Below are 144,179 nucleotides of genomic sequence, written 5' to 3'. Positions count from 1 at the left end.
GGCCACGAAATTCCCCTCTCTTCCTCCATATATACAGCCCTTAGGGCGTCGTTTAGACTTTGGGTTTTGTTTAGATTAAAAGTTCGCCATAGCTGCAACTTCTCGTACTTCGTTTGTGTCCAACGACCAGACCAAGACGTCACAGAACCCCACCTTGATCAATAAAGCTTTCATCTTATATTCGCAATATTCCGATTGCAATCTCAGTTTCTTGCTTGTTCTTCGTTTGCTCGCAGGAAACAGGCCCTCGTGGTCAGGTTGATCGTGCTCCGGCGTGGTCAATAACCCCTCGGAAGTTGGTTTAGCGATTGCTAAGGCGCGACGTCTCGCACGTTCGTAGTCGGATCGTCAAGGTCGACTCCCACAGAAAACGATAGCCACCATCTCATCGAAACATCGGGACACCTTTGCCCCTATCAAGTGGTATCAGATTTCCAGGTTGCTTGGTGAGATTTTTACAGTTTTTCGTAGATTAGATCGAGTTTGTTCTTCATACCTACAGTCCACGAAAAAGCCACAAAAAAAATTAGGGTTAGTTCATCATATCCGAACCAATCTGAGCCTTTGCATAATCTTTTTAGGGTTTTTGCTTTGTTGAATTTGCGGTTGCATCGTCGTGTCAAGTTGCTGGTCTTAGAGTCTAGTCCTTTAGAGTTTCGAGTTCTGGTCATAAGTTGTCACGCCGCCGCCGCACCATCATCATCGCCCATCTACCACCATTGCTTATCCGCCACCGTTCTGAATCCGTATCCATATACCACCACCAATCCGTATCCATATACCACCACCGATCTGTATCCATATACCACCACCAATCTGTAACCATATATCCACCACCAATCCGAGTTCTTCTCATATTAGGTTTGTTCTTGAGATCAATCTCAATTCCGATTCGTGTTTCCTTGCCTGCGTAGGTCTCGGAAAAAAAAAGAGTCTGGAGACCCCCGGGCAGTTTTTAGGCCAAAATTTTCACGGGCAAAAATATTTTTTCCCTATCCTATTTTTAGGTTTTTCTGAGTCTTTTGAGCCACGTGCCATCATAGTGATTTTTTGTCGCACTTTTTCGTCGTCGCTGCCCTGATTTCCGAAAAAAAAAGTGAAATTTTTTTTTTCATGCCCATCCTATTAGTTTGACGAGGGAAGAGTTTTGAGACACTCGCCATTATAGTAATTTTTCGCAAAATAAAAAAAAAGAGGAGCGCAAAAAAAAAAGCGAAAAAAAAAGTTCCAGAGTGTGCTTTTCCCTTATTTACGTGCAGCGCCGTGATTTTGTTAGTGTTCTAGGCTCGCGTCTCTAGCACGGTCTTGCCTAGGACCAGCACAGTACCGTCGTTGAGCGTTTCTTCAACTTTGCATCTCTGAATTGATTATTGCTGACCCTTTTTGCTACCATACTATAAGCCTTCCCAGCTCCACATACCTCTACGTCGTGCGTTTGACTCTTCCTGGCAATCGCTCTATCCAAGCTTTTGAGAGTTTTGACTACAACGGTTGCCGATCACCGCCTGCTGCTGGGTAAGAACTGGTAAGAATTTGAGATTTGCTTGACGGATTTGTGACACCCGCCACCACCACCTCTTGTTAGTATTCTGTAGGATCATATTCTTGTGTGTTTTCTATTGTTGCTAACCATGGCAGGATCACAAGCCGACGAGACTGACTGGGAGAACTTGACGAATCAGGAGTTGCATGATAAATTTCAACAAATGATGAATGGACAGGTGCAGGATGTGCTAAAAAGATTTGAAGAGGCCATGGAGAAGATAGATGACATGGAGAAGACATTCGAAACAAAGCTCGATAACAGGTTTAATGAATTGCTCGCGCGTCTTCCACCACCACCACCGGCTGCACCTAACGCACCTCTACAACAACAACAACGACGACTACCTACACATCGTGAAACAGCCCTCCGCCGAGCGAGCCGTCTCCCTCTTGCACCTGGCCAAACTGTTGGTGCTGCTGTTGCTACTTCTGTGGCTCCTGCTGCTGATGCGGAGGAGGATGATTTTGCTGGCGATTACGAGGATGAGGTTGATCAAAATCAGAACTACGTGCCACCACCAGCACAGCAACCATCAGGTCGTCCACATGCAAATAATGGCAATGGTAGGGCTCACCCTCAGGTACGAGATCATGACCATCTCCCTAAACTAAAATTGAATATTCCACCATTTGAGGGTAGATATGTTCCTGATATATATCTTACTTGGGAGTTACAAACTGAACAACCATTTACATGTTTACAATATCCCGAGGAGAGACGTGTTCCTGCTGATGTTTGTGCATTCACTAGTTTTGCATGTGTTTGGTGGTCTGAGCATTGTAGATTATATCCCATTCCTGCTACTTGGGCTGCTTTGAAAACTGCTATGCGTACTCGTTGGGTTCCACCATATTATCAACGTGAATTACTTCAAAAATTGCAGCGCTTAAGACAGGGAAAAAATTCTGTAGAAGAATATTATCAGGAATTACAAACTGGCATGATTAGATGTGGTATTGTTGAGGAGAATGAAGCTATGCTTGCACGTTTTATGGGTGGATTAAATAGAGAGATTCAGACGATTCTAGAGTATAAGGAGTATACTAATATCACTCGTTTATTCCATCTTGCTTGTAAAGCTGAACGTGAAGTGCAGGATCGACAGGCATTGGCGCGGACTAACTTTTCTGCAGGTCGACCTTCTTCATGGACACCACGTGGATCATCTACTTCCACACGTTCTGCTACACTGGCGCCTCCGTCGGCTGCCACCTCCAACCGTGATACAATAAAGCAGGCACAATCACCACTATCTGCCAAGAGCACACCTTCTGGGCCTGCAAAGAGCTCTGCTTCATCCATGGCATCAACAGGGCAAACACATGATATTATTTGTCGACGTTGCAAGGGTGGAGGTCATTATGCGCGAGAATGCCCATCTAAGCGTGTGATGATTGTTACTGAGGATGGTGGGTATGAGTCCGCTAGTGACTATGATGAGGAGACTTTGGCTCTTATTACACGTGACGAACACGGTGGAGACGATTCTGATCATGAGACGCAATACATGGCTCCTGAAGATGCTGACAGGTATGACTGTTTAGTTGCTCAACGTGTTTTGAGTGTGCAGGTTACACAAGCTGAGCAAAATCAGAGGCATAATTTGTTCCATACAAAGGGAGTTGTGAAGGAACGTTCTGTTCGCGTGATCATAGATGGAGGGAGTTGCAACAACTTGGCTAGCATCGAGATGGTGGAGAAGCTATCTCTCACCACAAGACCACATCCACATCCTTACTACATCCAATGGTTCAACAACAGCGGCAAGGTTAAGGTAACACGTACTGTTTGTGTGCATTTTAGTATCTCTACATATGCTGATTATGTTGATTGTGATGTCGTACCTATGCAAGCATGTTCCTTATTACTTGGTAGACCATGGAAATTTGATAAAAATTCTATTCACCATGGTAGAAACAATCAGTATACTCTTGTTCATAAGGATAAAAATATTACTTTGCTTCCTATGACTCCTGATTCCATTTTGAAAGATGATATTAATAGAGCTAATAAAGCAAAACAGGAGAAAACTAAGAGTGAAAATCAGATTGTGGCAAAAGAATTTGAGCAACAAATGCAGCCTAATAATAATAAATAATCCAGTGTTGCTTCTGAAATTAAATTGAAAAGTGCATGTTTACTTGCCACCAAATCTGATATTGATGATCTAGATTTTAGCAAATCTGTTTGCTATGCTTTTGTGTGCAAAGAGGCATTATTTTCATTCGAGGACGTGCCTTCCTCTTTGCCTCCTGCTGTCACTGACATTTTGCAGGAGTTCGCCGACGTCTTTCCACAAGACGTGCCACCGGGATTACCACCTATTCGCGGGATTGAGCATCAAATTGACTTAATTCCCGGTGCATCATTACCCAACCGTGCACCATACCGTACCAATCCAGAGGAGACGAAGGAGATTATGCGTCAAGTACAAGAACTGCTCGACAAAGGTTATATACGCGAATCCCTTAGTCCTTGTGCTGTTCCTATCATTTTAGTGCCGAAAAAGGATGGTACGTCATGTATGTGCGTTGATTGTAGAGGCATTAATAATATTACTATTCGTTATCGTCATCCTATTCCTAGGCTAGATGATATGCTTGATGAATTGAGTGGCTCTACAATATTCTCCAAAGTTGATTTGCGTAGTGGATACCATCAAATTCGTATGAAATTGGGTGATGAATGGAAAACAGCATTTAAAACTAAGTTTGGATTATATGAGTGGTTAGTCATGCCTTTTGGGTTAACTAATGCACCAAGTACTTTCATGAGGTTAATGAACGAAGTTTTACGTGCTTTCATTGGACGATTTGTGGTAGTTAACTTTGATGACATATTGATTTATAGCAAATCTTTGGAGGAACATTTGGAACATTTACGTGCTGTTTTTTTTGCTCTACGTGATGCACGTTGGTTTGGAAACCTTGGAAAGTGCACCTTTTGCACCGACCGAGTATCTTTTCTTGGCTATGTTGTTACTCCACAGGGAATTGAAGTTGATAAAGCGAAGACTGGAGCTATTGAGAGTTGGCCGCAGCCCAAAACGGTCACACAAGTGAGGAGTTTCCTTGGCCTCGCTGGTTTCTATAGGCGTTTTGTGAGAGATTTCAGCACCATTGCTGCACCTCTCAACGAGCTTACAAAGAAGGATGTGCCTTTTGTTTGGGGTACCGCACAGGAAGAAGCCTTCATGGTATTGAAAGATAAGTTGACACATGCTCCTTTACTCCAACTTCCTAATTTCAATAAGACTTTTGAGCTTGAATGTGATGCTAGTGGAATTGGATTAGGAGGTGTGTTATTACAAGATGGAAAACCTGTTGCATACTTTTCTGAAAAATTGAGTGGGCCTAGTCTGAACTATTCTACTTATGATAAAGAATTATATGCTCTTGTTCGGACCTTAGAAACATGGCAACATTATTTATGGCCCAAGGAATTTGTTATACATTCTGATCATGAATCTTTGAAACACATTAAAAGTCAAGCAAAACTGAACCGTAGACATGCTAAATGGGTTGAATTCATTGAGACTTTCCCTTATGTGATTAAACACAAGAAGGGTAAAGAAAATGTTATTGCTGATGCCTTGTCTCGTCGTTATACTATGCTTTCACAACTTGACTTTAAAATATTTGGTTTGGAGACCATCAAAGATTAATATGTTCATGATGCTGAATTTAAAGATGTATTGCAGAATTGTAAGGAAGGGAGAACTTGGAACAAGTTCGTTCTTAACGATGGATTTGTGTTTCGTGCTAACAAGCTATGCATTCCAGGTAGCTCCGTTCGTCTTTTGTTGTTGCAGGAGGATTAATGGGACACTTTGGCGTCAAGAAGATGGAGGATATACTTGCTACACATTTCTTTTGGCCAAAGATGAGACGGGATGTTGAGCGTTTTGTTGCTCGCTGCACTACATGTCAAAGAGCTAAGTCACGACTCAATCCTCATGGTTTATATATGCCTTTGCCTGTACCTAGTGTTCCTTGGGAGGATATATCTATGGACTTTGTTTTAGGTTTACCTCGAACAAAGAAGGGGAGGGATAGCATATTTGTTGTCGTGGATAGGTTCTCGAAAATGGCACACTTTATACCATGTCATAAAAGCGATGATGCTGTTAATGTTGCTGATTTGTTCTTTCGTGAAATTATTCGCTTACATGGTGTGCCAAATACTATTGTTTCAGATCATGATACTAAATTTCTTAGCCACTTTTGGAGATGTTTATGGGCTAAGTTGGGGACTAAGCTGCTTTTTAGTACTACTTGTCACCCCCAAACTGATGGACAAACTGAAGTAGTCAATAGAACATTGTCTACTATGCTTAGGGCTGTTTCGAAGAATAACAAGAAAATGTGGGAAGAATGCTTGCCTCATATTGAATTTGCTTATAATCGTTCATTGCATTCTACTACTAAGATGTGCCCTTTTGAAATTGTGTATGGTTTCCTACCTCGTGCACCTATTGATTTGTTGCCTCTTCCATCTTCAGAGAAGGTTAATTTTGATGCTAAAGAACGTTCTGAATTGATTTTAAAAATGCATGAGTTAACTAAGGAAAACATTGAGCGTATGAATGCTAAATATAAACTTGCTGGAGATAAGGGTAGAAAACATGTTGTGTTTGCGCCTGGAGATCTTGTTTGGTTTCATTTGCGTAAAGATAGATTTCCTAATCTGCGCAAATCAAAGCTAATGCCACGTGCTGATGGTCCTTTTAAGGTGTTAGAGAAAATAAATGATAATGCATATAAACTTGAGCTACCTGTAGATTTTGGGGTTAGTCCCACTTCTAACATTGCAGATTTGAAGCCTTATTTGGGTGAGGAAGATGCGCTTCCGTCGAGGATGACTTCATTTCAAGAAGGGGAGGATGATGAGGACATCAATACCATTGTTACACCCACAGCCCCTACTATTACATATACTGGACCAATTACTAGAGCTCGCGCACGCCAATTAAATTACCAGGTACTTTCGTTTCTTGGTAATGATTCTAATGTTCATGAGATTATGATGCTGCCTAAATTGGATACATTTGTTTTGCTTACAAATGAAGGGCCTAGCTTGGAGAAGGATGAACATTGGAGCAAGAACATGCATGGAGTTGATGGCATGCGCAAGGGGATCAAGAACGGAGTTACAAGTGATGATTTCAGGACTTTGAAGCCGCCATAAGGAGTGCATGAAGCCATGGACGAAATATACAAGATGCCACTTCATAATATTCGTCCATAGGCTATTCTAGGTGCTGCGTCACCTTATTAATGGGCCAGGCCCATGTAATTTCGAAATACTTAAGTATAGGCTATTTTTAGAGTCCGTATGTGTGGGGAAACAAGAGTTAGGGTTGGTTTCGGACCCCTCCCTCAAGGGCCACGAAATTCCCCCCTCTTCCTCCATATATACAGCCCTTAGGGCGTCGTTTAGACTTTGGGTTTTGTTTAGATTAAAAGTTCGCCATAGCTGCAACTTCGCGTACTTCGTTTGTGTCCAACGACCAGACCAAGACGTCACAGAACCCCACCTTGATCAATAGAGCTTTCATTTTATATTCGCAATATCCCGATTGCAATCTCAGTTTCTTGCTTGTTCTTCGTTTGCTCGCAGGAAACAGACCCTCGTGGTCAGGTTGATCGTGCTCCGGCGTGGTCAATAACCCTCGGAAGTTGGTTTAGCGATTGCTAAGGCGCGACGTCTCGCACGTTCGTAGTCGGATCGTCAAGGTCGACTCCCACAGAAAACGATAGCCACCATCTCATCGAAACATCGGGACACCTTAGCCTCTATCACATTGTCTTTCATGTTCCTACTATTTGCCTTTTAGTTTTGACTTGTGATCCCGACGCACGTTTTCTTTCTACAACTGTGATATTTCCCTCTTTCATTGATGAATGCAACTGCATGAATGGGACAGCGAAGCCGTTGTCATGAAAATTGCAGAATGATGACAGAGATACCAAGGCATGAAATAAAAGGCAAATGTGAAGCTTTTGCATCAATCCTCAGACTGATTCCTGCAAATTTTCCCACAGAACTACAACATGGTAGTCTTGAAGTAAATACTATTTTTGTTATTTTCTATGTTTTTAGCACAGTACATAGTTAATATTGTTTTTTGTCTCAAGTTCAAGATGAGGGTGACCAATTAAGAAAATAGTTTGGTGAGATAGAGTGGCAGGTTTGCTAGAATCACTGTAGCTTTTTCTGGGATTTTTTTAGGAAACTATTTTGTTTACACCATCCTATTGACATGTCTATGGCAGCAGTGAAACTTAAACGAACACTTCTAGGCTAGATATTATTAAGGTGTACACACATTGATCCTTTGCATGGATCTTGCCATCTTTATTTGCCAGTCATTTGAACTATTTGAGAAACTTGAAGGCAAGCTCAAGGAAATACATCATTACCTTTTAGTTTTATTCTTGAGTTGTTGGAATCAATATGGAAAACATCTTCCTATTGTACACACAATATTTACTGGTTTGTAGTCTTATACTCTGTTTGACATTACACATTACGGAAATACTGAGATTATGCTTATACCACTGTGCTGATAGAGATTGGCTACTTAATAGTATGGAGAGGACAAGATCGAAAAGGACGGTGATATAAGGAAAGCGGGGAGTGGAAGAGGAAGAAAGTTGGGATGACAATTATAAATAGGTTAGTACTTTGCATCTTTATGCACTGAGGTATTCTTTGTGGTAGAAATAAGTGTTTTAAAAGGCTCATGATTTTGGCGAAACTGTATGACGTATGTGTGTTCCTTCACATGGACAAGTATGAAAGGGTACCCATTATGAAATCATAGACCAGTGATGTATCATTTCTTTGTCTTTCATATTGCATATATGGCTCACATGGCCGCACTCTGCAGAATATCGAGTTTGATGACGATGATGATGATGATGATGATGATGATTGGAACCAAGAGGAGGAACCAAGTAAGTTTCATTTGATTTTCTATTCATATGGCGGCTACTGTGACTAGATATGTAAAGTCTGGATTGGTTTACTTACTTTCTTGTATGTTCTATACTTACAGTTTTTTCAGTACTTGCTTCTTGTTGCCTCTCAGTGTATCATTAAATAATCAGTTGTGTTGACAATGGTGCATCGATCCTATTTAGTTCTGGTTTTGTATGCCTCCCCAGCTACATCTTATACCCAAAAAAATATTAGCATACAAATTGATATCAGTTGTGGGAGACTCGGCTACGCCGATAATGCCTCCAATGTGGTGGCTGTCATGGTGGACGCCAGCATGTGAGCTTCAGCTCATCCGGGTGTAGCCGGAGCGATTTCCTTCGCAGTTCAAGTCCGGGCAGTTTTTTATGTGCATACATGTAATCCCGTTTTGCTCGGTCCCTAGCATTATTAATTTTATTGTTCTGCCAATAACAACCATGTAATGTGTGCATGTCCACGTCTTGGTGTAATTCTCGGTTAGTTAGATCTGACCAATGCATGTGCTTCATCGGATGCCACGAATCCAGTGCAAGCAGCGTCGCTGTGGCTGGGTTCAGGTGGACATGTGATGGTTCATCCGATATACCTACTCACTAGCTACTTTCTCGCTTTTTCAGTAGTATTTTAAATGACAATACTTGACCATATAAATAAGAGAAAAAACCAGAAAAGGCTGCAAGATTTTTATGCAATGCAAATCACTTGTTCTTTCGTGTCCAAATACTTGTGTAGGCGCGCTTGTTCTTTCGTGTCCAAATACTTGTGTAGTGTTGTGAGAGAGATCCTGGAACTTCAGCTTTTGTCATGCAGTTTCTTGAGTCGTATACATCTCGTGTCCTTTAGATACATCATGTGTACAGGGAGCAAGTGCCACATTGCTACATTTAATGCTTTGGTGTGCTCTCACGCTCCAAGCCATTGTCCCACGCTCCAAACTGCATATATTGACTATGATATGAAATTTTAATTGCTCGTAATTTAAATTTTTGACACAAGGCAGGAGCCAAGAATATGTAAGACACACTTGAGAAGATACGTAAGAGAGTATATTAATTTACCTTTGGAGGGAAGAGTATATAATTTAAGACTAAGGCACATATGTGTGACATGGAAGCTCTTAACAATGGTTAGCATATGGTTGCCAAGTTGATAGAGGCTAAGGTGTCCCGATGTTTCGATGAGATGGTGGCTATCGTTTTCTGTGGGAGTCGACCTTGACGATCCGACTACGAACGTGCGAGACGTCGCGCCTTAGCAATCGCTAAACCAACTTCCGAGGGTTATTGACCACGCCGGAGCACGATCAACCTGACCACGAGGGTCTGTTTCCTGCGAGCAAACGAAGAACAAGCAAGAAACTGAGATTGCAATCAGGATATTGCGAATATAAGATGAAAGCTTTATTGATCAAGGTGGGGTTCTGTGACGTCTTGGTCTGGTCGTTGGACACAAACGAAGTACGCGAAGTTGCAGCTATGGCGAACTTTTAATCTAAACAAAACCCAGAGTCTAAACGACGCCCTAAGGGCTGTATATATGGAGGAAGAGGGGGGAATTTCGTGTCCCTTGAGGGTGGGGTCCGAAACCAACCCTAACTCTTGTTTCCCCACACATACGGACTCTAAAAATAGCCTATACTTAAGTATTTCGAAATTACATGGGCCTGGCCCATTAATAAGGTGACGCAGCACCTAGAATAGCCTATGGACGAATATTATGAAGTGGCATCTTGTATATTTCGTCCAAGGCTTCATGCACTCCTTATGGCGGCTTCAAAGTCCTGAAATCATCACTTGTAACTCCGTTCTTGATCCCCTTGCGCATGCCATCAACTCCATGCGTGTTCTTGCTCCAATGTTCATCGTTCTCCAAGCTAGGCCCTTCATTTGTATGCAAAACAAATGTATCCAATTTAGGCAGCATCATAATCTCATGAACATTAGAATCATTACCAAGAAACGAAAGTACCTGGTAATTTAATTGGCGTGCGCGAGCTCTAGTAATTGGTCCAGTATATGTAACAGTAGGGGCTGTGGGTGTAACAATGGTATTGATGTCCTCATCATCCTCCCCTTCTTGAAATGAAGTCGTCCTCGACGGAAGCGCATCTTCCTCACCCAAATAAGGCTTCAAATCTGCAATGTTAAAAGTGGGACTAACCCCAAAATCTACAGGTAGCTCAAGTTTATATGCATTATCGTTTATTTTCTCTAACACCTTAAAAGGACCATCAGCACGTGGCATTAGCTTTGATTTGTGCAGATTAGGAAATCTATCTTTACGCAAATGTAACCAAACAAGATCTCCAGGAGCAAACACAACATGTTTTCTACCCTTATCTCTAGCAAGTTTATATTTAGCATTCATACGCTCAATGTTTTCCTTAGTTAACTCATGCATTTTTAAAATCAATTCAGAATGTTTTTTAGCATCAAAATTAACCTTCTCTGAAGATGGAAGAGGCAACAAATCAATAGGTGCACGAGGTAGGAAACCATACACAATTTCAAAAGGGCACATCTTAGTAGTAGAATGCAATGAGCGATTATAAGCAAATTCAATATGAGGCAAGCATTCTTCCCACATTTTCTTGTTATTCTTCAAAACAGCCCTAAGCATAGTAGACAATGTTCTATTGACTACTTCAGTTTGTCCATCAGTTTGGGGGTGACAAGTAGTACTAAAAAGCAGCTTAGTCCCCAACTTAGCCCATAAACATCTCCAAAAGTGGCTAAGAAATTTAGTATCACGATCTGAAACAATAGTATTTGGCACACCATGTAAGCGAATAATTTCACGAAAGAACAAATCAGCAACATTAACAGCATCATCGCTTTTATGACATGGTATAAAGTGTGCCATTTTTGAGAACCTATCCACGACAACAAATATGCTATCCCTCCCCTTCTTTGTTCGAGGTAAACCTAAAACAAAGTCCATAGATATATCCTCCCAAAGAACACTAGGTACTGGCAAAGGCATATATAAACCATGAGGATTGAGTCGTGACTTAGCTCTTTGACATGTAGTGCAGCGAGCAACAAAACGCTCAACATCCCGTCTCATCTTTGGCCAAAAGAAATGCGTAGCAAGTATATCCTCCGTCTTCTTGACGCCAAAGTGTCCCATTAATCCTCCTCCATGCGCCTCCTGCAACAACAAAAGACGAACGGAGCTAGCTGGAATGCATAGCTTGTTAGCACGAAACACAAATCCATCGTTAAGAACGAACTTGTTCCAAGTTCTCCCTTCCTTACAATTCTGCAATACATCTTTAAATTCAGCATCATTAACATATTGATCTTTGATGGTCTCCAAACCAAATATTTTAAAGTCAAGTTGTGAAAGCATAGTATAATGACGAGACAAGGCATCAGCAATAACATTTTCTTTACCCTTCTTGTGTTTAATCACATAAGGGAAAGTCTCAATGAATTCAACCCATTTAGCATGTCTACGGTTCAGTTTTGCTTGACTTTTAATGTGTTTCAAAGATTCATGATCAGAATGTATAACAAATTCCTTGGGCCATAAATAATGTTGCCATGTTTCTAAGGTCCGAACAAGAGCATATAATTCTTTATCATAAGTAGAATAGTTCAGACTAGGCCCACTCAATTTTTCAGAAAAGTATGCAACAGGTTTTCCATCTTGTAATAACACACCTCCTAATCCAATTCCACTAGCATCACATTCAAGCTCAAAAGTCTTATTGAAATTAGGAAGTTGGAGTAAAGGAGCATGTGTCAACTTACCTTTCAATACCGTGAAGGCTTCTTCCTGTGCGGTACCCCAAACAAAAGGCACATCCTTCTTTGTAAGCTCGTTGAGAGGTGCAGCAATGGTGCTGAAATCTCTCCCAGAACGCCTATAGAAACCAGCGAGGCCAAGGAAACTCCTCACTTATGTGACCGTTTTGGGCTGCGGCCAACTCTCAATAGCTTCAATCTTGGCTTTATCAACTTCAATTCCCTGTGGAGTAACAACATAGCCAAGAAAAGATACTCGGTCGGTGCAAAAGGTGCACTTTCCAAGGTTACCAAACAAACGTGCATCACGTAGAGCAATAAAAACAGCACGTAAATGTTCCAAATGTTCCTCCAAAGATTTGCTATAAATCAATATGTCATCAAAGTAAACTACCACAAATCGTCCAATGAAGGCACGTAAAACTTCGTTCATTAACCTCATGAAAGTACTAGGTGCATTAGTTAACCCAAAAGGCATGGCTAACCACTCATATAATCCAAACTTAGTTTTAAATGCTGTTTTCCATTCATCTCCCAATTTCATACGAATTTGATGGTAACCACTACGCAAATCAACTTTGGAGAATATTGTAGAGCCACTCAATTCATCAAGCATATCATCTAGCCTAGGAATAGGACGACGATAACGAATAGTAATATTATTAATGCCTCTACAATCAACGCACATACACGACGTACCATCCTTTTTCGGCACTAAAATGATAGGAACAGCACAAGGACTAAGGGATTCTCGTATATAACCTTTGTCGAGCAGTTCTTGTACTTGACGCATAATCTCCTTCGTCTCCTCTGGATTGTTACGGTATGGTGCACGGTTGGGTAGCGAAGCACCGGGAATTAAGTCAATTTGATGCTCAATCCCTCGAATAGGTGGTAATCCCGGTGGCACGTCTTGTGGAAAGACGTCAGCGAACTCCTGCAAAATGTTAGTGACAGCAGGGGGCAAAGAGGAAGGCATGTCCTCGAATGAAAATAATGCCTCTTTGCACACAAAAGCGTAGCAAACAAATTTGCTAAAATCTAGCTCATCAATATCAGATTTGGTGGCAAGTAAACATGCACTTTTCAATTTAATTTCAGAAACAACAGTAGATGGTTTATTATTAGGCTTCATTTGGTGCTCAAATTCTTTTGCCACAATCTGATTTTCACTCTTATTTGTCTCCTGTTTTGCTTTATTAGCTCTATTAATATCATCTTTCAAAATGGAATCAGGAGTCATAGGAAGCAAAGTAATATTTTTATCATTATGAACAAGAGTATACTGATTGTTTCTACCATGGTGTACAGAATTTTTATCAAATTGCCATGGTCTACCAAGTAATAAGGAACATGCTTGCATAGGTACCACATCACAATCAACATAATCAGCATATGTAGAGATACTAAAATGCACACGAACAGTACGTGTTACCTTAACCTTGCCGCTGTTGTTGAACCATTGGATGTAGTAAGGATGTGGATGTGGTCTTGTGGTGAGAGATAGCTTCTCCACTGATAGAGGCAAAGGTGTCCCGATGTTTCGATGAGATGGTGGCTATCGTTTTCTGTGGGAGTCGACCTTGACGATCCGACTACGAACGTGCGAGACGTCGCGCCTTATCAATCGCTAAACCAACTTCCGAGGGGTTATTGACCACGCCGGAGCACGATCAACCTGACCACGAGGGCCTGTTTCCTGCGAGCAAACGAAGAACAAGCAAGAAGCTGAGATTGCAATCTGGATATTGCGAATATAAGATGAAAGCTTTATTGATCAAGGTGGGGTTCTGTGACGTCTTGGTCTGGTCGTTGGACACAAACGAAGTACGCGAAGTTGCAGCTATGGCGAACTTTTAATCTAAACAAAACCCAAGTCTAAACGACGCCCTAAGGGCTGTATATATGGAGGAAGAGAGGGGAATTTCGTGGCCCTTGAGGGTGGGGTCCGAAACCAACCCTAACTCTTGTTTCCCCACACATACGGACTCTAAAAATAGCCTATACTTAAGTATTTCGAAATTACATGGGCCTGGCCCATTAATAAGGTGACGCAGCACCTAGAATAGCCTATGGACGAATATTATGAAGTGGCATCTTGTATATTTCGTCCAAGGCTTCATGCACTCCTTATGGCGGCTTCAAAGTCCTGAAATCATCACTTGTAACTCCGTTCTTGATCCCCTTGCGCATGCCATCAACTTCATTCGTGTTCTTGCTCCAATGTTCATCCTTCTCCAAGCTAGGCCCTTCATTTGTATGCAAAACAAATGTATCCAATTTAGGCAGCATCATAATCTCATGAACATTAGAATCATTACCAAGAAACGAAAGTACCTGGTAATTTAATTGGCGTGCGCGAGCTCTAGTAATTGGTCCAGTATATGTAACAGTAGGGGCTGTGGGTGTAACAATGGTATTGATGTCCTCATCATCCACCATCTCCATGCTAGCCAAGTTATTGCAGCTCCCTCCATCTATGATCACGCGAACAGAACGTTCCTTCACAACTCCCTTTGTATGGAACAAATTATGCCTCTGATTTTCCTCAGCTTGTGTAACCTGCACACTCAAAACACGTTGAGCAACTAAACATTCATACCTGTCAGCATCTTCAGGAGCCATGTATTGCGTCTCATGATCAGAATCGTCTCCACCGTGTTCGTCATGTGTAATAAGAGCCAAAGTCTCCTCATCATAATCACTAGCGGACTCATACCCACCATCCTCAGTAACAATCATCACACGCTTAGATGGGCATTCTCTCGCATAATGACCTCCACCCTTGCAACGTCGACAAATAATATCATGTGTTTGCCCTGTTGATGCCATGGATGAAGAAGAGCTCTTTGCAGGCCCAGAAGGTTAGCTCTTGGCAGATAGTGGTGATTGTGCCAGCTTTATTGTATCACGGTTGGAGGTGGCAGCCGACGGAGGCGCCGGTGTAGCAGAACATGTGGAAGTAGATGATGCACGTGGTGTCCATGATGAAGGTCGACCTGCAGAAAAGTTAGTCGGCGCCAATGCCTGTCGATCCTGCACTTCACGTTCAGCTTTACAAGCAAGATGGAATAAACGAGTGATATTAGTATACTCCTTATACTCTAGAATCGTCTGAATCTCTCTATTTAATCCACCCATAAAACGTGCAAGCATAGCTTCATTCTCCTCAACAATACCACATCTAATCATGCCAGTTTGTAATTCCTGATAATATTCTTCTACAGAATTTTTTCCCTGTCTTAAGCGCTGCAATTTTTGAAGTAATTCACGTTGATAATATGGTGGAACCCAACGAGTACGCATAGCAGTTTTCAAAGCAGCCCAAGTAGCCGGAATAGGATATAATCTACAATGCTCAAACCACCAAACACATGCAAAACTAGTGAAAGCACAAACAGCAGCAGGAACACGTCTCTCCTCGGGATGTTGTAAACATGTAAATCGTTGTTCAGTTTCTAACTCCCAAGTAAGATATATATCAGGAACATATCTACCCTCAAATGGTGGAATATTCAATTTTAATTTAGGGAGATGGTCATGATCTCGTACCTGAGGGTGAGCCCTACCATTGCCATTATTTGCATGTGGACGACCTGGTGGTTGCTGTGCTGTTGGTGGCACGTAGTTCTGATTTTGATCAACCTCATCCTCATAATCTCCCACATAAGCATCCTCCTCCACATCAGCAGTAGGAGCCACAGAAGTATCAACAGCAGCACCAGCAGTTTGGCCCGATTGAAGAGGGACACGGCTCGCTCGGCGGAGGGCTGTTTCCCGACGTGGAGGTAGTCGGTGTTGTTGCTGTTGTTGCAGAGGTGCGGCAGGAGCAGCCGGTGGTGGTGGTGGAAAACGCGAAAGCAATTCAGCAAACTTGTTATCGAGCTTTGTTTCAAACGTCTTCTCCATGCCATCTATCTTCTCCATGGCCTCTTCAAATCTGTTTATCACATCTTGCACCTGTCCATTCATCATTTGCTGAAACGTATCATGAAGCTCCTTGTTCATCAAGTTCTCCCAGTCAGTCTCGTCGGCTTGTGATCCTGGCATGGTTAGCAGCAATAGAAACACACAAGAATTTGATCCTACAGACTACTAACAAGTGGTGGTGGTGGCGGGTGTCACAAATCCGTCAAGCAAATCTCAAATTCTTACCAGTTCTTACCCAGTAGCAGGCGGTGATCGGCAACCGTTGTAGTCAAAAACTCTCAAAAGCTTGGATAGAGCGATTGCCAGGGAGAGTCAAACGCACGACGTAGATGTATGTGGAGCTGGGAAGGCTTATAGTATGGTTGCAAAAAGGGTCAGCAATAATCAATTCAGCGATGCAAAGTTGAATAAACGCTCAACGACGGTACTGTGCTGGTCCTAGGCTAGACCGTGCTAGAGACGCGAGCCTAGAACACTAACAAAATCACGGCGCTGCACGTAAATAAGGGAAAAGCACACTCTGGAACTTTTTTTTTCGCTCTTTTTTTTGTGCTCCTTTTTTTTGTGCTCTTTTTTTTGCGAAAAATCACTATAATGGCGAGTGTCTCAAAACTCTTCCCTCGTCAAACTGATAGGATGGGCACGAATTTTTTTATTCACTTTTTTTCGGAAATCAGGGCAGCGACGATGAAAAAGTGCGACAAAAAATCACTATGATGGCACGTGGCTCAAAAGACTCAGAAAAGCCTAAAAATAGGATAGGGAAAAAAAATTTGCCCGTGAAAATTTTGGCCTAAAAACTGCCCGGGGATCTCCAGACTCTTTTTTTTTCCGAGACCTACGCAGGCAAGGAAACACGAATCGGAAATTAGATTGATCTCAAGAACAAACCTAATATGAGAAGAACTCGGATTGGTGGTGGATATATGGTTGTGGTATATGGCAGCGGTGGTGGTATATGGTAAAAGTGGTAGATGGGCGATGATGGTGCGGCGGCGGCGTGACAACTTATGACCAGAACTCGAAACTCTAAAAGACTAGACTCTAAGACCAGCAACTTGACACGACGATGCAACCGCAAATTCAACAAAGCAAAAACCCTAAAAAGATTATGCAAAGGCTCAGATTGGTTCGGATATGATGAACTAACCCTAATTATTTTTGTGTGGCTTTTTTTTCGTGGACTGTAGGTATGAAGAACAGACTCGATCTAATCTACGAAAAACTATAAAAATCTCACCGAGCAACCTAGAAATCTGATACCACTTGATAGAGGCTAAGGTGTCCCGATGTTTCGATGAGATGGTGGCTATCGTTTTCTGTGGGAGTCGACCTTGACGATCCGACTACGAACGTGCGAGACGTCGCGCCTTAGCAATCGCTAAACCAACTTCCGAGGATTATTGACCACGCCGGAGCACGATCAACCTGACCACGAGGGTCTGTTTCCTGCGAGCAAACGAAGAACAAGCAAGAAACTGAGATTGCAATCAGGATATTGCGAATATAAGATGAAAGCTTTATTGATCAAGGTGGGGTTCTGTGACGTCTTGGTCTGGTCGTTGGACACAAACGAAGTACGAGAAGTTGCAGCTATGGCGAACTTTTAATCTAAACAAAACCCAAAGTCTAAACGACGCCCTAAGGGCTGTATATATGGAGGAAGAGGGGGGAATTTCGTGGCCCTTGAGGGTGGGGTCCGAAACCAACCCTAACTCTTGTTTCCCCACACATACGGACTCTAAAAATAGCCTATACTTAAGTATTTCGAAATTACATGGGCCTGGCCCATTAATAAGGTGACGCAGCACCTAGAATAGCCTATGGACGAATATTATGATGTGGCATCTTGTATATTTCGTCCAAGGCTTCATGCACTCCTTATGGCGGCTTCAAAGTCCTGAAATCATCACTTGTAACTCCGTTCTTGATCCCCTTGCGCATGCCATCAACTCCATGCGTGTTCTTGCTCCAATGTTCATCCTTCTCCAAGCTAGGCCCTTCATTTGTAAGCAAAACAAATGTATCCAATTTAGGCAGCATCATAATCTCATGAACATTAGAATCATTACCAAGAAACGAAAGTACCTGGTAATTTAATTGGCGTGCGCGAGCTCTAGTAATTGGTCCAGTATATGTAACAGTAGGGGCTGTGGGTGTAACAATGGTATTGATGTCCTCATCACAAGTTATTTCTCTGGTTCATCTCAAATTGAGCGTCTTGATACTTCATATGAAAATTTTGTTGTAAAATTTTGTTTTCCTCAAGACACTTTTTTGTATGAAAGAAATATTTATAGAATTCCTCAAAGCATTGTAGATAAGCAGGTTCATATGTCTGAGTGTCTGACATGCCTTTCTTTTTTTTAGTTTTTCCTGCCAGAAAGAAAGCAAGTGACTTATTTAATCTCAGAGATATGTCCCCGTTATCAGTTTTGAGGAGTCATTGTTCCACGCACACAAAATGTTGACAGATGTATCATTTACAATGACCATTTAATTGTAATTTCAGTGCCACGTCATAAAATTTCAACTCACCAGTTCAGCCCCTTCCATAAGGTAGTTCTCTTTCTATGACCTGAAATCACAAAATCCATTGCATGTTATTTAGTCTTCTGTACCAGCATAGCAAATTAGCAATTGTAAATGATTACCTAAGGCGGTGAAGTTATGTGTTGCTACAAAATCTTTCTTTGCCAGTCTCAACGGGGCGACAACGTCATCCAGTTTGTTCATTCATTCAATTCCTTTTGCTTTGCAGATATTGCATCAAAGGTCGGAAGTGAACTGTGCAATACATCAATCTAATATCTCTACTATTAAAGGGGGATCGAATGTCGTGATGGTTCGACCTCCCCTCATGACCAGCGCGTTCACCCCCCCCCCCCCCCCCCCCGCGCCTCGTATGACAGCCATCACGGGGTCCCTCATTCAATCTCCTCTCCCACCCCCTCATACGAGCCCACGCATGCAATGAGCCAAGGCCTATTATTTTCCCTCGTGCAACCCTCCCTCCAACCGAGCCCACCGATCCTCCAGGCCCCAACCACGTTCGGAAAGAAAGTTCCCACGACCCACGAAGTCACGAACAGCCCCCCACGCCCCATTCTCCCCCACGTTGCTCCCAATCATGTCTCTCGCTAGACCTGAGAAATTTCGCCGCCGCCGCTCTACTCCTCATTCGCCCCTCGTGGTTGTCGTGGCCGCAGTCCTGGTCGTGGGAGCACGGTAGCCGGGATGGCGTACGTGCTGGAGCTTGGCCGCGGGATGGGGTATGGGCTGGGAGCTCGTTCGCCAGGATGGGGACAGGGTGGGAGCGCGGTGCGGGATTGGTGGGAAATTCGCCACCGCCGCCGCTCCTCTGCTCATTCACCTTGTGAGTTTCCTTTTCTATTGGTTGACTTTCACGTCTCCGGTAGGGTAGCGAGGCAGTCCATCAGGGCGGCGATGGCAAGGGACGTCGGTGTGGATGTTGTGGCAGCGGCAACCTCATTGCGGGAGACACTGACATCGATCGATCCCTGGAACCCGCCTTCCTGCACTCCAACGATGCAGCACGCCCATTCCGCCTCTCCTCTATCTAAGGCTGATCTACTCAATGCGTCAAGGTATCCATCTAGGGCTTCTTTGATTCAAAGGATTCTCGAAGGAATTTTGGAGGATTCTAATCCTTAGGAATTTTTCCTATCTTGGTTGTTTGATTCGTAGGATTGTAAACCATAGGAATTTTTCCATATGATTCATTTGCACTAGATTTCATAGGAAACATCCCATCCACTCAAACCCCTTTGAAAGAATTCTGCGTTTTTTCTATGCACAATCAAACACTCGTACCATCCTGTAGGATTCAAGACGACATTCCACTCTAATCCCATGTTCTTCCTATTCCCGCGTTCTGGAAATCCTACAAATCAAAGAGGCCCCTAGACTCCCGTGCTTACTGGATTACAGTTACACTCTAGAATTCCTTTTCGTTCTCTAGCTGCTCGACCAAATGATTCAATGAGTTTGGAGTTGTAGAGGACATGGAAAGTCGCTTATTCAGAACCATGTATGATGTTCTTCAGTAATTTAACATCTTTTCTTACTCACTATATGTTCAGGTTGTGGAGCATACATTCTCGATCATATGCCCCGCGGGCATTCTGTTAACTTGCAGGATATACTGACTAACTCAGACAGGTGTAACTTGGCGACTTGCCTTATGGTAGACGACCTTTTCATTAGCTATACTCAGATCAAGTTGTACTACTGAGGTAGCAGTAATTAATGATGTTGTAGTTAGTTGTAATCAATGAGGAAAAACAGGTCTGGGTCGTATTGTGTTATACCGAAAACCATTGAAAAATACCAATTTCAGAAATAACGAGTTGCATATTAAATTGTTTAGGGTACACAAATCTATATCCAGATCAGTTGTAGCAGTTATACTTCATATCAGAAATATTGATGTTTCTAATGAAACATAAGATGATTCGTCTGGGAGACTGTAATTAAGGATGATAGTCCAGGTTTCACCTTAAGTCTGCGGCAAAGCTATTGGAGTGAATACATTTTGGTGAGCATCAAGCTTCTTATTTTCTGTATGTTCAGTATGACAATAATCAAAATGCTAATTGTTTAAGGTTCTCTTGCAGATGTAAGTGCAATAACTTCATTCCTTGACATTTCTTTTGGGAGGCAGATGGCCTTGATGCCGTAGCATGAGTTGGTGTTGGCCATATGTAGTAAGATGTATTGAGATTCAGATATTGTATGCTTCCCGATACCTCTATATATGGTCTATACATCTAGATGTATCAAATTTGCTTCTTTTTCTTAAATTTATCTCTTGACTTCTCTTCCGATGCCATTGCAATATTTCCATTTTCACTTTGCATTAGTAGAAATAAATTGTGCCTCTTAGTCATGAGATAGTATTGATCGCCATGCTCTTATGGTGATTATCTGACAAGTGTTTTATTTCAAATGTTGTGTTGTAGTTCAGATCTTGACAAGGTTGATCATATCTTGGATTTAATCTTGCTTAGATATTTGTTACAAGTAACTTATATAGTTCCATGTTCCACTTCTACTATAGTTGGCATTGGCAATGCCAACTGGTTGGTGATACTTCATGTGAGGTTGATGAGGCAGCACAAGGAGTTTGATATTCTACTGGATGCTCGACTATCGGAAAGGCAGGTTCTCTATAATTTTGGTGTATTGGAGTCCTCTTCAGTTTGTGTTCTTAGTGATGTACTTCTTTGAAGAGACTAAATATATGGGTGATTTTATTTATCGGCAGTGAGCCGTCAACGGATTTAATTTATGTTCGCTTGCTCCAATAAGGGTTCACATCGAGGTATGCTTTCTAATTCTTCCCTAAGATACTTTCTAAGTGGTACTTAATTTCTAGGTACTTCAAGGACTTTGACTTTGTTAGTTAAAATTTTCATTTTAATCCATGCGATCAATTTTTGTATGGGCAATGCAAGTTCATAAAATATTTGTTTTTCTTGGTACTTGTTAGGTTACTACATGTGAGATTAATTGAACCCCTGATTATAAGTTTTTCTGTTTGATCAGCTACTTTGCCATTATGCTTGGTTGTGGAAGTGCATGGCAATCATAGGTCACATTACGCCAATTGTGCTTGTTAGGGAATGGTTTTTCGAGACGTGCGTACTGGTTAGAGGCCACATGATTCCCATTGTGCTTGCATAATTGTACAGATTAATTTTGGGAGACCTGTGCGGGATGCTCGACTCTGGCTTGAGCCTCTGAAGATATTCCCCACAACTTGAAGATGTGAACTACGCTGCTGCTCCCGGTATGTGTGTTGCTTCTGCTGGATGATGCTCTGTTGCCGTTGTTGCCTCAGCCCTCCTAACTGTCGTCTTCTCCCCTTCTCTTGCTGATCGATGAAGTTGGTCATGCTGCTAGCTTTGCATGCTATGGAATTTCTGTCCCTACCTACAATAAATTCAGTATTGATCTACACATGTGTTTGCACAAAATTACAAGACCTGGCTGATGATATAGTTTTGACTTATAATGATCTGATTATGTATGCCTTTTCTGGAGATATAGGTATGTCAGTATGCATTATTAAGTATATACTGGGCACAGAAGGGGGGTTTATTGTACCTCAGTGTGTAACATCATCTTTTAACTGAATTTTTTATTCAATCCGAATTTAGATCTTTTATTTAGCCTGTACTAGCTTGTGATTTCCTATGCTGGAAACTGTAATTAATTTTCTATAGCTGCTGGCTATGTACTACAGTTTGCTAATGCACTTGGGATCATTTCTGGTTTGATAATAAATGAAGGTATGCCTAATTTGGATCTTAACTAGAGCACCAACGTATGCTTCTAACAACTGTGTGAGAAATTAACACAACCGAAGTATTTGACTCATCTATAGATTGACATTGTTCTAGCTTACTCCTTCAGTGCGTACACCTGATAATTGAGATTTGGACCCCCTTTTGTAATGATAACACTGTAATCAGCAATTGATTGAGGATCACTTGGCAAATAAGTGGGGATATCGTCACCCAATAAGATTGCAGTTTGTGAAGTTTAGGCTCTTTGCAACATCAGATTCTAGTAGATGTAGATATTCCATGCTTACTGTTTGACATTAATACTTTGTGTTGTGCTTCTTATCTCTAATAGTACTTTGTGTTTACTTATATAAATTAAAGGCCATAAATCGGATTAAGACCATAGACTGGAGTATCCTATGAATTTGACTCCGATGGTGGGGATCCCATTTTGGTGAAATCATGTTGCTATAACTTAAACACACCAGGAAGACAAAGGAGTAGTCGTTCCTTGGACTGGCATTTTGTTCGATGGCGGCATTGGCATGGATGATCAGTACAAGTGCTATCAGGGATTCTCTCGACCTGGCTCCTCCAGCCTCACTTTATGATGAAAGTTTCAGTCAAATGAGTTTATTATGTATTTGACATGAGATGCTCCAAAAAGATGTAGTATGATACATCTATTTCACAAAGAAAGGCGATCAAATATAATTAGCTCTCTCCTCTATTTACCCGTAAAAAATGTGTCAAAAAAAACAAAAAAGTCTAGCCTCTATTTGCCCATACTTGGCATGGAAGCGGTATGTTTTTTGTAAGATATGTGGCACTGCTCTACTCTTTGAAAAATCTTTACTACAACAAAATGTCTTTTCAAGAAGCATTTTTTTCTCCCGTTGCAACGCATGGGCTCTCTTGCTATTTATATTAAATGCCAAAGAATACAAAGAGTTCAAAGTTCGTGCTAATATCCTTTATAGCTAACGCTGAGAAAGTTTTCAGTGATGGATGTAACATGTAATGGCACGCCTTGCTAGGGACCATGCACCCTGGAATGATGGTTACTTGCATAAGATCTATATATGTCAGCATGGTTACTTGCTTATGATGGTTCCCTCAATACATTTGTGAGCTCTTGTTGATGTTAGTCAATGCACATGTCAAGAGGGTTATGACTTCTGTTGGACATGTGCTGGCATACAGGGGCAATGGACATGAAGTTCATACCCCTCACGTCGTGCGAGATTCGATCAAATGCATCGAGCTATACTTTTGTATTAAATTGATGATAAATATGTTCACCTATAATTTGATTTGAGTCACGTTGATTGTGTTAAATTGTAACAATAAGAAGATATTTATCGCAATACACTTGTAAGTCTGTGCGATTACAAGTTGTAAAGTACAATTATGTTTTTGTCTAATGTCTTTATTTCTAAAAATTTTTCCCGTGGAAAGCAATCACTGCTTAACTTTGACAATAGTGCGATCTTTAGGCAACCAGAAGAGAGGACTAGCTAGCCCACTATTTTATCCAGATTCATTGTGCTAGCTACTAACTGAAGAATTTCTGAGCTACTCCCTCCGTCCCATAATGTAAGACGCTTTTCGGCACTAATGTAGTGTCAAAAAACATCCTACATTATGGGACGGCGAGAGTATCATCTAACTTCGCTATTATAGATTTATTTTTATAGCCCATGTTTTGCTTTTTCCACATATTGAACATTTTACTGCATGTCACCTTAAGAAAATATGTGTTCTACTTTACTTGCATCTCTTTCCAAGAGGTTTAGTCTATTGCACCCTTCTTTTTGAGTAGGATGATGCAGAGGCTCATCAACAATTGAGATTTATGGAGAAGGAAAAAGTATGTGCACTATGATTATTTTATGGAATGAACGCTTTTAGCTGGAGGGGTTGTTAGGGCCATGAATGCTGGTTCAAAATTTTTTTGGGTAATGAAGGTTCTAGATCCTCAAAAGGCTGATCGCGCATTTGTGGAGAATAGTGGGACAACTAGCAAGGTTGGATCAGCGTTGGCGACCAACAACAATGGTGACAGACGTACAAATTTATTGTCCCGTGGCAACGCACGGGCACTCAACTAGTGTTGTAAAGGACAGAACACCAATATATGTATATATATATATATACATAAACACTATTATGATCATGGGATCAGAATAATATTCTGATCACAACATGAACTTCCTGAGTAACGCGCCTGACCTTCCCCGAGTACTAGGTTGAACTTCAGCTAAAAGGTGTCCAAATGGGGCTTGCGATATACCGTTGGAAAGTTATGGACACCAGTATCATGACCCAAGTTAAATTTTTGGCAAAATGTAAGCGGTTTAAGAGCAGTTTTGAAAACCGCTTTTTCTTTGTACAAAAAACGTGAATTGTATTTTCGATCGCATTTCTAAACCGTTTATCGGAATGAGATAAATAGTATGGCATTGGAAATCTGCTGCAAAACTACTCCTTCAACATGTTGAAAGTTTTCTCTAATTCCCTACGGATAAAGAGTAATTTGGAAAATCATAAAATTTCGCAAACCGAACAGCCGAGTTCGTATTTTCAATGTAATTTCTAGACGGCTAATCCAATTGAGGAAAATGATATGGCGTTGGAAAGCTTGTGAAAATGCGCTACTTTTTTATCTTGAAAGTTTTTTCTAATTTTGAACGGTTTAAAAGTAATTTAGAAAACAGTATAAGTTCCATCGAGTTTGTATTTTCAAGTTAATTTTTTAACCGTACGTGTGAATGCAACAAATGATACAGCATTGGAAAGCATGAAGAAGTGCGAAACTTTTTTGTATATATTGTTTCTCTCAATTCCATACTGTTTTATGTCAATTGTGAAAATGGCTAAAAACGTATTTTCACCGTAATTTCTACAAACTTTATCGGAATGGGGCAAATAATATACCGCTGAAAAGCTATGGAAAATGCGAAACTTTTTCATGTTGATGGTTTTCTCTGATTCGTAGCCGTTTTAAGTAATTTCAGAAACGGCAAGATCATTCGTTCTGCCTTTATCGCGAAACAGATTCCTCAAAAATGCACCGCGTGAAGAACTTGAACTTCTCGTCATGTCTACTTGAACTTCACTCTGTTTTTCACGTGCTTTTTTTGCTCGTAGATCTCCATCCACTACTCGTAGCTCTCCATCCATTCATCGAAATTGAGCAAGTGATATACCGATGGAAAGCTGCTATAAACATGCAACTTTCCTGTGTTGATCATTTTTTCATACTCGCGACGATTTTAAAAGTTTTTCATCTGAAATTCATTCAACATAGTAGTTGAACTTCCTACTGTTTTCACGATGAACTTCTGTGACGTATTTTCGTTTGTAATTTTCTCATCCATTTCGTCAGTGTTACACAAATGATATTCTTTTTGTATAAACCTCTCTAACAATATTTTTTTTAACTTTCTCCCGACCGAGGACTTGAACTTACACAAATGATATTCCCGTCGTTTTGAACTAAATTGGAGAAATGACAAGATCATGATTGACGACTTCATTGCGAATGGAAACGTAGTGCGTGAAGTAGTTGAACTTCTCGGGCATGTCTGTTTGAACGTCACTCTGTTTTTGACGTGTTGTTTTTTGCACTGCGTGAAATAGTTGAACTTCTGTGGCATGTCTGTTTGAACTTCAATCTGTTTCATTTTATTATTATTTTTCTTATATGAAATACACACCATGTAGTACGTGAACTTCTGGTTATTATCACTTTGTACTTCTCTCTGGTTTGAGAGAATTATTTTAAAACACAAAAAACAACATTTTTTTATGTATTTTGGAGATCTAAATACACGGTGAACCTCTCTCACAAGATTTTTTTGAACTTTTCCTCACCGAGCACTTGAACTTCTAGCAACCAGTTTTTTCGTTTATGAGTTGTTTTTAAAAGTGCAAAAAATGACGTTGTGTTTTTTATTTTTTTGAACAGGTAAATCCTAGGTTTTAATAAACTCTGAACTTCTCTGGTATTTCAATATGAACTTCACCTTTTTATATTTTGAGTAAAGAATTGTATTTGATTTTTATACGGAAAAAATCGAACATGGAAATACAAGGTGAATCTCTCTCTCAAGAATTTTTGAACTTCCCCGGAAAGAGCACTTGAACTTCTTTCAACAAACATTTTAAGCTTTTAATTTTCTATATTTTTATTCTCACCTGAAATGCATTCCTTGCAGTAATTGAACTTCTCATTGTTTTCATTATGAACTTCTGTCACATTTTTGTGCATACATCTAATTTTCACGCAATTGAAGGTCGGACGTCATTTTTTGCCATTTTAAAACATGTAATTGGAGGTCGGACGTTCCGCAGTATAAATTATGAACTGTGCACGGAGGTGCATGTGAACTTCTTGCAACAAATCTGAGTTTTTATGTACTTCGAACTTCTCTGTTATTTTAATTTCAACTTCTTAGTCATATTCTTAGAAAGGAAATATGTTTTTAAATAAGCATCAAACATTTTTTTGTAAATTGAACTTCATAGTATTATTTTAATTTGAACTTTGTCATTTTTATTCTTCGTGCAACCCCTGCTCCATTTTTCTTTTGCATTTTTTGGAGCATTTCTGAAACTGAAACCAACGTATCAAAACCCCGGCTTTTTTGGCCCCAGTGATATTATTGAACGTCAGAAAAATAGTACAGAACTAGAACTAGACAACATATTTTAAAACTAAATAATGGGGAGAGATAACAATGTGAATGACGTATGTGCCGAACTATTTGTTTACCTAGCTAGTCAACCTTGGTCAAAGGTAAAGTAGAATTGGCAGAATACACAAACAGACATACACACATATGTAGAGAGGAAAATTATATGTGCACACACTTAGTAATACATGAACCTTCTGAGAAGTAATACATGAACTTCTTTGTACAGACTTTTTTCTCACGTTCACATGCACATTTGTTTTTTCAAAACAAAAGCTCAGGAGAATACAATTTGGCAAAAATGGAAACATGCACACATATACAAGTGGTTGGGAAAACAATAAATTGCGTGGATATGGCCATGGAAATCCGCAACTAACCATCAAGAAGCAAAAAGGTGCTTGAGGAGGTGCACGGTGATTGGCACACGAGTCTTTTTGTGTGATCTGTTTTGTAGTTCTTGAATTGAAACCAACATATCGAAAAACACTAGTTTTGCATCCATACATATTGTTGAACTTCAGGAAATAATACAGAACAAGGAACTATACAACATGATGTTTTAGAGCAAAGTTTGTTTCTGTTAGAACATGGCATTTTCCCCCTAGGACATGTTCTACAATGTTTGAACATGACATTTTTGCTCTAAAAACATTTATTTTTAAAATTGAACTTCATTCTTTTATTTTTCTAACTTTTTTATAGACATCGAACCGCTCTAACTTTTTTATTTGAACTTTGTGTTTTTCTAGAAATGTGAAAATTGAAGTTTTTTTAGAAACATCAAACTTCTTCATTATTTCGAATAGAACTTATTAGTTTTATTCTTTAGCAACAAAACTGATAGAGGCTAAGGTGTCCCGATGTTTCGATGAGATGGTGGCTATCATTTTCTGTGGGAGTTGACCTTGATGATCTGACTACGAACGTGCGAGACGTCGCGCCTTAGCAATCGCTAAACCAACTTCCGAGGGTTATTGATCACGCCGGAGCACGATCAACCTGACCACGAGGGTCTGTTTCCTGCGAGCAAACAAAGAACAAGCAAGAAACTGAGATTGCAATCTGAATATTGCGAATATAAGATGAAAGCTTTATTGATCAAGGTGGGGTTCCGTGACGTCTTGGTCTGGTCGTTGGACACAAACGAAGTACGCGAAGTTGCAGCTATGGCGAACTTTTAATCTAAACAAAACCCAAAGTCTAAACGACGCCCTAAGGGCTGTATATATGGAGGAAGAGGGGGGAATTTCGTGGCCCTTGAGGGTGGGGTCCGAAACCAACCCTAACTCTTGTTTCCCCACACATACGAACTCTAAAAATAGCCTATACTTAAGTATTTCGAAATTACATGGGCCTGGCCCATTAATAAGGTGACGCAGCACCTAGAATAGCCTATGGACGAATATTATGAAGTGGCATCTTGTATATTTCGTCCAAGGCTTCATGCACTCCTTATGGCGGCTTCAAAGTCCTGAAATCATCACTTGTAACTCCGTTCTTGATCCCCTTGCGCATGCCATCAACTCCATGCGTGTTCTTGCTCCAATGTTCATCCTTCTCCAAGCTAGGCCCTTCATTTGTAAGCAAAACAAATGTATCCAATTTAGGCAGCATCATAATCTCATGAACATTAGAATCATTACCAAGAAACGAAAGTACCTGGTAATTTAATTGGTGTGCGCGAGCTCCAGTAATTGGTCCAGTATATGTAACAGTAGGGGCTGTGGGTGTAACAATGGTATTGATGTCCTCATCAAAAACCGAGTTTTCAAATAAATATCAAACTGCTCCACTTTGTTAAAATTGAACTTCTTGATTTTATTTTTCAGTAACAAGAAAAATTTGAGTTTTTAATATACATTTAATTACTCCATTTTCTAAATTTGAACTTCTTGGTTTTAATGTTTAGTAGCAGGGAAAACCTGAGTCTTTTATAAACATCAAAGACCTTCATTTTTTTAATTATAACTTCTCGGTGTTATTCATTAGTAACGGGGAAAATACTAGGTATGTAATAATTATTGAACTATCAATTATTTTAATTTTGAACTTCTAGGTCTTGGTTTTTTTGTTAATTCAAAACCAAGAAATTCAAATTAAACTAATAGAGTAGTTTGATCTTAATAAAAAATTTGTTTTTTTGTTTCTACAAATAAAACCAAGAAGTTCGAGAAAGGTCAAAATGTTGTCTTCGAGAAGGTCAGGTGTGTTTATAGGGAAAATGGATTTCCTCGTTTGTAAATAAAATCTAGAGGTTCAAATTTAAATAACGAAGAAGTTCAATGTTTATGACAAAATACAAAGAAGGTCAAATTAAAAAAAACGAGCAGTTCAAAAAGTTTATAAAAACGGTTTCTCCTCTATATAACAAAGACCTAGAAGTTCAAAATTAAAATAATTGATAGTTCAATAATTATTACATACCTAGTATTTTCCCCGTTACTAATGAATAACACCGAGAAGTTATAATTAAAAAAATGAAGGTCTTTGATGTTTATAAAAGACTCAGGTTTTCCCAGATACTAAACATTAAAACCAAGAAGCTCAAATTTAGAAAATGGAGTAATTAAATGTATATTAAAAACTCAAATTTTTCTTGTTACTAAAAAATAAAATCAAGAAGTTCAATTTTAACAAAGTGGAGCAGTTTGATATTTATTTGAAAACTCGGTTTTTGATGAGGACATCAATACCATTGTTACACCCACAGCCCCTACTGTTACATATACTAGACCAATTACTAGAGCTCGCGCACGCCAATTAAATTACCAGGTACTTTCGTTTCTTGGTAATGATTCTAATGTTCATGAGATTATGATGCTGCCTAAATTGGATACATTTATTTTGCTTACAAATGAAGGGCCTAGCTTGGAGAAGGATGAACATTGGAGCAAGAACACGCATGGAGTTGATGGCATGCGCAAGGGGATCAAGAACGGAGTTACAAGTGATGATTTCAGGACTTTGAAGCCGCCATAAGGAGTGCATGAAGCCTTGGACGAAATATACAAGATGCCACTTCATAATATTCGTCCATAGGCTATTCTAGGTGCTGCGTCACCTTACTAATGGGCCAGGCCCATGTAATTTCGAAATACTTAAGTATAGGCTATTTTTAGAGTACGTATGTGTGGGGAAACAAGAGTTAGGGTTGGTTTCGGACCCCACCCTCAAGGGCCACGAAATTCCCCCCTCTTCCTCCATATATACAGCCCTTAGGGCGTCGTTTAGATTTTGGGTTTTGTTTAGATTAAAAGTTCGCCATAGCTGCAACTTCGTGTACTTCGTTTGTGTCCAACGACCAGACCAAGACGTCACAAAACCCCACCTTGATCAATAAAGCTTTTCATCTTATATTCGCAATATCCAGATTGCAATCTCAGTTTCTTGCTTGTTCTTCGTTTGCTCGCAGGAAACAGACCCTCGTGGTCAGGTTGATCGTGCTCCGGCGTGGTCAATAACCCTCGGAAGTTGGTTTAGCGATTGCTAAGGCGCGACGTCTCGCACGTTCGTAGTCGGATCGTCAAGGTCAACTCCCACAGAAAACGATAGCCACCATCTCATCGAAACATCGGGACACCTTAGCCTCTATCAAGTGGTATCAGATTTCCAGGTTGCTCGGTGAGATTTTACAGTTTTTCGTAGATTAGATCGAGTCTATTCTTCATACCTACAGTCCACGAAAAAGCCACACAAAAAAAATTAGGGTTAGTTCATCATATCCGAACCAATCTGAGCCTTTGCATAATCTTTTTAGGGTTTTTGCTTTGTTGAATTTGCGGTTGCATCGTCGTGTCAAGTTGCTGGTCTTAGAGTCTAGTCTTTTAGAGTTTCGAGTTCTGGTCATAAGTTGTCACGCCGCCGCCGCACCATCATCATCGCCCATCTACCACTTTTGCTTATCCACCACCGCTCTGAATCCATATCCATATACCACTACCAATCCGTATCCATATACCACCATCAATCTCTATCCATATACCACCACCGCTACCATATACCACCACCGCTGCCATATACCAGAACCATATATCCACCACCAATCCGAGTTCTTCTCATATTAGGTTTGTTCTTGAGATCAATCTAATTTCCGATTCGTGTTTCCTTGCCTGCGTAGGTCTCGGGAAAAAAAAAGAGTCTGGAGACCCCCGGGCAGTTTTTAGGCCAAAATTTTCACGGGCAAATTTTTTTCCCTATCCTATTTTTAGACTTTTCTGAGTCTTTTGAGCCACGTGCCATCATAGTGATTTTTTGTCGCACTTTTTCGTCGTTGCTCCCCTGATTTCCGAAAAAAAAAGTGAAAAAAAAATTCCGTGCCCATCCTATCAGTTTGACGAGGGAAGAGTTTTGAGACACTCGCCATTATAGTGATTTTTTGCAAAAAAAAAGAGGAGCGCAAAAAAAAAGAGGAGTGCAAAAAAAGGAGCGAAAAAAAAAGAGAGCGAAAAAAAAGAGAGAGTTCCAGAGTGTGCTTTTCCCTTATTTACGTGCAGCGCCGTGATTTTGTTAGTGTTCTAGGCTCGCATCTCTAGCACGGTCTAGCCTAGGACCAGCACAGTACCGTCGTTGAGTGTTTATTCAACTTTGCATCTCTGAATTGATTATTGCTGACCCTTTTTGCTACCATACTATAAGCCTTCCCAGCTCCACATACATCTACGTCGTGCGTTTGACTCTCCCTGGCAATCGCTGATAGAGGCAAAGGTGTCCCGATGTTTCGATGAGATGGTGGCTATCGTTTTCTGTGGGAGTCGACCTTGACGATCCGACTACGAACGTGCGAGACATCGCGCCTTAGCAATCGCTAAACCAACTTCCGAGGGGTTATTGACCACGCCGGAGCACGATCAACCTGACCACGAGGGCCTGTTTCCTGCGAGCAAACGAAGAACAAGCAAGAAACTGAGATTGCAATCTGGATATTGCGAATATAAGATGAAAGCTTTATTGATCAAGGTGGGGTTCTGTGACGTCTTGGTCTGGTCGTTGGACACAAACGAAGTACGCGAAGTTGCAGCTATGGCGAACTTTTAATCTAAACAAAACCCAAAGTCTAAACGACGCCCTAAGGGCTGTATATATGGAGGAAGAGAGGGGAATTTCGTGGCCCTTGAAGGTGGGGTCCGAAACCAACCCTAACTCTTGTTTCCCCACACATACGGACTCTAAAAATAGCCTATACTTAAGTATTTCAAAATTACATGGGCCTGGCCCATTAATAAGGTGACGCAGCACCTAGAATAGCCTATGGACGAATATTATGAAGTGGCATCTTGTATATTTCGTCCATGGCTTCATGCACTCCTTATGGCAGCTTCAAAGTCCTGAAATCATCACTTGTAACTCCGTTCTTGATCCCCTTGCGCATGCCATCAACTTCATGCGTGTTCTTGCTCCAATGTTCATCCTTCTCCAAGCTAGGCCCTTCATTTGAAAGCAAAACAAATGTATCCAATTTAGGCAGCATCATAATCTCATGAACATTAGAATTATTACCAAGAAACGAAAGTACCTGGTAATTTAATTGGCGTGCGCGAGCTCTAGTAATTGGTCCAGTATATGTAACAGTAGGGGCTGTGGGTGTAACAATGGTATTGATGTCCTCATCAATCGCTCTATCCAAGCTTTTGAGAGTTTTGACTACAACGGTTGCCGATCACCGCCTGCTGCTGGGTAAGAACTGGTAAGAATTTGAGATTTGCTTGACGGATTTGTGACACCCGCCACCACCACCACTTGTTAGTAGTCTGTAGGATCATATTCTTGTGTGTTTCTATTGCTGCTAACCATGCCAGGATCACAAGCCGACGAGACTGACTAGGAGAACTTGACGAACAAGGAGCTTCATGATACGTTTCAGCAAATGAAGAGTGGACAGGTGCAAGATGTGATAAACACATTTGAAGAGGCCATGGAGAAGATAGATGGCATGGAGAAGACGTTTGAAACAAAGCTCGATAACAAGTTTGCTGAATTGCTGTCGCGTTTTCCACCACCACCACCGGCTGCTCCTGCCGCACCTCTGCAACAACAGCAACAACACCGACTACCTCCACGTCGGGAAACAGCCCTCCGCCGAGCGAGCCGTGTCCCTCTTCAGTCGGGCCAAACTGCTGGTGCTGCTGTTGATACTTCTGTGGCTCCTACTGCTGATGTGGAGGAGGATGCTTATGTGGGAGATTATGAGGATGAGGTTGATCAAAATCAGAACTACGTGCCACCAACAGCACAGCAACCACCAGGTCGTCCACATGCAAATAATGGCAATGGTAGGGCTCACCCTCAGGTACGAGATCATGACCATCTCCCTAAACTAAAATTGAATATTCCACCATTTGAGGGTAGATATGTTCCTGATATATATCTTACTTGGAAGTTAGAAACTGAACAACGATTTACATGTTTACAATATCCCGAGGAGCGACGTGTTCCTGCTGCTGTTTGTGCTTTCACTAGTTTTGCATGTGTTTGGTGGTCTGAGCATTGTAGATTATATCCTATTCCGGCTACTTGGGCTGCTTTGAAAACTGCTATGCGTACTTGTTGGGTTCCACCATATTATCAACGTGAATTACTTCAAAAATTGCAGCGCTTAAGACAGGGAAAAAATTCTGTAGAAGAATATTATCAGGAATTACAAACTGGCATGATTAGATGTGGTATTGTTGAGGAGAATGAAGCTATGCTTGCACGTTTTATGGGTGGATTAAATAGAGAGATTCAGACGATTCTAGAGTATAAGGAGTATACTAATATCACTCGTTTATTCCATCTTGCTTGTAAAGCTGAACGTGAAGTGCAGGATCGACAGGCATTGGCGCGGACTAACTTTTCTGCAGGTCGACCTTCATCATGGACACCACGTGCATCATCTACTTCCACACGTTCTGCTACACCGGCGCCTCCGTCGGCTGCCACCTCCAACCGTGATACAATAAAGCAGGCACAATCACCACTATCTGCCAAGAGCTCACCTTCTGGGCCTGCAAAGAGCTCTTCTTCATCCATGGCATCAACAGGGCAAACACATGATATTATTTGTCGACGTTGCAAGGGTGCAGGTCATTATGCGAGAGAATGCCCATCTAAGCGTGTGATGATTGTTACTGAGGATGGTGGGTATGAGTCCGCTAGTGACTATGATGAGGAGACTTTGGCTCTTATTACACGTGACGAACACGGTGGAGACGATTCTGATCATGAGACGCAATACATGGCTCCTGAAGATGCTGACAGGTATGAATGTTTAGTTGCTCAACGTGTTTTGAGTGTGCAGGTTACACAAGCTGAGCAAAATTAGAGGCATAATTTGTTCCATACAAAGGGAGTTGTGAAGGAACGTTCTGTTCGCGTGATCATAGATGGAGGGAGCTGCAATAACTTGGCTAGCATGGAGATGGTGGAGAAGCTATCTCTCACCACAAGACCACATCCACATCCTTACTACATCCAATGGTTCAACAACAGCGGCAAGGTTAAGGTAACACGTACTGTTCGTGTGCATTTTAGTATCTCTACATATGCTGATTATGTTGATTGTGATGTGGTACCTATGCAAGCATGTTCCTTATTACTTGGTAGACCATGGCAATTTGATAAAAATTCTGTACACCATGGTAGAAACAATCAGTATACTCTTGTTCATAACGATAAAAATATTACTTTGCTTCCTATGACTCCTGATTCCATTTTGAAAGATGATATTAATAGAGCTAATAAAGCAAAACAGGAGACAAATAAGAGTGAAAATCAGATTGTGGCAAAAGAATTTGAGCACCAAATGAAGCCTAATAATAAACCATCTACTTTTGTTTCTGAAATTAAATTGAAAAGTGCATGTTTACTTGCCACCAAATCTGATATTGATGAGCTAGATTTCAGCAAATCTGTTTGCTATGCTTTTGTTTGCAAAGAGGCATTATTTTCATTCGAGGACGTGCCTTCCTCTTTGCCCCCTGCTGTCACTAACATTTTGCAGGAGTTCGCTGACGTCTTTCCACAAGACGTGCCACCGGGATTACCACCTATTCGAGGGATTGAGCATCAAATTGACTTAATTCCCGGTGCTTCGCTACCCAACCGTGCACCATACCGTACGAATCCAGAGGAGACGAAGGAGATTATGCGTCAAGTACAAGAACTGCTCGACAAAGGTTATATACGCGAATCCCTTAGTCCTTGTGTTGTTCCTATCATTTTAGTGCCGAAAAAGGATGGTACGTCGCGTATGTGCGTTGATTGTAGAGGCATTAATAATATTACTATTCGTTATCGTCATCCTATTCCTAGGCTAGATGATATGCTTGATGAATTGAGTGGCTCTACAATATTCTCCAAAGTTGATTTGCGTAGTGGATACCATCAAATTCGTATGAAATTGGGTGATGAATGGAAAACAGCATTTAAAACTAAGTTTGGATTATATGAGTGGTTAGTCATGCCTTTTGGGTTAACTAATGCACCTAGTACTTTCATGAGGTTAATGAACGAAGTTTTACGTGCTTTCATTGGACGATTTGTGGTAGTTTACTTTGATGACATATTGATTTATAGCAAATCTTTGGAGGAACATTTGGAACATTTACGTGCTGTTTTTATTGCTCTACGTGATGCACGTTTGTTTGGAAACCTTGGAAAGTGCACCTTTTTCACCGACCGAGTATCTTTTCTTGGCTATGTTGTTACTCCACAGGGAATTGAAGTTGATAAAGCCAAGACTGAAGCTATTGAGAGTTGGCCGCAGCCCAAAACGGTCACACAAGTGAGGAGTTTCCTTGGCCTCGCTGGTTTCTATAGGCGTTTTGTGAGAGATTTCAGCACCATTGCTGCACCTCTCAACGAGCTTACAAAGAAGGATGTGCCTTTTGTTTGGGGTACCGCACAGGAAGAAGCCTTCACGGTATTGAAAGATAAGTTGACACATGCTCCTTTACTCCAACTTCCTAATTTCAATAAGACTTTTGAGCTTGAATGTGATGCTAGTGGAATTGGATTAGGAGGTGTGTTATTACAAGATGGAAAACCTGTTGCATACTTTTCTGAAAAATTGAGTGGGCCTAGTCTGAACTATTCTACTTATGATAAAGAATTATATGCTCTTGTTCGGACCTTAGAAACATGGCAACATTATTTATGGCCCAAGGAATTTGTTATACATTCTGATCATGAATCTTTGAAACACATTAAAAGTCAAGCAAAACTGAACCGTAGACATGCTAAATGGGTTGAATTCATTGAGACTTTCCCTTATGTCATTAAACACAAGAAGGGTAAAGAAAATGTTATTGCTGATGCCTTGTCTCGTCGTTATACTATGCTTTCACAGCTTGACTTTAAAATATTTGGTTTGGAGACCATCAAAGATCAATATGTTCATGATGCTGAATTTAAAGATGTATTGCAGAATTGTAAGGAAGGGAGAACTTGGAACAAGTTCGTTCTTAACGATGGATTTGTGTTTCGTGCTAACAAGCTATGCATTCCAGCTAGCTCCGTTCGTCTTTTGTTGTTGCAGGAGGCGCATGGAGGAGGATTAATGGGACACTTTGGCGTCAAGAAGACGGAGGATATACTTGCTACACATTTCTTTTGGCCAAAGATGAGACGGGATGTTGAGCGTTTTGTTGCTCGCTGCACTACATGTGAAAGAGCTAAGTCACGACTCAATCCTCATGGTTTATATATGCCTTTGCCAGTACCTAGTGTTCCTTGGGAGGATATATCTATGGACTTTGTTTTAGGTTTACCTCGAACAAAGAAGGGGAGGGATAGCATATTTGTTGTCGTGGATAGGTTCTCGAAAATGGCACACTTTATACCATGTCATAAAAGCGATGATGCTGTTAATGTTGCTGATTTGTTCTTTCGTGAAATTATTCGCTTACATGGTGTGCCAAATACTATTGTTTCAGATCGTGATACTAAATTTCTTAGCCACTTTTGGAGATGTTTATGGGCTAAGTTGGGGACTAAGCTGCTTTTTAGTACTACTTGTCACCCCCAAACTGATGGACAAACTGAAGTAGTCAATAGAACATTGTCTACTATGCATAGGGCTGTTTTGAAGAATAACAAGAAAATGTGGGAAGAATGCTTGCCTCATATTGAATTTGCTTATAATCGCTCATTGCATTCTACTACTAAGATGTGCCCTTTTGAAATTGTGTATGGTTTCCTACCTCGTGCACCTATTGATTTGTTGCCTCTTCCATCTTCAGAGAAGGTTAATTTTGATGCTAAAGAACGTTCTGAATTGATTTTAAAAATGCATGAGTTAACTAAGGAAAACATTCAGCGTATAAATGCTAAATATAAACTTGCTGGAGATAAGGGTAGAAAACATGTTGTGTTTGCGCCTGGAGATCTTGTTTGGTTACATTTGCGTAAAGATAGATTTCCTAATCTGCGCAAATCAAAGCTAATGCCACGTGCCGATGGTCCTTTTAAGGTGTTAGAGAAAATAAATGATAATGCATATAAACTTGAGCTACCTGTAGATTTTGGGGTTAGTCCCACTTTTAACATTGCAGATTTGAAGCCTTATTTGGGTGAGGAAGATGCGCTTCCGTCGAGGACGACTTCATTTCAAGAAGGGGAGGATGATGAGGACATCAATACCATTGTTACACCCACAGCCCCTACTGTTACATATACTGGACCAATTACTAGAGCTCGCGCACGCCAATTAAATTACCAGGTACTTTCGTTTCTTGGTAATGATTCTAATGTTCATGAGATTATGATGCTGCCTAAATTGGATACATTTGTTTTGCTTACAAATGAAGGGCCTAGCTTGGAGAAGGATGAACATTGGTGCAAGAACACGCATGGAGTTGATGGCATGCGCAAGGGGATCAAGAACGGAGTTACAAGTGATGATTCCAGGACTTTGAAGCCGCCATAAGGAGTGCATGAAGCCTTGGACGAAATATACAAGATGCCACTTCATAATATTCGTCCATAGGCTATTCTAGGTGCTGCGTCACCTTATTAATGGGCCAGGCCCATGCAATTTCGAAATACTTAAGTATAGGCTATTTTTAGAGTCCGTATGTGTGGGGAAACAAGAGTTAGGGTTGGTTTCGGACCCCACCCTCAAGGGCCACGAAATTCCCCCCTCTTCCTCCATATATACAGCCCTTAGGGCGTCATTTAGACTTTGGGTTTTGTTTAGATTAAAAGTTCGCCATAGCTGCAACTTCGCGTACTTCGTTTGTGTCCAACGACCAGACCAAGACGTCACAGAACCCCACCTTGATCAATAAAGCTTTCATCTTATATTCGCAATATCCCGATTGCAATCTCAGTTTCTTGCTTGTTCTTCGTTTGCTCGCAGGAAACAGACCCTCGTGGTCAGGTTGATCGTGCTCCGGCGTGGTCAATAACCCTCGGAAGTTGGTTTAGCGATTGCTAAGGCGCGACGTCTCGCACGTTCGTAGTCGGATCGTGAAGGTCGACTCCCACAGAAAACGATAGCCACCATCTCATCGAAACATCGGGACACCTTAGCCTCTATCACTTGTTATCTCCTGTTCAGCTTTGCAAGCAAGACGAAACAAACGGTCCATAGGATACCATGTTTCATGAATTAGTATCTCCTGAATGTCACGGTTTAATCCTCCCCAAAATCTATCCATAAATTCTTCTTCACTTTCTTCTAAAGAGGAATGCAACAAGGTAGTTTGTAAATCATCATAATATTTCGTTACAGTGTCACTACCTTGTTTTAAATGTTGCAACTTTTTAATCATGTCACGAGTATAATAAGCGGGGACGAATGTATGTCGCATGGCAAGTTTCAAATCATCCCAAGTAATAGGTATATAATCAGGGTGTAACCGACAATATTCACTCCACCAAACTAAAGCATAACCAGTGAAAGAACCAACCGCAACCTTAACTTTTTTACATTCATCAAAATTATGGGAAGCAAATATAATATTTATGTCGAACTCCCATTAAATATATAAAGCAGGTCTAAAACGGCCATTAAATGATGGTATAGAAACATTAACCTGATCATGTGCATTTGGATGTTTATGCACCTCTCGTGATCATTGTGGAATTTGCATAGGTGGTGGCACGTCTCCCGCGATCGACAAAGCCCATGGATTGACTCTAGATCCTGTCATGATTAGTAGAAACAAGAAACAAAATCCAACAATAATGTTCCTATAACTACTAGGATGTGGTAGTAAAACGCTCACAGTAAAGCAAATATCAATGTCTTACAATGTCTTACCATGCAGCAGGCGGTGATCGGCAACCAGCGGTGTCAAGTAACTCCAAAAGTTGGGTAAAGCGATTGCCAGGTGAACGTATGGATAGACGGTGTAGAAATATGTGGAGCTGGGTTGGCTTTATATATGTGGGGAAAAAATGCTACAACCATGATGAGGACATCAATACCATTGTTACACCCACAGCCCCTACTATTACATATACTGGACCAATTACTAGAGCTTGCGCACGCCAATTAAATTACCAGGTACTTTTGTTTCTTGGTAATGATTCTAATGTTCATGAGATTATGATGCTGCCTAGATTGGATACATTTGTTTTGCTTACAAATGAAGGGCCTAGCTTGGAGAAGGATGAACATTGGAGCAAGAACACGCATGGAGTTGATGGCATGCGCAAGGGGATCAAGAACGGAGTTACAAGTGATGATTTCAGGACTTTGAAGCCGCCATAAGGAGTGCATGAAGCCTTGGACGAAATATACAAAATGCCACTTCATAATATTCGTCCATAGGCTATTCTAGGTGCTGCGTCACCTTATTAATGTGCCAGGCCCATGTAATTTCGAAATACTTAAGTATAGGCTATTTTTAGAGTCCGTATGTGTGGGGAAACAAGAGTTAGTGTTGGTTTCGGACCCCACCCTCAAGGGCCACGAAATTCCCCCCTCTTCCTCCATATATACAGCCCTTAGGGCGTCGTTTAGACTTCGGGTTTTGTTTAGATTAAAAGTTCGCCATAGCTGCAACTTCGCGTACTTCGTTTGTGTCCAACGACCAGACCAAGATGTCACAGAACCCCACCTTTATCAATAAAGCTTTCATCTTATATTCACAATATCCCGATTGCAATCTCAGTTTCTTGCTTGTTCTTCGTTTGCTCGCAGGAAACAGACCCTCGTGGTCAGGTTGATCGTGCTCCGGCGTGGTCAATAACCCTCGGAAGTTGGTTTAGCGATTGCTAAGGCGCGACGTCTCGCACGTTCGTAGTCGGATCGTCAAGGTCGACTCCCACAGAAATTGATAGCCACCATCTCATCGAAACATCGGGACACCTTAGCCTCTATCAAGTGGTATCAGATTTCCAGGTTGCTCGGTGAGATTTTACAGTTTTTCGTAGATTAGATCGAGTCAGTTCTTCATACCTACAGTCCACGAAAAAGCCAGAAAAAAATTAGGGTTAGTTCATCATATCCGAACCAATCTGAGCCTTTGCATAATCTTTTTGGGGTTTTTGCTTTGTTGAATTTGCGCTTGCATCGTCGTGTCAAGTTGCTGGTCTTAGAGTCTAGTCTTTTAGAGTTTCGAGTTCTGGTCATAAGTTGTCACGCCGCCGCCGCACCATCATCATTGCCCATCTACGACTTTTGCTTATCCGCCACCGCTCTGAATCCATATCCATATACCACCACCAATCCGTATCCATATACCACCACCAATCCGTATCCATATACCACCACCAATCTGTATCCATATACCACCACCGCTACCATATACCACCACCGCTGCCATATACCACAACCATATATCCACCACCAATCCTAGTTCTTCTCATATTAGGTTTGTTCTTGAGATCAATCTAAATTCCGATTCGTGTTTCCTTGCCTGCGTAGGTCTCGGCAAAAAAAAGAGTCTGGAGACCCCCGGGCAGTTTTTAGGCCAAAATTTTCACGGGCAAATTTTTTTCCCTATCCTATTTTTAGGCTTTTCTGAGTCTTTTGAGCCACGTGCCATCATAGTGATTTTTTGTCGCACTTTTTCGTCGTCGCTGCCCTGATTTCTGAAAAAAAAGTGAAAAAAAAATTTCGTGCCCATCCTATCAGTTTGACGAGGGAAGAGTTTTGAGACACTCGCCACTATAGTGATTTTTCACAAAAAAAAGGAGCGCAAAAAAAGGAGCGCAAAAAAAGCGAAAAAAAAGAGTTCCAGAGTGTGCTTTTCCCTTATTTACGTGCAGCGCCGTGATTTTGTTAGTGTTCTAGGCTCGCGTCTCTAGCACGGTCTAGCCTAGGACCAGCACAGTACCGTCGTTGAGCGTTTATTCAACTTTGCATCTCTGAATTGATTATTGCTGACCCTTTTTGCTACCATACTATAAGCCTTCCCAGCTCCACATACATCTACGTCGTGCGTTTGACTCTCCCTGGCAATCGCTCTATCCAAACTTTTGAGAGTTTTGACTACAACGGTTGCCGATCACCGCCTGCTGCTGGGTAAGAACTGGTAAGAATTTGAGATTTGCTTGACGGATTTGTGACACCCGCCACCACCACCACTTGTTAGTAGTCTGTAGGATCATATTCTTGTGTGTTTCTATTGCTGCTAACCATGCCAGGATCACAAGCCGACGAGACTGACTAGGAGAACTTGACGAACAAGGAGCTTCATGATACGTTTCAGCAAATGATGAGTGGACAGGTGCAAGATGTGATAAACAGATTTGAAGAGGCCATGGAGAAGATAGATGTCATGGAGAAGACGTTTGAAACAAAGCTCGATAACAAGTTTGCTGAATTGCTTTCGCGTTTTCCACCACCACCACCGGCTGCTCCTGCCGCACCTCTGCAACAACAGCAACAACATCGACTACCTCCACGTCGGGAAACAGCCCTCCGCCGAGCGAGCCGTGTCCCTCTTCAGTCGGGCCAAACTGCTGGTGCTGCTATTGATACTTCTGTGGCTCCTACTGCTGATGTGGAGGAGGATGATTATGTGGGAGATTATGAGGATGAGGTTGATCAAAATCAGAACTACGTGCCACCACCAGCACAGCAACCACCAGGTCGTCCACATGCAAATAATGGCAATGGTAGGGCTCACCCTCAGGTACGAGATCATGACCATCTCCCTAAACTAAAATTGAATATTCCACCATTTGAGGGTAGATATGTTCCTGATATATATCTTACTTGGGAGTTAGAAACTGAACAACGATTTACATGTTTACAATATCCCGAGGAGAGACGTGTTCCTGCTGCTGTTTGTGCATTCACTAGTTTTGCATGTGTTTGGTGGTCTGAGCATTGTAGATTATATCCTATTCCGGCTACTTGGGCTGCTTTGAAAACTGCTATGCGTACTCGTTGGGTTCCACCATATTATCAACGTGAATTACTTCAAAAATTGCAGCGCTTAAGACAGGGAAAAAATTCTGTAGAAGAATATTATCAGGAATTACAAACTGGCATGATTAGATGTGGTATTGTTGAGGAGAATGAAGCTATGCTTGCACGTTTTATGGGTGGATTAAATAGAGAGATTCAGACGATTCTAGAGTATAAGGAGTATACTAATATCACTCATTTATTCCATCTTGCTTGTAAAGCTGAACGTGAAGTGCAGGATCGACAGGCATTGGCGCGGACTAACTTTTCTGCAGGTCGACCTTCATCATGGACACCACGTGCATCATCTACTTCCACACGTTCTGCTACACCGGCGCCTCCGTCGGCTGCCACCTCCAACCGTGATACAATAAAGCAGGCACAATCACCACTACCTGCCAAGAGCACACCTTCTGGGCCTGCAAAGAGCTCTTCTTCATCCATGGCATCAACAGGGAAAACACATGATATTATTTGTCGATGTTGCAAGGGTGGAGGTCATTATGCGAGAGAATGCCCATCTAAGCGTGTGATGATTGTTACTGAGGATGGTGGGTATGAGTCCGCTAGTGACTATGATGAGGAGACTTTGGCTCTTATTACACGTGAAGAACACGGTGGAGACGATTCTGATCATGAGACGCAATACATGGCTCCTGAAGATGCTGACAGGTATGAATGTTTAGTTGCTCAACGTGTTTTGAGTGTGCAGGTTACACAAGCTGAGCAAAATCAGAGGCATAATTTGTTCCATACAAAGGGAGTTGTGAAGGAACGTTCTGTTCGCGTGATCATAGATGGAGGGAGCTGCAATAACTTGGCTAGCATGGAGATGGTGGAGAAGCTATCTCTCACCACAAGACCACATCCACATCCTTACTACATCCAATGGTTCAATAACAACGGCAAGGTTAAGGTAACACGTACTGTTCGTGTGCATTTTAGTATCTCTACATATGCTGATTATGTTGATTCTGATGTGGTACCTATGCAAGCATGTTCCTTATTACTTGGTAGACCATGGCAATTTGATAAAAATTCTGTACACCATGGTAGAAACAATCAGTATACTCTTGTTCATAACGATAAAAATATTACTTTGCTTCCTATGACTCCTGATTCCATTTTGAAAGATGATATTAATAGAGCTAATAAAGCAAAACAGGAGACAAATAAGAGTGAAAATCAGATTGTGGCAAAAGAATTTGGGCACCAAATGAAGCCTAATAATAAACCATCTACTATTGTTTCTGAAATTAAATTGAAAAGTGCATGTTTACTTGCCACCAAATCTGATATTGATGAGCTAGATTTTAGCAAATCTGTTTGCTATGCTTTTGTGTGCAAAGAGGCATTATTTTCATTCGAGGACGTGCCTTCCTCTTTGCCCCCTGCTGCCACTAACATTTTGCAGGAGTTCGCTGACGTCTTTCCACAAGACGTGCCACCGGGATTACCACCTATTCGAGGGATTGAGCATCAAATTGACTTAATTCCCGGTGCTTTGCTACCCAACCGTGCGCCATACCGTACCAATCCAGAGGAGACGAAGGAGATTATGCGTCAAGTACAAGAACTGCTCGACAAAGGTTATATACGCGAATCCCTTAGTCCTTGTGTTGTTCCTATCATTTTAGTGCCGAAAAAGGATGGTACGTCGCGTATGTGCGTTGATTGTAGAGGCATTAATAATATTACTATTCGTTATCGTCATCCTATTCCTAGGCTAGATGATATGCTTGATGAATTGAGTGGCTCTACAATATTCTCCAAAGTTGATTTGCGTAGTGGATACCATCAAATTCGTATGAAATTGGGTGATGAATGGAAAACAGCATTTAAAACTAAGTTTGGATTATATGAGTGGTTAGTCATGCCTTTTGGGTTAACTAATGCACCTAGTACTTTCATGAGGTTAATGAACGAAGTTTTACGTGCTTTCATTGGACGATTTGTGGTAGTTTACTTTGATGACATATTGATTTATAGCAAATCTTTGGAGGAACATTTGGAACATTTACGTGCTGTTTTTTTTGCTCTACGTGATGCACGTTTGTTTGGAAACCTTGGAAAGTGCACCTTTTGCACCGACCGAGAAACTTTTCTTGGCTATGTTGTTACTCCACAGGGAATTGAAGTTGATAAAGCCAAGACTGAAGCTATTGAGAGTTGGCCGCAGCCCAAAACGGTCACACAAGTGAGGAGTTCCTTGGCCTCGCTGGTTTCTATAGGCGTTTTGTGAGAGATTTCAGCACCATTGCTGCACCTCTCAACGAGCTTACAAAGAAGGATGTGCCTTTTGTTTGGGGTACCGCACAGGAAGATGCCTTCATGGTATTGAAAGAAAGTTGAAACATGCTCCTTTACTCCAACTTCCTAATTTCAATAAGACTTTTGAGCTTGAATGTGATGCTAGTGGAATTGGATTAGGAGGTGTGTTATTACAAGATGGAAAACCTGTTGCATACTTTTCTGAAAAATTGAGTGGGCCTAGTCTGAACTATTCTACTTATGATAAAGAATTATATGCTCTTGTTCGGACCTTAGAAACATGGCAACATTATTTATGGCCCAAGGAATTTGTTATACATTCTGATCATGAATCTTTGAAACACATTAAAAGTCAAGCAAAACTGAACCGTAGACATGCTAAATGGGTTGAATTCATTGAGACTTTCCCTTATGTCATTAAACACAAGAAGGGTAAAGAAAATGTTATTGCTGATGCCTTGTCTCGTCGTTATACTATGCTTTCACAACTTGACTTTAAAATATTTGGTTTGGAGACCATCAAAGATCAATATGTTCATGATGCTGAATTTAAAGATGTATTGCAGAATTGTAAGGAAGGGAGAACTTGGAACAAGTTCGTTCTTAACGATGGATTTGTGTTTCGTGCTAACAAGCTATGCATTCCAGCTAGCTCCGTTCGTCTTTTGTTGTTGCAGGAGGCGCATGGAGGAGGATTAATGGGACACTTTGGCGTCAAGAAGACGGAGGATATACTTGCTACACATTTCTTTTGGCCAAAGATGAGACGGGATGTTGAGCGTTTTGTTGCTCGCTGCACTACATGTGAAAGAGCTAAGTCACGACTCAATCCTCATGGTTTATATATGCCTTTGCCTGTACCTAGTGTTCCTTGGGAGGATATATCTATGGACTTTGTTTTAGGTTTACCTCGAACAAAGAAGGGGAGGGATAGCATATTTGTTGTCGTGGATAGGTTCTCGAAAATGGCACACTTTATACCATGTCATAAAAGCGATGATGCTGTTAATGTTGCTGATTTGTTCTTTCGTGAAATTATTCGCTTACATGGTGTGCTAAATACTATTGTTTCAGATCGTGATACTAAATTTCTTAGCCACTTTTGGAGATGTTTATGGGCTAAGTTGGGGACTAAGATGCTTTTTAGTACTACTTGTCACCCCCATACTGATGGACAAACTGAAGTAGTCAATAGAACATTGTCTACTATGCTTAGGGCTGTTTTGAAGAATAACAAGAAAATGTGGGAAGAATGCTTGCCTCATATTGAATTTGCTTACAATCGTTCATTGCATTCTACTACTAAGATGTGCCCTTTTGAAATTGTGTATGGTTTCCTACCTCGTGCACCTATTGATTTGTTGCCTCTTCCATCTTCAGAGAAGGTTAATTTTGATGCTAAAGAACGTTCTGAATTGATTTTAAAAATGCATGAGTTAACTAAGGAAAACATTGAGCGTATGAATGCTAAATATAAACTTGCTGGAGATAAGGGTACAAAACATGTTGTGTTTGCGCCTGGAGATCTTGTTTGGTTACATTTGCGTAAAGATAGATTTCCTAATCTGCGCAAATCAAAGCTAATGCCACGTGCTGATGGTCCTTCCCTACTATTACATATACTGGACGAATTACTAGAGCTCGCGCACGCCAATTAAATTACCAGGTACTTTCGTTTCTTGGTAATGATTCTAATGTTCATGAGATTATGATGCTGCCTAAATTGGATACATTTGTTTTGCTTACAAATGAAGGGCCTAGCTTGGAGAAGGATGAACATTGGAGCAAGAACACGCATGGAGTTGATGGCATGCGCAAGGGGATCAAGAACGGAGTTACAAGTGATGATTTCAGGACTTTGAAGCCGCCATAAGGAGTGCATGAAGCCTTGGACGAAATATACAAGATGCCACTTCATAATATTCGTCCATAGGCTATTCTGGGTGCTGCGTCACCTTATTAATGGGCCAGGCCCATGTAATTTCGAAATACTTAAGTATAGGCTATTTTTAGAGTCCGTATGTGTGGGGAAACAAGAGTTAGGGTTGGTTTCGGACCCCACCCTCAAGGGCCACGAAATTCCCCCCTCTTCCTCCATATATACAGCCCTTAGGGCGTCGTTTAGACTTCGGGTTTTGTTTAGATTAAAAGTTCGCCATAGCTGCAACTTCGCGTACTTCGTTTGTGTCCAACGACGAGACCAAGACGTCACAGAACCCCACCTTGATCAATAAAGCTTTCATCTTATATTCGCAATATCCCGATTGCAATCTCAGTTTCTTGCTTGTTCTTCATTTGCTCGCAGGAAACAGACCCTCGTGGTCAGGTTGATCGTGCTACCGCGTGGTCAATAACCCTCGGAAGTTGGTTTAGCGATTGCTAAGGCGCGACGTCTCGCACGTTCGTAGTCGGATCGTCAAGGTCGACTCCCACAGAAAACGATAGCCACCATCTCATCGAAACATCGGGACACCTTAGCCTCTATCAAACCACGTTAATTAGTGCAAGCTGAAAATTCGTTCAAAGTGGTCGAGTGCTGATCCTAGGCTAGACCGTGCTAGAGACGCGAGCCTAAGACACAAATGAAATTCACGTGCCCTGGCAACCAAGTACTCAAGTTGCAACAAAAAAAATATGAGCAACGTAGCAACAAGCCAAACGAGCAATACTACAAGTATGTATGATATCTGCAAATATTTGGTATGTGGCTAATCTCTCTTTTCTTTTGTTTCTGCCTCAATGTCTTTCTCCCTCACGTCCAACTTCTTTTTTTTGCCCGATAAACAATTTCCAAGTACTACCGAACAAACGTGATTGCTCTTCATTTTTTTCACTATCCAGTTCCTTTTCTTTTTCTTCCTATTCTCTGATTTTCTTTTTGAATCCTTCCAAAAGATGAGCACGCATCACTTTAATGTCTCATATCCCAAAACTTCCAAAGAAAACATCCACGTTATCCCCTTCCTTTATTGGTTGATCTCTTCTCTTTATTGGCTGATCCCTTTTCTCGTTGTGTTGGTCGATCTGTTTTTTTTTACTTTCCAATTAGTAGGCACAACTCACGTTCTTCCTTCCTTCCTTCTTTCCCTTTTTTTTAAAGAAAATTGCCCCAAAAACGGCCACCAACCAAACCGATTGGCACTTGCCTTTTTGTTAATCTTTTCCTTATCTCTTTTGGCAACGTCCAAAAATAATTCCTCACAATAAATGCCGATTCCAAAACCTGCACCACCACGTTACTAACCAAAAAAAATAGCACTGGAGGCCGATCCAATCTTTAATTTCCAAATTTTGTTTTTTTTGGCCGGTCAGAATCACCTTTTTTTCAATCTCTTTGATTTCCGTCCAAACTCAAACAACTAAGGTGGGAGGATCATGTCCCAAATCCCACCAGATCTGATCTCTCTCCGTGAATTGTTTATTCTTTCCAAATAAACTACAAGTGCAAACGGAAACTATTAACTCTCCTTGATTCCTTTCCAAAGTTAAACAGCCAACGTGGATCGCTTCCTAAACTCCAACCGAATCTGTTTTTTGTTTCCTTTTTTTTCGCGGATCGCAACCTTTCCAAAGTATCAACAGATCTCTTTCCTCCTTTAATCTTTCTTGACTTATTCGGATCACCGCTAACAATTCATCGGTCAGTTTTTTTTTACTTCCAAAATCCAACGTGGCTGACTAGTACTTTCGAAATAACCCAACCAATGTGGGAGGGAATCACGTCCCAATCCCAACCGATCTGCTCCTCGTTTTTTTCCTAACTGATTCGGTCTCTTTCCTTTCCAACCGATCCGAGCTTTCTCTCGCTTCTTCCAAATTTTTTTAAAGAAACCGTGAGAGATTGCAACCAGCGATGGATGTGTGCACCTAACCTTTTTTTTGGCTTCGGTCTCTACTTGCAAAACGAATCTGCTCTCTCTTTCTTGTAGGATCTTTCCTCAACTTTTTCTCTCCACGAGACAAATGATGCTCCAAGACAGCGACGAACAATGATAATGGATGGATGGTGGTGGTGGCGGTGAACAAAATAAGTGGCAGCGGATGATGAGAAGGAACTGGATGATGGTGGTTGTGGAGACAGCGTGAACAAAACGTGACTAGAACCCGAAACTCTAAAAGTCTAGACACTAAAAACCAGCAACTCGACACACGATGCAACCAAAATTTCAACCATGCAAAAACTAAGTGATAATAGCGAAAGGCTCAGACTGTCTGGGATACGGATGAACTAATCTAACTCTCTTTTTTTGTGGCTTTTTCTTGGACTCTAGGTATGAAGAACAGATGCAACCTAACTATGAAAAACTGGAAAATCTCACTGAGCAACCTGAAAACTGATACCACTTGATAGAGGCGAGGGTCCCGATCTTTCGATGAGATGATAACTATCGATTTGGTGGAGACGACTTTGACAATCCGACTACAAACGTGCACGACGTTGCGCCTTAGCAACCGCTAAACCAATCTCCTATTTTGTTGCGCCTTAGCAATCGCTAAACCAACTCCGGGAGGTTATTGACCACGCTGGAGCATGATCAACCTGACCACGAAGGTCTATTCCTGCAAGCAATCGAAGAACAAGCAAGAATATGATTAAGCAATCTGAATATTGCGAGTATGGATGAAGTATTGATAAAAGTGGGGTTTCATAAGCGGTCTTGGTCTGGTCGTTGGACACAAACGAAGTACACGAAGTTGCAGCGATGGCTAACTTTTAACTAAATAAAACCCAAGTCTAAACGAAGCCTTAAGGGCTATATATATCGGGAAAAGAGAGGGGATTTTGTCCACCCTTGGCAAGGTGGGACTAAAACATCTCCTAAGTCGTTTCCCCTATAATATGGACTCAAAAAATAGATTACATGGGCCTAGCCCAAAATAAGGTGGCGCAACACCAATAATAAGCTATGGAGGAAATTTATGAAAGGCCATCTTGTATATTTCGTCCATCTTCTTGTATGTCATCATGGTGGCTTCAAAGTCTGGAAATGATAGAGGCCAAGGTGTCCCGATGTTTCGACGAGATGGTGGCTATCGTTTTCTGTGGGAGTTGACCTTGACGATCCGACTACGAACGTGCGAGACATCGCGCCTTAGCAATCGCTAAACCAACTTCCGAGGGTTATTGACCACGCCGGAGCACGATCAACCTGACCACGAGGGTCTGTTTCCTGCGAGCAAACGAAGAACAAGCAAGAAACTGAGATTGCAATCTGGATGTTGCGAATATAAGATGAAAGCTTTATTGATCAAGGTGGGGTTCTGTGACGTCTTGGTCTGGTCGTTGGACACAAACGAAGTACGCGAAGTTGCAGCTATGGCGAACTTTTAATCTAAACAAAACCCAAGCAAAAAGCTACTAGATGGATCTACTTATATAGGAGCAAGGGGTGGCGGCCAAGGAGGTGGGAGGACGTCCCAAGGCAGCCTAAAACTAACCCTAGGTCGTACAAGGCTCATGGGCCCAAGTGGAGGTGATGCAACACCTTTGGGCTTGTAGTTTGACTCGGATTCTGGTGCAACGTCAGATTGTTTCGTCTGTAACTCAACGCTCTGGACGAATTTGAAGGTGAATCCAATTGGGTTGGAAAGAGAACGAAATCTAGTTTCCAACAAAAAAAGAGTCACCCAATTCGGAGTCCGTATGAAAAAGTTGTTGGCGTTTTGAGTCAGGTATGTCTGTGCAGTCCGAATCTGAATCCAGAACGTGAAAGAGTTGGACTCTATCTTCTCTTGGCCCAAAAGTGACGTGAGAGGACTTTTTGAACACAACATAAACTTTTCCTTTTCCCTTGTCTTCATATGTGGATTGTACAAATGTCCCATACACCTGCAATTAGACAAAACACAAAAGTGTGTGAAGTATTTTTGTTCTGGATAACATAAATAGATTATTGAATAGTTTGCATTGGAAATCACCTGACAAATATGCATGTATGCAATATTTTTGGTCGTATCCAAGGTAGTCATGTCCTCATCATCCTCCCCTTTTTGAAAATAAAGCCGTCCTCGACATTGCTTAATCTGAAATGTGGCTAACAAAAGAGACAAGGTGTACATGTTGTATATGTATATGTCATCCATTTTAACTTCCCTTGATTTTTGCACATATGTCACATGTATACATGAGTAACTTTCATTGTTCATAAAATCTAAAGCCAAAAAATTATCACAGGAAGTAGAAGGCATGAAAATATTGGAACTCAGTTTGCACATATAAGTGAAGCTCTTATTCTCTTCAAAAGATTGGCAATGTTCATCATTAAACCATCCTAACTTCGATGAATAAACCTTACTTGCATCAAATTTACATGCTACAACATGCTTAAATAAGCAAACATGCAATAAGTCATTGGACACAGAATCATCATCAAGATTAGAGGTCATATCAAAATGATTAAACATTGGTTCTTTTGCATCAACAGTTAATTCAATGGGTGCACTCAAAATTGTTGATATTTCAGTTGTTTGATCACATGACGCATTCATGACAGTAACAAGAGTCTCTAAAATAGGTGGTGTGCTCAAATCAACAGGTAACTCAACACATGATGCATTCAAGTTAACTAGGCATGCTTCATTCTCATGTGAAGTTATATCATCAATACCTTTACTGTTACCTCGCAGAGATGTAGCTGATGTAGGTACGGACGTTGACAATGTACCATACTCTTGAGATGATATTGCGCTCACAATCCGAGGTGGGGCTGCTCTAGTAGGTGCAATAGTGGAGTAACCAACCGGCGATGGTGAGCATGAACTGGAATAGTAGTTGTTGTAGTCACCCAATGCATCCTCCTGTATCTGTCTCTCAAAGGTACAAGCACGGACATACATACCAGTAATGCAACGAGGAATATACCGAAATCTTGCCTCAATATCATGGTTCAAACCACCAAAAAATCTATTCATTGTATCATCCTCAGATTCTTCTATGTCACAATGATGCATATAAGATTTGAACTCTTGGTAGTAAGCATGAACATTGTTACTGCCTTGTTTTAATTGCCCCAATTTCCAACGCAATTCACGACGATAGTAAGGAGGAAAAAATTGTTGTCTCATTACAGCTTTCAAAACTTTCCAAGTTGTGGGTTGGTTATCAATGTTTTTCTTACAATGTACACTCCACCAAACAGAAGCAAAACCAGTAAATGCTCTAATGGTAGCTCGTACTCTCTCAAGTTCAGAAAAATCATGGTGACTAAAAACTTGTTCTACTTCAAGCTCCCAAGCTAGATAAATAGCAGGATTAAATCTACCCTCAAATGATGGTAAAGAGATAACCTGACCATATGCTTGTGTGTGTTGTCCCAACTCTCGTGATGGTGAAGATGTGTCCGTCGTCCAAGAACTTCTATCTCTGGAACCTGTCATGATTAGTAGAAACAAGAACCAAAATTCGAGAATAATGTTCCTATGAACTACTAGGATGTGGTTGTAAAGTGCTCACAGTAAAGCAAATATCAATATCTTACAAGTTCTTACCATGCAGCAGGTGGTGAGAGGCAACTAGCGGTGTCAAATAACTCCGAAGATTGTGTAAAGCGATTGCCAGGGGAACATGCGTATACACGGTGTAGAAATATGTGGAGCTGGGTTGGCTATATATGGTAGCAAAAGATTAGCAATAATCAATTCAGAGATGCAATGTTGAATAAACGCTCAACGACGGTACTATGCTGGTCCTAGGCTAGACCGAACTAGAGACGCGAGCCTAGAACACTAATGAGGTCACGTCGTAGCACAAGTAGCATCAATGAAGGATACTAAGTAGCTCTGGACAGCAAGATATAAGTGAAGATCACAACGGCAGTAAAGATAATGATGTGAAACAATAGCCAAGCAGGATATATCAACAACTTTGTCTCCAACTTTCCTCTGAAAAAGTTTGTGCCGATTTTTTTTCAAGAATGGTATTGACTCAAGCTTTCAAACACAAAAGGAATCACTCAATTCCGAGTTGATATGAGGAGTCAAAAAATTCGAAAACTGTCCTGAAAAACTGGAATAAGCTGTGTTCATGAACTTCGGAGGGCAAAAAGACCTATTTAGAAGCCGATTTTGAGGTGCCAAATACTGAACTAGCTTCTTCAACTATTTAGATGCGGCTCGTCGCTAGCTTTCGTTTGAGTACTCGCGGAGGCAAAACGGACTTCGTATGAGGAAGTTATGCCTGTTTTACTAAACAGTGCACAAAACAGATTCCAATCCGAATTCAACTACGAGATTGAGTCTAAAAAGATCCGAATTTTGTTTTTTTTCTTCTCTTTTTTTTTTCCTCACACTTTTTTTTCTTTCTCTCCTTTTTTTCTCTGACTTTTTTTTTCTCTTTTTTTTCTCTTGTTTTTTTCTCTCTTTTTTTCTCCCTCTTTCCAAAACAAACTAGATAAGATGCAGATTGGATCAAGTGAAGATGTGAACGATCTCAACTATTATTATGACAATGAATGGTGGGTAGCACGTGGTGGAAATTGATGGATGGATGGTGGACAGCGGAAGAGATAATGATGCAGTGGTGGCGTGACTAATGTGAACAGAACTCGAAACTCTAAACGAACTAGACACTAAGACCAGCAACTCGACACGACGATGCAACCGATAATTCAACTATGCAAGCAATGAAAAGAAAATTGCAAAGGCTCAGACTGGCTTGGACCAAGGATGAATAGATCTAACTCTTTTTTGTGGCTTTTTCTTGGACAATAGGTAAGAAAATAAATCTAATCTAGGAAAACTGGAAATTCTCACCGAGCAACCTGAAAACTGATACCACTTGATAGAGGCCAAGGTGTCCCGATGTTTCGATGAGATGGTGGCTATCGTTTTCTGTGGGAGTTGACCTTGACGATCCGACTACGAACGTGCGAGACGTCGCGCCTTAGCAATCGCTAAACCAACTTCCGAGGGTTATTGACCACGCCGGAGCACGATCAACCTGACCACGAGGGTCTGTTTCCTGCGAGCAAACGAAGAACAAGCAAGAAACTGAGATTGCAATCTGGATATTGCGAATATAAGATGAAAGCTTTATTGATCAAGGTGGGGTTCTGTGACGTCTTGGTCTGGTCGTTGGACACAAACGAAGTACGCGAAGTTGCAGCTATGGCGAACTTTTAATCTAAACAAAACCCAAGCAAAAAGCTACTAGATGGATCTACTTATATAGGAGCAAGGAGTGGCGGCCAAGGAGGTGGGAGGACGTGCCAAGGCAGCCTAAAACTAACCCTAGGTCGTACAAGGCTCATGGGCCCAAGTGGAGGTGATGCAACACCTTTGGGCTTGTAGTTTGACTCGGATTCTGGTGCAACGTCAGATTGTTTCGTCTGTAACTCAACGCTCCGGACGAATTTGAAGGTGAATCCAATTGGGTTGGAAAGAGAATGAAATCTAGTTTCCAACAAAAAAAGAATCACCCAATTCGGAGTCCGTATGAAAAAGTTGTTGGCGTTTTGAGTCAGGTATGTCTGTGCAGTCCGAATCTGAATCCAGAACGTGAAAGAGTTGGACTCTATCTTCTCTTGGCCCAAAAGTGACGTGAGAGGACTTTTTGAACACAACATAAACTTCTCCTTTTCCCTTGTCTTCATATGTGGATTGTACAAATGTCCCATACACCTGCAATTAGACAAAACACAAAAGTGTGTGAAGTATTTTTGTTCTAGATAACATAAATAGATTATTGAATAGTTTGCATTGGAAATCACCTGACAAATATGCATGTATGCAATATTTTTGGTCGTATCCAAGGTAGTCATGTCCTCATCAGGAAATCTCCACTTGAACCTCCGTTCTTGTTCTCTTTGCACGCACCTTCATCTCCGTGCTTGACCATGCTCCAATGTTCATCCTTCTTGTCCGTTCTAGGCCCTTAAATTGCAAGCAACACAAATGTATCTAAGTTAGGCAGCATCATATTCTCATGAACACTAGAAACATTACCAAGAAACGAAAGTACCTGATAATTTAATTGGCGTATCTGAGCTCTAGCAACTGTTCCAAGAGGTAAAACAACAGGGGATATGGGTGTAACTGTGGTAGCCATGTCCTCATCAGTCTGGGAGGGCGCGGGGCGGCGCTGGCAGCCATGGCGGTGTCGGCTGCAGGCGGAGGAATTGGGATGCGGCGGATGGTATGTCAGCGCACGGGGATCCAGGGATGCCGGCGACTGGCGGATGGCAGCGTGCGTGGGTGTGGGCAGCGGCTCCGGTGGCCGGCAACACACTTGGTTGGGGCGGCGGATCCGCTGGCCAACAGCGCTGCGGGGGAAGGTGGGGATCGGGTGGGGGATTGGACAGCGGCGGGATCTCGCGCGATGGGGTGGGGGCCCAGTGGAAACAGAGGTGGGCGACGGGGGTTTTTTTTTGTAGGCACCGGTTCGGAATTCGGGAACACCTCGTCGCTCCTTATAGGGCAGATCGTGATCCAAATAACTATTCTAATCCTGGGATTAGAATAGTTTTGTCCTATATATATATATCAGTATGAGACCAAATCAACACTGTGAAGATAAATATGACATCAAGTCAGTGTTGAAGACAAACGAAATGCTAAGAATATGCAAATTTGACGCCAATTAAAAACACTTCAAGCAAGACTTTGGTGGTGGCGTTACCCACCGTATAGGAAGTATTAGACCCATACATGGCACACAATTATCGTGGCGCTCCGAAGTCAAATTCCACGTTTATGTTTTCACACTTAGAGTGTATGTCTTGATTGAAGATATACTATAATGCATGTGTTGCACATCTAAGTCATCACATGCATAAGCGTTAGGATGTGTGTCCAATCACAGGACATCCGAGGATTCTAAGATATTTAGCTCACACCGCAACTTGCAAAACCTTTTCTCATCCAAGGGCTTTGTGAAGATATCTACCAATTGCTCTTCAGTGCTGACGTTTATGATATCAATATCTTCCTTCATGACATGATCTCTGGGAAAGTGATGATGAATTTCAATGTGCTTTGTCTTCGAGTGTTGAACTGGGTTGTTGGCGATTTTGATGGCTCTTTCATTGTCGCAGTAGAGTGGTACTTGCTTCAGATGGATGCCATAGTCCTTGAGAGTTTTCATCAGTGGAGAGAGACACACAATTCTGTTTCTTAGAAGACCAACAGACAAGAGATCGTCCAAGAAAGTGACATGTTCCTAATGTAGACTTGCGATCAACCTTGTCACCAGCATAATCTGCATCTAAGAATCCAACTAGATCAAACTCTGAGCCCTTTGGATACCATAATCCTAGTGTTGGGGTGTAAGCCAAATATCGAAGAATTCGCTTCACAGCTAAGTGATGCGACTCCTTTGGTGCCGCTTGGAATCGGGCACACATGCAAACGCTAAGCATGATATCTGGCCTAGATGCACATAAATAGAGTAAAGAACCAATCATGGAGTGGTATACCTTTTGATCGAACTCTTTACCATTGTCGTTGGGGCCAAGTTGAATTTTGGTTGGCATTGGCGTCGTGTATCCCTTGCAGTCTTGCATTCCAAACTTCTTCAGGCAATCTTTGAGGTATTTCTCTTGAGATATGAAGATGTTGTTGCTTTGCTGACGGATTTGAAGACCAAGGAAGAACTTCAGCTCACCCATCATGGACATCTGATATTGCTCTTGCATCATGTGTCCAAACTCATCACTGTATCTTTTGTCAGTGCAGCCGAAGATAATGTCGTCCACATAGATCTGGCACACAAACAGTTCACCATCGTATGTCTTCGTGAAGAGAGTGGGATCCAGGGAATCAGGTTTGAAGCCTTTGCTCTTTAGGAAGTCTTTGAGTGTGTCATACCAAGCACGAGGGGCTTGTTTGAGGCCATACAGTGCCTTGTTGAGCTTGTAAACCATATCAGGATGTTTTGGATCTTCAAAGCCAGGTGGTTGTGCAACATACACTTCTTCTTCAATCTTGCCATTGAGAAATGCACTCTTCACATCCATTTGATACAGGAGGATGTTGTGATGGTTGGCATAGGCTAGCAGAATGCGAATGGCTTCAAGCCTAGCCACCGGAGCAAATGTTTCATCGAAGTCAATCCCTTCAACTTGAGTGTATCCTCGAGCAATGAGACGAGCCTTGTTTCTGACAACTTGACCATGCTCATCTTGTTTGTTGCGATAGATCCATTTGGTGCCAATGATATTATGCTTTCGTGGGTCAGGAAGCTTTACCAATTCCCACACATTGTTCAGCTCGAACTATTGAAGCTCTTCTTGCATAGCTTGAATCCATTGAGGTTCCATGAAGGCTTCAGCAACTTTCTTGGGTTCAGATATAGAGACAAATACAAAGTGCCCACAAAAATTTGCTAGCTGAGTTGCTCTTGAATGAGTGAGTGGACCAGGTGCATTGATGCTATCAATTATCTTCTCAATTTGTACTTCATTTGCAACACGAGGATGAATTGGATGAAGATTTTTCCCTTGCTGATCATTGTCTTCATCTTCAGCATTGGTTTCAGGCTGAGCAGAGTCTTCATGTTGATTTGGTGCAGAAATGATAAGTTTCTCTTCAGCCTGTGCCTCTGAAGGTATGATTTCTCCAGTACCCATAAGCTTGATGGATTCACTTGGTGAGACTTCATCTAGCACATTTTGCAGGTGCTCTCATTGCGAGCCGTTAGTTTCATCGAACCGCACATCCATAGTTTCAACCACTTTATAGTGAAAGCGGTTGAAGACTCTGTAGGAGTGTGAATCCTTTTTGTAACCAAGCATAAAACCTTCATGTGCTTTTGGTGCAAATTTTGAAGTGTGTTGCGGATCTTTGATCCAGCACCTAGCACCAAATACTCTGAAGTAGCTTACATTTGGATTCTTACCAGTCAGTAGCTCATATGATGTCTTCTTTAGAAGCTTGTGAAGATAAACATGGTTGATGACATGGCATGTAGTATCAATAGCTTCAGGCCAGAACTTCCTTGGAGTCTTGTACTCATCAAGCATCGTCTGAGCCATCTCAGTGAGTGTCATGTTCTTGCGCTCCATGATGCCATTCTGCTGAGGTGTGTATGGAGGAGAGCACTCATGAGTGATGCCCAATGTATCAAGATAGGTGTCGAGGCCGGTGTTCTTGAACTCTGTGCCATTGTCAGTTCTGATGTGCTTGATCTTGATGCCATAGTTTGTCATGGCATGATTGGAAAATCGTCTGAAGACATCCCGCACTTTAGTCTTGTAAAGGATTATGTGCACCCAGGTATATCTAGAGTAATCATCAACAATAACGAAACCATAGAGACAAGCAATGGTAGTAAGAGTGGAGTAATTAGTAGGGCCGAATAGGTCCATGTGAAGTAGCTCGAATGGACGTGATGTCGTCATGATTGTCTTCGAGGGATGCTTGGCCCTAGTCATCATCCCAGCTTCGCAGGCACCACACAGATGATCCTTTTTGAACTTGGCGCCCTCAATGCCTATGACATGCTTCTTCTTCGCGAGAGTGTACAAGTTCCTCATGCCAGCATGCCCTAGCCTCCGATGCCAGAGCCAGCACTCTGAAGCTTTTGCTAGAAGACATACGGCCAACTGTGGTCCTGCTGAGAAATCTACCATGTACAGATCATCTTTTCTGTACCCTTCAAAGACTAGAGACTTGTCAAATTCCATTAGAACAAGGCAACGACATTTTCCAAATATCACAATCATGTTCAAGTCACAAAGCATTGAGACAGACATTAAGTTGAAACCAAGCGATTCAACAAGCATCACTTTATCCATGTGCTGATCCTTTGAGATTGCAACTCTACCTAGACCCAATACCTTGCTTTTGCCACTGTTAGCAAATGTGATGTGACTCTTGTTAGATGGACGTAAGGTTGAGTCCATGAGAAGACTTCGATCACCAGTCATGTGGTTAGTGCATCCACTGCCAATAATCCATTCTGAAGCCTTTGGTGTCATACCCTACAGTGCAGTTAGGGGGATAGGCTTCACCAAGGGTATTGTGAAGCATAAACATTTGACGAGCAAGTGGATTATGAAAGCTCAGATCCAGGTTAGGACTGATAGGATGATTGGCAAGCGATTCAGGAACATAATACATAGTAAGACCATTTGGGCATTTTGTCTTGTGCCCCACGGGACGTTTTAGGTCCCCAGCAATAACATCTGACGCCTTTGATTTCCGGCTGGATACCCTTCCCTGCAAAAGAGAGTTAAGTTTTCTTAACCACCCACATTTTCAGGGGTGGCTTTGAAGCAATGAGTCTAAGTGCAGCATGTGAGAACTTGGGCTTTGGAGCCCTAGCAAATAGTCTTGCAGGAGGTGAATAATACTCATAAGAATAGGCAGAATAGTTCTTGGTCTTATGAACATGGCGGTTTGATGAAACACGCTCATATTCATAGGCTTGAGTATAGTTTCCCTACAAAACATTAGTGTTAGGGTGACTCTGGTGAGTCCTCTGTCTGTATGAAGCCTTTGGACCATATGAAGCCTTTGGTCTGGGGTTTGTCTTCTTCCTAGGTGGTGTCATGATGACAGTTACCTGAAGATTTTCAAGACAACTCTTGGGCACCCAGATCTTCTTCAAAGGTGGTCCATTCCTGCAGTTAGTACCAATATACCTGGCAAACACTTCACCTTTCTGATTCTTAAACAGTTTATAGTTTGCATCAAAGGATTCATTAATGATAATCGGGTTAGCACAAGTGAAGCCAGATAAGGTAGATGGATCCACTGAAGGTCCCTTTGCAGGAACCCATGTGGTTTTGGGGTACTGCTTAGGCTTCTAGTAAGAACCATCAACATTCATTTTCCTCTCGAACCCAACACCCTCTTTCCTAGGGTTTCGGTTCAGAATCTGCTTCTTGAGGACATCACATAGTGTCTGACACCCTTTGAGACTTTTGTACATTCTTGTATCAAGCAATGTCTTCAACCTAGCATTCTCATCAGCAATAGTAGTGGTATCCTCAGCAAAGGGGTTAGTTACCACATCAGCAGTTGACGATATTGCAACAGTAGTAGCAGTAGAACATCCAGCAACAGAAGTAGTGTTATCATGCTCAAGGCATTTTAGACATGGTGGTTCAAATCCTTCCTGAGCGGAACTGATCTGTTGAGCGCGGAGTGACTCATTCTCTTTTTGAAGATCTTCATGACCCGCTCTCAAGTTCTCAAGTTCTTGCTTCCTTTCAAGATAATTGTAGGAAAGCTTTTCATGAGTTGTTGAGAGCGTTTCATGATGACTTTCAAGTTCCTCGTACTTCACATTAAGATTTTTAATATCTTCAATTAAGGACTGAGATCGGGTCATTTCCACATCCAGCAGGTCATTGCTTTTGTCTAGCAATTCTTGAATATGTTCTGTAGCATTCTGTTGTTGTGTTGGAATTTTAGCAAGTGTTTTGTAGCTAGGTTTAGATTCACACTCAGAGTCATCCTCACTTGATGTTTGATAGTAAGCATCACGTGAGTTTACCTTGGCACCACGGGCCATGAAGTAGTACGTGGGTGTAGAGTCATCCTCATCATTAGCATCATCGTTGGTGACGATGCCATTGTCTCCAGTGTTGAAGATGGACTTGGCGACGTATGCTGAAGCTAGAGCCAGGCTTGCCACGCCTGAATCAGATTCCTCTTAAGACTCCATCTCCACCTCCTCATATGCAGACTCCTCCTTTGAATCCATCTCCTTGCGAACAAACGCACGAGCCTTGCTGGATGAGCTCTTCTTGTGTGATGAAGACTTTGACAAAGACTTGGAAGAAGACTTTGAGGATTTGTTCTTCTTCTTGTCATCTGAATCATATTCCTTGCTCTTCTTCTTCTTGTTCTCATTGTCCCATTGAGGATATTTAGAGATGTAGTGACCAGGTTTCTTGCACTTGTGGCATGTTCTCTTCTTGTAGTTAGGGGAGGAAGCTTCATCATTTCTTGAGCTGGATATTGAAGACTGTCTGGAGCCTTTCTTCTTGGTGAACCTCTGGAACTTCTTCACTAGCATGGCAAGTTCCTTTCAAATGTCTTCAGGATCCTCAGAACTGCAGTCAGATTCTTCTTCAAATGAGGAAACAACCTTTGCCTTCAAAGCACGAGTTCGACAATAGTTGGGACCATAGATATCTCTTTTCTCAGATAACTTGAACTCATGTGTGTTGAGCCTCTCAAGTATGTAAGACGGATCGAGAGTCTTGAAGTCAGGGCATTCTTGAATCATCAGGGCTAGGGTGTCAAATGAGCTATCGAGTGATCTTAAGAGTGTCTTGACGATTTCATGCTTGGTGATCTCAGTGGCGCCGAGTGCATGAAGCTCATTTGTGATGTCAGTGAGGCGATCAAACGTCAGCCAAACATTCTCATTGTCATTTCTCTTGAAGCGGTTGAAGAGGATGCAAAGAACACTGATCCTTGAGTCTCTCTGGGTTGAGACGCCTTCGTTGACCTTGAAGAGCCAGTCCCAGACTAGCTTCGCCGTTTCCAGAGCACTCACATGACCATACTGTCCTTTGGTCAGATGACCACAGATGATGTTCTTGGCAGTAGAATCCAGTTGAATGAACTACTTGACATCAACAGGGGTGAGACCTTCACCGGCCTTGGGAACGCTGTTCTTGACGACATACCAGAGGTCGACATCAATGGCTTCAAGATGCATGCGCATCTTATTCTTCCAGTAGGGGTAATCAGTGCCATCGAAGACAGGGCACACAGCAGAGACTTTGATTATCCCTACAGTCGACATAGCTAAAACTCCAGGTGGTTAAACCAAATCACACAGAACAAGGGAGCACCTTGCTCTAATACCAATTGAAAGTGTTAGTTGTTGACTAGAGGAGGGTGAATAGGCGATTTTTATGAACGCCTTCAAAACACAGGGGCTTTGAAGACAAACAGTCGAAATGAACCTATTGATATGTAGCGGAAGGTATCCTACACTAGACAAGCCATAGTCAAGTAAGCAATGAAGTGAAAGCACGAAGACTATCAGCAGCTAGGTAGTATGGACCAGGATGGAAGATAGTATGAAGCCAAACAACAACAGTCTTTACACAATGAAGTCAATCAGATCATGCAAGCAGGAAATGACTTCACGAAGACAAACTGTAAGTAAAGAGAGGTAAGGGATAGAACCAGTTGCTTGGTGAGGACAGGGATTTGTTGGACCAGTTCCAGTTGCTATGAAAACTGTACGTCTGGTTAGGGAGGCTGAGATTCAACTCAGAAGACAACGTCTTCACCTTATTCCCCTTGAGCTAAGGACACACAGTCCTCGCCCAATCACTCTGGTAAGTCTTCAAGGTAGACTTCCAAACCTTCACAGACTTCGTTCACTGGTGATCCACAATGACTCTTGGATGCTCAGAACGTGACTCCTAACCGGCTGTAGGATTCACAGTCCTCAAGTGTAACTAGTCTTCAGATCACGCAAACAAAAAGACTTCAGTGATGCCTACCACTCTTTTGGCTCTGGGTGTTTAGGGCTTTGTCCTCGCAAGGATTTCTCTCTCAAAAGCTTCGGAGGTGGGTTGCTCTCAAACGACAAAAGCCGTGCACTAACTCTGAGCAACCACCAATTTATGGTGTAGGGGTGGGCTATTTAAAGACAGGAGGTGACCCGACCTGATTTGTCTGAAATGACCCTGGGTCACTAAGGAACCGACATGTGTCCAACGGTCAGATTTAAAACACACGCGACAGCTTGACTTGGGCTACAAGTAAAGCTAACTTATCCAGCTCTAGATAAGATTTGCTCTCATTGTCTTCGCTCGAAGACATAGGATTTGGTTGAGCATCACTCCAGTCACTCTTACTTTGTTCACTTGGACCCCACTTAACACTACGGTGGTTCCTATGACTCAACAAAGAAGAAAAGGAAACTACGAAACAACTATGTCTTCGCAATCCATAGTCTTCATGCGATGTCTTCTCATGTCATAGTCTTCAATGTGAATCTTCTTCACAGACCACCATTGTCTTCAATGTCTTCACACATTTTTAGGGGTCATCTCTGGTAGGTAAACCGAATCAATGAGGGACTACTACCTGTGTTATCCTGCAATTCTCAAAAACACATTAGTCCCTCAACCAAGTTTGTCATCAATACTCCAAAACCAACTAGGGGTGGCACTAGATGTACTTACACTTAGCAAAGATCAATATCTGAAAATCTCCTAGGCAATGGATCGACAATGATAATTGTGTCGGATGATATTCATCATGTAACAATCATAACCTAGGGTGTCACAGAACTAGCTCCAATTCATCAATATAATGTAGGCATGTATTCCGTATATAGTCATACATGCTTATGGAAAAGAACTTGCATGACATCTTTTGTCCTACACTCCCGTGGCAGCGGGGTCCTAATGCAAACTAAGGGATATTAAGGCCTCCTTTTAGAGGAGAACTAGAACAAAGCATTAACACTTAGTGAACACATGAACTCCGCAAACTACAGTTATCACCGGAAAGAATCCCAATTATTGTCACCTTGTGGTATGCGGGGCATAACTTGTAATAGGTGTCTACAACTTGCAAGATAGGATCAAGAACACAAATGTATTGATGAAAACATAGTAGGTTCAGATCTGAAATCATGGCACTCGGGCCCTAGTGATAAGCATTAAGCACATTGGTTAAACCGAATGACATGCCGGTGTACTCGTATGAACCATATCAAGTCAGGAATGTGGTTTTTGGAATATCCTCTTCATGAACACGGATCTGGTGGTAACCCAACCTCAAGTCGAGTTTAGAGAACACCGATGAACCAGCCAGTTGATCATATAGATCATTGATCCAAGGAAGTGGATATTTGTTCTGAATAGTTGGCTGGTTGATAGGACGGTAGTCTTGGAGCAATCGGTTCGTTCCATCCTTCTTCTTGACAAAGAGAGAAGGTGCTCCCCAAGATGAGGAACTAGGACGAATGAATCCACTTCGAAGAGATTTGTCGATTTCCTCCTTAAGTTCAAGGAGTTCATGAGGCGGCTTTTTGTAGGGTCGTTTGGCGATAGGAGTGGTGCCTGGTTTCATGTCAATGACGAACTCCACAACCTGAGTAGGTGAATGAAATATGACCTAGAGGCAATAATAAAGTTGTTATTTTATATTATATTTCCTTATTCATGATAAATGTTTATTATTAATGCTAGAATTGTATTGATCGGAAACTTAAATACATGTGTGAATACATAAACAAATACTGTGTCCCTAGTAAGCCTCTACTAGACTAGCTCATTGATCAAAGATGGTTAACGTTTCCTAACCATAGACAGGTGTTGTCATTTGATAATGGGATCACATCATTATGAGAATGATGTGATGGACAAGACCCATCCGTTAGCTTAGCATAACGATCATTCAGTTTATTGCTATTGCTTTCTTCATGTCAAATACTTATTCCTTCGACTATGAGATTATGCAACTCCTGGATACCGGAGGTATACCTTGTGTGCTATCAAATGTCACAATGTAACTGGGTGATCATAAAGATGCTCTACATGTATCTTCAAAGGTGTTTGTTGAGTAGGCATAGATTGAGATTACGATTTGTCACTCTGAATATTGGAGAGGTATCTTTAGGCCCTCTGGGTAATACATATCATAAGCTTGCAAGCAAATGACCAAGGAGTTAGTCATGAGGTGATGTATTACGAAACGAGTAAAGTGACTTGCTGGTAACGAGATTGAACTATGTATGAAGATACCGACGATCGAATCTTAGGCAAGTAACATACTGATGGACAAAGGGAATTACGTATGTTATCATAACGGTTCGACCGATAAAGATCTTCATAGAATATGTAGGAGCCAATATGGGCATCCAGGTTTTGCTATTGGTTATTGACCGGAGAGGTGTCTCGATCATGTTACATAGTTGTCGAACCGGTAGGGTCCGCACGCTTAACGTTCGTTGACGATATAGTATTATATGAGTTATATGTTTTGGTGACCAAATGTTGTTTGGAGTCCTGGATGAGATCATGGAGATGACGAGGAGTCTCGAAATGGCTGAAAGGTAAAGATTGATATATAGGACGATGGTATTTGGACATCGGAAGTGTTTCGGGACATTCCGGGAAGGAATCAGGTCACCGGAAGGGGTTCCGGGCACCCCCCCCCCCCTCGGTAAGATTTGGGCCTTATGGGCCAAAGGAGAGGATAGACCAGCCCACAAGGGGACTGGTGCGTCCCTCCCTTGTTTGGCCAGCCCTATGGAAGGAAAAATGGGACGGCTAGCACCTCCTGCCTTTCCCTCTCATGGAAGAAAGGAAAGGGGGGGGGCACCCTCCCCTGCCTTTCCCCGAATTCCAAATAAGGAAATAGGGCGCGGCTTGGGAGGGACCCCAAGTAGGATTCCTCCTACTTGGGTGCCTCCTTTGGCTGCTTCTCCCTCCCTCCCACCTATATATATGTGGGGAGGCGGCGCCACACAAGGACACAAGATTGTCTTAGCCGTGTGCGGCGCCCCCGTCCACCGTTTACACCCCGGTCATATTTTCGTAGTGCTTAGGCAAAGCCCTACGGAGATCGCTTCACCATCACCGTCACCATGCTGTCATGCTATTGGAACTTATCTACTACCTCGCCATCTTGCTGGATCAAGAAGGTGGAGGACGTCACCAAGCTGAACGTGTGCAGAACACTGAGGTGTCGTGCGTTCGGTACTAGATCGGTTGGAGCGTGAAGAAAGTTCAACTACATCAACCGCACTATGAAACGCTTCCGCTTACGGTCTACGAGGGTACGTAGACACACTCTCCCTCTCTCGTTTCTATGCATCTCCATGGATAGATCATTGCGTATGCGTAATTTTTTTATTTTCCATGCAACGATTCCCAACAGTAGGAGGTATCCCTGGGAGTTCTTCTAGAAAGACATCTTGGAATTCATGAACAATTGGAATGTGTTCAATTCCCTCAAGAGGTGTTGCGTTCAACGCATTCAAGGTATAAAGCCATGCTTCAGCATTTCGAACAAGACGAGCATGATAGCTTACTATCTCATTAGAAGGATGTAGGAGGTGAACGGTTTTAGTGGCACAAACCATAGAAGCAGTATGCACTTTCAACCAATCCATTCCCAGAATGAGGTCAATATTGGAAGATTTCAGGATAATGGGAGAGGCATGGAACTCTAATCCTTCAATCCCAATGACGACGTTGTGGCTAACCAGTGTGGTTCGGCAGTATCCCGCGGGGGTGTTTACCACTAATGGAATGTGCATCTCTTCGTATTTAATGCCATGCATGAATGCAAAATCTTATAATATGAAAGAATGTGATGCTCCTGTATCGAATAAAACAACAACTGATACTGGATTAACAAGAAGAGTACGCATCATAGTAGTAGGCTGGTCTTGAGCTTCATTCCGACCAATGTTGTTAGCCTGACCACGACCATAAGGCCTGACATTGTTGTTGCGGGGCTGATTGTTTCCACGGGCATTATAAGGCAGAGCCAGCTGGTTCTGATTATGAGGACAATTCCAGGAATGGTGACCTAGAAGGCCACACTTGAAGCACATACCATCATTGGAATTGGGAGCAGGAGCTTGGTGGACGAGGCAGACGAGGTGATGCATAGGAATGTCTTGGTGCAGGTGCAGTTGGACGATACATGTTGTGGGGAATCCAAAGCCGACGCTTCTGTGCTGGCGGACCCGAAGATGAGTCAGCATCATGGCTGCGCCTGACAGATCCCTGGAGTTCCTGAAGACCAGTCTCAACCTGAATGGCCTTGTTCACCAAAGTGGCAAAGTCATGCACCGGGAGCACGAGCTTGATGTCAGCTTGGAGTCCCTCATGAAACTTTTCTTGCTTACAAGCATTAGTTACAATGTCTTCTTAGCATAACAGGACAATTCAATAAACTCCCCTTGATATGCATCCACAGCCTTGTTGCCCTGGGTGAGGTTGCGGAAATCGCGCTTCTTCCTGTCCATGATTCCCTAAGGAATGAAGCGGGCACGAAAAGCAGCTTGGAAATTTGGCCAAGTGAAGGCCGTTCCAGTAGGTAGGGTACTCCTGTGGCTATCCCACCATTAAGTAGTGGGGACCCTCAGATAGTATGCCGCGAAGGTGACATAGTGATAGAGGCAAAGGTGTCCTGTCTTTCGATGAGATGGTGGCTATTATTTTAGAGGAAGTCGACTTTGACGATCCGACTACGAACGTGCGAGGACGTCGCGCCTTAGCAATCGCTAAACCAACTCCGAGGGGTTATTGACCACGCCGGACCACGATCAACCTGACCACGAGGGCCTGTTTCCTGCGAGCAAATGAAGAACAAGCAAGAAACTGAGATTGCAATCTGGATATTGTGAATATAAGATGAAAGCTTTATTGATCAAGGTGGGGTTCTGTGACGTCTCTGTCTGGTCGCTGGACACAAACGAAGTACGCGAAGTTGCAGCTATGGCGAACTTTTAATCTAAACAAAACCCAAAGTCTAAACGTCGCCCTAAGGGCTGTATATATGGAGGAAGAGGGGGGGATTTCGTGGCCCTTGGAGGAGGGGTCCGAAACCAACCCTAACTCTTGTTTCCCCACACATACGGACTCTAAAAATAGCCTATACTTAAGTATTTCGAAAATACATGGACCTGGTCCAATAATAAGGTGACGCAGCACCTAAAATAGTGATGTAGGGTAGAACCCTAATCGCCCGATCTTTCACGAAAGGAGCAGATTCCGCGAAGAACACGAGGAACACAAAGAGGGGAACGAGGGAAATCACAAGGGGAAACACAAGAGGAACACTCAAACTAACAAGAACAAGTCACACATGTGCTAGATCCTCGGATACATAGAACGATACACGGTCCACAGACAACTAGGGACCATACAAAAGGGTAACCGGTTCTTCTCCGTGAGGAGGTCTTGGTGTTCTTCCCTAAAGAGGGGTCTTGAATCCACTTGGAGGATCTTCTCCGGTGGAGGCTCGAATCTCCGAGGAGAAGATAACCAAGTGGATGAGCAAAGCTCTCACACAAAATATGAGTTAATCCTTTGCTAACCCTAGAAAGTTGTACGGGATGGAGTATATATAGTCTAGGGGGTAGAAGGGGTACACGGGCCTCGGCCCTTTACTGTGCGCAGACAGGGAGGCCGAACGTCCGGGCGTCGGGCCGGATGTCCGGGCGTTCGCGGAGGGCCGGATGTCCCGGCTGGTGAAGCTGTCCATGTTGCTCTCGGGTTCGGTGGTGTCCGGATTTCCGGGCAGGGGGGGGGGGGGCGGATGTCCGGGACCTCGGGAAGGGCCGGATGTCCGGGCTTGCGGGCCGGATGTCCGGGGCCTGTAGGCACTTGGTGGCTGAGCAGCTGTAGAGGAAGGTGCTCCAGGGGCCGGATGTCCGGGGCCTTGGCCGGATGTCCGGGGCCTGGGAGATGCTCTTGGCTCCTTCCGTTGGTTCTCCTCATCCGTGGACTTGGGGACTCGTCCGTCTTCATGCGCATCTTCGGGAGGACCCTCTTGGTACCTAATTATGCACAACATCTTGGACTTAGGTAGTAGCCATGTCTCATGCATAGAAAGTGGAAGTTCAGATAGGAGTGAGTTCACCTTATCTTCGATAGCTTTGGCTCGGGCTCGTGTCATTGGTCCAAGTGGTGCCGTTGGAGGTGTGGGTGCGTCCATGGGGATGATCTTGGGATGCTCTGCATCATCTCCCCTCCCTTGGGGAAGATCCGTCCTCGGATCGAAATCCTCATCACCATGGTAGGGTGAGAGATCTTTGATGTTGAAGATGTCGCTCACGGAGTACTTGTCACGAGGAATGTCGATCTTGTAAGCGTTGTTGTTGTAGCGTGCAAGCACCTTGAATGGTCCATCCGCGCGTGGTCGAAGTTTGGACTTGCGTTCTTGGGGAAAGTGGTCCTTGCGAAGGTGTAGCCACATGAGGTCTCCAATGTTGAATATCATAGGGTGCTTGTTGATGTTGAGCTTGGTCACAAGGCATTATACTTGGCGCTCTATGGTGTTTCTTGTATCTTCATGCACCTTCTTGATATGGGTCACTCGTGCACTTGCGTCCAAATTGATTCGCTCTTAGAGTGGTAGAGGTAGAATATCCAATGGTGACAAAGGGTTGAATCCGTAGAGGACCTCGAAAGGGGACTTGCCAGTTGTTGAGTGTCTTGCTTGGTTGTAGGAGAACTCGGCATGGGTAGACACTCCTCCCACTCCTTCATGTTCTTCTTGATGAGTACTCGAAGTAGAGCGGAGAGTGTGCGGTTTGTCACCTCCGTTTGGCCGTCGGTTTGAGGATGGTATGTCGTGGCGAAGAGTAACTTGATTCCGAGCTTGGGTCATAGGGTCTTCCAAAAGTAGCTAAGGAACTTGACGTCGCGGTCCGAGACGATGGTCTTTGGCACACCATGGAGACGCAAAATTTCCCTACAAAAGAGATTAGCAACATGTGAAGCATCGTCTCTCTTGTGGCAAGGAATAAAATGTGCCATTTTTGAGAAACGGTCCACAACGACAAATATGGAATATTTCCCATTTCGAGTTCTAGGCAAACCAAGTACAAAGTCCATGCTAATGTCTTCCCATGGTTGGTATGGGATTGGTAAAGGCATATAGAGACCATGAGATTGAGCTTTGGACTTAGCTTTGCGACATGTAGAACAGCGGTTGGTGAAACGATTGACGTCCCGAAACATCTTTGGCCAAAAGTAGCTCTTCGAGAGCGTGGCGAACGTCTTGTCGCATCCAAACTGTCCCATTAAGCCTCCTCCATGCGATTCCTGCAAAAGCAACAAACGAAGAGACGACTCGGGGATGCAAAGTTTGTTAGCTCTCATAAGATAGCCGTCTTTGATGTAATAGCGTTCCCAAGATGTATTCGACAAACACTTGGCATAAGGAGTAGCAAAAGTTGCATCATGCTCATACAAGTCTTTGATATGCTCGAAGCCAATGACATCTAACTCAAGTTGCGTGACAAGCATGCATATGCGGGAAAGAGCATCCGCTACTATGTTTTCTTTACCCTTGATGTACTTGATGACATAGGGAAAAGACTCAATAAATTCACTCCATTTAGCATGACGCTTGTTCAACTTTCTTTGTCCCTTAAGATACTTGAGAGTCTCATGACCGGTATGAATGATAAACTCATGGGGACAAAGGTAATGCTCCCATTCATGCAAAACGCGGACTAAAGCATATAGCTCTTTGTCATAGATGGGTAATTGAGTTGCGCTCCAGAAAGTTTCTCACTAAAGTAAGCTATGGGGCGCTTCTCTTGTGTTAACACACCTCCTATGCCATTACCACTAGCATCGCAATGAATTTGAAAAGCCTTGTCAAAGTTGGGTAACACAAGCACGGGAGCATGAGTAAGCAAATTATTAAGCTCATTGAATGCGGTATCTTGGGATGGTCCCCAAACAAAAGGCTCATTCTTCTTGCTCAAAGCATGCAAAGGCAAAGCAATGGTGCTAAAATCTTTCACAAAGCGACGATAGAAACCCGCAAGGCCAAGAAAGCTACGCACTTGTTGCAAGTTCGTTGGTTGTGACCAAGTCTTAATAGCATTGATCTTGGACTCATCTACGTGAACACCCTTAGAAGAAACAACAAAACCCAAGAAAACGAGCTTATCAACACCAAAAAGGCATTTCTCCATATTAGCATAGAGGCGCTCTTTTCTAAGAGTTTGCAAAACGGTGCGGACATGGGTGACATGCTCTTTGATAGATTTGCTAAACACAAGAATGTCATCAAAGTAGACCACAATAGATATACCAATGTAAGGGCGAAAGACATGATTCATGAGGCGCATAAAAGTGCCCGGTGCTTCCGAAAGACCCATAGGCATGACTAACCACTCATACAAACCAAACTTGGTTTTGAAGGCGGTTTTCCATTCATCACCCTCTTGTATGCGGATTTGATAGTAACCACTCTTAAGATCAATTTTGGAAAAAATAGTGGCACCGCTAAGCTCATCAAGCATATCATCTAGGCGTGGAATGGGATACCTATAGCGAACGGTGATAGCATTGATAGGTCTACAATCGGAGCACATGCGAAAACTACCATCACGTTTTGGCACAAGAATGACCGGAATGGCACAAGGGCTCAAACTTTCATGCACATGTCCATGGTCTATGAGATGCTTTACTTGACTTTGTATTTCTTTTGTTTCGTCGGGGTTGATACGGTATGGAGCTTTGTTCGGAAGAGGTGCTCCTGGGATGAGGTCGATTCGGTGCTCAATGCCTCGTAGAGGAGGTAGACCCGGAGGTAGCTCATCGGGAAAAACATCTTGAAATTCTTGCAAAAGAGAAGACAACACTAGAGGAAGAGTGTGAGAAGTGTTAGTTTGTGGTGCATTGTCCTTGCACACGAGGACATAGTGTAGGACACTAGATGGGTGCTCACACACTTCTCTCATCTCACGTTTGGTGGCAAATAGAACTAGATTTTTGTTTTTGCTCACCGTGGAGGCACTCAATTTTGGCTTGTGGCGCTCACCCTCTTTTTGGTGGCTCGCTCTCTCACTATGATCTCCATGATGGGTGGCTTTCTTGTCGGCGATCACTTGACTAGGCGACATTGGACGGAGGATGTACTCCTTGCCCTTCATCTTGAAGATGTAGTGGTTCGTTCGGCCGTTGTGTATGACTCCTCAATCGAATTTCCATGGCAGTCCAAGGAGAAGATGCCAAACAGTCATTGGAACGACGTCGCACTCCAAGGTGTCTTCGTAGGCGCCGATCTTGAAGGAGACTTGTACTCGGTGCTCGACTTGGATAGTGCCGGAGTCACTAAGCCATTGCACTTTGTATGGATGTGGATGCTTCGTCTTGGGCAATTGGAGTTTGGAGCAAAGTTCTTCACTTGCGAGATTATGACAACTCACTCCATCGATGATTACCTTGACGGATCGTCCATTGACGCCGGCCTTGGTGTGGAATATGTGGCATCATTGGTCTTCTTCTTGGTGATGTTGGAGAGTCAAGACTTTGGAGACAACATGATGTAGGGTAGAACCCTAGTGGCCCGATCTTTCACGAAAGGAGCGAATACCGCGATGAGCACGAAGAACACGAGGAGGGAAACGAGGGGAAAATCACGAGGGGAACACAAGAGAACACTCAAACCAACAAGAATGATCACACATGCGCTAGATCCATGAACACAATGGGAGATACAAGATCCAAAGTCAACAACGGACGATACAATAGGTAACCGGTCTTCTCCATGAGGAGGTCTTGAATCCACGGGGGGATCTTCCCTTAGAAAGGGGGCTTGAATCCAAAGGGATCTTCTCCATAGAGGCCGCGATCTCTCTCGTGGAGTAGATCCGATGTGGATGAGCGTAGCTCTATCTCTAAGTATGAGCTAAACCAATGCTAACCCTAGCTAGAAGGAATAGGGGGTCTATTTATAGTCTAAGTGCAAATGGGGGTGAAGTGAAGGGGTACATGGGCCTCGGCCCGAAACTGGACACAGCCAGGTACCGGACGTCCGCTAGGGACCAGTCGTCCGGTGTCTCATGAGCGTTCGGTCGTCCGGTCTCCTCCAGACGTCCGCTGGATCCGTTCTGTGATGGGGGTGCCAGACGTCCGGTAGCTTCAGACTTCCGCTGATGTTGGCTCGGGTGCGGTTGCGCCGGTCGTCCGGTCCTGGCCGGACGTCCTCGCCTCCTTGTTCATGGGCTTCCTCTTGGGTCCTGGTCATGCATAGCACACATGTTTGAGGTAGTAGCCATGTCTCACGTATGGAAAGTGATGGTTCGGAGAGGAGCCAGTTCACCTTGCGTCCAATGGCGAATAGTCAAGGTCTCAACTTATGTATCCTTGGGACTTGGAGGGTAGTCGGAGTGTACATGGGGATGAACGTGGGATGCTCCGCATCATCTCCCCCCCTTGGGAAAGATCCGACCTCGGATCGTGATCCTCATCACCATGGAAACGGTAGTCATGGACGGACATGTAGTTGGACGGAGTGGAAGACATTGTGCAATCCAAGTACTCCAAGGTGTCGCCGGAGTGGTATACATGCAAAAAGAGCAAACACAAACGACACTCAGAAATACAATGGTTAGAGCACACAAAGTGTCCATCATTTAAGAATGAGTCCGTGCAACAAGATTGATCATGACAAGGTGCATGAAGCTTGATGAGGACATCAATACCATTGTTACACCCACAGCCCCTACTGTTACATATACTGGACCAATTACTAGAGCTCGCGCACGCCAATTAAATTACCAGGTACTTTCGTTTCTTGGTAATGATTCTAATGTTCATGAGATTATGATGCTGCCTAAATTGGATACATTTGTTTTGCTTACAAATGAAGGTCCTAGCTTGGAGAAGGATGAACATTGGAGCAAGAACACGAATGGAGTTGATGGCATGCGCAAGGGGATCAAGAGCGGAGTTACAAGTGATGATTTCAGGACTTTGAAGCCGCCATAAGGAGTGCATGAAGCCTTGGACGAAATATACAAGATGCCACTTCATAATATTCGTCCATAGGCTATTCTAGGTGCTGCGTCACCTTATTAATGGGCCAGGCCCATGTAATTTCGAAATACTTAAGTATAGGCTATTTTTAGAGTCCGTATGTGTGGGGAAACAAGAGTTAGGGTTGGTTTCGGACCCCACCCTCAAGGGCCACGAAATTCCCCTCTCTTCCTCCATATATACAGCCCTTAGGGCGTCGTTTAGACTGGGGGTTTTGTTTAGATTAAAAGTTCGCCATAGCTGCAACTTCGCGTACTTCGTTTGTGTCCAACGACCAGACCAAGACGTCACAGAACCCCACCTTGATCAATAAAGCTTTCATCTTATATTCGCAATATCCAGATTGCAATCTCAGTTTCTTGCTTGTTCTTCGTTTGCTCGCAGGAAACAGGCCCTCGTGGTCAGGTTGATCGTGCTCCGGCGTGGTCAATAACCCCTCGGAAGTTGGTTTAGCGATTGCTAAGGCGCGACGTCTCGCACGTTCGTAGTCGGATCGTCAAGGTCGACTCCCACAGAAAACGATAGCCACCATCTCATCGAAACATCGGGACACCTTTGCCTCTATCAAGTGGTATCAGATTTCCAGGTTGCTCGGTGAGATTTTACAGTTTTTCGTAGATTAGATTGAGTCTGTTCTTCATACCTACAGTCCACGAAAAAGCCACAAAAAAAAATTAGGGTTAGTTCATCATATCCGAACCAATCTGAGCCTTTGCATAATCTTTTTAGGGTTTTTGCTTTGTTGAATTTGCGGTTGCATCGTCGTGTCAAGTTGCTGGTCTTAGAGTCTAGTCTTTTAGAGTTTCGAGTTCTGGTCATAAGTTGTCACGCCGCCATCATCATCGCCCATCTACCACTTTTGCTTATCCGCCACCGCTTTGAATCCATATCCATATACCACCACCAATCCGTATCCATATACCACCACCAATCTGTATTCATATACCACCACCGCTACCATATACCACCACCGCTGCCATATACCACAACCATATATCCACCACCAATCCGAGTTCTTCTCATATTAGGTTTGTTCTTGAGGTCAATCTCAATTCCGATTCGTGTTTCCTTGCCTGCGTAGGTCTCGAAAAAAAAAAAAAAAAAAGAGTCTGGAGACCCCCGGGCAGTTTTTAGGCCAAAATTTTCTCGGGCAAAATTTTTTTTTTCCCTATCCTATTTTTAGGCTTTTCTGAGTCTTTTGAGCCACGTGCCATCATAGTGATTTTTTGTCGCACTTTTTCGTCGTCGCTGCCCTGATTTCCGAAAAAAAAAAGTGGAAAAAAAATTTTCGTGCCCATACTATCAGTTTGACGAGGGAAGAGTTTTGAGACACTCGCCGTTATAGTAATTTTTCGCAAAAAAAAAAAAGAGGAGCGCAAAAAAAAAAAAAAGAGGAGCGCAAAAAAAAAAAAAAGAGGAGCGCAAAAAAAAAAGGAGCGCAAAAAAAAAAAAAAGCGAAAAAAAAAAGTTCCAGAGTGTGCTTTTCCCTTATTTACGTGCAGCGCCATGATTTTGTTAGTGTTCTAGGCTCGCGTCTCTAGCACGGTCTAGCCTAGGACCAGCACAGTACCGTCGTTGAGCGTTTATTCAACTTTGCATCTCTGAATTGATTATTGCTGACCCTTTTTGCTACCATACTATAAGCCTTCCCAGCTCCACATACCTCTACGTCGTGCGTTTGACTCTCCCTGGCAATCGCTCTATCCAAGCTTTTGAGAGTTTTGACTACAACGGTTGCCGATCACCGCCTGCTGCTGGGTAAGAACTGGTAAGAATTTGAGATTTGCTTGACGGATTTGTGACACCCGCCACCACCACCTCTTGTTAGTATTCTGTAGGATCATATTCTTGTGTGTTTTCTATTGTTGCTAACCATGGCAGGATCACAAGCCGACGAGACTGACTGGGAGAACATGACGAATCAGGAGTTGCATGATAAATTTCAGCAAATGATGAATGGACAGGTGCAGGATGTGCTAAACAGATTTGAAGAGGCCATGGAGAAGATAGATGACATGGAGAAGACGTTCGAAACAAAGCTCGATGACAGGTTTAATGAATTGCTCGCGCGTCTTCCACCACCACCACCGGCTGCACCTAACGCACCTCTACAACAACAACAACGACGACTACCTACACATCGTGAAACAGCCCTCCGCCGAGCGAGCCGTCTCCCTCTTGCACCTGGCCAAACTGTTGGTGCTGCTGTTGCTACTTCTGTGGCTCCTGCTGCTGATGCGGAGGAGGGTGATTTTGCTGGCGATTACGAGGATGAGGTTGATCAAAATCAGAACTACGTGCCACCACCAGCACAGCAACCATCAGGTCGTCCACATGCAAATAATGGCAATGGTAGGGCTCACCCTCAGGTACGAGATCATGACCATCTCCCTAAACTAAAATTGAATATTCCACCATTTGAGGGTAGATATGTTCCTGATATATATCTTACTTGGGAGTTAGAAACTGAACAACGATTTACATGTTTACAATATCCCGAGGAGAGACGTGTTCCTGCTGCTGTTTGTGCATTCACTAGTTTTGCATGTGTTTGGTGGTCTGAGCATTGTAGATTATATCCCATTCCTGCTACTTGGGCTGCTTTGAAAACTGCTATGCGTACTCGTTGGGTTCCACCATATTATCAACGTGAATTACTTCAAAAATTGCAGCGCTTAAGACAGGGAAAAAATTCTGTAGAAGAATATTATCAGGAATTACAAACTGGCATGATTAGATGTGGTATTGTTGAGGAGAATGAAGCTATGCTTGCACGTTTTATGGGTGGATTAAATAGAGAGATTCAGACGATTCTAGAGTATAAGGAGTATACTAATATCACTCGTTTATTCCATCTTGCTTGTAAAGCTGAACGTGAAGTGCAGGATCGACAGGCATTGGCGCGGACTAACTTTTCTGCAGGTCGACCTTCTTCATGGACACCACGTGCATCATCTACTTCCACACGTTCTGCTTCACCGGCGCCTCCGTCGGCTGCCACCTCCAACCGTGATACAATAAAGCAGGCACAATCACCACTATCTGCCAAGAGCACACCTTCTGGGCCTGCAAAGAGCTCTTCTTCATCCATGGCATCAACAGGGCAGACACATGATATTATTTGTCGACGTTGCAAGGGTGGAGGTCATTATGCGAGAGAATGCCCATCTAAGCGTGTGATGATTGTTACCGAGGATGGTGGGTATGAGTCCGCTAGTGACTATGATGAGGAGACTTTGGCTCTTATTACACGTGACGAACACGGTGGAGACGATTCTGATCATGAGACGCAATACATGGCTCCTGAAGATGCTGACAGGTATGAATGTTTAGTTGCTCAACGTGTTTTGAGTGTGCAGGTTACACAAGCTGAGCAAAATCAGAGGCATAATTTGTTCCATACAAAGGGAGTTGTGAAGGAACGTTCTGTTCGCGTGATCATAGATGGAGGGAGTTGCAACAACTTGGCTAGCATCGAGATGGTGGAGAAGCTATCTCTCACCACAAGACCACATCCACATCCTTACTACATCCAATGGTTCAACAACAGCGGCAAGGTTAAGGTAACACGTACTGTTCGTGTGCATTTTAGTATCTCTACATATGCTGATTATGTTGATTGTGATGTGGTACCTATGCAAGCATGTTCCTTATTACTTGGTAGACCATGGCAATTTGATAAAAATTCTATTCACCATGGTAGAAACAATCAGTATACTCTTGTTCATAAGGATAAAAATATTACTTTGCTTCCTATGACTCCTGATTCCATTTTGAAAGATGATATTAATAGAGCTAATAAAGCAAAACAGGAGAAAACTAAGAGTGAAAATCAGATTGTGGCAAAAGAATTTGAGCAACAAATGCAGCCTAATAATAATAAACAATCTAGTGTTGCTTCTGAAATTAAATTGAAAAGTGCATGTTTACTTGCCACCAAATCTGATATTGATGATCTAGATTTTAGCAAATCTGTTTGCTATGCTTTTGTGTGCAAAGAGGCATTATTTTCATTCGAGGACGCGCCTTCCTCTTTGCCTCCTGCTGTCACTAACATTTTGCAGGAGTTCGCCGACGTCTTTCCACAAGACGTGCCACCGGGATTACCACCTATTCGCGGGATTGAGCATCAAATTGACTTAATTCCAGGTGCATCATTACCCAACCGTGCACCATACCGTACCAATCCAGAGGAGACGAAGGAGATTATGCGTCAAGTACAAGAACTGCTCGACAAAGGTTATATACGCGAATCCCTTAGTCCTTGTGCTGTTCCTATCATTTTAGTGCCGAAAAAGGATGGTACGTCGCGTATGTGCGTTGATTGTAGAGGCATTAATAATATTACTATTCGTTATCGTCATCCTATTCCTAGGCTAGATGATATGCTTGATGAATTGAGTGGCTCTACAATATTCTCCAAAGTTGATTTGCGTAGTGGTTACCATCAAATTCGTATGAAATTGGGAGATGAATGGAAAACAGCATTTAAAACTAAGTTTGGATTATATGAGTGGTTAGTCATGCCTTTTGGGTTAACTAATGCACCTAGTACTTTCATGAGGTTAATGAACGAAGTTTTACGTGCCTTCATTGGACGTTTTGTGGTAGTTTACTTTGATGACATATTGATTTATAGCAAATCTTTGGAGGACCATTTGGAACATTTACGTGCTGTTTTTATTGCTCTACGTGATGCACGTTTGTTTGGTAACCTTGGAAAGTGCACCTTTTGCACCGACCGAGTATCTTTTCTTGGCTATGTTGTTACTCCACAGGGAATTGAAGTTGATAAAGCCAAGATTGAAGCTATTGAGAGTTGGCCGCAGCCCAAAACGGTCACACAAGTGAGGAGTTTCCTTGGCCTCGCTGGTTTCTATAGGCGTTTTGTGAGAGATTTCAGCACCATTGCTGCACCTCTCAACGAGCTTACAAAGAAGGATGTACCTTTTGTTTGGGGTACCGCACAGGAAGAAGCCTTCACGGTATTGAAAGATAAGTTAACACATGCTCCTTTACTCCAACTTCCTAATTTCAATAAGACTTTTGAGCTTGAATGTGATGCTAGTGGAATTGGATTAGGAGGTGTGTTATTACAAGATGGAAAACCTGTTGCATACTTTTCTGAAAAATTGAGTGGGCCTAGTCTGAACTATTCTACTTATGATAAAGAATTATATGCTCTTGTTCGGACCTTAGAAACATGGCAACATTATTTATGGCCCAAGGAATTTGTTATACATTCTGATCATGAATCTTTGAAACACATTAAAAGTCAAGCAAAACTGAACCGTAGACATGCTAAATGGGTTGAATTCATTGAGACTTTCCCTTATGTCATTAAACACAAGAAGGGTAAAGAAAATGTTATTGCTGATGCCTTGTCTCGTCGTTATACTATGCTTTCACAACTTGACTTTAAAATATTTGGTTTGGAGACCATCAAGGATCAATATGTTAATGATGCTGAATTTAAAGATGTATTGCAGAATTGTAAGGAAGGGAGAACTTGGAACAAGTTCGTTCTTAACGATGGATTTGTGTTTCGTGCTAACAAGCTATGCATTCCAGCTAGCTCCGTTCGTCTTTTGTTATTGCAGGAGGCGCATGGAGGAGGATTAATGGGACATTTTGGCGTCAAGAAGACGGAGGATATACTTGCTACACATTTCTTTTGGCCAAAGATGAGACGGGATGTTGAGCGTTTTGTTGCTCGCTGCACTACCTGTCAAAGAGCTAAGTCACGACTCAATCCTCATGGTTTATATATGCCTTTGCCTGTACCTAGTGTTCCTTGGGAGGATATATCTATGGACTTTGTTTTAGGTTTACCTCGAACAAAGAAGGGGAGGGATAGCATATTTGTTGTCGTGGATAGGTTCTCGAAAATGGCACACTTTATACCATGTCATAAAAGCGATGATGCTGTTAATGTTGCTGATTTGTTCTTTCGTGAAATTATTCGCTTACATGGTGTGCCAAATACTATTGTTTCAGATCGTGATACTAAATTTCTTAGCCACTTTTGGAGATGTTTATGGGCTAAGTTGGGGACTAAGCTGCTTTTTAGTACTACTTGTCACCCCCAAACTGATGGACAAACTGAAGTAGTCAATAGAACATTGTCTACTATGCTTAGGGCTGTTTTGAAGAATAACAAGAAAATGTGGGAAGAATGCTTGCCTCATATTGAATTTGCTTATAATCGTTCATTGCATTCTACTACTAAGATGTGCCCTTTTGAAATTGTGTATGGTTTCCTACCTCGTGCACCTATTGATTTGTTGCCTCTTCCATCTTCGGAGAAGGTTAATTTTGATGCTAAAGAACGTTCTGAATTGATTTTAAAAATGCATGAGTTAACTAAGGAAAACATTGAGCGTATGAATGCTAAATATAAACTTGCTGGAGATAAGGGTAGAAAACATGTTGTGTTTGCACCTGGAGATCTTGTTTGGTTACATTTGCGTAAAGATAGATTTCCTAATCTGCGCAAATCAAAGCTAATGCCACGTGCTGATGGTCCTTTTAAGGTTTTAGAGAAAATAAATGATAATGCATATAAACTTGAGCTACCTGCAGATTTTGGGGTTAGTCCCACTTTTAACATTGCAGATTTGAAGCCTTATTTGGGTGAGGAAGATGAGCTTCCGTCGAGGACGACTTCATTTCAAGAAGGGGAGGATGATGAGGACATCAATACCATTGTTACACCCACAGCCCCTACTGTTACATATACTGGACCAATTACTAGAGCTCGCGCACGCCAATTAAATTACCAGGTACTTTCGTTTCTTGGTAATGATTCTAATGTTCATGAGATTATGATGCTGCCTAAATTGGATACATTTGTTTTGCTTACAAATGAAGGTCCTAGCTTGGAGAAGGATGAACATTGGAGCAAGAACACGAATGGAGTTGATGGCATGCGCAAGGGGATCAAGAGCGGAGTTACAAGTGATGATTTCAGGACTTTGAAGCCGCCATAAGGAGTGCATGAAGCCTTGGACGAAATATACAAGATGCCACTTCATAATATTCGTCCATAGGCTATTCTAGGTGCTGCGTCACCTTATTAATGGGCCAGGCCCATGTAATTTCGAAATACTTAAGTATAGGCTATTTTTAGAGTCCGTATGTGTGGGGAAACAAGAGTTAGGGTTGGTTTCGGACCCCACCCTCAAGGGCCACGAAATTCCCCTCTCTTCCTCCATATATACAGCCCTTAGGGCGTCGTTTAGACTGGGGGTTTTGTTTAGATTAAAAGTTCGCCATAGCTGCAACTTCGCGTACTTCGTTTGTGTCCAACGACCAGACCAAGACGTCACAGAACCCCACCTTGATCAATAAAGCTTTCATCTTATATTCGCAATATCCAGATTGCAATCTCAGTTTCTTGCTTGTTCTTCGTTTGCTCGCAGGAAACAGGCCCTCGTGGTCAGGTTGATCGTGCTCCGGCGTGGTCAATAACCCCTCGGAAGTTGGTTTAGCGATTGCTAAGGCGCGACGTCTCGCACGTTCGTAGTCGGATCGTCAAGGTCGACTCCCACAGAAAACGATAGCCACCATCTCATCGAAACATCGGGACACCTTTGCCTCTATCAAAGCTTATCCAAAAGATATGGAAATGTATGCACAACATTCATGGTAGCAAAAGCAAGAATATGATGAATGCAACCACGGTGCAAAATGATGTCATAGTGAGACGGTTTATCAATAGCATGAATATGGTAATGGATGCTCAATGTGATGTGATCATGCAATTGATGGTAGGCAATAAGATCATGATGTATGAATATGCCATCAAGGTATATCACAACAAATTTGCTAATGAAATGCACAAGCTCATATATCATGGATGACATGGGAATACAAGATGCAACAAGGCAATCATGATGTGAGTCAATCCATGCATAAGATGAAAATTTGTCATGTGTATGATATGTCCATCGAGCATGACATGTGTGAACACAATCAACAAATATGGAGGTGTTGGTATACCAATGCTCGATGTCGTGGCATGAGTGGAGGTTCGAAGGTGCATCCAATAAATCCGAGCGCTCCTCAGCTTGAAGGTCCATGGGTTCCATCTCCAATGTCGGTCCTCCATCCAATAGATGTAACATGTAGACAAGAAGAAGGAAACAACAATGAAAGAGTGACCCATCCAATATGCATATTTGAGGATGGCTCAAAGGGAAGGAGTTCACCTTTAGGAGATTCCCGCAAATGTTGGTGTTGCACATCGTGTATGCCTTCACATGACCAAATTGTGTCATGATGGTATCGCCTTGTGAATCCTTCAACATGAAAGAACATGACAAACACTCGGAAAAACAAATGAGGTTAGCGGAAAACCTATCATTCGTGCGGTAAATACCCAACAAGTGGATGCATCATGCTCATCATAAGAAAGGACAAGGGAGCATTTCATAGTACGGAGGCATATGATGTGAGAACAACCAAATAGAATAGGCGCAAGCAAGCAAGCATGCATCACAAGATGTATCATGTGATAGGCATGAACATATACGTCATCAACCCAAGAAAGCAAGTAATAATGGAACATGGGTGATGCGACAAAGCAAGCAATCCTATGAATCAAGGCAAGCAAGCTAGTAGTGCGAAGATGCAACGTACTAGAAGGAATCATGTTAAGTATGTCATGTGTACAAATGGTAGTCATGAATAATGCACAAGACACATCACAAGCATGAAGGCAAGATATGAGCAAAATAGCATCAATAGCATGAGGCACATGATAAACATGGCAATAGCAACAAGGATCTCCACCAAGCATGCAAATACACATAGAAGTAGCATAATGGTGAATCATGGGTAGATGCAAGCAAGGGTCACAATTGCATGGCAAAGGCATAGAAGCAAGCATAGCATGCAAAGTGAACACGGTAAAATGAGAAAGAAGCGAGAAGCGATATATAGCCATAGCCGTGTGAGAGCCAAATGAGAAAGATGCGCGTAGTCGTTGCGCGAAGAGAGCGGTGGGAAGGATAGTTCACGGGATCCCAAGTCATCTATGCTCTCAAGAGCTCGTTTCGTCAACTCTTGGGATTGAGAGGTTGACGAGTATACGTGAGTACCTACACAAAACAAAGACAAAGGGAAAATTGTGTGTGTGTGGTAGATGTACACATCATCCATCGTGATGCGCACGTGCTTGTGTTGGTTAGCACAAAATATCCAATGATCGAATAAATGATATGCGTGATATAGAAACATGTCATCCATCATGAGAGGTTTGTTGTTATGTATAGCATAATGGAGACTCAAATTGTGTAATGCATCACAAGAAATATGTAGAGCATTGTTGTTCATGGAATGCATATGGTGCATGCAATGTATGGAATGCATCAAAATCTCCTAATACGCATGAGGAAACTATGGGGTCTCCTCATGATCATTAGTGGAAACATCACATGGAGAATATTGACAACATCCAAAACAATGCATATTTGGAACAATGTGATCATGGCATGGCATAGTAGATGAATTGCGCAAATCATGTAAAGGAAGCATGTCAATATCATCACAAGAAAAACAAAAGCCAATGACCATCATCTTGTCATCTATGCCGTAAGTGCAAATGGGATTTACTGTAACGGGGCATGCATAGTCACTGTGTTGAGATTCAAATGATGCAATATGGGATATCTCACTCATAGCATATGACAAGGTTAATGGATTGTCAAACATGATGTGACCAATAGAATTTTCACATGATATCCTATGGAGCATAGCATCACAACTAGGCAAATCAACATGCTCATCATCATATTTATCATAAATAGGTGAGTCATGACATGAAGAAGTCGCACTAGCATGAAGCATGGGAATAGGTGGATCAACATCATGCAAGCAATCATTGGTGAGATAGTCCACTAGTGGGACAAGAGAAGCACCATCACCTATGTTACCTATGGGGCATCGCTCATGTGTTGTAGGTGAGGTGTCGAAGACCAAGTCGTGGTCATCTTCATCGTGATGGAACCATGTGGGTGGTGCATCTTCTTCCACCATGGCCATCGTTGTCTCCATTGGAGGTATGGACTCATAGGCGTGTCGTCATGTAGGAGACCTAGCACCAAATAAGAAAACACACTAGGAGTAGGGGTTAAGTCGTTAGAAATCAAAGTGGCCTCACTCACTCCCTCTCGGATGCTCTCACTCATATGGTTGGTGGAGTCACACAAATGGCTCTCAACCTCACATAGGATGTGTGGCATGCTCTCAAGTGTGGGTCTAGTGGTGGTCACACTCATCCTCTCATAGGAAATGCTCTCAATGTCACGTGTGGTGGAGTCACTCATGTCACTCATGTGGTGATGGCTCTCCTCACATGGCAATTGGGGCATCTCGTTGATAGAGGCAAAGGTGTCCCGATGTTTCGATGAGATGGTGGCTATCGTTTTCTGTGGGAGTCGACCTTGACGATCCGACTACGAACGTGCGAGACGTCGCGCCTTAGCAATCGCTAAACCAACTTCCGAGGGGTTATTGACCACGCCGGAGCACGATCAACCTGACCACGAGGGCCTGTTTCCTGCGAGCAAACGAAGAACAAGCAAGAAACTGAGATTGCAATCTGGATATTGCGAATATAAGATGAAAGCTTTATTGATCAAGGTGGGGTTCTGTGACGTCTTGGTCTGGTCGTTGGACACAAACGAAGTACGCGAAGTTGCAGCTATGGCGAACTTTTTAATCTAAACAAAACCCAAAGTCTAAACGATGCCCTAAGGGCTGTATATATGGAGGAAGAGAGGGGAATTTCGTGGCCCTTGAGGGTGGGGTCCGAAACCAACCCTAACTCTTGTTTCCCCCACACATACGGACTCTAAAAATAGCCTATACTTAAGTATTTCGAAATTACATGGGCCTGGCCCATTAATAAGGTGACGCAGCACCTAGAATAGCCTATGGACGAATATTATGAAGTGGCATCTTGTATATTTCGTCCATGGCCTCATGCACTCCTTATGGCGGCTTCAAAGTCCTGAAATCATCACTTGTAACTCCGTTCTTGATCCCCTTGCGCATGCCATCAACTTCATGCGTGTTCTTGCTCCAATGTTCATCCTTCTCCAAGCTAGGCCCTTCATTTGAAAGCAAAACAAATGTATCCAATTTAGGCAGCATCATAATCTCATGAACATTAGAATCATTACCAAGAAACGAAAGTACCTGGTAATTTAATTGGCGTGCGCGAGCTCTAGTAATTGGTCCAGTATATGTAACAGTAGGGGCTATGGGTGTAACAATGGTATTGATGTCCTCATCATCCTCCCCTTATTGAAATGAAGTCGTCCTCGACGGAAGCTCATCTTCCTCACCCAAATAAGGCTTCAAATCTGCAATATTAAAAGTGGGACTAACCCCAAAATCTGCAGGTAGCTCAAGTTTATATGCATTATCATTTATTTTCTCTAAAACCTTAAAAGGACCATCAGCACGTGGCATTAGCTTTGATTTGCGCAGATTAGGAAATCTATCTTTACGCAAATGTAACCAAACAAGATCTCCAGGTGCAAACACAACATGTTTTCTACCCTTATCTCCAGCAAGTTTATATTTAGCATTCATACGCTCAATGTTTTCCTTAGTTAACTCATGCATTTTCAAAATCAATTCAGAACGTTCTTTAGCATCAAAATTAACCTTCTCCGAAGATGGAAGAGGCAACAAATCAATAGGTGCACGAGGTAGGAAACCATACACAATTTCAAAAGGGCACATCTTAGTAGTAGAATGCAATGAACGATTATAAGCAAATTCAATATGAGGCAAGCATTCTTCCCACATTTTCTTGTTATTCTTCAAAACAGCCCTAAGCATAGTAGACAATGTTCTATTGACTACTTCAGTTTGTCCATCAGTTTGGGGGTGACAAGTAGTACTAAAAAGCAGCTTAGTCCCCAACTTAGCCCATAAACATCTCCAAAAGTGGCTAAGAAATTTAGTATCACGATCTGAAACAATAGTATTTGGCACACCATGTAAGCGAATAATTTCACGAAAGAACAAATCAGCAACATTAACAGCATCATCGCTTTTATGACATGGTATAAAGTGTGCCATTTTCGAGAACCTATCCACGACAACAAATATGCTATCCCTCCCCTTCTTTGTTCTAGGTAAACCTAAAACAAAGTCCATAGATATATCCTCCCAAGGAACACTAGGTACAGGCAAAGGCATATATAAACCATGAGGATTGAGTCGTGACTTAGCTCTTTGACATGTAGTGCAGCGAGCAACAAAACGCTCAACATCCCGTCTCATCTTTGGCCAAAAGAAATGTGTAGCAAGTATATCCTCCGTCTTCTTGACGCCAAAGTGTCCCATTAATCCTCCTCCATGCGCCTCCTGCAACAACAAAAGACGAACGGAGCTAGCTGGAATGCATAGCTTGTTAGCACGAAACACAAATCCATTGTTAAGAACGAACTTGTTCCAAGTTCTCCCTTCCTTACAATTCTGCAATACATCTGTAAATTCAGCATCATTAACATATTGATCCTTGATGGTCTCCAAACCAAATATTTTAAAGTCAAGTTGTGAAAGCATAGTATAACGACGAGACAAGGCATCAGCAATAACATTTTCTTTACCCTTCTTGTGTTTAATCACATAAGGGAAAGTCTCAATGAATTCAACCCATTTAGCATGTCGACGGTTCAGTTTTGCTTGACTTTTAATGTGTTTCAAAGATTCATGATCAGAATGTATAACAAATTCCTTGGGCCATAAATAATGTTGCCATGTTTCTAAGGTCCGAACAAGAGCATATAATTCTTTATCATAAGTAGAATAGTTCAGACTAGGCCCACTCAATTTTTCAGAAAAGTATGCAACATGTTTTCCATCTTGTAATAACACACCTCCTAATCCAATTCCACTAGCATCACATTCAAGCTCAAAAGTCTTATTGAAATTAGGAAGTTGGAGTAAAGGAGCATGTGTCAACTTATCTTTCAATACCGTGAAGGCTTCTTCCTGTGCGGTACCCCAAACAAAAGGTACATCCTTCTTTGTAAGCTCGTTGAGAGGTGCAGCAATGGTGCTGAAATCTCTCACAAAACGCCTATAGAAACCAGCGAGGCCAAGGAAACTCCTCACTTGTGTGACTGTTTTGGGCTGCGGCCAACTCTCAATAGCTTCAATCTTGGCTTTATCAACTTCAATTCCCTGTGGAGTAACAACATAGCCAAGAAAAGATACTCGGTCGGTGCAAAAGGTGCACTTTCCAAGGTTACCAAACAAACGTGCATCACGTAGAGCAATAAAAACAACACATAAATGTTCCAAATGTTCCTCCAAAGATTTGCTATAAATCAATATGTCATCAAAGTAAACTACCACAAATCGTCCAATGAAAGCACGTAAAACTTCGTTCATTAACCTCATGAAAGTACTAGGTGCATTAGTTAACCCAAAAGGCATGACTAACCACTCATATAATCCAAACTTAGTTTTAAATGCTGTTTTCCATTCATCTCCCAATTTCATACGAATTTGATGGTAACCACTACGCAAATCAACTTTGGAGAATATTGTAGAGCCACTCAATTCATCAAGCATATCATCTAGCCTAGGAATAGGATGACGATAACGAATAGTAATATTATTAATGCCTCTACAATCAACGCACATACGCGACGTACCATCCTTTTTCGGCACTAAAATGATAGGAACAGCACAAGGACTAAGGGATTCGCGTATATAACCTTTGTCGAGCAGTTCTTGTACTTGACGCATAATCTCCTTCGTCTCCTCTGGATTGGTACGGTATGGTGCCCGGTTGGGTAATGATGCACCGGGAATTAAGTCAATTTGATGCTCAATCCTGCGAATAGGTGGTAATCCCGGTGGCACGTCTTGTGGAAAGACGTCGGCGAACTCCTGCAAAATGTTAGTGACAGCAGGAGGCAAAGAGGAAGGCACGTCCTCGAATGAAAATAATGCCTCTTTGCACACAAAAGCATAGCAAACAGATTTGCTAAAATCTAGATCATCAATATCAGATTTGGTGGCAAGTAAACATGCACTTTTCAATTTAATTTCAGAAGCAACACTAGATTGTTTATTATTATTAGGCTGCATTTGTTGCTCAAATTCTTTTGCCACAATCTGATTTTCACTCTTAGTTTTCTCCTGTTTTGCTTTATTAGCTCTATTAATATCATCTTTCAAAATGGAATCAGGAGTCATAGGAAGCAAAGTAATATTTTTATCCTTATGAACAAGAGTATACTGATTGTTTCTACCATGGTGAATAGAATTTTTATCAAATTGCCATGGTCTACCAAGTAATAAGGAACATGCTTGCATCGGTACCACATCACAATCAACATAATCAGCATATGTAGAGATACTAAAATGCACACGAACAGTACGTGTTACCTTAACCTTGCCGCTGTTGTTGAACCATTGGATGCAGTAAGGATGTGGATGTGGTCTTGTGGTGAGAGATAGCTTCTCCACCATCTCGATGCTAGCCAAGTTGTTGCAACTCCCTCCATCTATGATCACGCGAACAGAACGTTCCTTCACAACTCCCTTTGTATGGAACAAATTATGCCTCTGATTTTGCTCAGCTTGTGTAACCTGCACACTCAAAACACGTTGAGCAACTAAACATTCATACCTGTCAGCATCTTCAGGAGCCATGTATTGCGTCTCATGATCAGAATCGTCTCCACCGTGTTCGTCACGTGTAATAAGAGCCAAAGTCTCCTCATCATAGTCACTAGCGGACTCATACCCACCATCCTCAGTAACAATCATCACACGCTTAGATGGGCATTCTCTCGCATAATGACCTCCACCCTTGCAACGTCGACAAATAATATCATGTGTTTGCCCTGTTGATGCCATGGATGAAGAAGAGCTCTTTGCAGGCCCAGAAGGTGTGCTCTTGGCAGATAGTGGTGATTGTGCCTGCTTTATTGTATCACGGTTGGAGGTGGCAGCCGACGGAGGTGCCGGTGTAGCAGAACGTGTGGAAGTAGATGATGCACGTGGTGTCCATGAAGAAGGTCGACCTGCAGAAAAGTTAGTCCGCGCCAATGCCTGTCGATCCTGCACTTCACGTTCAGCTTTACAAGCAAGATGGAATAAACGAGTGATATTAGTATACTCCTTATACTCTAGAATCGTCTGAATCTCTCTATTTAATCCACCCATAAAACGTGCAAGCATAGCTTCATTCTCCTCAACAATACCACATCTAATCATGCCAGTTTGTAATTCCTGATAATATTCTTCTACAGAATTTTTTCCCTGTCTTAAGCGCTGCAATTTTTGAAGTAATTCACGTTGATAATATGGTGGAACCCAACGAGTACGCATAGCAGTTTTCAAAGCAGCCCAAGTAGCAAGAATGGGATATAATCTACAATGCTCAGACCACCAAACACATGCAAAACTAGTGAATGCACAAACAGCAGCAGGAACACGTCTCTCCTCGGGATATTGTAAACATGTAAATCGTTGTTCAGTTTCTAACTCCCAAGTAAGATATATATCAGGAACATATCTACCCTCAAATGGTGGAATATTCAATTTTAGTTTAGGGAGATGGTCATGATCTCGTACCTGAGGGTGAGCCCTACCATTGCCATTATTTGCATGTGGACGACCTGATGGTTGCTGTGCTGGTGGTGGCACGTAGTTCTGATTTTGATCAACCTCATCCTCGTAATCGCCAGCAAAATCATCCTCCTCCGCATCAGCAGCAGGAGCCACAGAAGTAGCAACAGCAGCACCAACAGTTTGGCCAGGTGCAAGAGGGATACGGCTCGCTCGGCGGAGGGCTGTTTCACGATGTGTAGGTAGTCGTCCTTGTTGTTGTTGTAGAGGTGCGTTAGGTGCAGCCGGTGGTGGTGGTGGAAGACGCGCGAGCAATTCATTAAACCTGTCATCGAGCTTTGTTTCGAACGTCTTCTCCATGTCATCTATCTTCTCCATGGCCTCTTCAAATCTGTTTAGCACATCCTGCACCTGTCCATTCATCATTTGCTGAAATTTATCATGCAACTCCTGATTCGTCATGTTCTCCCAGTCAGTCTCGTCGGCTTGTGATCCTGCCATGGTTAGCAACAATAGAAAACACACAAGAATATGATCCTATAGAATACTAACAAGAGGTGGTGGTGGCGGGTGTCACAAATCCGTCAAGCAAATCTCAAATTCTTACCAGTTCTTACCCAACAGCAGGCGGTGATCGGCAACCGTTGTAGTCAAAACTCTCAAAAGCTTGGATAGAGCGATTGCCAGGGAGAGTCAAACGCACGACGTAGAGGTATGTGGAGCTGGGAAGGCTTATAGTATGGTAGCAAAAAGGGTCAGCAATAATCAATTCAGAGATGCAAAGTTGAATAAACGCTCAACGACGGTACTGTGCTGGTCCTAGGCTAGACCGTGCTAGAGACGCGAGCCTAGAACACTAACAAAATCACGGCGCTGCACGTAAATAAGGGAAAAGCACACTCTGGAACTTTTTTTTTTCGCTTTTTTTTTTGCGCTCCTCTTTTTTTTTGGCGCTCCTCTTTTTTTTTGCGCTCCTCTTTTTTTTTGCGAAAAATTACTATAATGGCGAGTGTCTCAAAACTCTTCCCTCGTCAAACTGATAGGATGGGCACGAATTTTTTTTTTCACTTTTTTTTTCGGAAATCAGGGCAGCGACGACGAAAAAGTGCGACAAAAAATCACTATGATGGCACGTGGCTCAAAAGACTCAGAAAAGCCTAAAAATAGGATAGGGAAAAAATATTTTTGCCCGTGAAAATTTTGGCCTAAAAACTGCCCGGGGTCTCCAGACTCTTTTTTTTTTTTCGAGACCTACGCAGGCAAGGAAACACGAATCGGAATTGAGATTGATCTCAAAAACAAACCTAATATGAGAAGAACTCGGATTGGTGGTGGATATATGGTGGTGGTATATGGCAGCGGTGGTGGTATATGGTAGCGGTGGTGGTATATGGATAGAGATTGATGGTGGTATATGGATACGGATTGGTGGTGGTATATGGATATGGATTCAGAGCGGTGGCGGATAAGCAAAAGTGGTAGATGGGCGATGATGATGGTGCGGCGGCGGCGTGACAACTTGTGACCAGAACTCGAAACTCTAAAAGACTAGACTCTAAGACCAGCAACTTGACACGACGATGCAACCGCAAATTCAACAAAGCAAAAACCCTAAAAAGATTATGCAAAGGCTCAGATTGGTTCGGACATGATGAACTAACCCTAATTTTTTTTTGTGTGGCTTTTTCGTGGACTGTAGGTATGAAGAACATACTCGATCTAATCTACGAAAAACTGTAAAATCTCACCGAGCAACCTGGAAATCTGATACCACTTGATAGAGGCAAAGGTGTCCCGATGTTTCGATGAGATGGTGGCTATCGTTTTCTGTGGGAGTCGACCTTGACGATCCGACTACGAACGTGCGAGACGTCGCGCCTTAGCAATCGCTAAACCAACTTCCGAGGGGTTATTGATCACGCCGGAGCACGATCAACCTGACCACGAGGGCCTGTTTCCTGCGAGCAAACGAAGAACAAGCAAGAAACTGAGATTGCAATCTGGATATTGCGAATATAAGATGAAAGCTTTATTGATCAAGGTGGGGTTCTGTGACGTCTTGGTCTGGTCGTTGGACACAAACGAAGTACGCGAAGTTGCAGCTATGGCGAACTTTTTAATCTAAACAAAACCCAAAGTCTAAACGACGCCCTAAGGGCTGTATATATGGAGGAAGAGAGGGGAATTTCGTGGCCCTTGAGGGTGGGGTCCGAAACCAACCCTAACTCTTGTTTCCCCCACACATACGGACTCTAAAAATAGCCTATACTTAAGTATTTCGAAATTACATGGGCCTGGCCCATTAATAAGGTGACGCAGCACCTAGAATAGCCTATGGACGAATATTATGAAGTGGCATCTTGTATATTTCGTCCATGGCCTCATGCACTCCTTATGGCGGCTTCAAAGTCCTGAAATCATCACTTGTAACTCCGTTCTTGATCCCCTTGCGCATGCCATCAACTTCATGCGTGTTCTTGCTCCAATGTTCATCCTTCTCCAAGCTAGGCCCTTCATTTGAAAGCAAAACAAATGTATCCAATTTAGGCAGCATCATAATCTCATGAACATTAGAATCATTACCAAGAAACGAAAGTACCTGGTAATTTAATTGGCGTGCGCGAGCTCTAGTAATTGGTCCAGTATATGTAACAGTAGGGGCTGTGGGTGTAACAATGGTATTGATGTCCTCATCACTCGTCACATGTCGTTGTCGGAGAGATGTTGGTGCAAATGTCTCCATGCTCAATCATGTCGTGGTCGTAGCCGTGGATGAAGGCCGAAGATGGCACATCATCACTCTCCTCGAAGACCAAAGATAAGGTCTCATGAGCGGTCTCGTAGCTTGACTCGGAGTATGAGTCCAATATTGGCGCCGTCTTCATGTTGTTGAAGAGGTTCGTGCTCGTCGCCGTGGTCGAAGAGGATGGCCCTTGCTCGACCTTCTTGTCGGCGTCTTGTTGTTGGAGGCCCAAATGATGTGGTACCTCGTAGCTCGTCTCCATGACCGAAGGGAAATTCCCATGCTCGGCCATCTTCCTTGAGGGGCTTCCGAAGATGGAAGTGTCTCCCTCGCGCGTACTTGCTCACCTTGTAGTTGAAGATGTCGATGTAGGCGAACTCACGGGAAGTAGGCGAAGATGCCGTACGTCCAAAGGTGAAGATGCCTTGATAGCACTTGGCGAAGATGCCAAAGTGGTTGGTGTAGCCGTAGCTCCATCTTGGTGGTGCTCGTCTCGCGGTCTTTTCTTGTGCTCATGAAGTTTGGACTTGGCATCAAGTAGGGCTTGTTGGGACTTGTAGGAAGGCGCATCTCGAGCATCTTCAAGTTGTTGGTGGCGTTGTCGCACTTGAGCTCGTAGTAGATGTTGTTCGTCATCGTCGTGCACATGTTGCTTGGAGGTGACTTGCCCTTCATGACGAGGTGGATCACGAACGTGATGGTGGTCCCCATGGAGATGTGGACGTGGACGTCTTGCGCTTGTGTCGCTTGGGCGCTCCGAAGAGGATCGATGTGCTTGCCGCCGCCTTGAAGATGACGAAGGGGAAGTAGACTTGATCAAGGCCCGAATCTCCTCCATCCTTGCATCTTGCGCCTCCTTTTGTGCGGAAAGCTTGTTGTCAATGTAGTCCCTTTTCCTCGCTTCAAAGTGACGAATGTCGATGGAGAGGTTCTCGATGCGCTCTCGCAATCTTGATTGTGCGCCTTGCATTTGTCATTGTAGATCGAAGATTGACGCTTTGGTGATGTAGTTGTTTACGCCATTGTTGTTGTGGAAGACCAGAGATGAAATGCCTTGCCTATCCATCACAAGATTCGAGCCAATATGAGTGGAGAAAGAGAAGAACGAATACCAAATGTACCTTGACCGAAGTTGAAAGTGGATCAATGATCACTACAATGTGGACAAGGAAATAGCACAATTGGTACTAATTCTTGTCGGTTTCTCACACCTACACAAGTAAGGCTTATGGTGGAGCTCGGTGAGGATAGTAGCACAAAATTTTTATGTAAAATGTTAGCAAGAGTCAATAATGTTGAAAGAGATTCACAAATTCGCAAGTGTAACAAGTAGACCAATAGCAATGTGTGGCACACGGAAACACACACACGGATAGATAAATGGGGTCGTGCAACCAAGGATGAGCACAAAATGTGGAATCCACGGAAAACGCTCGTGTTGCAAAACTCAAGAGAGACACGATTGCTCTATAGGCGGATATGACACTTGTGCACAACCTATAAGATGCAAAATAGATAAACTTTCTATCCCAAGTATGCTATGTATGTATGGTTCCCGGTGTTTCTCACAAGGTGATCCAAGATGATCTTATATGCAATGTGGTATGATGCTATGGCTATTGCTTACAAGCTTCTTTGTTCACTCTTTTTTTGCTTCAAAGCTTATTCTCTTTTTTTTGTATGGCCACTTTGCGAATTGCACAAACCAAGATAGAAATTGTGTATATGCGGGAACAATCTTGAGGCACAAGGGATGATATGATGATACCAATATGATATGGTATGTATGCAATGGAAGGGTGGATCACTAATGTGCACAAGTAACATTGTCGACAATACTCAAATGGCTAGTCTCGATAGGCAAGTAACGCAAAATGGGCTAGGGGTTATCAATGCAATGGCAAGGGAAAATATGATGAGGACATGACTACCTTGGATACGACCAAAAATATTGCATACATGCATATTTGTCAGGTGTATGGGACATTTGTACAATCCACATATGAAGACAAGGGAAAAGGAGAAGTTTAGGTTGTGTTCAAAAAGTCCTCTCACGTCACTTTTGGGCCAAGAGAAGATAGAGTCCAAGTCTCTCACGTTCTGGATTCAGATTCGGACTACACAGACATACCTGACTCAAAACGCCAACAACTTTTTCATACGGACTCCGAATTGGGTGATTCTTTTTTTTGTTGGAAACTACATTTCGTTCTCTTTCCAACCCAATTGGATTCACCTTCAAATTCATCCGGAGCGTTGAGTTACGGACGAAACAATCTGACATTGCAGCAGAATCCGAGTCAAACTACAAGCCCAAAGGTGTTGCATCACCTCCACTTGGGCCCATGAGCCTTGTACGACCTAGGGTTAGTTTTAGGCTACCTTGGGACGTCCTCCCACCTCCTTGGCCGCCACCCCTTGCTCCTATATAAGTAGATCCATCTAGTAGCTTTTTCCTTGGGATTTGTTTAGTTAAAAGTTAGCCATTGCAACTTCGTGTACTTCGTTTGTGTCCAACGACCAGACCAAGACCGCTTCCGGATCCCCACCATTATCAATACTTCATATTTATTTGCAATATTCAGATTGCTTTATCATATTCTTGCTCGTTCTTCGATTGCTTGCAGGAATAGACCTTCGTGGTCAGGCTGACCGTGCTTCCAGCATCGTCAGTAACCTCAGGAGATTGGTTTAGCGATTGCTAAGGCGCAACGTCGTGCACGTTTGTAGTCGGATCGTCAAAGTCGTCTCCACCAAATCGATAGTTATCATCTCATCGAAAGATCGGGACACCCTCGCCTCTATCAAGTGGTATCAGTTTTCAGGTTGCTCGGTGAGAATTTCCAGTTTTCCTAGATTAGATTTATTTTCTTACCTATTGTCCAAGAAAAAGCCACAAAAAAGAGTTAGATCTATTCATCCTTGGTCCAAGCCAGTCCGAGCCTTTGCAATTTTCTTTTCATTGCTTGCATAGTTGAATTATCGGTTGCATCGTCGTGTCGAGTTGCTGGTCTTAGTGTCTAGTTCGTTTAGAGTTTCGAGTTCTGTTCACATTAGTCACGCCACCGCTGCATCATTATCTCTTCCGCTGTCCACCACCCATCCATTAATTTCCACCACGTGCTACCCACCATTCATTGTCATAATAATAGTTGAGATCGTTCACATCTTCACTTGATCCAATCTGCATCTTATCTAGTTTGTTTTGGAAAGAGGGAGAAAAAAAGAGAGAAAAAAAACGAGAGAAAAAAAAGTCAGAGAAAAAAAGGAGAGAAAGAAAAAAAAGTGTGAGGAAAAAAAAGAGAAAAAAAAACAAAATTCAGATCTTTTTAGACTCAATCTCGTAGTTGAATTCGGATTGGAATCTGTTTTGTGCACTGTTCAGTAAAACAGCTTGGCTGGTGTTTCACATCATTATCTTTACTGCCGTTGTGATTTTCACTTATATCTTGCTGTCCAGAGCTACTTAGTATCCTTCATTGATGCTAGTTGTGCTACGACGTGACCTCATTAGTGTTCTAGGCTCGCGTCTCTAGTTCGGTCTAGCCTAGGACCAGCACAGTACCGTCGTTGAGCGTTTATTCAACATTGCATCTCTGGATTGATTATTGCTAATCTTTTGCTACCATATATAGCCAACCCAGCTCCACATATTTCTACCTCGTGTATATGCATGTTCCCCTGGCAATCTCTTTACACAATCTTCGGAGTTATTTGACACCGTTAGTTGCCTCTCACCACCTGCTGCATGGTAAGAACTTGTAATATATTGATATTTGCTTTACTGTGAGCACTTTACAACCACATCCTAGTAGTTCATAGGAACATTATTCTCGAATTTTGGTTCTTGTGTCTACTAATCATGACAGGTTCCAGAGATAGAAGTTCTTGGACGACGGACACATCTTCACCATCACGAGAGTTGGGACAACACACACAAGCATATGGTCAGGTTATCTCTTTACCATCATTTGAGGGTAGATTTAATCCTGCTATTTATCTAGCTTGGGAGCTTGAAGTAGAACAAGTTTTTAGTCACCATGATTTTTCTGAACTTGAGAGAGTACGGGCTACCATTAGAGCATTTACTGGTTTTGCTTCTGTTTGGTGGAGTGTACATTGTAAGAAAAACATTGATAACCAACCCACAACTTGGAAAGTTTTGAAAGCTGTAATGAGACAACAATTTTTTCCTCCTTACTATCGTCGTGAATTGCGTTGCAAATTGGAGCAATTAAAACAAGGCAGTAACACTGTTCATGCTTACTACCAAGAGTTCAAATCTTATATGCATCATTGTGACATAGAAGAATCTGAGGATGATATAATGAATAGATTTTTTGGTGGTTTGAACCATGATATTCAGGCAAGATTTCGGTATATTCCTCGTTGCATTACTGGTATGTATGTCCGTGCTTGTACCTTTGAGAGACAGATACAGGAGGATGCATTGGGTGACTACAAGAACTACTATTCCAGTTCATGCTCACCATCGCCGGTTGGTTACTCCACTATTGCACCTACTAGAGCAGCCCCACCTCGGATTGTGAGCGCAATATCATCTCAAGAGTATGGTACATTGTCAACGTCCGTACCTACATCAGCTACATCTCTGCGAGGTAACAGTAAAGGTATTGATGATATAACTTCACATGAGAATGAAGCATGCCTAGTTAACTTGAATGCATCATGTGTTGAGTTACCTGTTGATTTGAGCACACCACCTATTTTGGAGACTCTTGTTACTGTCATGAATGCGTCATGTGATCAAACAACTGAAATATCAACAATTTTGAGTGCACCCATTGAATTAACTGTTGATGCAAAAGAACCAATGTTTAATCATTTTGATATGACCTCTAATCTTGATGATGATTCTGTGTCCAATGACTTATTGCATGTTTGCTTATTTAAGCATGTTGTAGCATGTAAATTTGATGCAAGTAAGGTTTATTCATCGAAGTTAGGATGGTTTAATGATGAACATTGCCAATCTTTTGAAGAGAATAAGAGCTTCACTTATATGTGCAAATTGAGTTCCAATATTTTCATCCCTTCTACTTCCTGTGATAATTTTTTGGCTTTAGATTTTATGAACAATGAAAGTTACTCATGTATACATGTGACATATGTGCAAAAATTAAGGGAAGTTAAAATGGATGTGATAGAGGCTAAGGTGTCCCGATCTTTCGATGAGATGATAACTATCGATTTGGTGGAGACAACTTTGACGATCCGACTACAAACGTGCACGACGTTGCGCCTTAGCAATCGCTAAACCAATCTCCTGAGGTTACTGACGATGCCGGAAGCACGGTCAGCCTGACCACGAAGGTCTATTCCTGCAAGCAATCGAAGAACGAGCAAGAATATGATAAAGCAATCTGAATATTGCAAATATATATGAGGTATTGATAATGGTGGGGATCCGTAAGCGGTCTTGGTCTGGTCGTTGGACACAAACGAAGTACACGAAGTTGCAATGGCTAACTTTTAACTAAACAAATCCCAAGTCTAAACGACGCCCTAAGGGCTGTATATATGGAGGAAGAGAGGGGAATTTCGTGGCCCTTGAGGGTGGGGTCCGAAACCAACCCTAACTCTTGTTTCCCCACACATACGGACTCTAAAAATAGCCTATACTTAAGTATTTCGAAATTACATGGGCCTGGCCCATTAATAAGGTGACGCAGCACCTAGAATAGCCTATGGACGAATATTATGAAGTGGCATCTTGTATATTTCGTCCAAGGCTTCATGCACTCCTTATGGCGGCTTCAAAGTCCTGAAATCATCACTTGTAACTCCGTTCTTGATCCCCTTGCGCATGCCATCAACTCCATTCGTGTTCTTGCTCCAATGTTCATCCTTCTCCAAGCTAGGACCTTCATTTGTAAGCAAAACAAATGTATCCAATTTAGGCAGCATCATAATCTCATGAACATTAGAATCATTACCAAGAAACGAAAGTACCTGGTAATTTAATTGGCGTGCGCGAGCTCTAGTAATTGGTCCAGTATATGTAACAGTAGGGGTTGTGGGTGTAACAATGGTATTGATGTCCTCATCAGGATGACATATACATATACAACATGTACACCTTGTCTCTTTTGTTAGCCACATTTCAGATTAAGCAATGCCGAGGACGGCTTTATTTTCAAAAAGGGGAGGATGATGAGGACATGACTACCTTGGATACGACCAAAAATATTGCATACATGCATATTTGTCAGGTGTATGGGACATTTGTACAATCCACATATGAAGACAAGGGAAAAGGAGAAGTTTAGGTTGTGTTCAAAAAGTCCTCTCACGTCACTTTTGGGCCAAGAGAAGATAGAGTCCAAGTCTCTCACGTTCTGGATTCAGATTCGGACTACACAGACATACCTGACTCAAAACGCCAACAACTTTTTCATACGGACTCCGAATTGGGTGATTCTTTTTTTTGTTGGAAACTACATTTCGTTCTCTTTCCAACCCAATTGGATTCACCTTCAAATTCATCCGGAGCGTTGAGTTACGGACGAAACAATCTGACATTGCAGCAGAATCCGAGTCAAACTACAAGCCCAAAGGTGTTGCATCACCTCCACTTGGGCCCATGAGCCTTGTACGACCTAGGGTTAGTTTTAGGCTACCTTGGGACGTCCTCCCACCTCCTTGGCCGCCACCCCTTGCTCCTATATAAGTAGATCCATCTAGTAGCTTTTTCCTTGGGATTTGTTTAGTTAAAAGTTAGCCATTGCAACTTCGTGTACTTCGTTTGTGTCCAACGACCAGACCAAGACCGCTTCCGGATCCCCACCATTATCAATACTTCATATTTATTTGCAATATTCAGATTGCTTTATCATATTCTTGCTCGTTCTTCGATTGCTTGCAGGAATAGACCTTCGTGGTCAGGCTGACCGTGCTTCCAGCATCGTCAGTAACCTCAGGAGATTGGTTTAGCGATTGCTAAGGCGCAACGTCGTGCACGTTTGTAGTCGGATCGTCAAAGTCGTCTCCACCAAATCGATAGTTATCATCTCATCGAAAGATCGGGACACCCTCGCCTCTATCAAGTGGTATCAGTTTTCAGGTTGCTCGGTGAGAATTTCCAGTTTTCCTAGATTAGATTTATTTTCTTACCTATTGTCCAAGAAAAAGCCACAAAAAAGAGTTAGATCTATTCATCCTTGGTCCAAGCCAGTCCGAGCCTTTGCAATTTTCTTTTCATTGCTTGCATAGTTGAATTATCGGTTGCATCGTCGTGTCGAGTTGCTGGTCTTAGTGTCTAGTTCGTTTAGAGTTTCGAGTTCTGTTCACATTAGTCACGCCACCGCTGCATCATTATCTCTTCCGCTGTCCACCACCCATCCATTAATTTCCACCACGTGCTACCCACCATTCATTGTCATAATAATAGTTGAGATCGTTCACATCTTCACTTGATCCAATCTGCATCTTATCTAGTTTGTTTTGGAAAGAGGGAGAAAAAAAGAGAGAAAAAAAACGAGAGAAAAAAAAGTCAGAGAAAAAAAGGAGAGAAAGAAAAAAAAGTGTGAGGAAAAAAAAGAGAAAAAAAAACAAAATTCAGATCTTTTTAGACTCAATCTCGTAGTTGAATTCGGATTGGAATCTGTTTTGTGCACTGTTCAGTAAAACAGCTTGGCTGGTGTTTCACATCATTATCTTTACTGCCGTTGTGATTTTCACTTATATCTTGCTGTCCAGAGCTACTTAGTATCCTTCATTGATGCTAGTTGTGCTACGACGTGACCTCATTAGTGTTCTAGGCTCGCGTCTCTAGTTCGGTCTAGCCTAGGACCAGCACAGTACCGTCGTTGAGCGTTTATTCAACATTGCATCTCTGGATTGATTATTGCTAATCTTTTGCTACCATATATAGCCAACCCAGCTCCACATATTTCTACCTCGTGTATATGCATGTTCCCCTGGCAATCTCTTTACACAATCTTCGGAGTTATTTGACACCGTTAGTTGCCTCTCACCACCTGCTGCATGGTAAGAACTTGTAATATATTGATATTTGCTTTACTGTGAGCACTTTACAACCACATCCTAGTAGTTCATAGGAACATTATTCTCGAATTTTGGTTCTTGTGTCTACTAATCATGACAGGTTCCAGAGATAGAAGTTCTTGGACGACGGACACATCTTCACCATCACGAGAGTTGGGACAACACACACAAGCATATGGTCAGGTTATCTCTTTACCATCATTTGAGGGTAGATTTAATCCTGCTATTTATCTAGCTTGGGAGCTTGAAGTAGAACAAGTTTTTAGTCACCATGATTTTTCTGAACTTGAGAGAGTACGGGCTACCATTAGAGCATTTACTGGTTTTGCTTCTGTTTGGTGGAGTGTACATTGTAAGAAAAACATTGATAACCAACCCACAACTTGGAAAGTTTTGAAAGCTGTAATGAGACAACAATTTTTTCCTCCTTACTATCGTCGTGAATTGCGTTGCAAATTGGAGCAATTAAAACAAGGCAGTAACACTGTTCATGCTTACTACCAAGAGTTCAAATCTTATATGCATCATTGTGACATAGAAGAATCTGAGGATGATATAATGAATAGATTTTTTGGTGGTTTGAACCATGATATTCAGGCAAGATTTCCGTATATTCCTCGTTGCATTACTGGTATGTATGTCCGTGCTTGTACCTTTGAGAGACAGATACAGGAGGATGCATTGGGTGACTACAAGAACTACTATTCCAGTTCATGCTCACCATCGCCGGTTGGTTACTCCACTATTGCACCTACTAGAGCAGCCCCACCTCGGATTGTGAGCGCAATATCATCTCAAGAGTATGGTACATTGTCAACGTCCGTACCTACATCAGCTACATCTCTGCGAGGTAACAGTAAAGGTATTGATGATATAACTTCACATGAGAATGAAGCATGCCTAGTTAACTTGAATGCATCATGTGTTGAGTTACCTGTTGATTTGAGCACACCACCTATTTTGGAGACTCTTGTTACTGTCATGAATGCGTCATGTGATCAAACAACTGAAATATCAACAATTTTGAGTGCACCCATTGAATTAACTGTTGATGCAAAAGAACCAATGTTTAATCATTTTGATATGACCTCTAATCTTGATGATGATTCTGTGTCCAATGACTTATTGCATGTTTGCTTATTTAAGCATGTTGTAGCATGTAAATTTGATGCAAGTAAGGTTTATTCATCGAAGTTAGGATGGTTTAATGATGAACATTGCCAATCTTTTGAAGAGAATAAGAGCTTCACTTATATGTGCAAATTGAGTTCCAATATTTTCATCCCTTCTACTTCCTGTGATAATTTTTTGGCTTTAGATTTTATGAACAATGAAAGTTACTCATGTATACATGTGACATATGTGCAAAAATTAAGGGAAGTTAAAATGGATGTGATAGAGGCTAAGGTGTCCCGATCTTTCGATGAGATGATAACTATCGATTTGGTGGAGACAACTTTGACGATCCGACTACAAACGTGCACGACGTTGCGCCTTAGCAATCGCTAAACCAATCTCCTGAGGTTACTGACGATGCCGGAAGCACGGTCAGCCTGACCACGAAGGTCTATTCCTGCAAGCAATCGAAGAACGAGCAAGAATATGATAAAGCAATCTGAATATTGCAAATATATATGAGGTATTGATAATGGTGGGGATCCGTAAGCGGTCTTGGTCTGGTCGTTGGACACAAACGAAGTACACGAAGTTGCAATGGCTAACTTTTAACTAAACAAATCCCAAGTCTAAACGACGCCCTAAGGGCTGTATATATGGAGGAAGAGAGGGGAATTTCGTGGCCCTTGAGGGTGGGGTCCGAAACCAACCCTAACTCTTGTTTCCCCACACATACGGACTCTAAAAATAGCCTATACTTAAGTATTTCGAAATTACATGGGCCTGGCCCATTAATAAGGTGACGCAGCACCTAGAATAGCCTATGGACGAATATTATGAAGTGGCATCTTGTATATTTCGTCCAAGGCTTCATGCACTCCTTATGGCGGCTTCAAAGTCCTGAAATCATCACTTGTAACTCCGTTCTTGATCCCCTTGCGCATGCCATCAACTCCATTCGTGTTCTTGCTCCAATGTTCATCCTTCTCCAAGCTAGGACCTTCATTTGTAAGCAAAACAAATGTATCCAATTTAGGCAGCATCATAATCTCATGAACATTAGAATCATTACCAAGAAACGAAAGTACCTGGTAATTTAATTGGCGTGCGCGAGCTCTAGTAATTGGTCCAGTATATGTAACAGTAGGGGTTGTGGGTGTAACAATGGTATTGATGTCCTCATCAGGATGACATATACATATACAACATGTACACCTTGTCTCTTTTGTTAGCCACATTTCAGGTTAAGCAATGCCGAGGACGGCTTTATTTTCAAAAAGGGGAGGATGATGAGGACATGACTACCTTGGATACGACCAAAAATATTGCATACATGCATATTTGTCAGGTGTATGGGACATTTGTACAATCCACATATGAAGACAAGGGAAAAGGAGAAGTTTAGGTTGTGTTCAAAAAGTCCTCTCACGTCACTTTTGGGCCAAGAGAAGATAGAGTCCAAGTCTCTCACGTTCTGGATTCAGATTCGGACTACACAGACATACCTGACTCAAAACGCCAACAACTTTTTCATACGGACTCCGAATTGGGTGATTCTTTTTTTGTTGGAAACTAGATTTCGTTCTCTTTCCAACCCAATTGGATTCACCTTCAAATTCATCCGGAGCGTTGAGTTATGGATGAAACAATCTGACGTTGCAGCAGAATCCGAGTCAAACTACAAGCCCAAAGGTGTTGCATCACCTCCACTTGGGCCCATGAGCCTTGTACGACCTAGGGTTAGTTTTAGGCTACCTTGGGACGTCCTCCCACCTCCTTGGCCGCCACCCCTTGCTCCTATATAAGTAGATCCATCTAGTAGCTTTTTCCTTGGGATTTGTTTAGTTAAAAGTTAGCCATTGCAACTTCGTGTACTTCGTTTGTGTCCAACGACCAGACCAAGACCGCTTCCGGATCCCCACCATTATCAATACTTCATATTTATTTGCAATATTTAGATTGCTTTATCATATTCTTGCTCGTTCTTCGATTGCTTGCAGGAATAGACCTTCGTGGTCAGGCTGACCGTGCTTCCAGCATCGTCAGTAACCTCAGGAGATTGGTTTAGCGATTGCTAAGGCGCAACGTCGTGCACGTTTGTAGTCGGATCATCAAAGTCGTCTCCACCAAATCGATAGTTATCATCTCATCGAAAGATCGGGACACCCTCGCCTCTATCAAAATACAATGGAGGGGTACCACGATACCAAGATGATATGGAGGTTACCGTCCGTGTCGATGATGAGTGGCGGTGATCTTGATGGAGATACCAAGATGATGGAGACTCGTCCCTAAGTAGCCGAAACACCTTACGAAACCGAAAAACCACAACTCAAAATCTCAAGGACAAAAGTCAAATGGTGGTAGCGGGAAGTGGTGGTGTTGCACTAGGAAATGCGGAAGTGGAGGTTATGGTGGTGGACTATACGCGGTGTCGGAGTTGAAAGCACGGTCCCTAAGTAGCCGAAACACCTTAGGAGACACAACTCACAACACAACCAAAATTGGGTTAAGTTGGGGTGGCGGAAGTGTATAGTGCTCAAGCCTATGCGCAAGTGGTGGTGGTGGTTGATGAAGAAGCAACCGTCCCTAAGTATCCTAGACACCTTAGGAGACTCAAATCACTCCTCAAGCAACCACATATGCGCTGGGGATCAATATTGGTTAGGTTGCGGAAGTCGATGGTTGGTGTAGCGGATGATGTGGTGTAAGCCCTAGGCAAAGATGCCAAAATTCCAAAAATTTGATGGAGTCAAATGGTGATGGTGGTATTTTTGTGGAAAGGGGGATGTCAAGAGCTTTCCAACGAGCTAAAGAACGCGAAAATCGGACTCCGGATGAATTAGTTATGGCCGAAACAAAAATCAGCCGAAGTTGGTATCTACAGGTAGCGGATGTCCGGAAAAATGGTCGTCCGGTCGCCGGAAGTCCGGTCGGGTCGGAAATCCGCTGATTCTGCTCGGGTTAGGGGGTTCCGGTCGTCCAGTAAGGTCGGACGTCCGGTGGTTCCTGCGGCTCCGGACGTCCGGTAAGGTGACAGTCGTCCGGTGTATCGGGGTCAACTCCAGATCCGAGATTTGGGACGCGATTTTGGGTGGAAAATGATGATTTTGTGGTCAAAATTGATGTGATTTCATGGATGAAAGATGGGGAAACTTGGGGAAATGCTAGATCCACTCGAAACCAAGCAAATCCATGGATCAAAATCAACAAAACATCATCAAACCAACAAATCACAAAAAAAAATTGGGCTATTTTTGGTGGGGATTTTCGAATTTAGGACGAAATCAAGCATAAGGCTAGAAAACGGTGGGCGAGGCTCCAAAATCATGATCAACGTGGCTCATGATACCAAGATGATGTAGGGTAGAACCCTAGTGGCCCGATCTTTCATGAAAGGAGCGAATCCCGCGATGAACACGAAGAACACGAGGAGGGAAACGAGGGGAAAATCACGAGGGGAACACAAGAGAACACTCAAACTAACAAGAATGATCACACATGCGCTAGATCCATGAACACAAAGGGAGATACAAGATCCAAAGTCAACAACGGACGATACAATAGGTAACCGGTCTTCTCCGTGAGGAGGTCTTGAATCCACGGGGGGGGGGGGGATCTTCCCTTAGAAAGGGGGCTTGAATCCAAAGGGATGTTCTCCGTAGAGGCCGCGGTCTCTCTCGTGGAGTAGATCCGATGTGGATGAGCGTAGCTCTATCTCTAAGTATGAGCTAAACCAATGCTAACCCGAGCTAGACGGAATAGGGGGTCTATTTATAGTCTAAGTGCAAATGGGGGCGAAGTGAAGGGGTACATGGGCCTCGGCCCCAAACTGGACACAGCCAAGTACTGGACGTCCGCTAGGACCGGTCGTCCGGTGTCTCATGAGCGTCCGGTCGTCCGGTCTCCTCCGGATGTCCGCTGGATCTGTTCTGTGATGGGGGTGCCAGACGTCCGGTAGCTTCAGACTTCCACTGATGTTGGCTCGGGTGCAGTCGCGCCGGTCGTCCGGTGGGTCTTCAGGCGTCGGACGTCCGGTCCCGACCGGTCGTCTGGTGGCTGGAGCTTCTTCCGTAGATCTTCTTCTCATTCCTCGCGCTTGGTGTCCCCGCCTCCTTGTTCATGGGCTTCCTCTTGGTTCCTGGTCATGCATAGCACACATGTTTGAGGTAGTAGCCATGTCTCACGCATGGAAAGTGATGGTTCGAAGAGGAGCGAGTTCTCCTTGCGTCCAATGGCGAATAGTCGAGGTCTCAACTTATGTATCCTTAGGACTTGGAGGGTAGTCGGAGTGTACATGGGGATGAACGTGGGATGCTCCGCATCACAACAAGTGTGGGACTTGAGTCTTCATCACAAAAGACTTGTTCTTCTTCATTGTTCACTTGGCGGTGCATGGCGACTTGCTCGAGGGCTTCCATTTCGCCTTCGCTCATGGAGTCATAAGTGCCATCGTCGTTGAAGACCATGGTTCGCTTGTTGGTGCACTCGTAGGACTTGTGGCCTCGGCCTCCGCAAGTGAAACACTTGAAGGAACTCGTCTTGACGGTCTCGTCAGTTGGAGTTGATGATGATGAAGCTCTTGGCTTGAAGTTGCTCGTAGGAGGATGGCTTGTAGGTGACGAAGCTTTCTTGGAAGTCGACTTGTCGATGTTGGAAGTAGAGGGTCTTCTATTCGGTGTTGGAGTCATTGAAGCTTGGTTATTGGAGAAGCCGTAGGACTTGGATGAGAACTTGGCATACTTGAAATCATCTTGCACTTGGCGTTCTGCTTTGGTAGCTTGGTGCACTAGCTCGATGAGATTTGAGTATGGTTGGAAGTCAGCGATCTTCTTGATAGGGTGATTGAGTCCGTTCAAGAAATGTGTCATTGTTTGCTCATCATCTTCCGTGACATTGGCTCTTATCATTGCAATCTCCATCTCCTTGTAGTATTCTTCAACGCTCTTTGTTCCTTGCTTGAGTTGTTGGAGTTTCTTGAAGAGGTCACGGTTGTAGTAGGTAGGTACGAAGCGTGCTCTCATGACATCCTTCATTTGCGCCCAAGTAGTGATGGGTGGTTCACCTCTTGCCTCTCGGCGCTCTATGATTTGTTCCCACCAAATGAGGACATAGTCTTGGAACTCAAGGGATGCCATTGCAATCTTCTTCTCTTCTTCAAAATTGTACAAACGGGATCGTTGTCAACCTTCAATGCCCATGAAAGGCACTCTTCGGGATCGTTGCTTCCGTTGAATTTGGGCATGGTGAACTTGAGTTTGCCATAACGTTGCTCTTCATTGTGTTGGGGTCGGGGATGATGACGCCCATGTTGTTGATGATTGTGCAACTCGTGGTGCTCTTGGCGCGGAGGATTGTTATCGTCATGTTGCTCTTGTCGCGGAGGATCTCCATTGTCTTCATGCTCTTGATTGACTGGTTGTTCTTGGCGAGCTTGTGGAGGAACTTGTCGAGCTCGAGGAGGAACTTGATGATGCACGCGAGCTTGAAATCTTCGTTCTTGAATTTCTTCGCGAAGTGCTTCCTCTTGTTAACGGGCTTGTCGGCTTCGGTCGGCAACGGCTCGACTCGAAACGCTTAGAGCTTGTTGCACCGCAAGTGCTTGAGCGTCACAGAGTTGTTGTTCTTGACGTCGTGCCTCGGCATCTTGAGTATTTTGGTGTAGACGCGCTCGCTCTTCCTCTTCATGTTGGCATTGTCGTTGCCGTTCTCGTGCTAGCACAAAGGCCTCTTGAGTTTGACGTTGTCAGCACTCTTGAGAGTCGGTGTCTCGTAGGGGATTGAGGCTTTCTTGACGGTCAGTGCGCGCGGCTCGACGAAGAGTGTTCGATGTCGGTGTACTTGAGCCGGAGAGGGTGAAGTCGGAGAGGCGGCTTGAACGGCTCCTTCTTGAAGTGGAAGACGAGCGGTTGAGCAACAAAGCATGAATTTCGTCCATCCTTGCATCATTCTCTTGCTTGTGATCGTCGAGCTTGTGGTTGAAGTAGTCCCTTGTATGTTGCTCGAAAAGTCGCAAGTCGGCGGCAAGGTTGTCGATGCGTTCACTCATAGCTTGTTGCTCTTGATGCAAAGCACGTTGTGCAACAAAGAGGTGACTCTTGGTGACGAAGGAGTTCATGTCGTCGTCTTGCTCCATCAAGAGTGGATTGGTAGAAGTACTTGGCCTATCCATCATTCCAAGACAAATGTGAGTGGTAGAAAGAGAAGAACGAGTACCAAATGTACCTTGACCAAAGTTGAAAGTGGATCGAGGATCACTCCAATGTGATAGAGGCAAAGGTGTCCCGATGTTTCGATGAGATGGTGGCTATCGTTTTCTGTGGGAGTCGACCTTGACGATCCGACTACGAACGTGCGAGACGTCACGCCTTAGCAATCGCTAAACCAACTTCCAAGGGGTTATTGACCACGCCGGAGCACGATCAACCTGACCACGAGGGCCTGTTCCTGCGAGCAAACGAAGAACAAGCAAGAAACTGAGATTGCAATCTGGATATTGCGAATATAAGATGAAAGCTTTATTGATCAAGGTGGGGTTCTGTGACGTCTTGGTCTGGTCGTTGGACACAAACGAAGTACGCGAAGTTGCAGCTATGGCGAACTTTTAATCTAAACAAAACCCAAGCAAAAAGCTACTAGATGAAGGCAAAACAAATGTATCCAATTTAGGCAGCATCATAATCTCATGAACATTAGAATCATTACCAAGAAACGAAAGTACCTGGTAATTTAATTGGCGTGCGCGAGCTCTAGTAATTGGTCCAATATATGTAACAGTAGGGGCTGTGGGTGTAACAATGGTATTGATGTCCTCATCACATTGTAGGACAAGGAAATATCACAATTGGTATGAGTTCTTGTCAGTTTCTCACACCTACACAAGTAAAAGCTTTCGGTGGAGCTTGGTTAGGATGGTGGCACAAAATTTGATGCAATTGTAAGTGAGCTTCAATAATGTTGGAAAAGATTCGCAAGATGCAATGTAACAAGTAGACCAAGCATATAAGGTACACGGAAACACACGCGCAAAAAGATAAGTGGGGTTGTGCAACCAAGGGTGAGCCAAAATGTGGAATCCACAAAAATGCTCTTGTTGCACAACGCTAGAGAGACGCTAGCACGATTGCACAATAGGCGGATACAAGAACTTGTGCACAACCTACTTAGCAAAAATGCAACGACTTATATCCCAAATTTTTTCTATGCAAGGTGTTGCTATGATATGATCCAAGATGATCGAGTATGACAATCTTAATGTTGTAAGATGCTATGGTTCTTGCTTAAAAGCTCTTTGCTTATCTTTTCTCTTTGCTTAAAAGCTTGTTTGGCTCTTTGATGTTTGAGCTCTTTTCTCATGCAATGCTTGACGAACCAAGATAGCAAATGAGTATGCGATGTCAACTTTGTGACACAAGATATGATACCAAGATATGCAACAATGATGTATGTATGCTATGGGAAGTATGATCACTAATGTGCACAAGTCTCGTTGCCGGCAATACTCAATGGCTAGTCTCGATGGGTAAGCAATGCAAAGGAGTAAGGCTATGATGGCTATCAATGTAATGGCAAGAATGATACGTCCAATACCAAGATGAGGTTACCGGTCTTGCTTCCGGTATGGTTTCAAAATGGTGGCACGAATACCAAGATGCAGTCGAGGTGGTCGTTGTTGATGACGCGTCCGTGGCGAAGATGAGCGGAGGTGATGTTGATGTCGAACCGTACCTAGATAGCCTGATAGAGGCTAAGGTGTCCCGATGTTTCGATGAGATGGTGGCTACCGTTTTCTGTGGGAGTTGACCTTGACGATCCGACTACGAACGTGTGAGACGTCGCGCCTTAGCAATCGCTAAACCAACTTCCGAGGGTTATTGACCACGCCGGAGCACGATCAACCTGACCACGAGGGTCTGTTTCCTGCGAGCAAATGAAGAACAAGCAAGAAACTGAGATTGCAATCTGGATATTGCGAATATAAGATGAAAGCTTTATTGATCAAGGTGGGGTTCTGTGACGTCTTGGTCTCGTCGTTGGACACAAACGAAGTACGAGAAGTTGCAGCTATGGCAAACTTTTAATCTAAACAAATCCCAAAGTCTAAACGACGCCCTAAGGGCTGTATATATGGAGGAAGAGGGGGGAATTTCGTGGCCCTTGAGGGTGGGGTCCGAAACCAACCCTAACTCTTGTTTCCCCACACATACGGACTCTAAAAATAGCCTATACTTAAGTATTTCGAAATTACATGGGCCTGGCCCATTAATAAGGTGACGCAGCACCTAGATTAGCCTATGGACGAATATTATGAAGTGGCATCTTGTATATTTCGTCCAAGGCTTCATGCACTCCTTATGGCGGCTTCAAAGTCCTGAAATCATCACTTGTAACTCCGTTCTTGATCCCCTTGCGCATGCCATCAACTCCATGCGTGTTCTTGCTCCAATGTTCATCTTTCTCCAAGCTAGGCCCTTCATTTGAAAGCAAAACAAATGTATCCAATTTAGGCAGCATCATAATCTCATGAACATTAGAATCATTACCAAGAAAGGAAAGTACCTGGTAATTTAATTGGCGTGCACCAGCTCTAGTAATTGGTCCAGTATATGTAACAGTAGGGGCTGTGGGTGTAACAATGGTATTGATGTCCTCATCATCCTCCCCTTCTTGAAATGAAGTCGTCCTCGACGGAAGCTCATCTTCCTCACCCAAATAAGGCTTCAAATCTGCAATGTTAAAAGTGGGACTAACCCCAAACTCTGCAGGTAGCTCAAGTTTATATGCATTATCATTTATTTTCTCTAAAACCATAAAAGGACCATCAGCACGTGGCATTAGCTTTGATTTGCGCAGATTAGGAAATCTATCTTTACGCAAATGTAACCAAACAAGATCTCCAGGTGCAAACACAACATGTTTTCTACCCTTATCTCCAGCAAGTTTATATTTAGCATTCATACGCTCAATGTTTTCCTTAGTTAACTCATGCATTTTTAAAATCAATTCAGAACGTTCTTTAGCATCAAAATTAACCTTCTCCGAAGATGGAAGAGGCAACAAATCAATAGGTGCACGAGGTAGGAAACCATACACAATTTCAAAAGGGCACATCTTAGTAGTAGAATGCAATGAAGGATTATAAGCAAATTCAATATGAGGCAAGCATTCTTCCCACATTTTCTTGTTATTCTTCAAAACAGCCCTAAGCATAGTAGACAATGTTCTATTGACTACTTCAGTTTGTCCATCAGTTTGGGGGTGACAAGTAGTACTAAAAAGCAGCTTAGTCCCCAACTTAGCCCATAAACATCTCCAAAAGTGGCTAAGAAATTTAGTATCACGATCTGAAACAATAGTATTTGGCACACCATGTAAGCGAATAATTTCACGAAAGAACAAATCAGCAACATTAACAGCATCATCGCTTTTATGACATGGTATAAAGTGTGCCATTTTCGAGAACCTATCCACGACAACAAATATGCTATCCCTCCCCTTCTTTGTTCGAGGTAAACCTAAAACAAAGTCCATAGATATATCCTCCCAAGGAACACTAGGTACAGGCAAAGGCATATATAAACCATGAGGATTGAGTCGTGACTTAGCTCTTTGACATGTAGTGCAGCGAGCAACAAAACGCTCAACATCCCGTCTCATCTTTGGCCAAAAGAAATGTGTAGCAAGTATATCCTCCGTCTTCTAGATGCCAAAGTGTCCCATTAATCCTCCTCCATGCGCCTCCTGCAACAACAAAAGACGAACGGAGCTAGCTGGAATGCATAGCTTGTTAGCACGAAACACAAATCCATCGTTAAGAACGAACTTGTTCCAAGTTCTCCCTTCCTTACAATTCTGCAATACATCTTTAAATTCAGCATCATTAACATATTGATCCTTGATGGTCTCCAAACCAAATATTTTAAAGTCAAGTTGCGAAAGCATTGTATAACGACGAGACAAGGCATCAGCAATAACATTTTCTTTACCCTTCTTGTGTTTAATGACATAAGGGAAAGTCTCAATGAATTCAACCCATTTAGCATGTCTACGGTTCAGTTTTGCTTGACTTTTAATGTGTTTCAAAGATTCATGATCAGAATGTATAACAAATTCCTTGGGCCATAAATAATGTTGCCATGTTTCTAAGGTCCGAACAAGAGCATATAATTCTTTATCATAAGTAGAATAGTTCAGACTAGGCCCACTCAATTTTTCAGAAAAGTATGCAATAGGTTTTCCATCTTGTAATAACACACCTCCTAATCCAATTCCACTAGCATCACATTCAAGCTCAAAAGTCTTATTGAAATTAGGAAGTTGGAGTAAAGGAGCATGTGTCAACTTATCTTTCAATACCGTGAAGGCTTCTTCCTGTGCGGTACCCCAAACAAAAGGCACATCCTTCTTTGTAAGCTCGTTGAGAGGTGCAGCAATGGTGCTGAAATCTCTCACAAAACGCCTATAGAAACCAGCGAGGCCAAGGAAACTCCTCACTTGTGTGACCGTTTTGGGCTGCGGCCAACTCTCAATAGCTTCAATCTTGGCTTTATCAACTTCAATTCCCTGTGGAGTAACAACATAGCCAAGAAAAGATACTCGGTCGGTGCAAAAGGTGCACTTTCCAAGGTTTCCAAACAAACGTGCATCACATAGAGCAATAAAAACAGCACGTAAATGTTCCAAATGTTCCTCCAAAGATTTGCTATAAATCAATATGTCATCAAAGTAAACTACCACAAATCGTCCAATGAAAGCACGTAAAACTTCGTTCATTAACCTCATGAAAGTACTAGGTGCATTAGTTAACCCAAAAGGCATGACTAACCACTCATATAATCCAAACTTAGTTTTAAATGCTGTTTTCCATTCATTACCCAATTTCATACGAATTTGATGGTATCCACTACGCAAATCAACTTTGGAGAATATTGTAGAGCCACTCAATTCATCAAGCATATATTCTAGCCTAGGAATAGGATGACGGTAACGAATAGTAATATTATTAATGCCTCTATAATCAACGCACATACGCGACGTACCATCCTTTTTCGGCACTAAAATGATAGGAACAGCACAAGGACTAAGGGATTCGCGTATATAACCTTTGTCGAGCAGTTCTTGTACTTGACGCATAATCTCCTTCGTCTCCTCTGGATTGGTACGGTATGGTGCACGGTTGGGTAGCGAAGCACCGGGAATTAAGTCAATTTGATGCTCAATCCCTCGAATAGGTGGTAATCCCGGTGGCACGTCTTGTGGAAAGACGTCAGCGAACTCCTGCAAAATGTTAGTGACAGCAGGGGGCAAAGAGGAAGGCACGTCCTCGAATGAAAATAATGCCTCTTTGCACACAAAAGCATAGCAAACAGATTTGCTAAAATCTAGATCATCAATATCAGATTTGGTGGCAAGTAAACATGCACTTTTCAATTTAATTTCAGAAGCAACACTAGATTGTTTATTATTATTAGGCTGCATTTGTTGCTCAAATTCTTTTGCCACAATCTGATTTTCACTCTTAGTTTTCTCCTGTTTTGCTTTATTAGCTCTATTAATATCATCTTTCAAAATGGAATCAGGAGTCATAGGAAGCAAAGTAATATTTTTATCCTTATGAACAAGAGTATACTGATTGTTTCTACCATGGTGAATAGAATTTTTATCAAATTGCCATGGTCTACCAAGTAATAAGGAACATGCTTGCATAGGTACCACATCACAATCAACATAATCAGCATATGTAGAGATACTAAAATGCACACGAACAGTACGTGTTACCTTAACCTTGCCGCTGTTGTTGAACCATTGGATGTAGTAAGGATGTGGATGTGGTCTTGTGGTGAGAGATAGCTTCTCCACCATCTCGATGCTAGCCAAGTTGTTGCAACTCCCTCCATCTATGATCACGCGAACAGAACGTTCCTTCACAACTCCCTTTGTATGGAACAGATTATGCCTCTGATTTTGCTCAGCTTGTGTAACCTGCACACTCAAAACACGTTGAGCAACTAAACATTCATACCTGTCAGCATCTTCAGGAGCCATGTATTGCGTCTCATGATCAGAATCGTCTCCACCGTGTTCGTCACGTGTAATAAGAGCCAAAGTCTCCTCATCATAGTCACTAGCGGACTCATACCCACCATCCTCAGTAACAATCATCACACGCTTAGATGGGCATTCTCTCGCATAATGACCTCCACCCTTGCAACGTCGACAAATAATATCATGTGTTTGCCCTGTTGATGCCATGGATGAAGAAGAGCTCTTTGCAGGCCCAGAAGGTGTGCTCTTGGCAGATAGTGGTGATTGTGCCTGCTTTATTGTATCACGGTTGGAGGTGGCAGCCGACGGAGGTGCCGGTGTAGCAGAACGTGTGGAAGTAGATGATGCACGTGGTGTCCATGAAGAAGGTCGACCTGCAGAAAAGTTAGTCCGCGCCAATGCCTGTCGATCCTGCACTTCACGTTCAGCTTTACAAGCAAGATGGAATAAACGAGTGATATTAGTATACTCCTTATACTCTAGAATCGTCTGAATCTCTCTATTTAATCCACCCATAAAACGTGCAAGCATAGCTTCATTCTCCTCAACAATACCACATCTAATCATGCCAGTTTGTAATTCCTGATAATATTCTTCTACAGAATTTTTTCCCTGTCTTAAGCGCTGCAATTTTTGAAGTAATTCACGTTGATAATATGGTGGAACCCAACGAGTACGCATAGCAGTTTTCAAAGCAGCCCAAGTAGCAGGAATGGGATATAATCTACAATGCTCAGGAACATCAGATTTGGTGGCAAGTAAACATGCACTTTTCAATTTAATTTCAGAAACAACAGTAGATGGTTTATTATTAGGCTTCATTTGGTGCTCAAATTCTTTTGCCACAATCTGATTTTCACTCTTATTCGTCTCCTGTTTTGCTTTATTAGCTCTATTAATATCATCCTTCAAAATGGAATCAGGAGTCATAGGAAGCAAAGTAATATTTTTATCGTTATGAACAAGAGTATACTGATTGTTTCTACCATGGTGTACAGAATTTTTATCAAATTGCCATGGTCTACCAAGTAATAAGGAACATGCTTGCATAGGTACCACATCACAATCAACATAATCAGCATATGTAGAGATACTAAAATGCACACGAACAGTATGTGTTACCTTAATCTTGCCGCTGTTGTTGAACCATTGGATGTAGTAAGGATGTGGATGTGGTCTTGTGGTGAGAGATAGCTTCTCCACCATCTCCATGCTAGCCAAGTTATTGCAGCTCCCTCCATCTATGATCACGCGAACAGAACGTTCCTTCACAACTCCCTTTGTATGGAACAAATTATGCCTCTGATTTTGCTCAGCTTGTGTAACCTGCACACTCAAAACACGTTGAGCAACTAAACATTCATACCTGTCAGCATCTTCAGGAGCCATGTATTGCGTCTCATGATCAGAATCATCTCCACCGTGTTCATCACGTGTAATAAGAGCCAAAGTCTCCTCATCATAGTCACTAGCGGACTCATACCCACCATCCTCAGTAACAATCATCACACGCTTAGATGGGCATTCTCTCGCATAATGACCTCCACCCTTGCAACGTCGACAAATAATATCATGTGTTTGCCCTGTTGATGCCATGGATGAAGAAGAGCTCTTTGCAGGCCCAGAAGGTGTGCTCTTGGCAGATAGTGGTGATTGTGCCTGCTTTATTGTATCACGGTTGGAGGTGGCAGCCGACGGAGGCGCCGGTGTAGCAGAACGTGTGGAAGTAGATGATGCACGTGGTGTCCATGATGAAGGTCGACCTGCAGAAAAGTTAGTCCGCGCCAATGCCTGTCGATCCTGCACTTCACGTTCAGCTTTACAAGCATGATGGAATAAACGAGTGATATTAGTATACTCCTTATACTCTAGAATCGTCTGAATCTCTCTATTTAATCCACCCATAAAACGTGCAAGCATAGCTTCATTCTCCTCAACAATACCACATCTAATCATGCTAGTTTGTAATTCCTGATAATATTCTTCTACAGAATTTTTTCCCTGTCTTAAGCGCTGCAATTTTTGAAGTAATTCACGTTGATAATATGGTGGAACCCAAGGAGTACGCATAGCAGTTTTCAAAGCAGCCCAAGTAGCCGGAATAGGATATAATCTACAATGCTCAGACCACCAAACACATGCAAAACTAGTGAAAGCACAAACAGCAGCAGGAACACGTCTCTCCTCGGGATATTGTAAACATGTAAATCGTTGTTCAGTTTCTAACTCCCAAGTAAGATATATATCAGGAACATATCTACCCTCAAATGGTGGAATATTCAATTTTAGTTTAGGGAGATGGTCATGATCTCGTACCTGAGGGTGAGCCTTACCATTGCCATTATTTGCATGTGGACGACCTGGTGGTTGCTGTGCTGTTGGTGGCACGTAGTTCTGATTTTGATCAACCTCATCCTCATAATCTCCCACATAAGCATCCTCCTCCACATCAGCAGTAGGAGCCACAGAAGTATCAACAGCAGCACCAGCAGTTTGGCCCGACTGAAGAGGGACACGGCTCGCTCGGCGGAGGGCTGTTTCCCGACAAGGAGGTAGTCGGTGTTGTTGCTGTTGTTGCAGAGGTGCGGCAGGAGCAGCCGGTGGTGGTGGTGGAAAACGCGAAAGTAATTCAGCAAACTTGTTATCGAGCTTTGTTTCAAACGTCTTCTCCATGCCATCTATCTTCTCCATGGCCTCTTCAAATCTGTTTATCACATCTTGCACCTGTCCACTCATCATTTGCTGAAACGTATCATGAAGCTCCTTGTTCGTCAAGTTCTCCCAGTCAGTCTCGTCGGCTTGTGATCCTGGCATGGTTAGCAGCAATAGAAACACACAAGAATATGATCCTACAGACTACTAACAAGTGGTAGTGGTGGCGGGTGTCACAAATCCGTCAAGCAAATCTCAAATTCTTACCAGTTCTTACCCAGCAGCAGGCGGTGATCGGCAACCGTTGTAGTCAAAACTCTCAAAATCTTGGATAGAGCGATTGCCAGGGAGAGTCAAACGCACGACGTAGATGTATGTGGAGCTGGGAAGGCTTATAGTATGGTAGCAAAAAGGGTCAGCAATAATCAATCCAGAGGTGCAAAGTTGAATAAACGCTCAACGACGGTACTGTGCTGGTCCTAGGCTAGACCGCGCTAGAGACGCGAGCCTAGAACACTAACAAAATCAAGGCGCTGCACGTAAATAAGGGAAAAGCACACTCTGGAACTCTCTTTTTTTCGCTCTTTTTTTTGCGCTCCTTTTTTTTGCGCTCCTCTTTTTTTTGCGAAAAATCACTATAATGGCGAGTGTCTCAAAACTCTTCCCTCGTCAAACTGATAGGATGGGCACGAAATTATTTTTTTCACTTTTTTATCGGAAATCAGGGCAGCGACGACGAAAAAAGTGCGACAAAAAATCACTATGATGGCACATGGCTCAAAAGACTCAGAAAAGCCTAAAAATAGGATAGGGAAAAAAAATTTGCCCGTGAAAATTTTGGCCTAAAAACTGCCCGGGGGTCTCCAGACTTTTTTTTTCCCGAGACCTACGCAGGCAAGGAAACACGAATCGGAATTTAGATTGATCGCAAGAAGAAACCTAATATGAGAAGAACTCGGATTGGTGGTGGATATATGGTTGTGGTATATGGCAGCGGTGGTGGTATATGGTAGCGGTGGTGGTATATGGATAGAGATTGATGGTGGTATATGGATACGGATTGGTGCTGGTATATGGATATGGATTCAGAGCGGTGGCGGATAAGCAAAAGTGGTAGATGGGCGATGATGATGGTGCGGCGGCGGCGTGACAACTTGTGACCAGAACTCGAAACTCTAAAAGACTAGACTCTAAGACCAGCAACTTGACACGACGATGCAACCGCAAATTCAACAAAGCAAAAACCCTAAAAAGATTATGCAAAGGCTCAGATTGGTTCGGATATGATGAACTAACCCTAATTTTTTTTTCTGGCTTTTTCGTGGACTGTAGGTATGAAGAACAGACTCGGTCTAATCTACGAAAAACTGTAAAATCTCACCGAGCAACCTGGAAATCTGATACCACTTGATAGAGGCTAAGGTGTCCCGATGTTTCGATGAGATGGTGGCTATCGTTTTCTGTGGGAGTTGACCTTGACGATCCGACTACGAACGTGCGAGACGTCGCGCCTTAGCAATCGCTAAACCAACTTTCGAGGGTTATTGACCACGCCGGAGCACGATCAACCTGACCACGAGGGTCTGTTTCCTGCGAGCAAAGGAAGAACAAGCAAGAAACTGAGATTGCAATCTGGATATTGCGAATATAAGATGAAAGCTTTATTGATCAAGGTGGGGTTCTGTGACGTCTTGGTCTGGTCGTTGGACACAAACGAAGTACGCGAAGTTGCAGCTATGGCGAACTTTTAATCTAAACAAAACCCAAAGTCTAAACGACGCCCTAAGGGCTATATATATGGAGGAAGAGGGGGGAATTTCGTGGCCCTTGAGGGTGGGGTCCGAAACCAACCCTAACTCTTGTTTCCCCACACATACGGACTCTAAAAATAGCCTATACTTAAGTATTTCGAAATTACATGGGCCTAGCCCATTAATAAGGTGATGCAGCACCTAGATTAGCCTATGGACGAATATTATGAAGTGGCATCTTGTATATTTCGTCCAAGGCTTCATGCACTCCTTATGGCGGCTTCAAAGTCCTGAAATCATCACTTGTAACTCCGTTCTTGATCCCCTTGCGCATGCCATCAACTCCAGGCGTGTTCTTGCTCCAATGTTCATCCTTCTCCAAGCTAGGCCCTTCATTTGTAAGCAAAACAAATGTATCCAATTTAGGCAGCATCATAATCTCATGAACATTAGAATCATTACCAAGAAACGAAAGTACCTGGTAATTTAATTGGCGTGCGCGAGCTCTAGTAATTGGTCCAGTATATGTAATAGTAGGGGCTGTGGGTGTAACAATGGTATTGATGTCCTCATCATAGCCGAAACACAAAAGGATACGGGACCGCAACTCAAATTCTCAAACCTCGAAGTAGCAATTGTGTCGGAGAGCGAAACGGTCCAAAAATGGTTGGGTTATGCGGAAGTAGCGGAGGTATGCGGAAGTATATATCGTATATGGTGAACACCGAAACAAATTTTGGTGGAAATTGGGGCGGTGGATGGATATGTGGCTGCCAGGGGCCGGATGTCCGGGTGGAAGGCTGGATGTCCGGGTGGGGCCGGATGTCCGGGCTCTGGATCTGGGGATGAACGGGATGAACACCGCATGGGGAGGTTAAATCTGGGCGAAATTCGAAGGAATTTGTGGATGGAAATTGGGGGGGAAATGATGGGAAGCTAGATCCACTTAAAACAAAGCAAATCCATAGATCCAAACCAACACAATTTCAACACACCAACAAATCACAAAAAAAATTGGGGCTATTTTTGGTGGGAATTTTTGAATTAGGACGAAAAACAACAAAACAAGGCTAGAAACACAACGGGGAGGCTCCGAAATCGTGATCAACCTGGCTCTAGATACCCAGATGATGTAGGGTAGAACCCTAATCGCCCAATCTTTCACGAAAGGAGCGGATCCCGCGAAGAACACGAGGAACACAAAGAGGGAAACGAGGGAAATCACAAGGGGAAACACAATAGGAACACTCAAACTAACAAGAACAAGTCACATATGTGCTAGATCCTCGGATACATAGAATACCCGGTCCACAGACAACTAGGGACGATACAAAAGGGTAACCGGTTCTTCTCCGTGAGGAGGTCTTGATGTTCTTCCCTAAAGAGGGGTCTTGAATCCTCTTGGGGGATCTTCTCCGGTGGAGGCTCGAATCTCCGAGGAGAAGGTAACCAAGTGGATGAGCAAAGCTCTCACACAAAATATGAGCTAATCCTTTGCTAACCCTAGAAAGTTGTACGAGATGGAGTATATATAGTCTAGGGGGGTAGAAGGAGTACACGGGCCTCAGCCCTTTACTGTGCGCAGACAGGGAGGCTGGACGTCTGGGCGTCGGGCCGGATGTCCGGGCGTTTGCGGAGGGCCGGATGTCCGGGCTGGTGAAGCTGTCCATGTTGCTCTCGGGTTCGGTGGTGTCCGGATTTCTGGGCAGGGGGGCCGGATGTCCGGGACCTCGCGAAGGGCCGGATGTCCGGGCTTGCGGGCCGGATGTCCGGGGCCTGTAGGCACTTGGTGGCCGAGCAGCTGTAGAGGAAGGTGCTCTAGGGGCCGGATGTCCGGGGCCTGGGAGATGCTCTTGGCTCCTTCCGTTGGTTCTCCTCATCCGTGGACTTGGGGACTCGTCCGTCTTCATGCGCATCTTCGGGAGGATCCTCTTGTTACCTAATCATGCACAACATCTCGGACTTAGGTAGTAGCCATGTCTCGTGCATAGAAAGTGGAAGTTCGGAGAGGAGTGAGTTCACCTTATCTTCGATAGCTTTGGCTCGGGCTCGTGTCATTGGTCCAAGTGGTGCCGTTGGAGGTGTGGGTGCGTCCATGGGGATGATCTTGGGATGCTCCGCATAAAATAGCCTTTGGACGAAATTTATGAAGTGGCATCTTGTATATTTCGTCCAAGGCAACATGCACTCCTTATGGTGGCTTCAAAGTCCTGAAATCATCACTTGTAATTCCGTTCTTCATCCCCTTGCGCATGCCATCATCTCCATACTTGAACTTGCTCAAAGGTTCTTCTTTCTTGTCCAAGCTAGGCCCTTCATTTGTAAGCAAAACAAATTATCCAATTTAGGCAGCATCATATTCTCATGAACATTAGAATCGTAACCAACAAACGAAAGTACCTGATAATTCAATTGGCGTGCGCGAGCTCTAGTAATTGGTCCAGTATGTATAGCAGCAGGGGATGTGGGTGTAACAATGGTATTGATGTCCTCATCATCCTCCCCTTCTTGAAATGAAGTCATCCTCGACCAAAGTTCATCGCCCTCACCCAAATAAGGCTTCAAATCTGCAATGTTAAAAGTGGGACTAACCCCAAAATCTGCAGGCAGCTCAAGTTTATATGCATTATCATTTATTTTCTCTAACACCTTAAAAGGACCATCATCACATGGCATTAGCTTTGATTTGCGCAAATTAGGAAATCTATCCTTACGCAAATGTAACCAAACAAGATCTCCAGGTGCAAACACAACATGTTTTCTACCCTTATCTCTAGTAAGTTTATATTTAGCATTCATACGCTCAATGTTTTCCTTGGTTAACTCATGCATTTTTAAAATCAATTCAGCACGTTCTTTAGCATCAAAATTAACCTTCTTCGAAGATGGAAGAGGCAACAAATAAATAGGTGCACGAGGTAGGAAACCATACACAATTTCAAAAGGGCACATCTTAGTAGTAGAATGCAATGAACGATTATAAGCAAATTCAATATGAGGCAAGCATTCTTCCCACATTTTCTTGTTATTCTTCAAAACAGTCCTAAGCATAATAGACAATGTTCTATTGACTACTTCAGTTTGTCCATCAGTTTGGGGGTGACAAGTAGTACTAAAAAGCAGTTTAGTCCCCAACTTAGCCCATAAACATCTCCAAAAGTGGCTAAGAAATTTAGTATCACGATCTAAAACAATAGTATTTGGCACACCATGCAAGCGAATAATTTCATGAAAGAACAAATCAGCAACATTAACAGCATCATCGCTCTTATGACATTGTATAAAGTGTGCCATTTTCGAGAACCTATCCACGACAAAAAATATGCTATCCCTCCCCTTCTTTGTTCGAGGTAAAGCTAAAACAAAGTCCATAGATATATCCTCCCAAGGAACACTAGGTACAGGCAAAGGCATACATAAACCATGAGGATTGAGTCGTGACTTAGCTTTTTGACATGTACTGCAGCAAGCAACAAAACGCTCAACATCCCGTCTCATCTCTGGCCAAAAGAAATGTGTAGCAAGTATATCCTCCATCTTCTTGACGCCAAAGTGTCGCATTAATCCTCTTCCATGCGCCTCCTGCAACAACAAAAGACAAACGGAGCTAGCTGGAATGCATAGCTTGTTAGCATGAAACACAAATCCATCATTAAGAACGAACTTGTTCCAAGTTCTCCCTTCCTTACAATTCTGCAATACATCTTTAAATTCAGCATCATGCACATATTGATCTTTGATGGTCTCCAAACCAAATATTTTAAAGTCAAGTTGTAAAAGCATAGTATAACGACGAGACAATGCATCAACAATAACATTTTCTTTACCCTTCTTGTGTTTAATGACATAAGGGAAAGTCTCAATGAATTCAACCCATTTAGCATGTCTACGGTTCAGTTTTGCTTGACTTTTAATGTGTTTCAAAGATTCATGATCAGACTGTACAACAAATTCCTTGGGCCATAAATAATGTTGCCATGTTTCTAAGGTCCGAACAAGAGCATATAATTCTTTATCATAAGTATATTAGTTCAGACTAGGCCCACTCAATTTTTCAAAAAAGTATGCAACATGTTTGCCATCTTGTAATAACACACCTCCTAATCCAATTCCACTAGCATCACATTCAAACTCAAAAGTCTTATTAAAATCAAGAAGTTGGAGTAAAGGAGCATGTGTCAACTTATCTTTCAATACCGTGAAGGCTTCTTCCTATGCTGTACCCCAAACAAAAGGCACATCCTTCTTTGTAAGCTCGTTGAGAGGTGCAGCAATGGTGCTGAAATCTCTCGCAAAACGCCTATAGAATCCAGCGAGGCCAAGGAAACTCCTCACTTGTGTGACCGTTTTGGGCTGCGGCCAACTCTCAATAGCTTCAATCTTGACTTTATCAACTTCAATTCCCTATGGAGTAACAACATAGCCAAGAAAAGATATTCGATCGGTGCAGAAGGTGCACTTCCCAAGGTTACCAAACAAACGTGCTTCACGTAGAGCAATAAAAACAGCACGTAAATGTTCCAAATGTTCCTCTAGAGATCTGCTATAAATCAGTATATCATCAAAATAGACTACCACAAATCGTCCAAGCATGTAAAACTTCGTTCATTAGTCTCATGAAAGTACTAGGTGCATTAGTTAACCTAAAAGGCATGACTAACCACTCATATAAACCAAACTTAGTTTTAAATGTTGTTTTCCATTCATCTCCCAATTTCATACGAATTTGATGGTATCCACTACGCAAATCAACTTTGGAGAAAATTGTAGAGCCACTCAATTCATCAAGCATATCATCTAGTCTAGGAATAGGATGACGATAACGAATAGTAATATTATTAATGCCTCTACAATCAACACACATACGCGATGTACCATCCTTTTTAGGAACTAGTATAATAGGAACAACACAAGGACTAAGAGATTCGCGTATGTAACCTTTGTCGAGCAGCTCCTGTACTTGACGCATAATCTCGTTCGTCTCCTCTGGATTGGTACGGTATGGTGCACGGTTGGGCAGCGATGCACCGGGAATTAAGTCAATTTGATGCTCAATCCCTCGAATAGGTGGTAATCCCGGTGGCATGTCTTGAGGGAAGACGTCAGCGAACTCCTGCAAAATGTCAGTGACAGCAGGGGGCAAAGAGGAAGGCACGTCCTCAAAGGAAAATGATGCCTCTTTGCATACAAAAGCATAGTAAACAGATTTGTTGAAATCTAGCTCATCAATATCAGATTTTGTGGCAAGTAAACATGCACTTTTCAATTTAATTTCAGAAGCAACACTAGGTGGTTGATTATTAGGTTTCATTTGTTGCTCAAACTCTTTTGCCACAATCTGATTTTCACTCTTATTTTTCTGCTGTTTTGCTTTATTAGCTCTATTAATATCATCTTTCAAAATGGATTCAGGAGTCATAGGAAGCAAAGTAATATGGCTATCCTTATGAACAAGAGTATACTGATTAGTTCTACCATGGTGTACAGAATTTTTATCAAATTGCCATGGTCTACCAAGTAATAAGGAACATGCTTGCATTGGTACCACATCACAATCAACATAATCAGCATATGAAGAGATACTAAAATGCACACGAACAGTACGTGTTACCTTAACCTTGCCGCTGTTGTTGAACCATTGGATGTAGTAAGGATGTGGATGTGGTCTTGTGGTGAGAGATAGCTTCTCTACCATCTCCATGCTAGCCAAGTTGTTGCAACTCGCTCCATCTATGATGACGCGAATAGAACGTTCCTTCACAACTCCCTTTGTATGGAACAAATTATGCCTCTGATTTTGCTCAACTTGTGTGACCTGCACACTCAAAACACGTTGAGCAACTAAACATTCATACCTGTCAGCATCTTCAGGAGCCATGTATTGCGTCTCATGATCAGAATCATCACCACCGTGTTCTTCACGTGTAATAAGAGCCAAAGTCTCCTCATCATAGTCACTAGCGGGCTCATACCCACCATCCTCAGTAGAAATCATCACATGCTGAGATTTGCATTCTCTCGCAAAATATCCTCTTCCCTTACAACGACGATGAACAATATCACTTGTGTGCCCTGCTGATGCCATGGAAGAAGAAGAGCTCTGCGCAGGCCCGGTAGGTGTGCTCTTGGCAGATGGTGGTGGTTGTGCCTACTTTCTTGTATCACGGCTAGAGGTGGCACCTGATGGAGGTGCTGGTGTAGTGGAAGTAGAGGATGCACGTGGTGTCCATGATGAAGATCGACCTGCAGAATAGTTAGTTCGCGCCAATGCCTGTCGATCCTGCACTTCACGTTCAGCTTTACAAGCAAGATGGAATAAACGAGTGATATTAGTATAATCCTTATACTCTAGAATGGTCTGAGTCTATCTATTTAATCCACCCATAAAACGTGCAAGCATAGCTTCATTCTCCTCAACAATACCACATCTAATCATGCCAGTTTGTAATTCCTGATAATATTCTTCTACAGAATTTTTTCCTTGTCTTAAGCGCTGCAATTTTTGAAGTAATTCACGTTGATAATATGGTGGAACCCAACAAGTACACATAGCAGTTTTCAAAGCAGCCCAAGTAGCTGGAATAGGATATAATCTACAATGTTCAGACCACCAAACACATGCAAAACTAGTGAAAGCACAAACAGCGGCAGGAACACGTCTCTCCTCAGGATATTGTAAACATATCTACCCTCAAATGGTGGAATATTCAATTTCAGTTTAGGAAGATGGTCATGATCTCGTACCTCATATGGTTGAGCAGCCCTACCGTTGTGATGATATACCTGAGGATGACCTAGTGGTGGTGGTGCTGGTGGTTGCATGTAGTTCTGATTTTGATCAACCTCATCCTCATAATGGTCCTCCACCTCTGCAGTAGTAGCAAGAGCTACAGAAGCATCAACAGCGGCACCAGAATTTTGCCCAGGGTCAATGGGAACGCGATGTGCTTGTCCCACTTGATTTGGAAGGCGATGTTGTTGTTGTTGTTGTTGTTGTAGAGGGGCGTTAGGGGCAGTCGGTGGGGGTGGTGGAAAACATGCAAGCAATTCATTAAACTTGTTATCGAGCTTTGTTTCAAATGTCTTCTCCATGCCATCTATCTTCTCCATGGCCTCTTTAAATCTGTTTAGCACATCTTGCACCTGTCCACTCATCATTTGCTGAAATTTATCATGCAACTCCTTATTCGTCATGTTCTCCCAGTCAGTCTCGTCGGCTTGTGATCCTGCCATGGTTAGCAGCAATAGAAACACACAAGAATATGATCCTACAGACTACTAACAAGAGATGGGGGTGGGTGTCACAAATCCGTCAAGCAAATCTCAAATTCTTACCAGTTCTTACCCAGCAGCAGGCGGTGATCGGCAACCGTCGTAGTCAAAACTCTCAAAGCTTGGATAGGGCGATTACCAGGGACAGTCAAACGCACGACGTAAATGTATGTGGAGCTAGGAAGGCTTATAATATGGTAGCAAAAAGGGTCAGCAAAAATCAATTCAGAGATGCAAAGTTGAATAAACGCTCAACGATGGTACTGTGCTAGAGACCCGAGCCTAGAACACGAACAAAATCACGGCGCGGCACGTAAACAAGGGAGGAGCACTCTCTGAATTTTTTTTCTTTTTTTTGCACTTCTTTTTTTGCACTTTTTTCCTCTTTTTTTTTGCTCCGCAACAATTTTTTTTCGAAAAAGTCTACAAATGGTCTAAAAACTGCCTAGCCAGAATTTTTTTGAGCTTGGAACTATTTTTCTACTACGGGTAGCACGAAAGTTCGGGAGTCCTACTCTGTCACGACTCGGAGTACCGCGTGATCTGGAAAGCCAAAACAGAGTAAGAAAATACTAGACTCGAACTAGTGTTGGTGGCGGAGATGAATCTGGTGGATCTCGGACTGGTGGTTGTATATGGCGATGGTATATCTAGACTCGGATTGGTGGTGGTATATGGCGATGGTATATGCGGACTCGGATTGGTGGTTGTATATGGCGATGGTATATGTGGACTCGAATTGGTGGTTGTATATGGCAACGGCGATGTATATGGTGGGGTGGTGGTATAAGGCAAAGATTATGACGATGGTGCGGCGGCAGCGTGACAACCTTTGAACAGAACTCGAAACTCTAAGGGACTAGACGCGAAGACCAGCAACTCGACACGATGATGCAACCACAAATTCAACAAAGCAAAACTCTAAAAAGACTATGCAAAGGCTCAGATTGGTTCGGATATGATGACCTAACCCTAAATTTTTTTTGGCTTTTTCGTGGACTATAGGTATGAAGAACAGACTCGACCTAAACTACGAAAAACTGTAAAATCTCACCGAGCAACCTGGAAATCTAATACCACTTGATAGAGGCAAAGGTGTCCCGTCTTTCGATGAGATGGTGGTTATCGTTTTAGAGGAAGTCGACTTTGACGATCCGACTATGAACGTGCGAGGACGTCGCGCCTTAGCAATTGCTAAACCAATTCCGAGTGGTTATTGGCCACGCCGGACCACGATCAACCTGACCACGAGGGCCTGTTTCCTGCGAGCAAATCAAGAACAAGCAATAAACTAAGATTGCAATCTGGATATTGCGAATATAAGATGAAAGATTTATTGATCAAGGTGGGGTTCTGTGACGTCTTGGTCTGGTCGCTGGACACAAACGAAGTACGCGAAGTTGCAGCTATGGCGAACTGTTAATCTAAACAAAACCCAAAGTCTAAACGACGCCCTAAGGGCTGTATATATGGAGGAAGAGGGGGGATTTCGTGGCCCTTGGAGGAGGGGTCCGAAACCAACCCTAACTCTTGTTTCCCCACACATACGGACTCTAAAAACAGCCTATACTTAAGTATTTCGAAAATACATGGGCCTAGCCCAATAATAAGGTGACGCAGCACCTAAAATAGCCTCTGGACGAAATTTATGAAGTGGCATCTTGTATATTTCGTCCAAGGCATCATGCACTCCTTATGGTGGCTTTAAAGTCCTGAAATCATCACTTGTAACTCCGTTCTTGATCCCCTTGCGCATGCCATCATCTCCATACTTGAACTTGCTCCAAGGTTCATCTTTCTTATCCAAGCTAGGCCCTTCATTTGTAAGTAAAACAAATGTATCCAATTTAGGCAGCATCATATTCTCATGAATATTAGAATCGTTACCAAGAAACGAAAGTACCTGATAATTCAATTGGCGTGCGTGAACTCTAGTAATTGGTCCAGTATGTATAGCAGCAGGGGCTGTGGGTGTAACAATGGTATTGATGTCCTCATCACATAGTTGGCAGGGGCTACATCAACAGACTAGCTCGAAAGTGATGTCTTGGAGCCAATCATCAACATCAAGTGGCTGAGTTGAGCTATTGTAGATGACAGGGTTGAGGCGCGTAAAGTCTTGCAGCGTCACTGGGGTTGGCTGCTGATTCACATTGGGACAAGGGAACTGGGTCATCATTCCTTCCATGAGCTGGCGATTAAGCTCAAACTGTTGTATCATTCCGGCCATGAATTTGGGCGGTGGTGGATCGTTGGCACCACGGCCACGACCAGCGGCTCTAACCATCCTGCAAAATGGTAACAAGGGTAGCTTAGCATCGAGCATTTGTGAAGACAAAGGATCATTCATGAGGAAACATGCATAAATAAAGAAGTACGATGGATACATCATAGTAGTCAACATGATCGTGTGTGTATTATTCAAAATACGTTTCAACGGAAAAATTGCAGTCAATCCAACTCAGGGGTGAATGCGATTACGAGATCCTAATTTTAGGGTTAGTAAATTCATTTAACCTGAATGTAAGAGAGATCAGAGTCCCGAAGTAAAGATCGAGGAGTAAAAGATCCTAATACCACCCAATGGCCACGTGGGCTCGTAAGCCACACAACCATGTTAGTAAAAGTTTTGCGATGACTAGACTGAACTTCGGCCAAGGAGTTGGAAAGGGGGCTACCTACAGGCAGCCGGCTCTGACACCAACTTGTGACGCCCCCGATTTAATCATACACTAATCATACACACAAATGTGTACAATCAAGATCAGGGACTCACGGGAAGATATCACAACACAACTCTAGACACAAATTAAATTAATACTACAAGCTTTATATTGCAAGCTAGGGGCCTCGAATACATAAGCTCGAATACACAAGAGTCTGCGGAAGCAACAATATCTGAGTACAGTCATAAGTTCACAAGTTTGCCTTAGGAAGGCTAGCACAAACATCAACGGTGATCGAAGAGGCAAGGCCTCCTGCCTGGGAGCCTCCAAACTACTCCTGGTCGTTGGTGGACGTCATGTAATAGTAGGCACCCTCGGGGTAGTGGTAGTAGTCAGTGGTGTCGTCTGGCTCCTGGGATCCTTCATCTGATCGCAGCAATCGAGTATGGGGGAAAAGAGGTAGCAAAGCAACCGTGAGTACTCATCCAAAGTACTCGCAACACTTACATCGGATCTAAACTAAGTATGCATCTGTATCAAAGGATTGAGCTGTATCCGGGAAATGCCAAACACCGGGACCTCTCCATCTGCAACATGTAGTACTGCGTTAGGTGAACCCTAGCTCTGCATATCACCTTGTCATGCTTAGTGATGCATCTGTTTGCTTAGTATTTACTGTCCCCCCCTCTTCTCTCCGGTAGACCCCGAGACCGATACATCCCAATCCTTTGATAGCCGGTGGACGCGGGTCATCCGGGCACTATAGAGTGTAGGACGTCCGGTGGCTTCCGGTCGTCCAGCAGCTGTAGACTTTGCATCTCCATCTTCGCTCCCACGTTTCCCTCGCGGATGGTGTAGGTGATCCTTGGTGCTTGCACTCCTCCTCTGTGAAGCTCCGAGAATACTTATGCATGCACACGAGTGGAGTATCAAGTAGTATACCATCCTCGAAGGGGTCAAGTGAACACGCGTAAAGGAGACGATTCACCTTTGCATATGTGAAGTGGATGTCGCATGTGTAACTTGCCAAACGGGCTCTTGACATGGTCAGGTCCGTAGGATGCTCTGCATCAGGAACATATCTACCCTCAAAAATTGGAATATTCAAATTAAGTTTAGGAAGATGGTCATGATCTCGTACCTAGGTGGTGGTGCAGTCGTACCGTTGTAATTATATACATGAGGAAGACCTGGTGGTGGTGGTGCTGGTGGTTGCACCTAGTTCTGATTTTTATCAACCTCATCCTCGTAATAGTCCTCCTCTGCAGTAGCAGTAGGAGCTACAGAAGCATCAACAATAGTAGCGGCGGCACCAGAAGTTTGTCCTAGCTCAAGAGGAACACGCTGCGCTCGCCCTACTGGATCACGATGTGGAGATGGTTGTTGATGTTGTTGCAATGGTGCAGCAGATGCGGGTAGTGGTTGTGGTAGACACGTGAGTACATCATCGAACTTGGCGTCCAACTTTTCCATTACATGCCTCAGCATCTAGTTCTAGTTGTATCAATCGGGATACAACTCTGAGCGACTGTTACCGTGGACAGGGCTATTCGAATAGATCAATCTTCCCTGCAGGGGTGCACAAACTTACTCAACACGCTTGATCAACTCCGGGCGGACACACCAACAGGCCATGACCGGCCTCGGCCGATCAACACGCTGTAGTCCTACCAAGGCTCAACAGAGAGGTCACACGCCGGTCTACAACCTAAATACGAAGGGGTCATGGGCCAATCGTCCTTTGCAATCCCACGCGTTGGGAGGATGGTCGAGATCGGTCCTGGCTACCTCTTATACAAGGCAGCTTACGCGGACTACCCGGGCGTGTGCCGCTGAACTGTGGTGTTTGAAGAGCTTTCGGGAGAAACATATGATGAAGAGTGCCCATACTTATTCCCGCATGGTGGTTAGTGCAAAAAAGGCCAGCGGCCTACTCGAATCACATATCCAAACCGTTAGTGTCTGGGTAGCGCGCGACAACGAGCAGAGACTCACGATCATGTGACCCCGTAGCCCCGTCTCGTGGACTTACGACAAGGGCTAAGAATGTCCGGCCGTGCCACATAATTATCTTGCGGGTACCATCCAGGTCAACCCGACTTCACATCACTCGTTGGTACCCCTCAGGGCCAACCTGATGTTATCATGGTTCCGTGGAAAGTCAAAGCAACTATGTGTCCAAAATAGCAAGGGGGAAACCCAAGGAATCACCCTCGATGGATTCCAACTCGATGTAACCGTCAAGGTGGACTTGGAGGCATCACCCTCGATGGTCCACACTTGAGGGGTTGAACGACAGTGTCGTTATCGGGAAACCCGAGGAATCACCCTCGATGGTACAAAGCTGGCCATCACGTCTTCTACCTGTTGACCCAACATTTGCTGAAATGTATCATGAAGCTCCTTCTTCGTCATGCTCTCCCGGTCAATCTCGTCGGCTTTTGGTCCTGCCATGGTTAGTAGCAATAAAATACACAAGAATATGATCCTACAGACTACTAGAAAGTGGTGGTGGTGGGGTGTCACAAATCCGTCAAGCAAATCTCAAATTCTTACCAGTTCTTACCCAACAGCAGGTGGTGATCGGCAACCGTTGTAGTCAAAACTCTCAAAGCTTCGATAAAGCGATTGCCAGGTGGTGACAAATGCACGATGTAGATGTATGTGGGGCTGGGAAGGCTTATGATATGGTAGCAAAAATGTCAGCAATAATCAATTCAAAGATGGAAAGTTGAATAAACGCTCAATGACGGTATTGTGCTGGTCCTAGGCTAGACCGTGCTAGAGACGTGAGCCTAGAACACTAACAAAAACACGACTCTGTATGTAAACAAGGAAGGAGCACGCTCTTAATCTCTTTTTTCTTTCCTTTTTTCACTTTTTTTCCTCCCCAACAATTTTTTTTCAAAAAAGTCTACAAATGGCCTAAAAACTGCCTAGCCAGATTTTTGTTTTGAAATTGGAACTATTTTTCTTCTGCAGGTGGCACATAAGTTGTGGAGTCCGACTTGGTCAAGACTCGGGGTTTGGCGTGATCTGGAAATCGAAAACAAAGAAACAAATACTGGACTCGGACTAGGACGGGTGGCCGAGATGAATCTGGTGGAAACTCGGACTGGTGGCGGATATCTGCAGGGTGGTGGAACACGGACTTGTGGCGAATCTATGATGGAGGTGGACTCAGATTATCATGATGGCGGTGGATATGTGTGATGTCTACTACACAACCTTCTTCTTGTAGACGTTGTTGGGCCTCCAAGTGCAGATGTTTCTAGGACAGTAGCAAATTTCCCTCAAGTGGATGACCTAAGGTTTATCAATCCGTCGGAGGCGTAGGATGAAGATGGTCTCTCTCAAACAACCCTGCAACTAAATAACAAAGAGTATCTTGTGTCCCCAACACACCCAATATAATGGTAAATAGTATAGGTGCACTAGTTCGGCGAAGAGATGGTGATACAAGTCAATATGGATGGTAGATATAGGTTTTTATAATCTGAAATTATAAAATCAGCAAGGTAACTAATGATAAAAGTGAGCGAAAATGGTATTGCAATGCGTTGAAACAAGGCCTAGGGTTCATACTTTCACTAGTGAAAGTTCTCTCAATAAGCATAACATAATTAGATCATATAACAATCCATCAACATGCAACAAAGAGACACTCCAAAGTCACTAATAGCGGAGAACAAACGAAGAGATTATTATAGGGTATGAAACCACCTCAAAGTTATTCTTTCCGATCAATCCATTGGGCTATTCCTATAAGTGCCACAAACAGCCCTAGAGGTTACTATCGATTATTAGAGGCGAGGGTGTCCCGATCTTTCGATGAGATGATAACTATCGATTTGGTGGAGACGACTTTGACGATCCGACTACAAACGTGCACGACGTTGCGCCTTAGCAATCGCTAAACCAATCTCCTGAGGTTACTGACGATGCCGGAAGCACGGTCAGCCTGACCACGAAGGTCTATTCCTGCAAGCAATCGAAGAACGAGCAAGAATATGATAAAGCAATCTGAATATTGCAAATATATATGAGGTATTGATAATGGTGGGGATCCGTAAGCGGTCTTGGTCTGGTCGTTGGACACAAACGAAGTACACGAAGTTGCAATGGCTAACTTTTAACTAAACAAATCCCAAGGAAAAAGCTACTAGATGGATCTACTTATATAGGAGCAAGGGGTGGCGGCCAAGGAGGTGGGAGGACGTCCCAAGGCAGCCTAAAACTAACCCTAGGTCGTACAAGGCTCATGGGCCCAAGTGGAGGTGATGCAACACCTTTGGGCTTGTAGTTTGACTCGGATTCTGCTGCAACGTCAGATTGTTTCATCCGTAAATCAACGCTCCGGACGAATTTGAAGGTGAATCCAATTGGGTTGGAAATAGCACGAAATCTAGTTTCCAATAAAAAAAGAATCACCCAATTCGGAGTCCGTATGAAAAAGTTGTTGGCGTTTTGAGTCAGGTATGTCTGTGCAGTCCGAATCTGAATCCAGAACATGAAAGACTTGGACTCTATCTTCTCTTGGCCCAAAAGTGACGTGAGAGGACTTTTTGAACACAACATAAACTTCTCATTTTCCCTTATCTTCATATGTGGATTATACATGATGAGGACATCAATACCATTGTTACACCCACAGCCCCTACTGTTACATATACTGGACCAATTACTACAGCTCGCGCACGCCAATTAAATTACCAGGTACTTTCGTTTCTTGGTAATGATTCTAATGTTCATGAGATTATGATGCTGCCTAAATTGGATACATTTGTTTTGCTTACAAATGAAGGGCCTAGCTTGGAGAAGGATGAACATTGGAGCAAGAACACGAATGGAGTTGATGGCATGCGCAAGGGGATCAAGAACGGAGTTACAAGTGATGATTTTAGGACTTTGAAGCCGCCATAAGGAGTGCATGAAGCCTTGGACGAAATATAAAAGATGCCACTTCATAATATTCATCCATAGGCTATTCTAGGTGCTGCGTCACCTTATTAATGGGCCAGGCCCATGTAATTTCGAAATACTTAAGTATAGGCTATTTTTAGAGTCCGTATGTGTGGGGAAACAAGAGTTAGGGTTGGTTTCGGACCCCACCCTCAAGGGCCACGAAATTCCCCTCTCTTCCTCCATATATACAGCCCTTAGGGCGTCGTTTAGACTTGGGTTTTGTTTAGATTAAAAGTTCGCCATAGCTGCAACTTCGCGTACTTCGTTTGTGTCCAACGACCAGACCAAGACGTCACAGAACCCCACCTTGATCAATAAAGCTTTCATCTTATATTCGCAATATCCCGATTGCAATCTCAGTTTCTTGCTTGCTCTTCGTTTGCTCGCAGGAAACAGGCCCTCGTTGTCAGGTTGATCGTGCTCCGGCGTGGTCAATAACCCCTCGGAAGTTGGTTTAGCGATTGCTAAGGCGCGACGTCTCGCACGTTCGTAGTCGGATCGTCAAGGTCGACTCCTACAGAAAACGATAGCCACCATCTCATCGAAACATCGGGACACCTTTGCCTCTATCAAGTGGTATCAGATTTCCAGGTTGCTCGGTGAGATTTTACAGTTTTTCGTAGATTAGATCGAGTCTGTTCTTCATACCTACAGTCCACGAAAAAGCCACACAAAAAAAATTAGGGTTAGTTCATCATATCCGAACCAATCTGAGCCTTTGCATAATCTTTTTAGGGTTTTTGCTTTGTTGAATTTGCGGTTGCATCGTCGTGTCAAGTTGCTGGTCTTAGAGTCTAGTCTTTTAGAGTTTCGAGTTCTGGTCATAAGTTGTCACGCCGCCGCCGCACCATCATCATCGCCCATCTACCACTTTTGCTTATCCGCCACCGCTCTGAATCCTTATCCATATACCACATACCACCACCGCTACCATATACCACCACCGCTGCCATATACCACAACCATATATCCACCACCAATCCGAGTTCTTCTCATATTAGGTTTGTTCTTGAGATCAATCTCAATTCCGATTCGTGTTTCCTTGCCTGCGTAGGTCTCGGAAAAAAAAAAGAGTCCGGAGACCCCCGGGCAGTTTTTAGGCCAAAATTTTCACGGGCAAAAATATTTTTTCCCTATCCTATTTTTAGGCTTTTCTGAGTCTTTTGGGCCACGTGCCATCATAGTGATTTTTTGTCGCACTTTTTCGTCGTCGCTGCCCTGATTTCCGAGGTCATTATGCGAGAGAATGCCCATCTAAGCGTGTGATGATTGTTACTGAGGATGGTGGGTATGAGTCCGCTAGTGACTATGATGAGGAGACTTTGGCTCTTATTACACGTGACGAACACGGTGGAGACGATTCTGATCATGAGACGCAATACATGGCTCCTGAAGATGCTGACAGGTATGAATGTTTAGTTGCTCAACGTGTTTTGAGTGTGCAGGTTACACAAGCTGAGCAAAATCAGAGGCATAATTTGTTCCATACAAAGGGAGTTGTGAAGGAACGTTCTGTTCGCGTGATCATAGATGGAGGGAGTTGCAACAACTTGGCTAGCATCGAGATGGTGGAGAAGCTATCTCTCACCACAAGACCACATCCACATCCTTACTACATCGAATGGTTCAACAACAGCGGCAAGGTTAAGGTAACACGTACTGTTCGTGTGCATTTTAGTATCTCTACATATGCTGATTATGTTGATTGTGATGTGGTACCTATGCAAGCATGTTCCTTATTACTTGGTAGACCATGGCAATTTGATAAAAATTCTATTCACCATGGTAGAAACAATCAGTATACTCTTGTTCATAAGGATAAAAATATTACTTTGCTTCCTATGACTCCTGATTCCATTTTGAAAGATGATATTAATAGAGCTAATAAAGCAAAACAGGAGAAAACTAAGAGTGAAAATCAGATTGTGGCAAAAGAATTTGAGCAACAAATGCAGCCTAATAATAATAAACAATCTAGTGTTGCTTCTGAAATTAAATTGAAAAGTGCATGTTTACTTGCCACCAAATCTGATATTGATGATCTAGATTTTAGCAAATCTGTTTGCTATGCTTTTGTGTGCAAAGAGGCATTATTTTCATTCGAGGACGCGCCTTCCTCTTTGCCTCCTGCTGTCACTAACATTTTGCAGGAGTTCGCCGACGTCTTTCCACAAGACGTGCCACCGGGATTACCACCTATTCGCGGGATTGAGCATCAAATTGACTTAATTCCCGGTGCAACATTACCCAACCGTGCACCATACCGTACCAATCCAGAGGAGACGAAGGAGATTATGCGTCAAGTACAAGAACTGCTCGACAAAGGTTATATACGCGAATCCCTTAGTCCCTGTGCTGTTCCTATCATTTTAGTGCCGAAAAAGGATGGTACGTCGCGTATGTGCGTTGATTGTAGAGGCATTAATAATATTACTATTCGTTATCGTCATCCTATTCCTAGGCTAGATGATATGCTTGATGAATTGAGTGGCTCTACAATATTCTCCAAAGTTGATTTGCGTAGTGGTTACCATCAAATTCGTATGAAATTGGGAGATGAATGGAAAACAGCATTTAAAACTAAGTTTGGATTATATGAGTGGTTAGTCATGCCTTTTGGGTTAACTAATGCACCTAGTACTTTCATGAGGTTAATGAACGAAGTTTTACGTGCCTTCATTGGACGATTTGTGGTAGTTTACTTTGATGACATATTGATTTATAGCAAATCTTTGGAGGAACATTTGGAACATTTACGTGCTGTTTTTATTGCTCTACGTGATGCACGTTTGTTTGGTAACCTTGGAAAGTGCACCTTTTGCACCGACCGAGTATCTTTTCTTGGCTATGTTGTTACTCCACAGGGAATTGAAGTTGATAAAGCCAAGATTGAAGCCATTGAGAGTTGGCCGCAGCCCAAAACGGTCACACAAGTGAGGAGTTTCCTTGGCCTCGCTGGTTTCTATAGGCGTTTTGTGAGAGATTTCAGCACCATTGCTGCACCTCTCAACGAGCTTACAAAGAAGGATGTGCCTTTTGTTTGGGGTACCGCACAGGAAGAAGCCTTCACGGTATTGAAAGATAAGTTGACACATGCTCCTTTACTCCAACTTCCTAATTTCAATAAGACTTTTGAGCTTGAATGTGATGCTAGTGGAATTGGATTAGGAGGTGTGTTATTACAAGATGGAAAACCTGTTGCATACTTTTTTGAAAAATTGAGTGGGCCTAGTCTGAACTATTCTACTTATGATAAAGAATTATATGCTCTTGTTCGGACCTTAGAAACATGGCAACATTATTTATGGCCCAAGGAATTTGTTATACATTCTGATCATGAATCTTTGAAACACATTAAAAGTCAAGCAAAACTGAACCGTAGACATGCTAAATGGGTTGAATTCATTGAGACTTTCCCTTATGTCATTAAACACAAGAAGGGTAAAGAAAATGTTATTGCTGATGCCTTGTCTCGTCGTTATACTATGCTTTCACAACTTGACTTTAAAATATTTGGTTTGGAGACCATCAAAGATCAATATGTTCATGATGCTCAATTTAAAGATGTATTGCAGAATTGTAAGGAAGGGAGAACTTGGAACAAGTTCGTTCTTAACGATGGATTTGTGTTTCGTGCTAACAAGCTATGCATTCCAGCTAGCTCCGTTCGTCTTTTGTTGTTGCAGGAGGCGCATGGAGGATATACTTGCTACACATTTCTTTTGGCCAAAGATGAGACGGGATGTTGAGCGTTTTGTTGCTCGCTGCACTACATGTCAAAGAGCTAAGTCACGACTCAATCCTCATGGTTTATATATGCCTTTGCCTGTACCTACTGTTCCTTGGGAGGATATATCTATGGACTTTGTTTTAGGTTTACCTCGAACAAAGAAGGGGAGGGATAGCATATTTGTTGTCGTGGATAGGTTCTCGAAAATGGCACACTTTATACCATGTCATAAAAGCGATGATGCTGTTAATGTTGCTGATTTGTTCTTTCGTGAAATTATTCGCTTACATGGTGTGCCAAATACTATTGTTTCAGATCGTGATACTAAATTTCTTAGCCACTTTTGGAGATGTTTGTGGGCTAAGTTGGGGACTAAGCTGCTTTTTAGTACTACTTGTCACCCCCAAACTGATGGACAAACTGAAGTAGTCAATAGAACATTGTCTACTATGCTTAGGGCTGTTTTGAAGAATAACAAGAAAATGTGGGAAGAATGCTTGCCTCATATTGAATTTGCTTATAATCGTTCATTGCATTCTACTACTAAGATGTGCCCTTTTGAAATTGTGTATGGTTTCCTACCTCGTGCACCTATTGATTTGTTGCCTCTTCCATCTTCGGAGAAGGTTAATTTTGATGCTAAAGAACGTTCTGAATTGATTTTAAAAATGCATGAGTTAACTAAGGAAAACATTGAGCGTATGAATGCTAAATATAAACTTGCTGGAGATAAGGGTAGAAAACATGTTGTGTTTGCACCTGGAGATCTTGTTTGGTTACATTTGCGTAAAGATAGATTTCCTAATCTGCGCAAATCAAAGCTAATGCCACGTGCTGATGGTCCTTTTAAGGTTTTAGAGAAAATAAATGATAATGCATATAAACTTGAGCTACCTGCAGATTTTGGGGTTAGTCCCACTTTTAACATTGCAGATTTGAAGCCTTATTTGGGTGAGGAAGATGAGCTTCCGTCGAGGACGACTTCATTTCAAGAAGGGGAGGATGATGAGGACATCAATACCATTGTTACACCCACAGCCCCTACTGTTACATATACTGGACCAATTACTAGAGCTCGCGCACGCCAATTAAATTACCAGGTACTTTCGTTTCTTGGTAATGATTCTAATGTTCATGAGATTATGATGCTGCCTAAATTGGATACATTTGTTTTGCTTACAAATGAAGGGCCTAGCTTGGAGAAGGATGAACATTGGAGCAAGAACACGAATGGAGTTGATGGCATGCGCAAGGGGATCAAGAACGGAGTTACAAGTGATGATTTCAGGACTTTGAAGCCGCCATAAGGAGTGCATGAAGCCTTGGACAAAATATAAAAGATGCCACTTCATAATATTCGTCCATAGGCTATTCTAGGTGCTGCGTCACCTTATTAATGGGTCAGGCCCATGTAATTTCGAAATACTTAAGTATAGGCTATTTTTAGAGTCCGTATGTGTGGGCAAACAAGAGTTAGGGTTGGTTTCGGACCCCACCCTCAAGGGCCACGAAATTCCCCTCTCTTCCTCCATATATACAGCCCTTAGGGCGTCGTTTAGACTTGGGTTTTGTTTAGATTAAAAGTTCGCCATAGCTGCAACTTCGCGTACTTCGTTTGTGTCCAACGACCAGACCAAGACGTCACAGAACCCCACCTTGATCAATAAAGCTTTCATCTTATATTCGCAATATCCCGATTGCAATCTCAGTTTCTTGCTTGTTCTTCATTTGCTCGCAGGAAACAGGCCCTCGTGGTCAGGTTGATCGTGCTCCGGCGTGGTCAATAACCCCTCGGAAGTTGGTTTAGCGATTGCTAAGGCGCGACGTCTCGCACGTTCGTAGTCGGATCGTCAAGGTCGACTCCTACAGAAAACGATAGCCACCATCTCATCGAAACATCGGGACACCTTTGCCTCTATCAATACAAATGTCCCATACACCTGCAATTAGACAAAACACAAAAGTGTGTGAAGTATTTTTGTTCCGGATAACATAAATAGATTATTGAATAGTTTGCATTAGAAATCACCTGACAAATATGCATGTATGCAATATTTTTGGACGTATCCAACGTAGTCATGTCCTCATCATCCTCCCCTTTTTGAAAACAAAGCCGTCCTCGGCGTTGCTTAATCTGAAATGTGGCTAACAAAAGAGACAAGGTGTACATGTTGTATATGTATATGTCATCCAGTTTAACTTCCTTTGATTTTTGCACGTATGACACATGTATACATGAGTAACTTTCATAGTTCATAAAAACTAAAGCCAAAACATTATCACAAGAAGTAGAAGGCATGAAAATATTAGAACTTGGTTTGCACATATAAGTGAAGCTCTTATTCATTTCAAAAGATTCGCAATGTTCATCATTAAACCATCCCAACTTTGGTGAATAAACCTTACTTGCATCAAATTTACATGCTACGACATGCTTAAATAAGCAAACATGCAATAAGTCATTGGACACAGAATCATCACCAAGATTGGAGGCCATATCAAAATGATTAAACATTAGTTCTTTTGCATCAATAGTTAATTCAATGGGTGCACTCAAAATTATTGATATTTCAGTTGTTTGATCACATGACGCATTCATGACAGTAACAAGATTCTCTAAAATAGGTGGTGTGCTCAAATCAACAGGTAACTCAATACATGATGCATTCAAGTTAACTAGACATGCATCATTCTCATGTGAAGTTATATCATCAATACCTTTACTGTTACCTTGTGGCAAAGATGTAGCTGATGTAGGTATGGACGTTGACAATGTACCATACCCTTGAGATGATGCCGTGCTCATAATCCGAGGTGCAATGATGGAGGAACCCACCGGCGGTGGTGAGCATGAACTGGAATAGTAGTTGTCGTAGTCACCTAATGCATCCTCCTGTATCTGTCTCTCAAAGGTACAGGCACGGACATACATACCAGTAATGCAACGAGGAATATACTGAAATCTTGCCTGAATATTATGGTTCAAACCACCAAAAAATCTATTCATTGTATCATTCTCAGATTCTTCTATGTCACAATGATGCATATAAGATTTGAACTCTTGGTAGTAAGCATGAACAGTGTTGTTGCCTTGTTTAAATTGTTCAAATTTGCGAAGCAATTCACGACGATAATAAGGAGGGAAAAATTGTTGTCTCATTACAGCTTTCAAAACTTTCCAAGTTGTGGGTTGGTTATCAATATTTTTCTTACAATGTACACTCCACCAAACAGAAGCAAAACCAGTAAATGCTCTAATGGTAGCTCGTACTCTCTCAAGTTCAGAAAAATCATGGTGACTAAAAACTTGTTCTACTTCAAGCTCCCAAGCTAGATAAATAGCAGGATTAAATCTACCCTCAAATGATGGTAAAGAGATAACCTGACCATATGCTTGTGTGTGTTGTCCCAACTCTCGTGATGGTGAAGATGTGTCCGTCGTCCAAGAACTTCTATCTCTGGAACCTGTCATGATTAGTAGAAACAAGAACCAAAATTCGAGAATAATGTTCCTATGAACTACTAGGATGTAGTTGTAAAGTGCTCACAGTAAAGCAAATATCAATATCTTACAAGTTCTTACCATGCAGCAGGTGGTGACAGGCAACCAGTGGTGTCAAATAACTCCAAAGATTGTGTAAAGCGATTGCTAGGGGAACGTGCGTATACACGGTGTAGAAATATGTGGAGCTGGGTTGGCTATATATGGTAGCAAAAGATTAGCAATAATCAATTCAGAGATGCAATGTTGAATAAACGCTCAACGACGATACTGTGCTGGTCCTAGGCTAGACCGAACTAGAGACGCGAGCCTAGAACACTAATGAGGTCACGTCGTAGCACAACCAGCATCAATGAAGGATACTAAGTAGCTCTGGACAGCAAGATATAAGTGAAGATCACAGCGGCAGTAAAGATAATGATGTGAAACAACAGCCAAGCTGTTTTACTGAACAGTGCACAAAACAGATTCCAATCCGAATTCAACTACGAGATTGAGTCTAAAAAGATCCAAATTTTGTTTTTTTTCTCTTTTTTTCCTCACACTTTTTTTTTCTTTCTCTCCTTTTTTTCTCTGACTTTTTTTTCTCTTTTTTTTCCTCTCGTTTTTTTCTCTTTTTTTTTCTCCCTCTTTCCAAAACAAACTAGATAAGATGCAGATTGGATCAAGTGAAGATGTGAACGATCTCAACTATTATTATGACAATGAATGGTGGGTAGCACATGGTGGAAATTGATGCATGGATGGTGGACAGCGGAAGAGATAATGATGCAGCGGTGGCGTGACTAATGTGAACAGAACTCGAAACTCTAAACGAACTAGACACTAAGACCAGCAACTCGACACGACGATGCAACCGATAATTCAACTATGCAAGCAATGAAAAGAAAATTGCAAAGGCTCAGACTGGCTTGGACCAAGGATGAATAGATCTAACTCTTTTTTGTGGCTTTTTCTTGGACAATAGGTAAGAAAATAAATCTAATCTAGGAAAACTGGAAATTCTCACCGAGCAACCTGAAAACTGATACCACTTGATAGAGGCAAGGGTGTCCCGATCTTTCGATGAGATGATAACTATCGATTTGGTGGAGACGACTTTGACAATCCGACTACAAACGTGCACGACGTTGCGCCTTAGCAATCGCTAAACCAATCTCCTGAGGTTACTGACGATGCCGGAAGCACGGTCAGCCTGACCACGAAGGTCTATTCCTGCAAGCAATCGAAGAACGAGCAAGAATATGATAAAGCAATCTGAATATTGCAAATATATATGAGGTATTGATAATGGTGGGGATCCGTAAGCGGTCTTGGTCTGGTCGTTGGACACAAACGAAGTACACGAAGTTGCAATGGCTAACTTTTAACTAAACAAATCCCAAGGAAAAAGCTACTAGATGGATCTACTTATATAGGAGCAAGGGGTGGCGGCCAAGGAGGTGGGAGGACGTCCCAAGGCAGCCTAAAACTAACCCTAGGTCGTACAAGGCTCATGGGCCCAAGTGGAGGTGATGCAACACCTTTGGGCTTGTAGTTTGACTCGGATTCTGCTGCAACGTCAGATTGTTTCATCCGTAAATCAACGCTCCGGACGAATTTGAAGGTGAATCCAATTGGGTTGGAAAGAGCACGAAATCTAGTTTCCAACAAAAAAAGAATCACCCAATTCGGAGTCCGTATGAAAAAGTTGTTGGCGTTTTGAGTCAGGTATGTCTGTGCAGTCCGAATCTGAATCCAGAACGTGAAAGACTTGGACTCTATCTTCTCTTGGCCCAAAAGTGACATGAGAGGACTTTTTGAACACAACATAAACTTCTCCTTTTCCCTTATCTTCATATGTGGATTATACAAATGTCCCATACACCTGCAATTAGACAAAACACAAAAGTGTGTGAAGTATTTTTGTTCCGGATAACATATATAGATTATTGAATAGTTTGCATTAGAAATCACCTGACAAATATGCATGTATGCAATATTTTTGGTCGTATCCAACGTAGTCATGTCCTCATCACAGCCCCGGGGGTGAACTACTCCCTCCTCGTCATGGAGAGCGCAGGGATGATGATGATGGCCACCGGTGATGGATCCCCCCTCCGGCAGGGTGCCGGAACAGGGTCCCGATTGGTTTTTGGTGGCTATAGAGGCTTGCGGTGGCGAAACTTCTGATCTAGGTTTCTTTTCGGGGGTTTCTGTATTTATAGGATTTTTTGGCGTCGGTCTCACGTCAGGGGGGTCTCCGAGTCATCCACAAGATAGGGGCGAGCCCAGGGGGGTAGGGCGCGCCCTCCACCGTGGATGGCTCGGGACTCTTCTGGCCAACTCCTTTACTTCGGGGGCTTCTTGTGGTCCATAAAAATCATCAAAAACTGGCACGTCAATTGGACTCCGTTTGGTATTCCTTTTCTGTAAAAATCAAAAACAAGGAAAAAACAGAAGCTGGCACTGGGCTCTAGGTTATTAGGTTAGTCCCAAAAATCATATAAAATAGCATATAAATGCATATAAAACATCCAAGATGGATAATATAATAGCATGGAATAATAAAAAATTATAGATACATTGGAGACGTATCAAGCATCCCCAAGCTTAATTCCTGCTTGTCCTCGAGTAGGATAGATGATAAAAACAGAATTTTTGATGTGGAATGCTACCTAACTTATTTATCAATGTAATCTTCTCTATTGTGGCAAGAATATTCAGATCCATAAGATTCAAAACAAAAGTTTAATATTGACATAAAAATAGTAGACTTCAAGCATATGAACAAAGCAATCATGTCTTCTTAAAATAACATGGCCAAAGAAAGCTTATCCCTACAAAATCATATAGTCTGGCTATGCTCCATCTTCATCACACAAAATACTCAAATCATGCACAACCCCGATGACAAGCCAAGCAATTGTTTCATACTTTTGATGTTCTCAAACCTTTTCAACTTTCACGCAATACATGAGCATGAGCCATGGACATAGCACTATAGGTGGAATAGAAGGTGGTCGTGGAGAAGACAAAAAGAAGGAGATAGTCTCACATCAACTAGGCGTATCAATGGGCTATGGAGATGCCTATCCATAGATATCAATGTGAGTGGGTAGGGATTGCCATGCAATAGATGCACTAGAGCTATAAGTTTATGAAGCTCAAAAAGAAACTAAGTGGGTGTGCATCCAACTTGCTTGCTCATGAAGACCTAGCGCAATTTCAGGAAGCCCATCATTGGAATATACAAGCCAAGTTCTATAATGAAAAATTCCCACTAGTATATGAAAGTGACAACATAGGAGACTCTCTATCATGAAGATCATGGTGCTACTTTGAAGCACAAGTGTGGTAAAAGGATAGTAGCATTGCCCCTTCTCTCTTTTCTCTCATTTTTTGTTTTTTTTTGTTTTTTGGGTGTCACACCCTGATTTTCATGCCACAACACTTAAGCTAATGAATCATGATAAAATGTGGTTTGACAAATTTTTTTGAGTGTTTTGGACCTTGCCTTGATTGGATTGTGTGTTGTTTGCAAGTGCTCTATAAATCAAATAAATCCTCCAACTCCTATACTTCATCTCCTTGCTCCAAACTCTTGAACCAATGATCATGCCATGTGTATAGGACATAAAAATAATTTCTTACAAAAACAATTTGGCCAAATAGTATTTTCAAAAATTAGTTTTCCAAAAACAGCTGAATTGAGGTTTGTACTGCAAGTACTTAATTCAGGGCAGTAAAATATATTTGACTCCTATTAGATATAGGACACCCGGAAAACACAAAAATATAGTTTTAAAAGTTATTTTCCTATTTTATTTAAAGGCTTTTTCTTAAGTCCAGAAATGGTCTTTAATAGGTAAAAATTATTTTAATGCTTTAGAAATATTTGGGAAAAACCTAGGGAAACTCAGTGGACATATATTGTCCATATATAAGAGTTTCAACACATGGTCATGTTCAAAATATTGGTCAAATCCCTCAAAAAAACCCTTTCTGGATATTTCAAGATTTTGAAATATTTACAAAGGAAATGTTCCCCAAAAAATTCCAAGAAAATTCTAGCATGTCACATATGACATGTTTGATGACCTTGCCAAGTCTCATGTCATGGAGAACAGTATAACCCCATGAAACCCTCTCAAAACCACTTCTGTCCTTTTTCAAGTTTGAACAACTTTGCACTGTCAAACATGTCCAAATGCTCTCAAACTTGGTTCACATCCTCAAATGGTGTAATAATGCATCTATACCAAATGGAACAAGTTGGAGAGAATGTTATCTTGATCAAAGTGCCCCAAAACCCTCTCTGCCTAGAACCAAATTTGAACAAGTTTACATTGGCAACTTTCCCCTTTTGATCTCAAATTTTGTGGACATTTTCAGAATCTCAAATTATGACACTACACTAAGTGGTGCATCAAGGAGAATAGATTTGCATGACCAAATCTTGAAAAGTCAATTTCTGCTAATTTCTAGGGTTTACAAAAGTTGCATTGGCAACTTTGCCCAAATGAGCTCAAAATTGGTGGAAGGCCCTAATTATATGTGACATTTCACCCTGTGGAGTCTCATGGCGAATGGAAATCATCTGCTTTCCCAAAACACCATCAAACACCTTCTGGCAGAAATTTAAAATGCATGTTTTGGCAATTTCCACTAATCTCCATGAGCTCATCTTTTTCCCACAGCCTCATCTGCTCCTCCTCTACCTCCTTCATGCTTGGCTGCCCAAGGATCAATGATTAAGGGGGGCAGAGACCCAATTTTCCTCTCTGGACAGCCACTTTCCCCTCCCTTTCTCATCTCTCTCCCACTCCTGGCAAGTTCCAG

General features: G+C 42.6%; 1 protein-coding gene across 1 annotated transcript; it reads right to left on the bottom strand.

The window, feature by feature from the left end:
• Positions 1–72,382: 72,382 nt before the first annotated feature.
• Positions 72,383–123,218, bottom strand: LOC147990651 (uncharacterized). The gene is made up of 2 exons (XM_087538337.1): positions 122,099–123,218; positions 72,383–72,480 (listed from the first exon to the last, which is right to left on the bottom strand). The coding sequence occupies exons 1-2, from the start codon at positions 123,216–123,218 to the stop codon at positions 72,383–72,385; spliced, it is 1,218 nt and encodes a 405-aa protein (XP_087394463.1).
• Between the last annotated feature and the right edge of the window lie 20,961 nt (positions 123,219–144,179).

Source organism: Triticum urartu, chromosome 1A, assembly GCF_056163025.1.
Source record: "Triticum urartu cultivar PI428250 chromosome 1A, HENAU_Tu73, whole genome shotgun sequence".
Taxonomy (NCBI): Eukaryota; Viridiplantae; Streptophyta; class Magnoliopsida; order Poales; family Poaceae; genus Triticum; species Triticum urartu.
The sequence above is the reverse complement of the archived record's forward strand: the minus strand, read 5'-3'. Positions and strand labels throughout refer to the sequence as shown.

Coding starts and splice junctions, on each gene's coding strand:
- LOC147990651 (XM_087538337.1), bottom strand. CDS start 123,218: ATGATTTCTACTGAGGATGGTGGGTATGAGCCCGCTAGTGACTATGAT. Junction 72,481..122,098: donor ACTAGTTCCTAAAAAGGATG/GTACATCGCGTA, acceptor ATGCATGACCAG/GACCCAAGAGGAAGCCCATG.